The 122,979-nt window shown below is 37.4% G+C and overlaps 2 protein-coding genes and 1 pseudogene across 2 annotated transcripts; 1 reads left to right on the top strand and 2 right to left on the bottom strand.

The window, feature by feature from the left end:
- Positions 1-23,577: 23,577 nt before the first annotated feature.
- On the bottom strand, positions 23,578-24,708 carry LOC139710590 (neuropeptide CCHamide-1 receptor-like). Its single transcript, XM_071622515.1, has one exon. The coding sequence runs from the start codon at positions 24,706-24,708 to the stop codon at positions 23,578-23,580; it is 1,131 nt and encodes a 376-aa protein (XP_071478616.1).
- A 21,712-nt stretch (positions 24,709-46,420) lies between these two features.
- LOC139710608 (fatty acid hydroxylase domain-containing protein 2-like) lies at positions 46,421-69,261 on the bottom strand. The gene is made up of 7 exons (XM_071622533.1): positions 69,133-69,261; positions 59,084-59,210; positions 58,389-58,590; positions 55,646-55,767; positions 53,968-54,176; positions 47,908-48,180; positions 46,421-47,190 (listed from the first exon to the last, which is right to left on the bottom strand). Exons 2-7 carry the CDS (start codon positions 59,201-59,203, stop codon positions 47,016-47,018), a joined length of 1,101 nt encoding a protein of 366 aa, XP_071478634.1. The 5' UTR covers positions 59,204-59,210; positions 69,133-69,261; the 3' UTR covers positions 46,421-47,015.
- Positions 69,262-78,291: 9,030 nt separating this feature from the next.
- LOC139710593 (alpha-N-acetylgalactosaminide alpha-2,6-sialyltransferase 3-like) lies at positions 78,292-107,025 on the top strand (annotated as a pseudogene).
- The last annotated feature ends 15,954 nt before the right edge of the window (positions 107,026-122,979 follow it).

Raw genomic sequence — 122,979 nt, 5'->3', positions numbered from 1 at the left:
ACTTATGCCTTCGTCAAAACTGCCTGATCGGAGAAACTAAAACATGCGTTCCAAACAAGTCAGCTGCAAAGAGTTTGATACAAAAATGATATGAATATAGTTTCGATCAAATCGAGATGAATTTCACTATGTAAAGTTTGCTGAATTTAAACAACAATTACGTCTACATCTACATATTAGATCACTATTTCAAGAAGAAATCCTATCTTGCATGCCTATGAGTAATATACTTTGAGCCTATACTGTAAATTGCATGACAAAATCTAGCAGGAAATCCAGGTTTCAGCTCCTTCCTGATTAAAATATATCTTGGCCTGCACAGTTATTGGCATCATTGAACACGTCGGTAAGACATATCATCGGGTTTTTATGGTGCTAACAAAGTATTATCCCTCATTCCTTGCGGACATCAATTTGCTTACTGATGAGGTTAGATCAGAATTTTCAGCAGAGTAATCCCTAATTTATCATCAAATATGCAAATCTGATTTGAAATGAATATTTTTTTATCTTAATGACGACATTAAGCTAGCGGTACTGAGTGTGCCATCTCTGACTGATTTCTTCATGCATGATCTCTGTATCCTCCCTCTTATCCTGAAATATGTGATGAAAGTGAAAAGGTTTTTGGCAAAACTTGAATAAACTCCTAGCAGCTACATAATCATTTTGGAAGACCAGCACGACCAGTATCACACACATAGCGCAAAAGCTGACATAATCAACACCAAAGGTTGATACGGGTGAATAAACTGCCGAATGAGTCAAAACGAAGAAATTAATTCAAAGATAGATAAACGAATAAATATCTTAACGAATAAAAGTTTCGTCGCGGAAAAACATTCAAAAATCTTACTAGTTCTTCAATGGGAAATAACGGTGAACAAAATGTATAGGTACCTACTTTGTATTTCAATTACTTTTATGTTGGATATAAATAAAAGCTCAATTAAAGCGAACTGAAATAGTTCATAAACCTATTTGGTAACACAATGTGTGCATACTGTGATGTTGGAGACATAATATTTTGGTCATAAAACATTTCACCTCCAAGAGCTTTGGTTCTTACACTCATTTCACCCTTCTCTCATGTCGAGCCACCAACTTATCAACAAAATTAATGTAAACTCAAACATCACATATAATTACGATTAGTCATCTTGTCCTGTAAACCCAATGACTCATGGTCACAAGCTGAAGATTCATTTGTTCTTGAAAGTTGCAGGTATTTATGGACAATACCTGAATAAATCGCTTGCATTTTAGTAAGTTTTGTTTTATACGTCATCCAAATTACGTAATACATGTACAATCATTCAAAAAGAAATGTTCCTTTTTCTTCAATTTGAGTGTTCACTCCAAAAGATGCATCAGATTATTTTCTTGTCCAGCTATTATTTATATCAACTTACTTGTTTGAATGTTTTGAATAATTCAATACGTCAAAGCGGAACATCGAATAAAATTTGTTATAAAACAAATTTCACTCTATATACATCTCAATCTCTGTTCCCTCTCTTACAAACTCATATCTCCAGACCACACACACACACACACACACACACACACACACACACACACACACACACACACACGATACCAGTACTTACACAAAGATTCACAGAATAGAGGGACTCCTCTTGCCATGCTTACACCCATCTGTGCACCTTTTGGACATAGAGGGCAATATGTATAGCTTTGATGTCTCGTCATTTCAATCATGTCACGGGCGAATGTATACTTGCTCAACGACTGAGGGCAGCTTACCTCCTTTTATTCGACCTTCAATCTTTTGAAATTCTTGTTGTTCGAAACCCTACTGGACGAGCCGAACGCAATATTCAGGACTCAAGTAAGGGTTTATCATATTTCACATAAAAACTATACGTGATCAACAACACAAGTGTTGAAATCATCATATTAACAATCTAAAAATACATGAAGTTTCATTATTGATAAAATAAGAACATAATGTTATGAATAAAACTAATGAGAATAATATGCATAATGAAATAAGTAAATGTAAAAGTCAGTACGATTAAGAATGTCAACAAAGGTCTGAGAATTCAATTGGAATGGAGACTAAAACGATAATAATGCAATTCTGCGGTGTTTTATTACTAAAATTACTCTGACTTGAAAGGATGAAGTGTGGTATTGAAGTTTTCTGAATCAGACCGTTTTGCATGATAATTTATTAACTGTGTAAAACTGAATACTCGTGTAAAAGAAAAAGGAACGTTTTGTTTTTCCTTTATGGCAACTAGCTATTTCATTGTGAGCCTGCGTGTGTTTGTGTTTGTTTTGTTTTTTTTAATTCAGCAAACTGAACAAAAGTTTTTCGCCTAGTTACCGTTTTTATACACATTTGCTTAGAGCATTTTCACAATATAGATAATTTCCACCAAGAATGGTGTTACACACCCTTTCCATCTGTTTAAAAAGTGCTCCATTATATAGGATAGGGGACAATCTTCCAGAAAATCTTCTAGCAATCTATCCAGTGAATACGTAGCTCTGAGAAAGGTCTTATGGTGGAAGGTTATACTATGCTATTCTAAAAATACACAAATTCTTCTAACACCTTTTTAAAAAAGGTCTGAAATAAATGTATGTGTATCCTATTTCACGTCTGACTGATTAAAAGACTCACTAATGAAAGCACTTCAGGTAAGTTAAACAAGGCAAGTGCCAAAATGTGTCTCGCCCATTCGCGTAGAAGAAATTAATGTTTTTCTAACTCCCGGAACCTCTGACCTTGTGATGAACTTCAAGTCCCCAAGGGATATTCACCATCCAAGTTTGGTCACAATCGGACATGGGATCAAAAGTTATCAGCCATAAACAAAACGCGCTGTTTCAAAATTCAAGATTCAACTTTATTTTCACTTTTTTTCATCTTTGTTAATATAAGCGTATAACACAAGTCAACTAAGGATGAGGATGGAAATGGAGGGTCCCACTAAGAAGCAGAGCTTGTACGATATGGGACCCTCCAAAAATACACAAGACAGCAATATAAAACAATAAAACGAACCGATGTCAACTGACATCAAGATGATTGGGAAGGGAAAAAGAAAGAAAAGGAAAAAAAAAAGGGGGGGGGAACTACAGCACGTGCCATCGTGGACGCAAGCAATCTAGATTCCATATTGTAAAATAAGTGATGAAATACAAGCTGAATTGAATATAATGCAAAACATTTTTTTTTATACGTAATTATGTTGGTAAGAATGCAAGAGAAAGAGAGAATAGACACATCGTTATATTCATAACACATACAGGAACATAATCATAAGGAGGACTTATGTAAAAAGAATGATGACTTGACTGAGATGATAAAGGGAAACTGACTCGGTTGGATGTTGTAAGATTTCAATAAAAATGATTTTAATTTATTCTTGAAGGAGTTCAGAGATTGAGCTGTTGTAATATTGTTGTGAAGTGAATTCCAATACTTTAGCCTATCGTAGATGAATGTGTTTTGAGCCAACAAAGTTCTCAGAAATGGCAAATGGAAGTCATTTGATCGCCTTGTTGGATAATTGTGAACGGATTGATTTCTTTGAAACATTGTTTCGAATACATTTGGAAGATTGTTTTTGTTATGAATATACATAAATTGTCCTAAATTAAACAAATACAAATCATTAATTTTCAATATTTTATGCTCATAAAATAGTGGGTCAGTATGGGACAAAAATGCAGTATGACATATGATACGGAGTGATTTCTTTTGCAATAAAAGTAATTTATCTAAAAATGTTTTATATATATTTCCCCACGTGAGAATACCGTAATCTAAATATGGCAATATTAAGGATGTGATATAGTACAAGCAGGGACGACAAAGGAAAACAAAACCTAAGCTTATTAATTATACCAATATTACGTGAAATAATTTTACATATACTGTCAATATGAAATTTCCATGAAAGCTTATTGTCAACTCTTATTCCAAGAAATTTTACATGGGAAACATTTTCGGGTGGAGTACCATCTAAAACGATGTCAACGGGTAATGCCTCAGTAGAATTACTAAAGAGAATATATTTTGTTTTTGAAGATCAAAAGATAACTTATTTGCTTTTATCCACTGGGCAACATTTTCTAATTCTAAATTTATTGTATTAACAAAGGTAAGAAGATTATTGTGTGAAAAAAATGGATTTGAGTCATCTGCAAAGAGAATGAAAGAAAGAACATCTGATGAAAAAAAAAATACATACAAAAATACAAAAATCATTTATGTAAACAAAAACAGCAGTGGACCTAATAAACTTCCCTGTGGCACCCCACATTTAATATTCAACATTTGTGAATTACAACCATTTAGAGAGACATATTGTTTCCTGTTCATGAGGTAGCTCCTGAACCACTCCAAGGCTTTCCCACGCACTCCATAATGATGTAATTTGTTAAGTAAAATATCATGATTGATGGTGTCGAAGGCCTTGGAGAAGTCCAGGAACAAATCTATCAGATGAGAAGATTTATGGATAGCATGTGCCACTTTTTCTATAAAACTCAATAATGCATGTGTAGTGCTATGTTTCTCCCTAAATCCAAACTGAGAATTCGAAAATATATTATTGAATTTAAAGAAATTAATAGTTCTTTTATAAAGAATTTTTTTCAAGAATTTTTGACAATGCACTTAACAAAGAAATTGGTCGGCGGGGTAATTATTTACGCCTAATTTGCCACCTTTTTTTAAACAAAGGGATGACTTTTGCTGTTTTCATACTTTCGGGGAAGGTGCCGTTAAAAAGGGATAAATTGAATATATGAGCTAAAGGATCCGCAATTGACGATATTACCCCCTTTAAAAGAAAATTGCTGATGTCATCGTGTCCAGCACTTTTTTGGAACTAGAATCAGAGACGATATTGATTATCTCCTGAGTGTATGTTGGATTAAAAATATTGAACTAGAATTTGGTGGACCCAAAAATTCGGAAAAATGTTTTGTGGAGGGAGGAATATTACTTGTCAGGCTTTCCCCGATGGAAGAATAATGATTATTCAAAATATTACAAATTTGATGAGGCTCTTCAAAAATTTCGCCATCGAATCTGTAATTTTGTAATATTTGGCTTGCTTTAAAACTTTCCACGTATTTTGCATATCATGCCTGTAAAATTGTAACTGATTAGTATAGTATTTTTCTTTTCTATACGTATAATTTTCGTTAAAGTATTCTTGTAACTAGTATATTTCAACTGTGATTGCTCAGTACGTTTCATTTTAAATCTGTAATATATTCTTTCTATTTATTGAACGCAAAAGCGATTTTGAAATCCAATGGAGCCTAGGTATTTTCTTTTTTATAATCAGCTGGTTTTTCTCTACGTTTTGTAATACAAACGTCCAAATGTTGGATAAAAATCTTCATGAAATCTTCAAAAGACAAATTAACATCATCTGTATCGAAGATACAGGACCAGTCTGCGGTGTCTAAACTAGCACCTAACCTGGCTATACTTTCATGTGTGATTCTTCGTTTAAATATACGGTTGTTTTTATTATTAACTGTCTCATTTAAAGAAAAACCAGTCGAGGTGGGGAAGTGATCGGTGATATCTGAGAGTACTACAAAAGAATCGGGAGGAGGAAGAATGTTACAAAAATATTATCAATAAGAGAAACGGATTCATTAACTATACGTGTGGGTTTAGATATTAAGGGTAAAAAAGAGTCAGATAAAGATATTTCCAAAAAATCTTGCGACACATTATTCTGTTTTAATAAATCTATATTGAAATCACCCATTTAAAACAGTTTTTATTAATAAAAAGTGGGTTTTTAACCAAATCCGAGAGATAATCTAAAAATAATTTAGTATTCGCGCTTGGTGGTCTATGCTACACCTATGATTATATTTTTACTGCCTGGAACTGTGATTTCAATAAATAAAGACTCAAAGGAATCAGTCATGCTGTTAAACTCAACACGAACTACACAGTCATAATTTTGTGAAACATATATGGCAACACCTCCACCTACCCTATTTTGTCTGTTATTAGCCACCGTCAAGAGCGAATGGAAGACAGGAGTCATGAGAGAGCCAGGTTTCGGTTAAACCTACTGCCAAGATTTTGTGCATAATGGGACTATTTAAAAATAACCTCAATTCTTCGAAATGTTTATTAATACTCCTAATATTAAAATGTAAACAAGAAAAAATGGTACATGTACTATCATACTCCTTGACAACATTGTTAAATTGGGTTTGAGTAAGATATTCAGAAGACGGACTTTGCAATTGGTTCTCTGTGTCAAAATCATAATCTGATTCTTGGGGCGATGAATTAAAACTGTCGGAAACATAATTATAAAAAAAGTGTCATTTTGATTGATATTTGATTCGTTTTGTACAAAAGAAGGTCCTGCCAAATCAAGAAAGTCATCATCATTAATTGAATTGAATGCTGTGTCTATTGAATTGCGTATTCAAGGATGAGCGTGTTGTCCGTTGCTTGAGTCCACGAGGGCACCAGTGTCCTGTAGAGGGCAGTAGAGAACAATTTGACTCTGGAGATTGTTGCAATATTGCAGTTACACGTTATATCGTTGTCTCTTAACATAACGTTATCTACAAAAGAAAATAGGGTCGTCCTATACATAACATTAATACGATCTTAGTTGGCACAAACATACAGAAAACAGTTTGTCATAAGCATACTAATATATACAAAATAAGTTACAAACTCCGGTAATTATTCTTTATCCATTCAGAAGAAGGAACGTATGTATAATACGTATTGTGTTATGTCAGAAGAGAAGACATCTCAAGTCTCATAGGGACCGCCAACCGCCAGTATATAGGGCAAGTACGCGGTTGCCAAGGACAACTCTAGGAAGGAAACCCTTGCCCGAGGAATCGATTTGAAGAGAACCAACAATGGGCTTGTTCACAAGAAACATCTATAAATAAACCGTTTTTATCATTAATTCTATACGGATTCCTCCTCTCCCATAGCTGCAGAGTAAAAGATCACCCCATCCCTATGCCCCAACAAGATCCACACGCTGGGACCGCCAACCGCCAGTATATATAGGGCAAGTACACGGTTGCCAAGGGCAACTCTATAGCGAACAAGGCACACACCAAATTCGAGCAAGTTACAAGTTGACATAATGTATTGTAATAAACTGTGCAGCCGGTCCCAAGACTGCGTGAGTGGAGAAGAATATAATACTCGGCTGATACTGTCAGTTCAGATGGCACCCGTTTGCAGATGCCATCCTGAACAAAAAGAACAAACTGTACAATTCACCCTGGGTAACTATACAACCTGTATAAAATGCTTAAGCGTGTTGCAATAATGATAATGAAATGTAGCTTGTGTACGTTGACTGCTAAAAAGTAGAGTAATTTGGGAGCATACCTAGATGTTTAAAACATCAGCTGTTGGAGTTCTGAATTGGGATGCCAATTAATCAGAAAAATATTTCGACCAAGAGAGATAGAAAAAAACAACACCCAAACACATTTTTTAACTTATTATCATTATGTCATAGAGGGTATTTATCAACAACAACAACAACAAAACATTAATTGCAAGCAGTTTTAGTAAATATGGAGAATCATAACGAAATATTTCTCGCATGGATTATGGTACAGACGTGGATTTTGTTGCAATGGATCATAACCCCGTGCAGCCTCTAAACGCAATAAAATACCGAGAATCATAACAACGTATTTATCACATAGATTATAAACATGGATTTAGTTACAATGAACCATTAACCCGTGCAGGCTCTAGATTACAATAAAGTGACCTGACAACCATCATGCCTGCCGGGTACTTATCTCTGACAGCTAGGGAACCCTTGCCCGAGGAATCAATTTGTAGGGAACCAGCAATGGGCTTGAAAACAAGGAATATCTATGAATAAACCGTTTTTGTCATTAATTCTTTACGGATTTCTCCTCTCCCATAGCTGCAGAGCAAAAGATCACCTCATCCCTATGCCCCAACAAGACCAACACGCTGGGACCGCCAACCGCCAGTATATATAGGGCAAGTACACGGTTGCCAAGGGCAACTCTAAAGCGCAAGGCACATACAATGTACCAAATTCGAACGAACAAAATACAGGTTAACATATTGTATTGTAATACACTGTGCAGCCGGTCCACTGCGTGAGTGGAGAAGAATATAACACTCGGCTGATACTGTATTCAGTTCAGATGGCACCCGTTTGCAGATGCCATCCTGAATAGAAAGAACAAACTGGACAATCATTCACCCTGGTTAACTAAACAACCTGCATAAAATGCTTAAGCGTGTTGCATTAATGATAATGAAATGTAGCTTGCGTACGTTGACTGCTAAAAGGTTGGGTAATTTGGAAGCATACTAATACCTCGATTTTCAAAACATAAGCTGTTGGGGTTCTGAATTGGGATACCAATTGATACCAATTTCTATCCAGAAAGAAAGAAAAAAAAAACCGAAAACATTTTTATTTCATATTTAAACTTGTTATTACTATATCAAAAAAGGTATTTATCAATAACAAAAAACAAAACAAAACATAAATTGCAGGTAGGTTTGATAAATACCTAGAATAATAACAACGTATTTATCACATCATACATTTAGATTTGGTTGGGATGGATCATGACATCGTGCAGGCTCTAATCACAATAAAGTGACTTGACAACCGTCATGCCCGCCAGGTAAAACACCTACAGCCTAAGGAAACCTATGCTTGAGGAATCCATTTGGATCAAACCAGCAATGGGCTTGTTCACAAGGAACATCTATGAATAAACCTGTTTTTTTTTTTTCATTCATTCTATACGGATTTCTCCTCTCCCATAGCTGCAGAACAAAAGATCACCCCATCCCTATGCCCCAACAAGACCAACACGCTGGGACCGCCAACCGCCGGTATATACATGTATAGGGCAACTCTATAGCGAACAAGGCACACACCAAATTCGAGCAAGTTACAAGTTGACATAATTGTATTGTAATAAACTGTGCAGCCGGTCCCAAGACTGCGTGAGTGGAGAAGAATATAATACTCGGCTGATACTGTCAGTTCAGATGGCACCCGTTTGCAGATGCCATCCTGAACAAAAAGAACAGACTGTACAATTCACCCTGGGTAACTATACAACCTGCATAGAATGCTTAAAGCGTGTTGCATTAATGATAATGAAATGTAGCTTGCGTACGTTGACTGCTAAAAGGTTGGGGAATTTGGGAGTATACCAGCTGATGTTTTTCAAAACATCAGCTGTTCAAATTCTGAAATGGACTACCAATTAATCAAAAAATATTTCGATTAGCAGAGAGAAAAATAAAAAGAGAAGATTTTAAGGACCTTTCATTATTATATGAAAAAGAATATAAGTCACCAAAGAAAAAAAAAATAGGATGAGGCATACGTCCAGGATGAGTTTGAGTTTATTCTATTTATACACGAAAATAAAAGCCTGCTCAAGTTCAGCTGGACAGCTGTTTTTCAGCAAGGTCGTGTTTCACATCGAATAACAAAGCATACATATACACGGCGAAAATGCAAACATATGCAATGATATACAATAAATAACAAACACTGAACAAGTTACAAAAGAAGATCAATGAAAAAAATGCAGATATTAAAAACAAAAGAGAAAATCGATATACTTCTATGGACACATTAAGGGATTTCCGCTAATTTCATGATCTCTTTCGAGAAACTTTTGATGTCACTATTTGTTCTTAAATGAACATGTATAATTCATGTAGTTACACCATATTCAGAAAATAAATAGAATGTCTATATTGTATTGATAACTTATACATATACCTCTTGTATACTGAAATTTAGACCAGGACTTTAAATTAACACACAAAGATTTGAGACATCCCAGTGACCAACACTGAAGGCACGTGGGCCAAGAAAAGTGAAAAAAACCCCAACAACATTACAACTCATTTCAACTTATATTTCAATCAGTATTTTGCTGACAAAGAAAAAATATGGAAAAATACAGTATCTTGATGTATATTTGGCACTGCACATTGACGGCAGTTCTAGTAAACTTTGGATTCGTGTTCTTCTACCACTTCACTTTAATATGATGAAAAACCGGAATGTTTGTAATCATGCAAAAACCGGTGTGTTTTCATATATGACGAAACCAATGCGCACATTTTAACCAAACCAACGTCATTGAATTTTTGAGCGCAATAGGTATACCTAATGCAGAAACCAATGCGCACATTTTAACTAAACCAACACCATTGAATTTTTGAGTGCAATAGGTATACCTAAAATATGATTTCTGAATTACTCATGCAGGACAATAAGTATTTGTCATATCATAATCATGTACAACTGGGCCAATGTTACTGATCTTCTCTGTAGGGTACACAAAGCTTCAATTGAAGTTATAAGAAATGTATACAGGAGATGACTACTCACTCGAAATTAAAGGGAGCGCCTCCGGTTTGGCGCCATTTTCCGGCATAGAATCTCAGCTTGGTACCTTTGCTGTACATTTCTTGGACTTGTTTCTTCCATTTCTGTTTTTCTTCCAGGTCAGTCTGCGTCAAGTCGTCGATCATGAAATATCGCTCGTCCTTTAGGATTTCCCTGGCACGATGGATGACCTCTACTTTTTCTCTGTATGCACTGTAAAAAGTTAACACTGGGCCCTTAAAGCTCGTTGACCTCTGTCTGTGACCTTTGACGTTGTGGTGACCTTCAGCTCCCCAAGGGGCCTACCATCGAAGTTTGGTCACAAACGGACATAGGGATCAAAAGTTATGAGCCATAATCGAAACGTGCCGTATAAAAAAAAATAACATTGGGCCCTAAAGTACATTGACCCTTGCCTGTGATCTTTGACCTTGAGATGACTCTCATGTTTGGTAAAATGTGTAACTTTGCATAACCACTCTTCCCGCAAAGTTTTATTGAAATTAAAGTCCTCAGTAGAGAGTTATTCGAGTATAGCGTTACGGACGGACGACGGACGTACAGACGCCGCAGGCGATCCCTTAGTCTCCCCTCACCTCCGATGGATTCGACAAAAACAAATATAACTACGACAAATTTGCATCTATTTTTTTCAATTCAATTATTCATTTTCATATTTCTCAATGAAGGAATGTACATCAAATATAATAAAGACATAGTGAATCATGATATCCGGCTTGGATGCACAGTAAATTAATGTAAACATGTAAAACATAGCGGTCAATCATTGTACGTTTGGTTCTATGTACAATATAACGCTAAAGAAATATGATGGAACCTACTTAAAAGCGAGCTTGTTAAGCGTAGGTACCAAAGTCTGGACAGGGTGTAAAGATGAGGAGCACGGATGCAATGTAGGACCAAAATGAAGAAAAATAAAAATGAAAGGCAAAAATACCTGGGGCAATAACAGAATCTTCTCAATACAAATAGTGATATACAGACAACCACATTCTGCAGATGTAAGAACAGTTGATTTAGCAATGTTGACAATAGTGTAATAATATGATTTGAATAATGGTGAAAAGATAACAACTCGACATGCGAGTCCTCGGAAGAGACACGGGAAACCTAAAGAGTGAACATACAAGTACTAGCATTCAAAGAAGAATTAGAATTAGAATTAGAATTACCAGCCAGTATAGCACTGAGGGGAATACAACAAGCCAGCTGTTCACGCGTTCCGAAGTCTAAAAGGGGTGCTGGTGTGAAGGAATTTAAGAGCGCAAACAGAGAGGCTTAACTGATTTGAATGACAACAACCAACACAGCAGGAAAAGGTACATAAACAAGAAAGAAGGAAATTTCAATGGACTTACGCAATGTAATAATCATTATTCAATAAATTTTGTCTTCATTTGTATTTGAAGGTCGACAAAGACAAACAACCTGCGAGTTCTACGGGGAGATCGTTCCAGTATTTCGGCCCTGTATACATAATTGTGTTTTTTTTTTTTCGCAAAGTCGGGTACGTGGTAGGTGATAATCGTCACGTTGGCGGGTGGGATAATTACGAATAGAATAATTTCTTTTAAACATAATTATGCAAAAAAAATATCAGGGAGATCATTTTTGGATAATCTATACATGAATATCCATAAATTGTAATAAAACAAATCTGACAATTTCAAAATTTTGTTCTTACGGGGAAAATTTCATCTGTATGAGATAGATACCCAGTCTTATCAATTATTCTAATAGCGCGCTTTTGTAAAAGAAAGAGGTAGTCAAGCAAAGATTGGGACGTGTTACCCCATGCCAGTATTACGTAGTTGAGGTAAGGGGAAATCATAGGTGAGTATATAATTTGCAATATACTGATGGGGAAGTAATCTTTCAGTTTGTTTAGAATTCCTGCATTCCTAGATAAAACTTTGGTTAAAAAGTTGATGTGAGATTTCCAAGATAAATCGCTGTCAATATACAGTACTAAAAACGTAATACCATCAACCTTCGTTAAATTAATGCCATTAATTTGGACATGACCAGGAATAAATTGCAAAAAGTTACTGAACAGCATATGATATATTTTATCAATGTTTAGTGATAACTTGTTGGCATGAATCCAGGACTGAACAAGTTTCATTTGTTTAACATAATATGAATAAGCGTATTAGAATTACGATGTGAAAGAAATAAATTTGTGTCATCTGTAAAGCACATAAAAGAAAGAATATCTGATGAATTTTGGAGGTCATTTATGTACAAGATGAATAATAGCGGGCCGAGTAGGGAACCCTGGGGGACACCACATGTAATTGATTTCATGGAGGACTCATGACCATCAAAATAAACATACTGCTTTCTATCAGTAAGATAATCTCTAAACCGTCCCGCGAATGCCGTAATGGCTTAGTTTATAAAGGAAAATATCATGGTCTATCGTGTCAAAAGCCTTCGAGAAATCAATAAAAACACCGATGGTGTGCGAAGCATTAAGAGCATGTGCCACTTTATCAATAAAAGTCAATAAAGCGTGGGTAGTGCTGTGTTGCTTTCTGAAACCGAACTGAAAATTCGAAAGAATATTACAATTAACAAGGAATCTAAGAGTTCTTTTATGGACAAGCTTTTCCAAATTTTTTGAAATTGAAGTTAAAAGAGATATCGGGCGATGATTATTAACATGTTGTTTAGAACCTTTTTTTTTGTACATAGGAACAACTCTAGCGACTTTCACCTTATCAGGAAATTTTCCGCTTGATAGAGATTGATTGAAAATATAAACGATCACATTCTTTTAAAGAAAAATTGAAATACCATCATCACCTGTACTCATTTTATTATTCATTTTACGAACAACTTCTTTAATTTCATCATCAACAATAGGAACGAAAAAGAAAGTCAGTGCGTGCCTATCCCCTAAGAACGAATGAAAAGGTGTCCGTGAATGCGGTATTTTGCTGGCAAGATCTGGCCCGAGGTTAACAAAGAAGTCGTTAAATACATCCGCCATCGCCCCTGGTTCATCTACTAAACAACGGTCTTTAAAAATGGAATTTGGGGAATTTTTATCTACAGTGGAGTTTAAAGCTGTGTTAATCACCTTCCATGTACCTTTAATTTGTCAAAATGGTTGGAGAAATACTGTTGCTAAGCTGTACGTTGAGTAGATGTAAGCATATTTCGATATTAAACGAATATAAAAAAGATTTGTTTGAAGCATCTGGGGATATTTGGATTAAAGTTCATGTGATTATCAAAATAGCACAGTGACACCATGTAGCAGTCCTAGAGGACTCATCGGGGTGGCTGTAAGACTCTTTTAGCTGTTGCCCTGTTGTCAAAATTAACGGTTTCTCTCATTTTCATCACGTTGAATGCCTGATTGGTCATTTCTTTGCATTTTTATGAGTAGACATCGTCCATTGGTGTTCTGTTCATCAGCCTGTTTCTATTTGTCTTCAGGTTTATATAGGTCTAACCGTATGTGATATTGATGTGGGGAAAAAACACGTCATTAGAATGATTGGATTTCATGGTTACTGGTTACGGGAGAAATAAGTATCAGGGCTTTTTAGTATTGCACGCCAGGGGCGGATCCAGGAATTCTGTAAAGGGGGGGGGGGGGGGGGGGGCGTGACTGATATTTCTGGTGCCACTTCCGGGTTTCATTTCATTTTTTTCTTTTTATTTCTTTTGTTTTTTGACGAAAAATAAAGGGGGGGGGGAGGTGGGCGTGCGCCGGTTGCGCTCCCCCCCCCTCTGGATCCGCCACTGCACACTTACCCAATCTCATGGTATAATTACCATGTAAATTTACCACCTTTGGCTATTAAAGTGGCTGTCACGAGTACACTGCTGCTATTTAGGCCTACACCTTACTTTCCAAGCCGTCATTGTTGGTTACATTCTTCTCTATCTCTTTAACTTGGATCATGGACATCAAAGAGGATTAATTGTTGTTTCATAAGTTCCCTCTCCCCAGGGCTTCAAAGGACCCTTATATAGATATAAGCCTCCCCTTATACCATGATTCACGTCGTTTGAAGTGACGTATAGGATCCACTCTGTAGCGTAATAAGGTCATAAAACAATGAAACACAAAAGTAAACTTGTGAACCATTGGGACAATTACCGCCAAGAGACTTAAAGGGGTATATTGAATCAGTAATGGTTTGACGATCTTACCGTAGATGATACGGTAAAAAAAATGAAGTATTGTTGTGAGGGTGTACCACTGATGTGGGTTTGCTGCCGTCAAAAGATTGTCCAGAGAACGCTTGGGGCCAATAATCTGCTCAAAGAGGTGGTGAGTGAAGGGGTAATCCAAAATATAGAATTTTACATAGATTTCTCGTCAGGGATCTATAACCCTGACTTGCATAAAGCTCCTTCTCGGTTGTCAAAATCTGATCTAATTTTCCAGGCAAATTGTCCACCGACATCCTCCCTCCGTCCGTCAACGGCATAACAAAACACACACACACACACACACACACACACACACACACACACACACCAAACCTACAACCGTCAAATTTAAAATGAAACAAGACGTTGCGCATGACTGCAAGGAAACCTCGATTTCGATCTCAAGCACCCTCGATGGACGTGTGTACGTGTGCTATTTGCTACGGAAACAAATACAGAAATTCAGCAGAGATTTGTGCATATGTTCACAGGATATTTGTGACGTCATGTGATTGACCAATATATCTGTTTTTTTTACGGAAACACACACACACACATATATATACACACATATATATACATATATATATATATATATATATATATATATATATATACGTATATTATACATACATACGAACGTTCAGGAACTTTTTGAAGGCATAATTTACCATTACAACATATGAAACAAAAGCACAGCTTTAGTGCTTCAAAATAGTTCTACAATTGTGAGTTAGGGATAGAAATAACCAATATAAAAATTTAAATCAGTATGATTATTGTTGAATATTTTTGAATATCCGAAATGTGAATACTAGTAATAGTTATAATAGAAATGTTTCGAGACAAAGCCATATACAATTATGGTTTATTGAAAAAAAAATAGTGTGTTTCCTTATATTTTAGGCTTTATTGCAAAATTGTTACATGGTAGGATGTTTCGTGATACAACTGACCTACGTATTATGCATCAAACAATTAAATGTGATATCTTGAACGTGTTTAAAATCACTGCTTCCAAAGGTAAACGGGACCTTTGATATAGGTCTACGTCAAATTCTAATGAGACCGATGCTTTGTTCGCTTGATTTTGAAATATAATCGATATTATTTTTTTCCTTTCATGGCCCATTAGGGCTACTGAAGTCCTTAGATGTGATATTTTGGTAGCCCGAGAAAGAAATGTAGTGGCCCTATATGAACGGAAACATAACAATCCATTTTGAATCTTAAGTGTCTGATCGGACCACCAAAAGATATACTTTGGTGGTCAGACATCAGTCTTTTTGGGGCCCCGAACCCTGAACAATACTTGGACACTAATGGAGTTTTCCTTCACTTTATACAGCTAAATTGGAACCGACATGCATGCAAAAGGAAGACAACTTCTGCACTTATTTCACAGCTGCTAACATCTTTCTGGGTCATGTTTGTTACACCGAAGGCTTGTTAATCCGAAAATAAAATAAGGCTCGCTATCCTGAAAAATACAATTCCCTTTTCCCCTTTTCGTAGAGGTTGATTGGTGCGAAAATGAAACAGGGTTTATAATCCGAATATTTTTAGTGTTATTCCGGAAAGGTTTGTTTTTCCGAAGGATTCGTTCATCCGAAAGTGAAATAAGGTTTGTTATTCCGAAGATTCGCCAATCCGAAAATGAAATAAGGTTCGTTATTCCAAAGGTTCGCCAGTCCTTAAATGAAATACAAGGTTAGTTTTTTTTTTTTCAAAAGATTGCCAATAGAAAATTAAATAGGGTTCGTTATTCCAAAGGTTTGCCAATCCGACAATTAAATATAGGTTTATTTTTTAATTCCGAAGATTCACCAATCCGAAAATTAAATGTAAGGTTCGTTATTCCGAAGATTCGCCAATCCGAAAATGAAATATAGGGTTCATCATTGAATATGAGACCGTTCTGAAGCAAATAATTTTCACACAACAATAGATATATAATGTACTCTTAAATGAATCCCACAAGAATTGGAACAATCATCCCGCAGCGTTCCCACCGATTCCCACTGATCAGTTACTAGCCGTCACCTTTAAGTCAATAACACAATTACCTGTGTGTGTGCGTGTGTGTGTATGTGTGTGTGTATTTGTGTGCGTGTTTTCTTTCTTTCTTTTTTTCATTGAGTAATATCCAGCAATTTATCAAAAGTACAAAATGAAATTTACTCATTTTCGGAATTCCGAGCCTTTTTTTAGTATTAACAAACCTTCGGAATAACGAATCTTATATATATATATATATATATATATATATATATAATATATACAATATATATATATATATATATATATATATATATAAAAATATATATATATTAAAATATATAAGAATTTGATCGCAAAACTGGTCAAGCGTCATTTTTTAAAGATATTTTAAAGCATAAAGTCCAGCATAAGATAAAGCAATAGAAAATCTTTCCAATGATACCTCACGTTGAACATCAAGAAGGTGAATTCTTAAAGTTATGATGAAAAGTATCCCTTATCTCCTTATCATTTTCCTTTTTTTTTTGGACAGGTTCAATCGCAAACAAATTATTTCACCTTGCGGCAAGGAGGGAGTTTTACGATCAAACTGTTAGAGAGAGAGAGAGAGAGAGAGAGAGAGAGAGAATAAGTGGTTTAAAAAGATAGTAACAAACATTACTTTGATGTATCATTGAGTTTACACTTTTCACATCACATAGTTTTTATTTATCTTCAAACTTGCTTCAATATTTAACACAGCTTACATTATACCGATAAACTTTGATCTTGCTAAAAAATGAAACAGGACAGCGCTATTAGATAATGTGAAGGTTCATAGCTAAGTTCTAGCAGAGAATTCTTACAATCTCTTGGCTTGTAGAAGTCCGTTCATAGAGGTACATATTCTTTATCTATATTCAAAATCATGAATTGTATAAGAATTTGTATCAGCCGAAATTGCTTCAGATGTATGGAGACAATGAGGAATGGTTTCACATTTGATACCTAGTCACAGTATTACTGGTACCTGGTTGCGTTGCCTATATATACAAACATGCTGTATGCTTCATCAGCGACGCAGTAACGGAGATAATCTAAAAAGTGGTATACGCTCAGCTGATGCAGTAGCTTTCCAATTATCCATATGATATACTTGCTCTACAACACCGAAGGATTAATTGCCATCACTAATCAAAGATATGCGTTATGTTTGCTCATTTTCATATAGATTGTGCCAAATCTGCTTTCAATCTATTCCTGGCGTCCATGAGAGATCTGTAAGTATCTTCATGCCAAGTCACAATCATGCGGAAGGTGTGCTGGCGATTATTACTTATTCCTCTAAGACCCAACGATCAGCTTCGCCTACCAATTTCAACTATTTGCTTTTCACAAAATGATATCTGTTGTCAGGCAAAAAAAAAAAAAAGCGACACGAGAAAAATGACAAGGCGCTTAATTTGCCGACTTTTTGGTCCATCCACTAGACTTTGGTTACAAATCTTGCAAAGCAGTAAACGACTAGGGGAAAGTCGAATACGATGTTTGTATATAACTAGATGCCTTGATTTTCTTAAAACAGACATTTTGTCACATCACCATGGCAAAGCCACGTAAACTAAATTATGAAACTTACAACTTGTAGCACAAATATTTTTTTTTAATGCTTCGTTGCAAATAGAATGGTATAGGTCTGATACATAATGTATACAATACGATGTGCCATTTAATGGATTTAACACCATTGAGTGATTTATCAGACGCATTTAAAGAACGAATATAGAGTTAATATTTCACATTGAGCCAGTAACATGTCAAGCGACCTCAACATGACCGCACATTAAAAACCAGCTACGCCAACAAAGACGTCTACAGCAAGGAATGACATTCAATCATATAGAGAGGTACTTAATCCTCGGATGTCTGCCAGCAATGAACACCTATGCTTGACAGCACATTTTAACATCACATCATGACATCATCCATGTTATAAATCACATTTGTTTCAAATTTTAGTCCGACACAATCAGTGGCTACCCTTCTATGATAATGACCGTCGATTTTAATACACGTCCTACTTGAAATATATATCTGAAACATGAGTAGTAGGCTGCATAGACAGAAAGTGATTGATTTAGACGTTGATATAAAATTATGTCACTCTGAATATAATCATCATTGAAAAAAAAAGCTACTCTAAATTTTGTCGTTTTTCTCTCTCAAATAACACTTTGTGCCGAAACGGTCAACCGTGACTCTATCGTTGTCATATCGATGTTAGATAATCCTTATGTAGCATAGTTCTTCCCGAAAGCCCCCCCCCCCAACTACACATGTGATTATATACATATTACACATAATATACAAATGATATAAAATATATATGTTACCCTAAATTGCAAAACCATCACAAAGTCGACGACATCAACTTTTAGCCAGGGTAAATTTTGACTATAAGCTATGAAATGATATAGGCCCTATATCAAGCTCAATGCAAATTGATTTTTGTAACGCATCTAAATAACGCCAAGAAACTCTGAAAGTGTATGTACGAAAAAAAAAACGAGGCTTTGAATTTTAAAGTCTAATAATGTGCTTAATCTCACCCAGTAGTGCTTCGTTTAATGAAGGCAATATAAGTTTCCAGAGCAGACACTATGAAGGGAAATACATGTACAAAAAATCCCACATTTTTTATATCCCGCAGTCAGCGCTGGCAGTAGATTTTGAACAGTACAGCCGCCTCGTACAAATACGGAGCAGCATGCGAGCCGATAATTCAGGCTTTTTCTGCTTCGCCACCAAACCGGTCACGTATGGGGAACAGTTCAATAATCGCCATTCAGGCATAGTAAGTATTTACACTGCGTTCATGAAAACGTTGCTTGCTGTATTGACGCTAATGTGCAATAACTTTACCAATATCGACATTGAATGTACAAAACGATATTAATTCGTACTGCAACACATACACGTTATACTATACATACAAGCAATATTTTACACAATTACACAACGAAAAATCAAGGACATGACATGTGTGTGATATACACAAGAAATATCGGATAACCTGCCAATCTTTCTATAAAAGCCATTCTTTACGGAGTCTTTGGGTGACAGCCATATAGTCAGGTAGACTTACATCTCTGCTGTTTGCAGTGTTTATACAGTAGTTGTACATTGCAAGTTAAATGATAATTTGCTCTTTCACGTGACTCATCACATTATCTTTCAGATCTTCATGCTGTAAGAAACTATGTACCATTTCGTGGGATTCACTAATTCTTGTATCAGGAATATGAATTAAAGGAGAATTCCAGTATAATTCAAGGTTAGTCTGAAAAGAAGGAGTAAAATTTCCTCAGCAAAACAATGAAAATTTGATCAAACTCGGATGATTAAGACACACTTAAGTTTCATTAATTTTAGGAAACAGTTCTAGAACAGTCAATTATTATGAATATGCAAATAATGAAGTGATGATGTCCTCCTCTCACAATTTGTCATATAGTTTGTAGGAATGCATAATGATTATTTCCCAATTTCCAGTTGTTCATTCAAACGCAGATGCAAGTAGTATCGGTTGAGCTGAGGATTCAGTTTTTAAAGTTTTACAAGATATTTAGAATCCCCTCCATGAAATGTTAAAGAGTATACATTTTTAAGTTAACTTGAAAGTTCATGTAATGAAAATCGGTTTTGAAATGACTGAGATATCCAAAAACAAGGTAAAACAGACAGATCCTGATAAAAGTCGTGGCCTGTCGCATTTTATTAGAATAGCTTATCGTGATATTTTAGCCATTTCAACACCAATTTTCATCAAAGAAATTGTATATTCCTCTAAGGACTGAACGTTCGTTAAGAGGTTTCTCAAATATATCACACACACACACACACACACACACACACACACACACACACAAGTTGGAAACCTGCAGCCCTATCTAAACCAAAACTGTTCCATCCCTTTAAATCCTGATACAGTATATCTAACTGATCATCACTCTGAAGTTGCTCCACCAGGAATAAAATTATATTTTACACTTCAATAACAGAAACATTGAATTTTCGTCATTTTTTGTTTGTTTGTACACGATCAATGAAAAATTAGCGAAACTTTCCAATTTCATACCTTCCGTACTTTTCATCCGATTTTGATCAAATTTATACTGTTGTACTCGTGAAATGTTACTCTTTCTTATCAGGCGAACTTATAACTGGACTAGATACAGTAATTGATTTGTGGACATCTAAATAAGTAATCTAAAGGTAAGTATATCAGTTTAGGAAAGTCAAACATTCATCTTCCACGATATTAAAATACATCTGAAGACCTTAATCGCAAAATGTAAACCCGTAATTCTTAAGCATTTGAAAATAAGTTCGTCATCAGATCGAATAAGATAAAACCTTTTAGTGATACCTCAATAATAATCTTAAAATAACAAGGAATATTCTTCAAGTTTATGATTACAAATATGCAAGGTTTTCTTTATCACTTGTTGTGTGTTCATTAGCTTTTAATATCTCAACTTCACAAGAATAGAGTTAACTCGTTCTGCAGTCAGACTCTCCATGCTATATGCTGCTCATTTTTAATTTCTGAGCAAAATGATATCCGAAAACAGCACACATATCGAGATACAAAGATTTTGCATTCACGTGTGTAGTGTAATGTGTACAATATTTTGGCCCTGAAGCATATTCATGATTTAGTCCAATCGCACAAAAAATTATTTTCTATGATTCAACCCAATTACACAAAATGGACAAGTGAAATAAATATTCAAGTCATGATATCAGGCACGTATCTCTTTCTAAAAAAAAAAATTGTTTTGCGGTATACTCTTTTTAAAATTCCAATACTTTTTCAGCAAAATTATGTGTGACACGAGAGCGCGTGAAGATCACTCGCCTATACGAAGTCGATCAAACGCCTTTGGTAGAAAGGTGATAGGCACACGATGGAAATTAGAATAAGTAGAGCTACTGCTTTCCTATCTGTATGGTCATAAGATTTTATCCACGCAAATATTCCTCGTGGCTTTTCACTAGCTTGTGATTCTTACATTGAGAAGGTAGTACAAGTAATATTCTATTTTCATTTCCGTCATTGCTGTATTCATTTTCAGCTACCAAATGTAAAAGAGGCAAATCGTAAACAAGTGACATTTTGTGATGAGACGAACATGTCACGGCTCTCATCTTGTTCAAGAAAATCTGCTTTAATAAAACGTTATGCTGTGAAAATACCACATAAAATTGATACCTTTTCCTGAATTCGACATTATCAATGCAAGCATTCATTAGGATATTACGTCACAATGATGTTTATCCATGTACCACGTGGATTGTTTAGTAGTTTCCATAGTGAACATGTAATTTAGATGGCGATGGAAATACGCTTGGTATTGACTAGTTGATACACTATATCATTATACTGTTAACACACACACACACACACACACACACACACTCATATCCTTCTGACCTGACATGCTCTATCACAAAGGTGCTGTACACTCATTTCTCAGTGCAATAGATTAAAACACAAAGGGGTAGATACAGGATATTAGTAAAATTCACAAGAAAACTGATATTCGTAACTCATCCGACCTTGAGTAGAGGAACACACAAATTGTTCTCATCATACATCTGGCCTTTTTTTTTTCTCTAGTGATATTTTCACGTGTCCATTCACTCTACTATACACTTATATTGTCTGAAAGGACCACTTTGGTGCACGTGGCTAGTAACACACAACAACCTTCATGTTCGACTCACATAGCATTTTAGTGATCCTAATAAGTGTTAAACTACGTATTGGATCATCGTGATCGAACTCGATTCAACAATTCAATGACATTCTTTGTACAGTGTATGGTCCAACCAAACAATTAATTGACACTGATCATTTCAAAATTGTACAATAAAATATGCATAATTTTTTATACCAGTATGCACATCAAAGTGTGCACTCAAATTCTAGTTTGCAATTGGTCATAATGCAATCACTAATACAGAGGGGATCGACATCACTTCATTGCGAGAAGTAACATTACTTCGGTAAAATAGTTTGAGAATTTGATTAACTGGGGGTTACAATTAAGTATTTATGTAGACCTTAATTTGTAACTTATATTGCCTTGTCGTACCGTTGTAATTTACACTTGAGAGTCCCTTAGGAATTATATCTCCATCTAAAAAACAAGCGCTTGGAAAAAAGTTACTCCCGTTGGAATGTCAAGTGCTATATTACATTTTGAAAAGGTAATTCATATGCGTCCATTGCATATTATGTATGTATCTATTATATTCGAACATATATCGATATGTGTTGTGCCTATGGTGTGTGTGTGTGTGTGTGTGTGTGTAGATATTTGGAGGCATGCGTATTTAGTACAGTAGGAAAATGCCCCATGGAGCTACCGAGGAACAGAGAAAAGTTAAAATGAAAAAATGTTATTAAAAAGTTTACAATATTGTCAAATTAGGAGATATTATTATGGAGATAAATACAGTAACAGTATTTTGGCATTAGCACACACAAACACACAATAAGTATGCAAGTACAACGATAATATTAGTGTATGTAAGTTTCTAGGACCTGTACTTTACATGTCCATCCATTCAAATATAATGAGAGTAAAATCACAACAAATCAAACATGTTTGTTATGCAGTCCACTCCCGTTAAAACGAACATGGTTACAACGAAATTCCAGTAACAACGAAGTAAAAATTCAGGCCTCAGCATTACGCGCTCTTCGTTTTTTGTTGTTTGTTTGTTCGGATATAATGACATTTCTATAACGACATAAAAGGAGGACTTCGTTATAACGGGTGTCGACTGAACTCTTTATTCTTCAAACACTTATAATATCCTTTCAACAACTTACAGCCTCTTCGCAAGATACAACCAAACTTCTTTTACAAGAATCATTATCCCATGTTTTCATTTAGCAACCCCACCGTCAAACACCATCTTCCAGCATGTGCTTTCGACACGACATCTTTTCATCTTCTCTTTCAGCCATCGTATAAATTTTGTCCATTTGCATGTCTGCTGGTGCCAAGGTCTCCCTCTGCCCGCTGTCTTTTCTCTGTCTGCACACGTGGGCTACGCCACTCTGCTGCGGTAAGGAGGTGTAGGTCCGTCCGCTCAGTTGGCTGCTCTCCTGCCCTTCTCGGTGCATGACAAAACACGTTATTTTCCGAATAAAATGTCGGCGGAATGATGAGCTCATGGCATATAGAATGATAGGATTGATGCAAGAAGCAAAATAATACAACCCAACGCGAATCAGCTTGAAGATATACATAGAACGCTTGCTGAAGATTTCGCTGTTGAATCCGAAGAGAAACCAGGAGAAGAAGACGTAGTGAGGCAGCCAGCACAGCGTGAAGACCAGGGTGATAACCATCAGATTGATCGCTACTCGTACGCGGGCGTTGTCGCTACTCGATGTTCGAATCTCCTTCCGGAGAAGATGCCGTGCGCAGATGCCATAAAACACGGTCATGCAAAGCACCGGGATAACGTAGAGGAACACCAGTTGAAACAAGAAATAAATGTGGAAAGAAAGCTGCTCAAAAGGATAAGTGCAAAACAATGCAGCTGATTCAGTGGCAGAGACAGCATATACTCCAAACGTGCTTGCCAGAAGCCAAATGAAGCAACATACAGCCGATGTCGCCTTCAAGCTCCGTACTTGGCGAAATTTAAGAGGGATGACGATGGCGCAGTAACGCTCGATGCTAATAGCCATAAGACTTAGGGCGGATACAGCAAAGGAAGTGAAATAAGTAAAATGGTTTAGGTGACACAACCAAGATGTCTGACGAAAGCCCGGCGTCAAGATGGACACGAGTTGGGGAATCATGGAAAAACTCAAAAAACATAGGTCACCTATGGCCTGATTAGTTAGTAGAACGCTGGGCGGAGTACGCAGATCTCGCACCGTTGTTACTAGCCATATGAGACTCATGTTAGCCAGCATTCCAATGATTAACTCAGCCATCAGACAGCCGATGTACAGAGACCGATAACGTAACACAGGAGAATACATAGTCAGCGTTTCGTTGATTCCCGAGTCGTTATTCATGATGGCGAAATTGCGAGTCGTTGCCTACTTCACTTTTCAAAGCTAGTCGTATTATACAGCTGATAATGTATGACGATATGGCCTGATGATTAACTAGTCCAAACTTGGATCTGTATCTTTCTTTAGGAGGTACGATCTCTGTGTTCAAAGAAAATAATTCTCTCCTTGTTTTTGTTTTGTTTTTTGTTTTGTTTTTAAACAAGATGGTTCTTTTACGCTGCAAGTTCGAACACACTCGGAACTGGTGTGCGTGTCTGAGATAAATCCGATGAAACGCTGGAGCCTACTCATTGACCTGGAACAAAGAGAAACATTGAGAGCAGTATTTCAATATTAGTTTTATTTTATACACACATGACACACACACACACACACACACAAACACACACACACACACACACACGTACGTATACAAACAAGTGCACTGAAATGATGAAATACTGTAGTATGGTAAATATTAATTTTTATATCTCACGGTCACTATAATGCATTACAGGAAAATCAACTGCATCACCCATAAATGTGATGACAACATTTCGTGCATTATCAACCCTTATCGATATAATACATTTTAACCCTAAATGTATCATCAACACTCAAGTAATGTCGACCCTAAATGTAATACATTTAACACTATAATAATATCGATCCTATATTTATGTGATAAAACTTAACCCTTGGAATAATGTAATACATTTTGTCCCTATATTAACCCGTTCCATTCGGAATTCTGAAATGCCCATAGACTTAATGCGCAAGCCACCAGGTTCCCGTACAAAATGGGTTAATGTAATACATGTAACAGGAGACAACCCTAAATGTAGTGTCAACCGTAATTGTAAGACATTAAATTCAGTTTAGTAGTTAGAGAAACACCAATGCCAATTAAAAGACAAGGGACTTTCATAATGTTTCATTGTTGGATTTTTTTTTTTGTTTAGTGTAATTGCAGGTAGCTCGTCTATGTGTAGATCTATGTGTTTGTATATGAATATTGCAGTTTCTAAGTCATTGTAGGAAACCTACGCAGTACCTACCGCATATGGATACTTTATAGACAGACTTTACATCATTAAAAAAAAATGGTCATGGCAAAAGTGAGACTGTGTGATTTCTAACATATCACTTTTTCTGTGAAAACAAATTATGGAATTTGGAATCAAGCATCACATTTACTTTCTGCCTTCAATATGGCGATAATGGTTGATGGCGAATAAGGTCTTCAGAGAATTTGCCTTGAACAAGTTCGGTAGGAAGCGATACTCGGTACACAGTCAATAGCAAAAGGATTGGCCATTTATAATGTAGCTATAAGCAACAAATTGTTGATATACTAAATTGTTGATATACAGAAATTCAAATTCCCATGTTATGAGACAAAAATCATTAGGACTCAAGATTTTGAATAATTTCCTATCAAAAGGGCTGCAGGTGGTCAGACTATTCAGTGATGCTCTGTATGACTTATCATGCAATGGGAAATAATGGTATAAGAGTCTGGAATTTCCAATGCGAACAGCATTTCATGTATCTATGATTCACTTTATCTTATTCTACATTTATTGACGCAACAATTCAGACTTCAATCAAAGTCAATTTGCCTAATTTCTATTCGTATCTCACAGGATAGGCAATGAGTATGAATGGCAACAAGGGTCGATATTAAGGCTCGGTCACAATTTCACAAATACGAACTGCTACGAACGCCGTATGAACGATTTGTAGACAATTTCGTAAGATCTTCTTAAGAAGGCCATACGAAACCAGCGTTCGTAGACCGTTCGTAGACCGTTTGTAAGTTCGTAGCCTGGTTTCTTGTCCAAGATTTTTTTTTTTTTTAACTTCGTACGAAACCCTCTCTTCGTAAGGCGTCGTACAAACATCGTAACAACTACGCAAGATTTTGCAGGGTCGAGAGACAATTCTTGAAGCCTTAAATTCTTACGATGATTGTAAGAACGTCTTAAGTTGTTTATAGAGGACTCTTACGTCTTTCGTAAGGATGACTTACGAACAGAGATTCGTACGGTGTTCTTACGAACAACTCTTCGAGTTTGTAAGGAGTTCGTAAGGGACTCGTAAGGCGTAGGTACACAATTTGTTCTTGCGAATTAAACAGCGTTCGTACGAAATTCGTAAGAAGGCCGTAAGAATTTTGTGCCCCATCTACGAATCTCTACGACCTCCAGAATTCGTACGAACAGTGACATTCGTACGAAAGCATCGTTCGTACGAACCTTTGTGACCGTAGCTTTACATCTAAGGTTGAAATGCATTACATTTACAGCTGATACTATATTTAGAGTTAAAACGCATTACCTTTAGGGTCGATATGACATTTAAGATTAGATGTAGGCCTATATAGTGTTGATATTACATTTAGCGTCTTAATCAAAATAAGGGGTGATTTTTTTTTATATACTAAGTACTAGGTATATTCGCATGGTGCTTGTTATTGATAATAGAACTAAAAATCAGCGAATAAGGAGCTACACTATATACAGTAAATAATAAAAATCTTGGAGTGCAGTTGTATGCCGCGTGCTATGACCGCCATTTTGTGCATGCCAGCATTTAATTCAATTTGATTTGATTTCAGTTCTATTCTGCAATAACTAATCATTTCAGTGTAACAAAATGTGATGAATAGTAGTTTACATGATATTCAAAACGTACGAAAACAAAGTTAACGTGTAAAGTGATTTCATAATCATTGAATTCACACCAGAAGAGGAAACACTCGTACTAAAGTTTCAAGATGATATTTGGAATGCACGGAATCATCCTCATAAGCAAAACTTGATTGTACAGGAGGATGGCCAAGGTCAGGGCCCAGGTAATCTTACAACATGAAAGTACGATGAAGAGCGTTAAATTTTGCCACTCACTGAGCGGGCTATTGTGCAGAGCTAGTGCGGTGCAGTGAAGAAAGGTGTCCGTTGTGCTCTAAAGAGGAGATGTTGATCTGTAGAGATACACGTCATAGCAGAGTGTGATGTGGAAAGCATGTAGTAATCATATAGCGTTATCGCCATAAACTCATATGTAAGAGTAAATAGGAACCCATACACCATTTTGAGGTTCAAATGTTATTCACGTATCGGAAGAATATTAGGTTTTGATGATGATTTAGGGATCTGACCGATTTTCTTTTTCGTCTTGTACTCGTTTCTTCTTTTCTTCTTCTTCCGCACTTTTTCCGTCTTCTTCTTCTTCATCATCATCATCATCATCACCGTCTTCCGCCTTTTCCGTTCAAACGACAGTCTTATCCTAATCATTCTTGGCCCAATGTTAATTATAATTCACTAACGAGCGAAGGACAAAAATGTATGACAAAAAGTCATATTTAAGGACCTAGTGAATATTACATGACATGTAAAACAACCCTTTTTATATTTATGTAAGGTTCCCATCACAACATAGTTACGATATCAATGTTTACGTATATTTGGTGTTTGTAAGAGGAAAGGTACATAGATCCCCCCCCCTTATAAAACGTTCCCTGATGTAACAAGATGTTGCTGTTATGGTGTACAACGGTCTTTGTTGTTAATCGCCCTTATGTAAGTCATTATCTATACATGCTATACAACTATTGGCTTCTTCAGTACCATTTCCTATAGACAAAGCAAAAGTGTGTAAGCAAAGATAAGAATACACAACAACAACAACAACAACAACAACAACAACAACAACTAAACCGACATTTAACTCATCTCACTTTCAATCCAATCGTAATTTATTTCGCTTCCATAACCTTCAACGTGTCACTTAGCCTGAATTTCATCGTTAGGATATCTGTCTTTCACTAAGCTCTTGTGTCTATTACATTTACATTCTGGTTTTACAAAGATGAAATTGCGGTGTATTCATCTTTTTAAGATTTTGTGTGTCAAATCTATAAATTTGAAAGATCAGATAATTGAAGTACCGTGTCACTGCAGGCAATGACATTTTCCACCGTATTTGCAAGACTTAAAATTCATTATATATTCATTACTTGTCAACCGCTGCTTGATGTGTAATCTCTTAACGTCGGTGCAGTAATCTTAACGGCAAGCTGGTAAGAATCAGAGGTAGAATTGGAAGTCATCTTCATACGAGTCAGATAGTCTAATACAACTACCAAACACAGGCAATTTATCGGAACTCTGTAAAGGATAACATTCGATCAACGCACATTATAATATCATAGCAAACAAACAACAAAAAACAACGACAACAGACAGCTCTGGAGACCAAGAACCATGGGGAAATTGATTCTTTAAGTGAAAATCAAGGCACTGATAATTTATATTGACTGTGATGAATATAGATTTACAGACTGGTCAAGTTTTCATCAAAATTTAACATAAAATTTTCATAAATTGAAGAAATTTTGAGTTTCACATTTTCAGAGAAAAGTAGCAACTGCATGTTCAATTTAGATCAGGTGAAGCTTACATACAGATTTACAACAAGTTACCTAGCCTTGGCGGTGGGTATAATAATCTGACATTTAGATCCGTGAGAAAGAATTACGATGGCCAAGTCACGTACATCAACCAAACGCTTAAAAGAATATTTCTCCATTTATTTTTACAAACCAATAAAAAAGTCATGAAGTTACAAGTTCAAATATATAAGTAGCATCTAAAACAGTTAAAAAGAGATATCAACTAATAGTTGATAAGAGCATAATAGTGTTAATTCGTCCCTAGTAGGTCCTACAGAACGGTCGTGTTTTGCATTGTATTGGTTTTTCATTTAACCAAATCTCATATCCACTACGCTTTTGATTTAAAGATATTTAGTGATATTTCCTGTCTTTTTAGCAGCATTGTTTTCTTGATTTGGCAACAGGACGTATCTGTGGATACACCCCTGAATTTACACGGGTAGAATGTAAAAAAAAAAATGACAGAAGGCTGTCTCTCTACATACAGCGTTTTGTCAAATTAATCAATGCACCAAGAGAATACTTGAGAACTAAACAATAAATGACTTGTTTCCAGATACACCCATACAGTTAATCGCCCATTAACAATTCATTAATTTTGTAAAATGGAAAATTTGTAGTAAAGATTTTCTGTGTAAACAATCTGTGTAAACATGTAAACATAAAAAATGCTCTCGACAAATTTGTCGGAAAGTTGTATTCAAAAATATAGGCCCTAACTATTTTCTAGCTACTGCAGGACAAGCTATTATAGTATAGGTCTATTTTGCTTTTGATAAAGCAGAATGGTTTATTAATAGATATGCCCTTTTGCAGAATAAAACGGGTTGAGGTACCGGTATAACTATTAGGTAAAAGGTGAATGGTGAGTGTGACTGATTCATTAATTTACAAAAGGTTTTGAGAAGTTTGAAATATGATAATTCTCAGATAATGATTAGATAATCAGACAAGTTCGTAAAACATCTTAGAAAATAACTTACTGAAAACTTAAGATAATTAATGACTCTATAGCTGTCAACGTATAGTATATATACCAAACCTTCAAGGCCAATTTCTTCCGTTTTATAGTAATTATATTATACTGAGGAAAAGATGAGCCCTCTTTTTTTTTACTATATATAGCACCTAGGCCCTAAAAACCATTGTGTGGATAAGAATTTTGCGCTGCCTGCATAGATAATAACTTGTTGATAACGATATCATTTTTACAGGAAATATATGCATTTAAATCGACATGATTATACCACCAAGAATAGACAACTGTGTCACTCTTATAGGGTAATGCAATTAATAACATGAATGTAAAAATAGCGTTTTTAATTGACTGTATACCCTATAAAAATCTCCCATCTTCCATTGAAGAGAAAAATACGAATTACACCTGCTATTCATGTCACAATGAAGTTTTTTCTGCCCTTTATTAGCCAGACTCACTCTCTCTCTCTCTCTCTCACACACACACACACACACACGCACACACACACACACAAAATGCTGAAAACGACATGCAATCTTAACATTTTGTTGCTAACTGATTAAAAATGATATAGATAAATACTGCCAGTAAATATGATAGAGTCATATTATGTCTGGTGGAAGTTGGCGCCACTAAATCTGAAATTTTGGTGGTCCGAAAACCATTCTGTAGTGGCCCGAAATAAAGTAAAAATAATAATTTGTTTTTCTTTGTTACATTTCAGTTGCCCGATCGGACCATGAAAGATAAATTTGGTGGCTCAACGCTATTTTTAGGGCCCCGGGCCCCGGGCCCTCGTTCATGTCAAGCCCTGTATATGGGGCCTATGTGTGTGTGTGTGTGTGTGTGTGTGTGTGTGTGTGTGTGAAAAGAAAAGGGCCAAAGTACATGAGGAAACAGAAACAAAGAATCTAGTTGACGGAGTTGATGATTTCAGCTTATTGGATACGCACTAACTTGAGGTGAGATGATTAACTCCACTTTTTCTTCGCCGATTCTTCACTCAAAATTTTGGAAAAATTTCTTCAGTCTGAGTTGAGATGTATCAAACGCTTCACGAAAACATTTTATGATACTCTGATTATTTTCAATCAAGAAATTTGTTATTCTTGGGAAACAACTTTCCAGACATGTAATTCTCTCATTAGTTTATTGAGAATTTTGTCTTACCTTAACCTTAGCAAGTGCAGTGATAGCAAAAACTCTGATTTGAAGACAGTGCCAACTCCCATGAGCTGAATCAGAAGCTACTTTCTGTTATTCATACAAGAATAATCTCTCCCCCTCTAAATTTTCTTGTCATTGTCGGACATTTCCGCTGGAATACAAAGCCAAAACATATAGACGAGGCAATCATTCTTATATTTCAACTATAGCCCGAGGAAAATTGGAATGAAAAATTCATGACTCTTGGCGTTTCTCTTCGTTTCCCATCATGGCAGCGATAAAGATTCCAGCTTGAAATAATCAGACCGCGTCTTCCTTTTATACCCAGCATGCCTCGGGTGGATTGTGTGTCTTCTGATTGTCTTCGTTTGTGAATGTTTAAGGTGGACAGACAATACAGTCAGTGTCAACAATTTTCATTGGAAACATAATGTAGATTATCGCTTTTGGCAGCTGTTTGGGGCATTATTAAAGTGATAGAGGAAAGTCGAACGTTATTTGATATCTATAAAACTTATGATTTCCTGAACCGTTTTTACTAGTGCCAGAATTGGATGAGATAATGACAATTATCTTGCAAGTCTCTGACTAATCTGCAACAAGTTTTATTGCTCTCATGGGAGAAAAAGACCTCACAAAAATAATTTATGATGATACAATCCATCCCACAGAACTGTTGTAGACGTGTAAGGCTCGTATAGCTGCCAATCACCACAAACATGATTTTAGATTTCGATACAAACCAAGGCAAGACTTGAAAGCGAAAACCAGCAGCATCTCATCTAATTTGCATAATGCTTTCAGGCCGATATATCAGAATTCTAAGAAGCTTCAGAATGTAAAGATTCACTGATTTTAATGAATCCTTTTCCATTATTACCAAATAATGACATTATTGGAGTGTAATAACATTTTTACTGCTATTCATAAGAGTTACCTTAAACAGTGATTGACTTGACTTCACTCTGTGAAGAATATCATGTATAAAGCGCTCAGTACGCTAACCATGATATTAAAGAAGAAAATATGATGTAAGCGGCGAAAACTGTGGTACATACAGTACAATGAAATAATTAGAATGTACCCCCAGAAAAGAAATCTCATGTGAGATCGATTAGTATATATTGATATGTATTAGAAATGTTTCCTGAACTATGAGGAACGAGCCATCACTGGTGCAAGCACGCAAATGGGAAGTTAGAAAACGGACCATAACGAAATGGAAGATATTCATATCAAGAATGTATTTCTTTAACCAAACCAAAGAAAAAAAAAGAACGAAACAAACAAAACAAAACAAAGCGCACAAAAAAAGCCATGTAAATAAACAAACAAAAAAAATATTCTAGTGGCTAACGTTCAGATTGTGTATGATGGGTTCTAAGGTGCGTTGGAAATTTGAAGCAGGCGTGTAAGTCAAGTGACCAGTCTTAAACACGTCAATCTGTAATTTCTGTTATTTGTGTGGAGTGAAGAATTCAGTCGTGCGGTGGAGCGTGACACGGTGGACAGCATCTTTTTTCGTCATCCCTGGAGGATTTAGCCCTTCGTGTGAGTGACCTCTGGTGTTGCTAAGATTGGCAAATGATAGACTTCGCATGGCTTCTTTAGACGCCACTGTTCCACATAGCTATCCAATGAGGATACAATTACATCCTAGTGGTTTGACTTTTTTTCCCCTGCCGTAAGGTTAAGAGATGATTTTAACCAGCAAGTAAACATCCACTTGCAATACTTGGTGAGATCATGTTACTTCGATTACCAAAGCGTAGAGAGACTAAAATTGTCCTATCTAAAAAAACAAACAAACAAACAAACAAAAAGAACGAAAAACAAAAACAAAAACAAAAAGCAAATACAACACAGTCGTGTAAACTTTACATCCATCTTATATCTTATATAGGTTGCTGTAAAAAGACACTTTACAGTTAACTGTTTCCGTGCAAAGGAGCAAAATTGATAACACCTGATATAATTTCTTTGATACTACTCACTACACTGCCCATACAGTGGAAGGAGACTTCTGAACTATAAAATAGATGCATATTGATTGCATTGCATCAAAATGTTGGATATGACTTAGCCGACATTGAAACACTAATGATGGACATGTTTTGGAAGGCATTTTGTACTCGATCTAGGATGTGTCAGTCAGGTACTATACTACATACTACTACTACTACTACTACTACTGCTAGTAGTAGTAGTAGTAGTAGTAGTAGAAGTGTACCGTCGTAGGCTAATATCTTAAGTTAAAATCTTGAATTTTAAATCTTAAGTTTAAAAAGTCTTCTTTAAGATATTATAATGACAACGCCTGTGCTAAATCCAGAGCAGCAATTGCATAAACCGCACACAAATACACACAAACACACACACAAACACACATACACACACACACACACACACACATACACACCCACACACACACACCCCCCCACACACACACACACACACACATACACACATACACACACACCAACAGAGTAAGCTTGTCTCTGACTTTCATATCTGTATGACATAAAAATAATGTCTCTAAAGTCCTGGATTCTTTCATGTGAAATTTGGTTGAACCTAGAACACATAACTACTGTGATATACAAGTCTTCTTCCTTATATTTTCGCTTTCCTCTCTGATTAGCTAAACTAGGCATAAAGTGGAAATTTTCGCGGTGTTGAAATTTTTCGCGAAACCAGAAACTAGCGCGAAAATAAAAACACGCAAATATTTTTGCATGTCATATGTTCAAATGGTTGATATTTTGATTCCGCAGAATTAAAAATACGCGAAACTCTTCTCATCCGGCCAAGCGCGAAAAATCAGTCGCGCGAAAATATCCACTTTTACAGTAATCAGCCTATGTGATTGTATACAGCACAATCGTTTTGATTCTATAATTATGCATATCTAAAATTCTGCTGATGCTTGCAAAACTATGTTGCATGTAGCAGCACATAAAGTATCATCTATCTCAAGCTGAAAAGAAGTAACATGAATGATGGCGTGTGTTGTACCATAGTCTCATTTCCCCTTTTTTCTTCTTTTTCCTTTTTTTTCTTTCTTTTTTCCTTCCTAAGTTAATTTCATGTCAGTTGATATTGGTTTCTCTGATTTTGTGTACGTATTTTCCGAGGGTCCCATACCCTACAAGCTTTGATTTTTAGTGGGATCCCCCATTTCCATTCTAATCTTTGTATTATGTATATGTATATACCTGTGAAAGGAATTTCTGTTGTTACTCGTGACCACATGTACGTTTTCTTTGAAATTGTTACAAATATGTTCTGTAAATGTAGTGTATATAATTTTCCCTGTTTATTAAATGGAAATTGAAATAAAATTAAAATTGAAATTGAAATTGAAATTGAAATTGAATGGTAACTTGTCGAAATTATCCTAATAAAACTCGTGCAAACTTTTCTCATTAACAATTAACAGATAATAATCAATAGATAATGATTAATATCAATAGATACACATGGCACCAGCAGTTCCTATAAGCAATTATTTACGGTCAGTGAGCGACCATTTTTTTGGTCAAAAGTAGTCCTATAAAAAAAAAATCCAAATGATGCTGAAGAAAGTCTTCGTTCTTGCCTTGTATGTGTGAGAGAGTAAGAAGAATAACATGACTAACGCGCCGAGTACACTGCCGGTTACAATTATGAAGCGATGTTTAGATCACATTATATATCTTTTTTTTTTTTGGTACCATGAACTCTATATGAACCGAAGATACGATTAAATACTGTACTGTATTGTATTGATATTTCGTTGAAATAAAACAACAACATCAATATAAAGCCATATCTCACAGTACATTTCGAGATTCAGAGAAAGAAATTTCAATATTTCATAATTTTGTTCGAACACATGAACAATAAGAAAGATAATAGTTTGTTTTGCCTATTATTTTACTCTTTTCGTTCTGATAATCATCAAAATTAGACTCGTATTTCGAAGTTGTTTTTGGTTGTTGTTTTTTCTTCAGATGAAATCAAATAAGTCTACCTAGCAGTAGGCCCTATCAAACGTCTAGTGAGATATTCTAGTAATGCGGAAAAATGAGAAAAAAAAAACCCCTGAACATTTACTTTAAACAACAACAACAACAACAACAACAAAAATAAACAATAAACAAAACAAAATAAACAAAACTACGTTCTTGATAACATTTAGCAAACATAACAGACTTAATCACTGTTAATTGACAATAGATGCCACTGCATTCATATACTTGCCCAATGCTTGGAATGAAACGTTATCTCAAAACATTACGATGTCTCTGCCTCGAGTGCAGGATGTGCCATTTCCACATAGTCGTCAAAATTTGAGAAGGCTTTGTCGATTTCTTTGGAGAGAAGAATTACTGTAGAATTCTGGACATTCTCGATGCGTCCCTATGTCTTTTGGCTGTGAATGTCTCACCAACTGAGACAGTCATCGACTGTTTCATACGAGAAGCAAGCGGTTCACCAGGCAAGGGGCGGCTTTGATAGCGCGGCAATGCGTTCTTGCCTTTTCATTGGTCGACTATGTCCACCAATACAGGCAAGACACCCAGATGAGCTAACCCTAGAATTTAATGACCTGTACCTCCAATTATCATGTTTATTCTTGTGTAGGCCTACTTCAATCGTCAATGGTGCTAACATTATGTACAACTTAAATGCATTGCCAACCCTCGAAAAAAATACCCCCCCCCAAAAAAAAAAAAAAATAAAAAAAATAATGATGATAACAACATAAAGATACTCTGAACAGATCAGAAAACGGCTACAAACCTTTAATCAATCTCCTTTAAATTTGTTCATGTAGTTTGACGAAGTATGAATACTCTGATCACTCACAAGGCAGTTTTTTTTTTGAAAAATCCTCGAGCTTAGAACCAAGTAGAACAGTTTAACAATATTTGATTTGATTTGATTTATTGGTTCCTGTATATATATACATGCACACGAATTGTTGGTGCCATATTCATAAACATAACTGCATAAGTTGTCAACAAAGTATTTTTCTTCATTGCCTTTACAATGTACAGCAAAACGTATCAGCAATACAATGAATAATACAGAAGGGTGACAGCTCTAGCGTACCTTGATTTGCATGTATCCCTCGTACATAATTCATATCGGAAAAAAGGAGGGAAGGATGACTTGCGTAGAGATAGGATAGAAGAAAATAAAAATAAAAGGAGAGGTCTGTCTGCTTTCACTAAAGGTTTACACAAAGTTAGATCAGAGAAATATTTTCTCATCGAGGTACAGGTGAACAGTTGATACAGTTAATCACTGGTCATTGTCAGTTGCATGATTACCTAATAGATTAAGTGCGACGATATTTCCAAGAAGGAATTTCATGTATGGCTGTAATATGGTACACTTACAATTTATTTTATATGACAATGAAATCACTGATATTCAAAGAGCGAGCTTCCCTAAAAGAGTACATGGAATTTACACATCGAATTTCAAAGGGAAGAGAGTTCCGAATATCGGGTCCGATAGATTTTAGAGCCATCGCCGTTTTATGATAATATAAATGACATTTATGAGATTGTCTTGTGGGATGATTTAGTGTTAATCGTCAGTCAAACAAGAGAAAGCCGAAGAGGAAGGGTAACAGGAAATGCTACAGACAAGAAGCAACAAAACAAGTGTAACTACCACAAGTTGCAAGAGACATCATGAGCATTGCGCCCTCCCATTCACTTCTATAAAACTGATAATTTGCAGAATTCGTATAACACAGTCCAGCAGTAAGTTGAGTTTGAGCTTAAACTTACTCCGTTTCTTCCATCTTATACTTGACAAACGGGGATGAAACATCTTTCTCTATAAAATATTTATTCTGAGTAAGTGTGTCATTGGCTCGTGTGGTAAATTCTTCTTGTTTCTGTAGACCTAGTACTACGTCAGACAATGCCGAGATGCTAATTCAAACTTTCTTCAGTCTGTGATTAAATAGGTCCCCTCATTAATAATATTTCGCATAAAATATTTTCGTCCGTATTCGGTCGTAATATAGGTATAAGATACCGAGTTCAACATCCAGTCGAACGAGTGTATATGAGTTTGGTACATTATATCAAGTTAATTGCTATCTGTATAGATTAACACAATCAAAACAAGAAGTGAAATCCAATCAAACGCTTTTGTAAGGTCAACTTGTTGACAGATATCATAATCTTTCCAACCGAAAACTTTCATTACGCCAGGTTACAAAATGTATCAGGTATACGGCAAGCATTGATTTGTGAGAAGGATATGCTGAATCTCATTCCCAACGAGGTGTATAGCCGACGATTGGACGCTCGAAGGCGAGAGTGTGGAGGTTGGTGGTCGTATCATTTCTTTTTAATTTATTTTTCGTTTTCAGTGCACAGTGCACGTCTATTGCTTTATTATTCTGGAGGGTGAATACTCGTGAGTTGATTACAACGAGCAGACGTCGATTTAACATGTCAATAGTAAGAAGACGTAATTACAACAACTTATCATCTTCGGGCAGTTTGTAGGAACTATTTCTTAATATTTTTTTTGAAACTTTCAATCATCTTCCTCTTCTAAACGAAAAACCCACTCGTTTACACACGTGTACGGACGCATGCATGCGTGAGTACACGTGTGTATGTTTCTTTCCTCTCTCTGTATTGTTATCAAAATTAATGAAAATGATATGATATGGTGTATGATTAAATAATGAATTTTATTATTCATAAAGGTCGAGATGGGCGTGGGTCGCACAACGACTGTTTTTACAATCAGGAGAAGCATTGAAATGATTCAAGTGAAAAAAAAAAAACACACCAAGATGTTAAAAAAAAGTTAACCAAAGTACGTATAGTTCTACCTATAACAAAATTTTAACCCATTGCATGCTTTGAGTGCCAGTTGACAAAGAAAAAAAAAATCCCTAGAGAGTTGTATACACACTATCACTGGCGCAGAAAAGGTAAATGGTAGAAGCAAACTGCTTACAACTAACTTGATTTATAATCATATCACTTCATTCAAAATATACAAATCATTCCGTATGATGGTGTTCTGTTTCTTGTCTTTTTTTAATCTCTTGGAAAAAATAACATTTTACAAACAAAACGTAAAAACACATATTTCACTACATAAAAATTCTTCAAAATAAATTTCAATGGTATTTCTTAAACTAGATATAACTAGAAACAATATGTCTAAAGAGATTGTAAAATCGCTTCTTAAAATTAGTTGATTACAATGTTCCCGCATAGGTTTGTTTCTCTCATGGATATTGATATAATATCCCTCTTTTCCACGAGCATCATGTTAGACCTCCTTCTCTCATTGCATTAACGTCTTGCATCATCGGTTGCCAAAGGATCAAGCTTATAGCTTATTATTGGCGACCGTTCTGTATGGCAATAGCTATTCATAACATATGTACTGTAATAGTAAGTTTTTATATTTGTATATTTATTGGTTTGACTATATCACTTAAAAAATGTAAATTACGTTATACAGAGAAACACGAATCAAATCAAAATAAAAAAAGATGATTATGCTGCTTTATGAGACCTCTTGAGGCCATTGTATTTCCAATAATAATGCTATATTTTGTTATAGGCCTAAAGCGCACAAACACACAAACATACAAAACGCAAACTCACACCCATGCACACACACACACACACACACACACACACACACACACACACACACACACACACACACACACCATCACCACCATTCATCACTCATGCCCTTGCCTACCTCAAACATATCAAATATGTCATCTAATGTCGCCGTCGCTCTTTATATTATTCCCGCGATTACCGAGACCATTATTTCGATGCATGATGTTTATACGTTCTCGCCTTCTGTCCCTTAAAAATCACTGTATTTCTTTCCGTCTTATGTTTTATCTTTTTTATTTACAATTTCAGTTAAGATTATTTTCATGTTTTCGAAAAAAAAGAGGAATATTGTGGCTACACAACATACGTTAAATGCACAATAAGACTTTTTTTTTGGTTTAAATCTCACAAAAGAAATAAGTGGTAAAAACATGCAGTCATTATCCTGATATTGTAGATGCGAAAGAGCAGACAGTAAACAATCACTAAGGAAACCTAAGAAAAGCTAAAGCTTGCAGATTTATCGCTGGTATCCAGGGAAAAGAGTTCTTAGCATCAATATAGAGATCGGAAATTAAAAAAACAAAACAAAGCAAAGCGAATATCTACGTAGGAACAAAGCAACAAGAAAACAAACAAGCAAGCAAGCAAACAAACAAACAAACAAACAAACAAACAAACAAACAAAAATACAACTTCCGTTATTTCTGTGTTGAAGCGCAACCACGACTAAGGGGGCGTTACAAGAAAGTTGCAATCACGATTACAAATCCCCAAATCAGTCGCAAGCTTTGCAATTGATTGCGAGCTCCCTTCTTCCACAGGAAACTTGCAATTGATTGCAAGTTGCAATTAGTGATCTATTAATTGCAAGATTTTCAATTCAATTCAATGGACAATTCAAAGAGATCTTCAATTCAATTCAACCGTCAATTCAACGAGATTTTCAATTCAATTCAACAGACAGTTCAAAGAGATCTTCAATTTAATTTAATAGACAATTTAACGAGCTCTTCAATTCAATTCAACACACAATTCAACAAGCTCTTTAAGTTCTACAGACAATTCAACCAAATCTTCAATTCAATTCAACAGACTATTCAACCAACTCTTCAATCCAATTCAACACACAATTCAACGAGCTCTTCAATTCAATTCAACAATCAATTCAACGAGATCTTCAAGGTAGTCTTTATAGAAAGTGGGAAGACATTGGCCAACAGATCTATTCACTGAGAGACCCGACTGATGGAAGCTGCCTGCCTGCTTCATGCGTTGGACAAAGAAAGAGTTACTGGGTCAGAGTATGTTATCTCAGGTCTGATGACAGTTGTTGTCGGAAATGTACAGGATGTACTTTAACCTCTACGTTTAAAATACGGATTTCAGAAATGTCTTAGCCTATTAAACCTTCGATTTACCCTTTGGATTTTTAATTATCCTTCCTACAAAGCATTTCAAGTATCCTTTGGATGGAATGCTCAAAACGTTAACTCCATCGAAAGCCCTGATCTTAATATCATGGAATCATTTGATTATTACGATATGATTTTAGATCAAACAATCCAACCAAAAACACACATGCACACACAAAAATTGTTTATGTGATGGCACGATATTGTGAGCATATATCATGAATGCACTCAATCCTACCAAAGGGTCCTCTTCTGAATATCTTCACAGAAACCATTTCCTTCTTCTAGCAAGATTAGTATAGTAATCAAAGAGCACTGCAGAAATAAGTCAAGTTGATTGATACTACTTCCTCCTGTCATTGCGGTTTTATTGTAGACTTAGAATGAGGCTACATTTATGTAAATGGTCTAAATCATATGTAAGTCCATAAGATATACTAATATCCACATGAATGCAATAACTAAACATATTATAGATATATTCGTCATTCTGAAAGTTCTGAATAACGAACCTTGTTGCTTTAGCTGGCGGTGTTGTTTCCACCTTTTCATCAATCTCTACATTACGTTTTCAGTTTTGTTTCCATATTATAACAGTGATGATTTAAGTCAAAGATATAATTTTGGATCATTTGTCTTTACTTCAATTTATAGTAGACATTTTTCTTCGTTTCTCTTCTTCCAGAAAATTCAGGGATATTTTTCACACTCAGAGGCACACTTACACAAACTAATACTATTGAGAATCATTTTCATGTCGGAGAAGTGAGCGCCAGGAAAGAGGAAAATGGCGGTAGCAATCCCGGAGGGATTTTCACCCCACGTTATTTTCTGCTTAAAGACGATCTATGACGATGGGCCTTAATTGCTGTGCACTGATTTCGAAGTTTAAGTATCTGTTGTGCCGACAGGCATCACAAGGCTGCCGGCTGGATATCGGAGATAAATATGACAATGAGAAGCGGTAGATGTATATCCTTCCAAATGGACATAAATACGAAAAAGAAGTAAAATTAAGTCCAAATTGCGCTCTTGAGGTAACAGATATCGGTCGTTTCACGCATTTGTTCCTTGCCGTTTTATTGACGCATTTAAGCAACATCAGTAAACGGTTTGCGACAATTGCAAAGACGATTTTCAGCAATCGAGCACTTATTAGAACGTATCGGCTTCAGTTTCTTCATCGAAGTCCCGACATTGCTACATTGTCTGGAACACCGCTGGCGCCTTTTTTCTTTTAAGTGTGTGTGTGTGTGTGGGGGGGGGGCACTTCCGGGTTTCACGAGCTAACAAGCCAAAAACAAAACAGAAAGAAAGAAAGAAAAAGAAAAGAAAAAGAAAAGAAAAGAAAAGGCATTCAGCGCAACTCCTAGTGCCACCTTCTTGTTGATATTGGAACGCTTTCCTCTTATGTCATGCTCTCACAGTTCCCCGAACACTCTAAAGGCGTTCGTATCCAGTGCCATGCCTTTCTTTTTTTTTTTCTTTTTTTTTTGGCAAAAATTCGGCGAAGTGAACGCAAAGATAAAAAAGGGCATGATAGTAGTCATGATACACAGTATACAGACAAAATGTTATCAGTCAGTCTGTTGACATTCTGCAATTCTTATATCGCAGGACTACTAACATTCTCTCATAGATTTACTTTGACGTTGAAAGGGACTCATGTTCTTATAATCGAGTCTTCGGTCTTTTATTTCTTTATTTTTTATATTCATTCCACGTAATCAGTTTCTCTCTCTCTCTCTCTCTCTCTTTCTCTCCCTCCCTCCCTCTCTATCTATCTATCTATTCAATTATTCATTTATCTATCTATCTATCTATCTATCTATCTATCAATATATCTATCTATCTCTTCCTTCTCTCTTCCTGCATAACAACGACTTTATAGTGTAGGGATTTGTCCAGGATTTCGGGTTAGTTAGGTTTTCATAGCTTAGCTTCTTTTGTAATTCGCATTTTATTCATAACAATATATCAATAATGTGATTTGTTGTATTACGTGGTGGTGGGGGGGGGGGGGGGGTGCACCCTTCAAGCATTGATTTTTAGCATTCCTCCCCATTTCCAGCATTCCCGTATACCTAATGTTCTGTAAACTAGTACCATTTATCATGTATTGTGATGTAATTTATGTTTTAAATTTCTTTTGTAAAACATTTATATTTTTCTGTTGGACATAAAAAAGCTGAATAAATGAATGAATGAATGAATGAATGAATGAATGAATGAATGAATGAATGAATGAAAGAATGAATGAGTGAATGAATGAATTGAATGAATTGAATGAATTGAATGAATTGAATGAATGAATGAGTCCAAGCTTGGGAGGAGTGCATAGGGAATTTTGCAGTATCCAGGCTGATTTTCATGAATTCAAGGTCACTCGTTTCCATTGATGCCATATATGATACATAACGGCATATTAATAGTATAATATACTCAGTTATTACTATCCTGATGTCCATTTCCCTTCTACTCAGTGACAACGCCTCTATACTCAAATCACTCCACTGTTTCGTCAGTATATAGGCCAGATACGAAAAGGTGGAGGTTCGAAATGTTCCTTTTCCTTTCTTTCTTTTTTTCCCTGCTATATGACACTAGTGAAACTAGTGGTTTCAGTTCTGTTTGTGGTATCATACATCTAACCCAGTCAACTTTGATGTGGAGTGCGATCTCTGTTCATTAAGGGAGTTGCTACTTACGTTTATCGTTATTATACCTTGCTAGTACCAGAGGGATTTTTTTTTTTCAATTCCGAAGGTTTATTCATCCGAAAATGAAATAAGCTTCGTTATTCCGAAGGTTCTTTAATCCGAAAGCAGATTAAGGTTTGCTACAGTAATTATTTAATTTTCGGACACTAGTTGATGAACAGTCGGAATAACAAACGTAAATATAATTTTCTGATTAACGAACTTTCGGAATACCGAACCTCATTTCATATTTGGATTAACGAAACGTCGGAAAAAAAAGAACCTGTTTCATTATGGGAATTACGAACCCTTTTGAATAACGAACCTAATTTCATTTTTGGATTAACGAATCTTTGGAACAAGGAACTGTAAAAGGAAACAAACACTCATAGATTTCTCATAATGGGGGTGAAATCTGCCTTAATTTGCTGTGTTCCTTCATAACTTATTAGATCCAATACTCTAGAAGGGTTATATTTGTCTGGGAACAGGGGTAATTGGGTTCAGCGTACTCGAATTATACAGTCCAGTTCCCAACTTTTTCTCTGCAATGCCTCCAACATCTATGTTTTGTTTCCGAAATCCCTCTATTTCCACAAAGTAAAGAAAAAAAAAAGTTATCATACTGCAAGCATGAAGGGAAAGATACTTTTCATTGGAAAAACAAACAAACAAACAAACAAACAAACAAACAAACAAACAAACAAACAATCCTCAACGATATAAATTGGTCCCCTCAAACTTTTTCCCATACCGTTTGTCCTTGTATCAATGACGAATTCAAACACTTGAAAACACTTCTAAGATTGATGAAACTTCCGATTCCTTCGACGTCGAGCAATGAATACATGCTCTTAGAAATTCCTTTGCGTTTTCTGGTGTCCTAGGAAGCATAAAAAAAGTAGAAGGTAAAAGATGCCTTAAAAAAAAAATTGTGTTCCTTAAAACAAAAAGAAGAAAAAAAAAAGACAAGACAAATCAAGACATACCTGGTTTCCTGGTAGTGCTTCTAGTATATTTGGCAAGTTAAATCTTCGATATAACTCGGAACGTATCAATTTCTGTCTCTATTTTTCTTGTACGTGAAAGACGCCAGCCTGAGTCTTTCTCTCAAAGAAGCAAAACAGAAGTGTAATCGCACATTGAAGCTCATAGAGCAGGCACACAGATTTTCGGATTTCTTATAATTTACACATTCATGAAGACGTGAATATCAATGTCATCCCGTTTTACGAATGCAGACTACATGTATGTATCTGTGTATTTATTTGTATGTATATACATGTCTATATATAAAACACTATGGATCCAACCTTTTTATTATGCTCATAATTAAATGTACTTTAAAAACACTAACAATTTGCATCTCCTTCAACGTTCTTATTATCAATTATGCATCCTACATTCAATCCCATGCTCTACTGCCGACGTTGCTCATTTACACAATGGATCCAGAGTTATATAGGGCTCCACATTGGCAGGTCCTTCAGGAGCATGGAGGCAGAATTTGCAATTACTCAAAGTTTTATCATTCTGATCTTTTGGTAAAAAATATATATTGGGACATTATGTTGCACACACATTAGCGTACATGTCTGTTGTAATAATGGGTGATGGCAGATATTCATCACTGCCTAAAAGAAGTTGAGATTACTTCTGAACTATTCATTATGGAAGCATCTTATAAGAGGCAGGAGAAACACAGCAGTGACAAAGAGATCATAAATCTTCTCAAGATTTTAATACACTTGTACTCATGTTAAGTGAATGAAGACAATTCCAATTTTGCAGTATTTGTAATATAGTATTTCCCATTATCACATGCAACACACTCACAGCCCTAAGCCTCAAGCAGTCTATGTACACAATATAATTTTCATAAAATCAAATTACGTTTCACCAATATCATAAATGCTCCTCATTTAATCAAAGAGAGTATGTGGTTTACAACACTTCTTATGTTAAAATAAAAATGCTTTAAAAGACAAGGGGGCAATATTCTGCACATTTTACAACATGAATGAAGGCAAATCACAATGTCTATATCAAATAATTTAAACTGATGATAACGTGAATCAGTCTTGTGACTATTTTGGAATTTCAGCTCAAAGAAAGCTTGATTGTCATGTGATCAGAAAGCTTGGTGATCATGTGATCTTGGGCATGAGATTCATACAGGAATGATGACATAGTGTACACACAATATTATTTATCTTGTCCATATTGTTTTTGTAGTGAGAGATTGCTGGACAAGTCTGTCTCAGTGTCACAATGAATTTTCAGTCAACTATAAAAAGTCCACAATTTAATAGTCTTGGCATATTAAAGTATTTGGTTTAAGTCTTGTTCAACAAGATGGACACTTGAATAATGTGTCAAGCCACATCAGATCTTGACACCAATATGCTGCATTTGATGACATAAATGGTACCCCGGGGTACCAAATAAAAATCAGCCATTTTGTTAAATTGCTTTTTTTTTTAGGTTGTACCATGGGTTGCCAAAAAGTGGGAAATTATTTTGGAGCAATTTTTTTCAACATTCAATATACCCCATGTTCTCTCTAGCCACCTCACTGCACTGAAGCACACGCTATTGCTAGCACAGTCTGTACCATGCATGCATAGTATAACAAGGAGTGGCATGGGAATGACTATGTACACGCACACAAAGTGCATGCATTTCTCTGCGGCTGTCTTCAAGTGGACATGAGGTGGCGCTACACAACATGATACCCCGGGGTAACGCATGATGCATTTATTGGTTGCACATCATAAGGGGAATGTGCGCAATTATCAGGGGTACAATTATTATTTCAAACATCGCAGTTTTATACCAATAACAGAAGGCAAGAAGAGGGAATGTGAAACCTGAGCTGTTCGTTTGTTTCTTTTTTCTTGGACCACTCAATACCCTGAATTCAGGCAGCCTAAAACCCAGTAAGCCTCCATACTGGAATATTTCCAAAGGAAAAAATAATCAAATGACTGACATGCCTTAATGATAAATACATGTATAGAATTATTAACATATTGTACAAACTTTGCATAGATCTACAGGACTCCAGAAGGGAAATGTACAGGTGTAACTTTAGATTCATTCATAGAACATACTAGTAGAAGCATTCACCCTCAACGCACAGCTAAATAGTATACACATATGCAGTTACACTGTACAGGCAGCGTACAGCCTAATACCTCTGTTCTTTTGTGTATGATGTAAATAACATGCAACATGCAATAGCCTTTGGCTATAATACCTACTGTGTATTTTCTTGACTAATGTAAGGTGACACACGATTTTCTTAATCACTGTCTTTTAACACTTATGGTAAAAGATCTCCCAAGGCTTACACACAGCAAATTGCAATACAATGTGCAGTAAAGCTTATTGAATGTTTGCTTTGATAGCAACACATGACACCAGTGCAGTTCAACAAGAAGGTGATGTATACTAACTTGTCACTATGCCTTATTTTGATCATTTATTCACACTCATAATCTTGTCCTAGAATAATTCCTACTTCTCTGTAAAGTGGGGTAACAAGTTGGATAAAGAATATGGCACATGAAAAATGAAGTCATATGGAGAAAGAGCATATCATTCATTAATCATATGAAGAAAACACACTCTAGTGCCAGCTGCCACATAGATAAAAAACATGCTAAACAGCTCTGTCATAAAAAAAAAAACCCAACCAAAACCCCAAATGCACACAACAAACCATATCTCTGGTATGTGGGCTGTTATCTTTTGCCCCACATCTCATTCATTTATGAAACATTAAGCATCTAAAATGGAATATTTAACCTATGTATTCGAGAACAAAATAAGTTGAATAATTTTGCAGTATGCATACATATTACATTCCTTTAATGTGTTGTACTAGGATACTTAGACATTGCTTTTCATACATGTGGTGAATTGTTAAGCTCTACAATTGCACTACAAGCTTTATAACTGGAGCAACATTCCAAGATACACCCTAGAAATGATTCACTCCTCCTTGCATGGGACTGCTTTGTGCTTTGGGTCATCAGGGAAGGTGTGAGCAACTGGAGTGAGCCCAAGCAGGAGAAAGTGTCGCTGGTAGGCCTTTGTCTTCCGAAACAGGTTGTCAGTCCCATGGAAACGGTCCAAGATGCCCAATGTGCCATAATTATTGGTGAACCTAATAGACAGAATCAAAACGTGGATTTACAGAAATTGTGAATATACCAGTAAAAGAAGCTATTATAACCTTGACTTGAAACCTGGGAAGCATCAAAAGTTTGCAGTACACTAATCTTCTCTCATCTCAGGAAAGTCAAAATGCAGTGCTATTCCTTCCAATAACTTTTCTACACAATACACAACTCTCTGGGGTTAATCATCATCATGATGGTTGAAGAAATATCATATTCTGATGCCTACCCACTGCCAGCACTCACACCTGCACTGATCATGAAATGGAGGCTTTCAAACTGTTTAAGATGTGTAGAAATCCAGTGCCCTGGTTTTGGCTAGGTAAGTCATATTATCTGCCTTTGACTGTCCCTAGTTTGGTGAGGTAAGTCATACCAACCTTTGCTGCTCTTTATAGCTTTTAATGTTTATGTAGGAAGTGGGTATTTCACTCTCACTTCAATAAGTTCAATTCTTTTTGTTCTGCTTTGTTTGGAAGTTATGAGATTTGGCTTAAATTATTGGTTTTGTTACAAGCATAATATGCACAATACACTGACTTGCATGAGAGAAAAATTGAGACTGTGGAAATGTTCTTACAATATTCAGTATCTCTTCATGCAAGTGTCTGTTATATCAGGTTCCACCTGTACTGAGTTTCCCCTGTACCCATTAAGCACTGCTAATTCCCATCACTCATGTAGCACTATAACACAAGGCTTACTTAAGATGGTGGAAGTCATGAGCTTCAGGCGAGGGCAGTAGAGGAAAATGGTAGCCACAGTGAGAGATGATAGCCGACGTCTGTACAATTGTGAGCCACATACAGAGAGTGGCAATATGAGAACCCATGACCATAGGCCCCATGATTGCAGGCAGAGTGTTGGCAACGATGTGTTCAATTGGGTGTGCGTAGATGGCTACCACACTGATGGGTGCAGTCCACTCGTGATGCTTCTTGTGGATGTATTTATAGAGACGAGGATGATGAAACAACCTGTATCAAAGAAGAGAGATTTATATTAGAGTCTCATTAAGATGAAACTAGATGCACTTGATCATTATCATATGGGAATTCACTGCACTGCAGATGAAAGAAACATGTATCTCCATAAAAATTGGAAGAGAGAAACTGCACAGAAGATTGCCAGATAAACCATTCAACTCCCCATCCCCATTCAAATCATCATCCCCAGCCGATGAAAGTTTTTAGTATCATTCAACTCTCCTTAATAAGCTCCTTTTATAAGTAAATCAAATAACTGTGTTGACCTTTTTTTTGACATGCATCTATCTGATAATAAATATCAATTCATTACACTATTGAACCAAATGTCAATTTCTGTAAAAGATAAATTCACCTGACTAAGTTTGACTTAATGAACAAACTTTTACACCATAAAAAGAGCTCACATTAGACAAATTGATTTCAACTTTCTGGTTAAGATGTACTCTTTATTCTAAAGTAAGTAATTCAATTCATGACCAAAGAAGGTGGTAAATGAAGAACATAGAAACTGTCACAGATTTCTGCCGTCTGTAGTTAAATTTGTGACTTGATGATTAACAAGGAAGGATAAGGAAAAAACAGCACCATATTTGCCGGCGATAAGGCCGCACTATTTTTAGCAAAAATAAAGCAGTAAAGTCTGGGTGAGGCCTATACGCCAGCACAAGCAAATTACTCTATTTCTTTCCAACTCAAGAGAATCCCCTTTCAACCGACACACATAATCATGTATAGGACTATGCAATGTGCCGATTGTTATTGTTATCGGTAGGAAACATGTGGAAATACATAGAAATAACAACGTTTCCATCAATAGAAAAATAATGTAGAAAATCATGTTTTGATCACAACAAAATCCCTCTGATTTTTTTCTTCTGCTTTTCATCACCAAAGTCGAGATGCGGCTTATCCGGCATTGCGGCCTTATTGAGAGTTAACTCTGTGAGAAGTGGTGTTTATAAGAGGTATCTGTGTGAGTAGTAGTATCTGATAAGAGATGACTGTGCGAGTAGTAGCTACATATGTATATTATGTAATAAGAGGTACCTGTGTAAGTAGTAGTGTGTAGTCAGAGTTACCTGTGTGAGTAGTAGTATGTAGCTAGAGAAGCACTCTGAGAGCGCAGACCTCCGCCAAGCATGCAGCTCATTTCCATCACTGATCTTGTTCTTCCATAGAGATATGTCCACCCCATACGTACTTATAGCATGCTGAAGTGTTTAAAGTGTGCTGAAAGTCGCCCGATTTCCCAATATAGAAGCCTTTGTCACGTCATAAAACCCTCAGCTGCATGCGCGCCTCGCCCTAGCAGAAACTAGAGCCCGCACTTTAGTGTGCACATGCAAACCTCAAATAGTACGCGCAGCCTGAACTCCAAGTTCATTGACCCTACTTGCCAAAATATAAAAAATCCTTCATAAATTCCCAAAAAATTCTCGGATCACTACCAAAAGTTAATCGTTTGTTTAATACTTGTGCCATTCTCAACCTTTCCTGCAAGTTTCATCCCAATCCGTTAACTACTTTTAGAGTTATTTTGCACACGGACAAACAAACGAATGAACGAACGAACGAACGAACGATCGAACGAATGAACAAAGCAATGGTAACAAAAACATAACCTCCTCCCTTGACGGAGTTAATAAGAGGTACACGTATGTGTGTGAGTAGTGGTGTGTAATAAGAGATACCTGTGTGAGTAGCAGTATGTAATAAGGGTTCTCTGTGTGAGTAGTAGTGTGTAAAGCCCACTCACACCCTTGCTGTTTTAGCTGCGTATAGCTCCGTTAGCCGAACACTGCCTTAAAGTAGCCTCACGCAGCACTCCGGGGCAAAATATTCTGTAGCAGTCACATTGTTGCATTGTAGCTTGTTTATTTTTTACAAAATGATTGCCTATGCTTGCCTAAGTTTGCTTTTCACCTCGCTCCAGCTTCATTTCTCGTAACAGTACGATTCAATACGAAGATCGTTCACCCCGTTGCACGTGTACCTCGTTCGCCACTCGTTCGTTGCTCGATAGCAGCTCGCATTAACTCGTTTTTTTTCCCGTTTCACTGCTCATCCACTCGCTTTAACTAGACTATTGCAGAGACTCCAACTCTCCTGCTTTCGACGGGATATCTCCCACCGAAAGCCCATTTTTGCACAATCTCCCGTTCTCCCGCTTGAGATTTGATTTCTCCCGCCCTGGCTTTGTGTCTCCCGTTAGGAAAGGATTTCTTACTTATTGCTGTATCGTATGTTGAACTAGAAATGTCGCTAAGGCGACTGCTATGCCTCCGCCATAATGCATGATTCTCCTAATAGGTCTATAGTATATGTGGACAATGCATAATTACATTTTCACAATATTGGCAAAATATTGAAATTACATGTTTGTCACAAATGTGTTGAATGTTCACCTTCCTTTACCTAGGTTTAATTAGATGAATAGGAGAGCATGTATTTGGGGATTCAAGGACTTTAACTTGACTTTGACCCATTCATAAGTGTATGAATACTGTAATTTTCAAGGTATGGAGAAAAAGTGTAATTTCTGTATTGAAAAGTACACTGTTACCGTTTTCTTTTGGCCTTTGACCCTAAAATTCATAGGATAATCACTGTCAGGCAGAACATGCATAAATACGTAGTAAGTTTCAAGATAACTTGAGCCACTTCTGAGATATGGAGGAAAAAGTTAGTTCAGCACTTTCCCTTGATCTTTGACCTTTGAGGCAAACCCCCGCCCCCCCCCCCCCCCCCCAAAAAAAAAAAGAGAGAAAAAAAACTTTCCAGATAATCTAGGTTATACATGCATACACCAAGTGTAAAAAAAAAAAATTGCTGGCATTACATAAATATGAGGGAAATAGTGACAATTTGAAGTGTTGCACTTGACCTTTGACCCCTGACCTTTGACCCTATGAACCCTAGATTCTCTAGATAATAACTGCCAGTCAGTACATGTTTATATACTATGTTCCATGAAGATACCTTGAACAATTTCCAAGGTACGGAGAAAAAAAGCGAAGTTTTAATATTTTAACTTGACCTTTTGACCTTTGACCTTTGACCTCATGACCCAAAACTTTCACAAGAGAATCTTAATTGGGTAATACATGTATACACTAAGTTTCAAGAAAATATCTTCAGGCATTGCATAGATATGGAGGAAATAGTGAAATTTTACGTATTTGACCTTGACCTTTTGACCTTTGACCTTGACCATGTGCACCCAAAAGTTGATAGGCACAACTTCACCCCCTAATACACATACATGCCAAGTTTCATTAGGATACCTTAAAAGGTTTTGATAGTTACCCTGTCCACAAAATTTACTACGGACGGACGGAAGGACGGACGGACGGACGGACGGACGGACAACCCGAAAACATAATGCCTCCGGCACCACTTCGTGGCGGAGGCATAAAAATAAGCCTTAGATAGCACGAGAGACCATCTAGAACGATAGACTGGACCCCGGCTGCAATGAATTTCGCGCTTCGCGCATATCAACTTGGAATCTCCCGTTTGCTAGGGGTTTCAGGCGGGAGAATCTCCAGATCAGAAGGTGCTTGGGGTTGGAGTCTCTGCTATTGCTTGTTCCGGCTCGTTTCGCTGCGTATCAGTTCGCCCTGCTGCATACAAGCTCGTAGAGAGTTTCACTGAAAAGTTTTGACATTTTGCAGGGATTTTTTTTTTTGTGGGGGGGGGGCACAAAGGACGTTTGGTTCAAATTCTTCCAAAAGCACCACATTTGGTACACATGTTGCCCATACCATTAAAGGGAAGGTAAACCCAAAGAGCAATGTGGATTGAGTGAAAGCAGCAACATTAGTAGAACACATCAGTGAAAGTTTGAGGAAAATTGGACAATCGATGCAAAAGTTATGAATTTCTAAAGTTTTAGTGTTGGAACCGCTGGATGAGGAGACTACTAGAGGATATGACGTATGAGTGGACAACAATACAAAGAAAATATAAAGGAAATTCAACAAAAATTCACTTTTCTAGAATTATGAAAGAGTAATGGACCAACCGCTTTCAGAAAGCAGGGGAAATAATTGCTACCCTTAACATATGTCAATATCAAGTTGATGGAATTTGTAATTTTCATGGAAAATGGATTTTTGTAGAATTTTCTTTATATTTTCTTGGTATTGTTGTCCACTCATACATCATAACCTCTAGTAGTCTCCTCATCCAGCGGTTCCAACACCAAAACTTTAAAAATTCATAACTTTTGCATCGATTGTCCGATTTTCCTCAAACTTTCACTGATGTGTTCTACTAATGTTGCTGCTTTCACTCAATCCACATTGTTCTTGGGGTTTATCTTCCCTTTAATATTTCCATTTTTGATGGGCGCCAAGAAGGGCGCCCTCCGCCAAATCCAATAAGGCCGCCATCTGAAATTCAAGTCACTTGCATTGAAAAAAGGTTAACATTTCACAATCATTTTCAAAATCTATATTAGAGGTTTGCTGGGTAAATGAAATTGATTCTGATGTTGTTTTTATGGTCTAAAGTCAACTTTTCCTTATTAAAAGGTCACCCAACTGTCGCTTTGGTCAAGACATTTTTTTATTACAGGTTATTTCAAAAAATTTTTTTTTTCAAAAATTTTAAGAATGGCTTGCCTATGGTCACCATAACAGGAATGACAACCTTGCTATTGATATACCTGCAGTTGTTGAGAATAGAACAGAGCATACTACTGGTTACAAAAAAAACCACAAAATTACTTTTCTGTGATACATATGTGTGGTACTAAAAATACACTTTGAGAAAAACAGGATTTTCCACAAAATCTACAATAATAGCGGGGAACTCAGTTCAAGGCGTTTTTAAAAATGATATGTTTGGATCGGATGTTGCTGAAAGCACACAATCATTACAAAAGCTTCATGATTTGTTAAGCATATTGTGTTTCTCATGTCAAATAAGTAAATTTCAATCAAATTCAACTAGATTTTGTATTCACAGATATATATATGCAGTCATAGCGAGCTAAAGCGAGCAGCATCGAAAAGGAACGAGGAGGAACGAGGTAAGGCGAGGAGGAACGAAGGGGAGCGAGCGACGGACGAGCTAGATTCGCAATGTAGCGAGCTACATCCGCAATGGTCCTTGCTATTAAATGCGAGCAGAGTACTAAGAATAGTGTGTGGTGATGTGAGCTAAAGCGAGGTAATGCGAGGTGAGGCGAGCAGGTATCGCAACCATACGCAGTGAAATGCAGTTCAAAGTAAAGCTGCGTTGGCTTGCGTTAAGCAGCTTGTTGTCACTCGTCCTTGTTCGTCCTTGCTCGCATTAGCTGGTTGTCCCTCGTCTTAGCTCGTATGGATTTTGATCTTGCGTTCATTTGCAGATATTTGAAAAATTCAAACTAGCGAGCTAGAACGCAAAGCCTCTGCATTAGTCTCCGTATTGACCTCGTATTAGCTTGTTTCATTGCGTAGTACTATGTTAGGATGCATTAGACTGCGTTCGGGCAATACGCAAGCTCGAAACACAAAGGTGTGAGCTAGGCGTAATAAGGGTTTCTTTGTAGTGTGAGTTACCTGTGTGAGTAGTGGTGAGAGTTAACTGTGTGAGTAGTGGTGTGAGTTACCTGTGTGAGTTGTGGTGTGAGTTACCTGTGTGAGTAGTGGTGTGAGTTAACTGTGTGAGTAGTGGTGTGAGTTACCTGTGTGAGTAGTACGTAGTATGTCATAAAAGATACCTGTGTGAGTAGTGGTGTGAGTTAACTGTGTGAGTAGTAATGTGTAATGAGAGAGTTTCAGGTACCTGTGTGAGTAGTAGAAGCCCATCTCCTCTATAATAATGAAGACAAAGAGTTCAATCATAACCCACTGGAAGGTGGGTAACTCTGCTGGACTGAAGCCACACTCCCTCCATCCCATGTAATAATATACAGCCAAAGCTAAAGGCAAGACAACCACTGTCTGGTTAGCAATGACCGTCAGAACAGCCCTCCTCAGCTTGCCAGGGGGAATCTGTTGATTAAAACACAGACAAGATTTTGCACTCACTCAGGTTGTGGCAAAATAATACATTGAAGCTTGTCTTCTCTCAACACTTCAATACATTCAACAGCACTAAAGACATTTTGGGATTGCCAAAGGTATTGGAGAATTAAGGGTTTCTGGAATGAACACAAACTGTACTATAGGGCTTTCTATAGCTCAGTTGATAGAGCACCGGGCTAGTAATCCAGAGGTCTCAGGTTTTGAATCCCGATGGAATCTCATTTTCTTTGCTCATTTTCCACTAATAAATTGCATCCATTTCTGGTCAGTTTCCTTCCATTTGCAGTTGTATGGTAAACATGAGAATTATCCAATAATGCTACAACCAAAAAAAAGCTTTTTGTTTTTCATATCATGTTTACTAATCACTACAGCTACAACAAGACTGATTCAGGTTTGTAGAGGGCAGCAGACAAGCAGACTGAGTCACAGTGGTAAACATGTTTATCGCGCACTTGTAGCAGGAGTACACGCACTTGTAACAAAGGTTCGCGCATTAAGCAAGCGTTCGTGCACTCAGTACGAGACGCCTATTGAATAAAACAACCATGCATCAGTTTTTCATTCCGTGCGCGTGCATCATTGTAGGGAATTGTAATGTAGGGAAAGGGGTGGAAGGGTGGGGGGGGGGGTTAGGCGTGAACACCGCAGTACTGGCACTGCCCATGCCGATAGAGGGCCATAATACACGAATCGCCTCTTAGAATCGGTCTATAGAAGTATAGTGGCCCTCCAACAACTTGTTTATTTCATACAGTGTCCTATTCTTGCAGAACATGTTCAATTTGAAATGCACCACAATCCATATTCATGTTACAGATGAGGCTCAGAGGGTTCACTCTAACCACCACAGTCTACAAGCTTCACACTTTGAAGATGCTGCTATAAACAGTTAGCTACATTCAAACTTGAGGCAGCTAATAAGGGATAATTTGACAACCTCAGTGATACAGAATGGTAGAAACCAATTTATTTTCTTGGGACAGTTTTCCATTCCCTAGGGGAACCTGGCGACCTGTGTATTAAATCTAGGGGGATTTCAGAATTTGGCATGGAACAGGTTGAAGGGATAAATCTTCCTTTTTCCCCACTCTGACTTCTGCAAAGAATGAAATCAGGACAGCCCCCATTACCCCCCCCCCCCCCACTACAAACTTGGATGGAGAGGAAAATACTTTTGACAAAGAGTGTGTAAGTGCTAATATTAGTGCACTTCCTAAACAAACAATTAATACCTCCATACCACGATGGCCTTTCTCCAATGGGTCTGTATGCTTATTTTCTATTTGGTGCCTCATCCCCTCTCCCACTAATAAAGAGTCCTCTTTCTCTTTCCTTCTATCTTTATGAATAGAAAGTACTTGTAAACACAATGTTTAATAAAATTGAATGTGGTATATAGGACCATGTGCAGGTTTAGTGTGTCATGTACTTACTGGGTCATTTTGGTTTGATTGGATCTTGTAACGCAGCAAGACAGAGGGCCACTTGTAGATATCCACAGTCAAGAAGAATGCACAGACAATCCAATACTGAATAATCAGGAAACTTTCAGCAGCTGCAAAGATAAGTATGCAATGCAGGCATATTGATCATGTGCAGAAGGCCATAACAATAATTATCAGGCTATGTAATGTAAACCCACATGTAAATATATGGGACACAAATGCCTATTCAAAGAGTAATTTTCCCTTTGGATTACAATCATGTTCAAATTATAAAACAAATTTCAAGCACTTATTTTTGCTTTTTTGAAAGTAGTCAAACCTATGGGCAATTTCAAAACATTAAATACATAGGTACTGTTCATCCAGTAACAAATTCAGCTGATGGCTCACAAAGATCAACAGAAAGAACCATATCATGGTACTCTCATATTAACTACATCAAGTAAATTGTAGTCTTTGTACTGTCTCTGCCTTTGAAAGGAAATTCATCCCCACAAAGCGAGAGGCAATGGAAAGTGGCTTTAATCCACTGAAATATTGAGTGCTATTATTAGCAATGCTAGACATGTGCCAATAGGTGGAATATAGTGTGCATGCGGTAAATATGGAATTTAGCCTAAACCCACTCGGCTTTGCCTTGTGGGTTAAGCATTCCATAGAACTTTTACCTTATGCACACAATTCTGACTGATGCACTCAGACCTGTGATATGCATCACTTGTATACTGATGCATGGCTTTGCGTCTACAACAAACCTAAATGAAATGCATCCTGAAAATCTGCCTAGTGCCAGTAATTGACAGCAATACAATTAAAACAATGGATTTCTGGAAAAACCTTGTCCATCGTTCTGTAAAACAGACCATGATGATCTTTTTTTTCTTTTTGCACATCAGTAGGAAAAGTGTTCATGACATACTTCAGGAATCGACTCTAAACCCATGAGGCCCAGCCCCGAGGGTTGAACAATTCCATAGTCATATATGCGAAGGGGTAATTGGGTTTTCCTGGTATTGCATTGCAATTTGCTTTGCATTTTTTACATCACTGCTACATAAACTTTTTTGTAGCTGTTTTATTCCACAGAAGTGTACAGGATACCATTCAAAATATTGTTCATCAGCTCAAATTGCTAATCAAATATGAGTCAGAAAATTATTGCCCGTATACCTTTTGCACACTATTCCCATAGATAACGCACCGAGACCTGTGCATATAGAATTTAATGACTATGGCAGAAAATGACTTCTGTTTCATACTGGTACCCTTCTCTTTGTATAAAATGCCAACCATCTCAACTTGTCATCACTATCATCTACAAATTGTGCGTGTACAAGTCCCAAAGGCAAGTCCAAGTTAAAGAGCCAAATCCAACTCAAAGAGAAAAAAAAATTCATAGAGGAAAAGGAAAAATGAAAGCCACATACACGTATTAATCAATTATCAAGAAACATGTCCAGTCAAAAAGCAGAGCATCAACCCTATGAATGTTTCCATGTTGATATCCATAGCATACATGATGGTGACTTTGAAACAGTTGTCTGGAACTAGTGACCATAATATTTGTTCCTCTCCACTCCACGTTATTTGTAAGCTGACAAAGGATTTGAATGGAATGCTAATTGCAAAAGAATTGCAAGTAAACATAAATGACTGAACACATTATTTTCAGAATTAAAGTCAACAGCAACTTTTGGCAGCACATCACCAAATGCACTTGACTTCATTTATTGGTTCTTGTTATTGTTGCTGTTTAGAAATTTGGATTAAAGGATTGTCTTCCTTGAAAGATGCAAGTAAACGAACATACTGTTTTGGCAAAGTTTCATGCTAGCATACTGTATATACAGACCTTTGCAATAGTGGAGACATGTAAAAGATATGATGATCATGTTCATGAGAAATCATTCTAAAAAAAATGCATGGGGGCATTTCAAAGGTAAAAGTGTACATTTCAGGGATGTCACGTTATTTTCTATTTCCAATGTGCATTACCCCCCAAGAGAATATGATCTTTGAGAATACTTTAATGAGATATCTTTGCCTCTGCAGAATACTTCAAACAAGCAATGCATTAGAATTCATGCCAAAATAAAAATTTTGGGGTGAACGTATGTTACGCTGGTCTGACATATACGTACTATTCAAGATATAAAGGACAAATAATAAATGATCAGGTGCTATAGAAATTTTGTTGTTTTGCAAAGTGAATGGCTTTATATTGTACAGAAAAAGATAATAACAGCCCCTAAATTTTATTGAACACCATGTTTTATACTATTTCTAGACTTAGTGAATGTACTGTATGTGGTCGGACATAACTGTTCCATTATTGCAATTACTTAAACTCATAGATCATAGCTCAAATCTATGGAAAGTTATTGAGAATACACCACAATACTGTGAGTACAGTGCTTATCAGGGAAAGTTTGCAGCCGTTTAGAACTTTTATCTTGTTGGACTTCATCAATATTCAAACTTGACTGGCATTATTCAGGTTATGTACCTGTAGTGTCAGTTTGGTGGTCACAGCTCAAAGCTGTGGAAAGTTAGAGAGAGTGACCACCAAATTGTTGACGATGCAGGCCGAAAAAGTGAAACCTACATTGTATGGTCCGCTTCCACTACGTGGGCGAGACAACCAGAAACATGACATTGCTAAGTTACAGAAACAGAACTATGATTCCATTCAGTGTGTTGACATATTAACTTGTGAAAAGCTCATACATACCTAGTGAAATGTTGAGGTGATCACCTTCAAAGAAATCATAAATCTTTCCCCATTGCCTCATCCAGAAGTCACCAGACACACCCCAGAAGAGCTGCAAGTAGTATGTGACGGTGTTACGAAAAGCTCCCACCACGATGATAAAGCCTCCCACAATGAGGGCAAGTTTGGTGAAGACCTCACAGTAATGGGTCACCCAGCCTCCCTGCTGACAAACACACAATGCATTCACAAGGTTAACATCTTCCTGAAACTTTCCTACAAGCTATAATGGTATGATTAACATTGGGGGGGGGGGGGGGGGGGGTTCATAACAGAATACTGTTTGGAATAAAGGCTGTGAAATTTACAAGCATCAAACCCAAGAAGTATGGGCAAATTGGACTACCAATATCCAAAACAAGGATTGTTGATATAAACGGTTTTGATGATCCAACATGGCATCATGTGGCCATCCTGCCTGCAGGGTGTCATAGTTTCTCTTGAGAGCAAGTCAGAGTGACTGGAATTGAAGGCTTTTCAGGAGTTATATCATGGTTTAGTGTCTCCAATGAACTTTATTGGCCCATTTCATAGGAGAATCAACAAATGTCTTGTGTGGATTTAAAGGGGCAGGGTCTGAAATTCATCCAGAGGAATGCTAAGTCGTGTTTGTACTTTACACTTAGAAGTATGGATTCTTAAATATCACAAGTCACCCTTTGCTCCTGCTCATTTTCTCCATTTTTCTCTGCAGATCTTTCTTCCAGGGAAGCTTTGTTGGTTGGCAGCCTGCAGCACTCTTCCGCAACAGCTAACTTTGTGTCCATGCTTGTCATCTCCAATCTTCATGGTGAAATATGAATGAACAGACAGAGCAGAAACAAATGTCACAACTAGTTAAAGAAATTTTACTCTTTACCAGGTTACGCAAGGATCCCACGGGGGTTTTACACTCATCTGAAGTTTAAGAGAAATGCAAGTTTGATGCCCATGCTCAATGGAGCTCTTTCATGGTATCAGTAACAAAACTATCACAACCTCTCAAGCAGCCTTCACTGAAATCTCCAATAAATAATATGGACTTCAAAAAATTATCACAAATTCCTTACCCAGTGGCAAAGTCAAATTATTGTTGCTTGAAGTACATTTTGGTGAGTTTTCATAATTTACAGACTTTTTGAAACCATAGACGTTTCGATATCCCACAATATATCATCAGTGAGGCCTTAATTGTGTCGTACATTGGGTGAAATTCGTCACTAAGAAAAAAAAAAGAGTGGAAACCAAGAGAATCAATGTTATGCTCATCAATAAAAAGCTAGGTATTTGAGGTATTCTGATTCTTTCACTTGGATGGTTCGATATCCACTGCAGAGTAGGCCTACATGTATAACACTTTGCAGGTAAAATAACCTGAAAATGACTACCCCCCCCCCAAAAAAAAAAGAAAGAAAAAAGAAAAAAAAAAGAAGTGTCCTGATGTGGAGAAAATGTTTTCTTCCATCAGTGCTTTATATCTTCAGGGCATTTACTTAATGGCCTGTGTCTGGGTAAGAATGTATGACACAAACAATACAAATTATAGTTTGTATCGAACAGCAAGGTTAGGGTTAGAGTTAGCTGTTGTGTCCCCTTACTGCATACATATATGCAGATCTTTCTTTTTCTTAAAAATTTTTCTTAAAAAGAAAGCTCTTAAAAACATGATAATGATGGGAAAGAAGGATGGCCTGATTCAATGAGCTTCATGTGTTACCCACCTGGGTACATCAAAAAGTCATAACTACGCCTGCTTGCTAATCAGTGAATATGTTCCTCGAATCATGACCCCTGTTACACATGAAAGGCAGCCAGAGGCCGCTTTAGGTGCAGTCAGACTGGCAAAAGATCGCGAAGTTAAAGACGGCAATCTTTAAGATCTCGAAGTCTTGCCAGTGTGACTGCAAACTTCCCGTGAAACTTCTCGATCTGTTTGCGGGCGGTGTCTCCGAAGAGAGGGCCATTGTCATGTACAAATGTGCTTTGTTACGTCACAATCACTAACCATCGGACGGCGCACTCTTTCTTGCGTGCGTACCAATGGCCCAAACTTCGCGATCTTAAACCTCTCGATCTTTTGTCAGTCTGACCGCGCCTTTTATGGATGTATACACATGAGCATTGGGGCCAGCTTGAGCAACGACAGTCCTCATGGACCCTGTTTAAACATGGATCGGCCTCAGACCACGCGTCCAACTTTACAGCTTAGGAGGAGAGCCTCAGAGGCCATATTTCTCTCACTCTCCTACTCTAGCTATATGAGTCTCCCACTAAAGATGTATGTATTTCCTTTTGCTTTCCTCTCAGCCAACTGCATAGTTTGTCATTGTGTTAAAATATAAGGCTAAGATAACACCAGATAACATCTATAACCCCAGCTGCAAGAGACATTCCACTCTGCACTCGTAATGAGCACTATGCCTAGATCATAGATGTAATATTGTGGATGCATTCGCATAATTTTTCAATGCTTGGGGTTGGAGTCCTAGCAGCGTTAAATGTCAAAAAGAGAGAGAAAAAAAAACAAGCCTGCATGAAGACTATGTGAATCAGTAATGTCACATGTTTGGGTATGATTTGTGTATCGGGGGGTGATACATCCACTTGTGGTTCAAAGACAGCATTTAAACACTTGTGACTTTCTGTCGGTCGCTGATCATTAATAGAGTAGTTCCTGATAGGAGTGCTCATCCAATGCATTACTCACACTTTCATACTGCTTGCTAAAAATCTTATACTTGATAAAAAAAATATTAAAAGGACCTAAAGCCATAATACAGTATACTCCTGTTATAACGAACATGGTTAATGAAATTCTGCTTACAGTGAAACACAAATTCAGGCCGCAACATTATCAGCTCTATGTTTTTCTATTTTTCATTCATTTGGTATAATGAAACTTCGATATAGCGAAAAAAAACTGCCGGTCCCGAGAACTTTGTCATAATTGGAGTCCACAGTATACGTGGATTGAATGAAAGCAGTGACATTGGTAGAAGACATTAGTGAAAGTTTTAGGAAAATATCCCAAAGAGAAATGTGGATTGAGTGAAAGCAGCAACCTCAGTAGAACACATCACTGAAGTTTGAGCAAAATCAGGCGATCGATGCAAAGTTATGAATTTTTAAAGTTTTGGTGTTGGAACCGCTGGATGAGGAGACTACTAGAGGTTATGATGTCATGTGTGGACAACAATATAAAAAATATAAAGGGAATTCTACAAAAAAAATATTTTCCAAGAAAATTGCAAATTCCATCAACTTGTTACTGACATTTGCTAAGGGTAGCAATATTCCCCCTGCTTTCTGAAAGTGGTTAGTCAAGTGCTCTTTCATTATGTGAGAAAAGTTAATTTTTGTGGATTTCCCTTTTATATTTTCTTTCATTGTTGTCCACACATGACGTCATCACCTCAAGTAGTCTCCTCATCCAGCGGTTCCAACACCAAAACTTGTCCGATTTTCCTCAGTCTTTCACTGATGTGTTTTACTAAATGTTGCACTGCTTTCACTCAATCCACATTTCTCTCTGGGGTTTTAAAAGTTTTTGAAAATGTTGGTTCCGTCATCGCTGGGTAAGGAGACTACTACACTTGTGTTTTAGGGTAATATAGAGAACAGAAACAAACTTCATCATGTTTTCACTTTTCTAGCTTCATGAAAAAGCATTGACTTTAACACCAACACTTTGTGTAGCTTCTTCAGTACTTCTTCTCCCAGGCCCCCCCTCCAGATCTTGGCCGTCGACCGCGCGTTCGCGACAAAAATTGGCACACACATTGCCTATGATGTAATCTAAATTACTATGAAGAAAATTTTGTGAAAAATTATCATTTATGCTAAATTATGCTAATTTATGTACAACGATGCATGAAATGAGACAATTTGGTATTTAAATCATTAAATGAAGCTCAAAACAGGCACATTTTTTTGTAAATATTCTTTTCAGTGTCCTTAGCAAATGTAAGAGAAAACAATTTTGCAATCAGAAAAAATTTCTGAAGTATTTCATTGTTTTTTGAATTTCTTACGTATTTCTTTGTTTTTCGACTTTATGTTTTTCACTGTTTTTTCGATGAAATTTGTCTGCGACATTGTTCCGAACAAGAAAACATGTTATTAATTGATTTAATCAATAAAACCCCCAAATAATCATGCTTTTATGAAATTTCCCTGTAAACACAGTTTGCATTGAAATTGTACATGAATTCACGTTTTTGAGCAATTTTTGGTCTGACATGCACGTACATATACTATGCGCAACTTCAGAACTGCGCGCCCAGGCATCGCAAGTTTGGTGACAAAAGATGCGGGAGACTTGAAAGAAAAAAGTTATGAAATGTCGCAGCGATAGCTTTTCGCGTGAGCGATACATCGCGTGAAACGTCGAGGGGCCTAGTCAGGGTTAAAGTTTGTTGACCCCTGTCTGTGACCTTTGACCTTGTGGTGACCATCCACTCCCCAAGGGACATCTACCATCCAAGTTTGGTCACAACGGACCTATGGATCAAAAGTTATGACCCATAATAGAATTTATGCGATATAAAAACTTAACATTGGGCTCTAAAAGTTCGTTGATCCATGCTTGTGACCATTGACCTTGTGGTGATCATCGCATCTACCGTACTGTCCTGTGGTACTGCCCTGTGGTACATCCCAGAGTACCACACGAGCCTGTGACACAGTACCACACAGTTCCTGTGTTAACATATATTTGTGTGGTACATTGTGTGGTACCAACCAGTACCACAGGGAGTACCACATGAGCCTGTAAAACAGTACCACACAGTTCCTGTGGTAACATTTATTTATGTGGTACATTGTGTGGTACTGACAAGTACTACAGGGAGTACCCTACAAGCCTGTGGTACAATACCACACAGTTCCTGTGGTAACATTACAAGTGTGTGGTACATTGTGTGGTACCGACAAGTACCACAGGGAGTACCACAGGACGTTTTTGTTAGGGTCCACTCCCCAAGGGACATACATATATGTACCATCCAAGTTTAGTCACAAATGGAGTTATGGATCAAAGGTCATGACCCATAATAGAAACGCCCCATAAAAACTTAACATTGGGCTCTAAAAGTTCGTTGACCCCTGCTTGTGACACTTGACCTTATGGTGATCATCCACTCCCCAAGGGACATCTACCATCCAAGTTTAGTCACAAACGGACCTAGATGGTCATGGATCAAAAGTTATGACCCATAATAGAAACGTGCCATAAAAACTCAACATTGGGCTCTAAAAGTTTGTTGACCCATGCTTGTGACCTTTGACCTTGTGGTAATCATCCACTCCCCAAGGGACATCTACCATGCAAGTTAGGTCACAAATGGAGTTGTGGATCAAAAGTTATGACCCATACTACGCGCCATAAAAACTTAACATTGGGCCCTAAAGTTCATTGACCCCTGCCTGTGAGCTTTGACCTTGAGGTGACCTTCATATATGGCATAATGTGAAACTTTGTATGACCCCTCTTCCCTCGAGGTAGCACAGGCGATCCCTTAGTCTCCCCTCACCTCTGGTGGGCTCGACAAAAAGGGTAACCACTTGCTCTTTTAGGTCCATGTAACAGAGCTCTTGAGACAGAAAACCAATGGCTGTATCACCGGAAATGACTGCTGGTGTATATTTTAGCAGTTCCCTCTATTTCCTACTTTTTTTCTTGGTCACAATTCATTTAGAGTTTCTACAGTTTGTCCATGCATTTCTTCATCTAAATTATGTTTTGTTTCATTGTAAACAGCTGACATGCATTTAAATCTCATTATATGCAAAAGTCACACTGTAATTTACTTTGATTATAAACATGCAGATATTGTATACTTTCGTCAAAAGAGGGCTTGAGAGCGACTTAACTTTATAAGTTCCATGCTGCCTTACACACTCAAATGATTAGAACTGTTAGGATGTCTACTTTCATGGCGAGTTGGAATCTACTTAGATTAAACTACCATGTAGGATGTCACAGGAGGTCTAGACCCTGATTCTTGATGCAGTAAAGTAGGCCTAATCCCTTGTTGCAGCTCTTACACGAAGCTATAGAAGTTCTACTGAACTCAGGCTGTGTGTCATGAGGTGGTACCTAGGATACACTTATGTACAACAGTCTCACTATCATAATTAAATGAATTAGCATTCAAGTACAAGTAAAATCAGCATGGATCCTACTACATTGTGTCAGATCCAACAGGAGGCTGCATTGTTCTGAGAATGGGTGGACGACAGCTCCTTGAATTGGAATAACAATGGCAGTGGCAGATCCAGGAATTCCGTAAAGGGGGAAGGGGGAATGGGCAAAAAAAAAAAAGTATTTCTGGTGACACTTCCCAGTCCAGTCAGCTGACAAGCAAAAAAAAAAGAAGAAGAAGAAAAAAAGACTCCCTTTAGACCCCTTCTTGCAACCTCCCCCCCCCCCTTCTCAGCCCATCCATTGTGACTCACATGACATACAAAATTTTAACTTGTTTAGGTAGAGTACTTCCTCAATCAATGAATTGATCCTTCACATTGGTTCATAGAAATCTTTGATATGAAGACCTTCTTGTTAGAGATACTTAACTTTTTTTTGTTGTTGTTGTGACTCACGTGACCCATACTATTGAGGAATCCTGATGTTGCTGTACTTGACTAGATTTTTGCAAGAAAGTACTTGTCCTATAGGTACACAAAATTTTCTGCATTCAATTTTGAGACATGAGGCAATAATAAGTCAAAATTTCATTATCCTGCTGACTTTTCATTTTAACTCAATTGGCATATAAAAAAGTGACTCGTGTGACACATGAGCGTGACTTACGTGACAAGTGTCATTCATGACTAAAAGTTGAGCCAATTATACTGATTCTATCAAATAAAATGAGCTAAATGTTCAACCTAACATGTTATCTGCATGTATGCTTAGTTTCATCACATGTATCTTCAAAACAAAGGAATCATCTAAGTAATTCCAATCTCTTGGATCACCGGTGCTCATAGAACATTTAATTACAGTTGAACCTCTCGTATCCGGACAAGTCGGGACCGGGGCTCATCCGGATAAGGGATTTGGCCGGATACGGGAGACTCAATGCTTTATACATGTACATATACATACACATGTACTGATGTAGCCCATTGTAGTATCACATGTAGTAATGTGTATACTGCAACCTTTTCATCGTTACATTTGGGGATGTTTCGGGATGTTGAAATGTCTGAAGGTAAGCAATTTGGAAGGAAATTTGATGCAAAGTATGTTAATCATATTGGAAGTAATATGTAATTCATGTGTGTTTGGGTAGGAGTTCTCAAGGAGTTGGGAATCCCCCTTTCTTCCCGTAATTATTTAAAAAAAAAATCACGGCGAGATTGCGTCCGGATAATAGAGAGATCCGGATAAAGGGAGGCCGGATAATAGAGGTTCAACTGTAATACATAAAACATGGCAACAGAAATACACTTTTACCTCATTTTTCCCCATTCAAATGAAAGAATTCTGGGAAATCATTCTTGTTCAATTGATTTTCTTTTTCTTATGTATTTACTGTAATTGCATCAATAAATCTTCTATTCAAAATGAATCAAATTCAAACTTTCCTTACGTTAACTTGCATATTAATTTGCTTGGATTTGTATTGAACCATTTAAACTCTTTTCGAAACTTGAAAGTTACAATGATCTGGATTCTTTTTCTTTCTTATCTACCATTCTTGACTCTGTTTGCTTGCCCTTGCCTTGGTGGCGGTACAAAATTCAACAGTTGAGAACTCTACCAGCAGGGGGCGTGGGCAGGATTTCTCTGATTCAGATTCCTGTTCAGGGTTCCTCTTTCCAAGCCGCTGCAATCGCCTAACTTCGTAGTCCATCTCGAGATACTCTAAGACTTGGCAGACTTCGGCTGTATTGTGGTATGTGTGCTCCTTCGGATCCTCAGAACTAAATTCTGACAAACCTTGTATAATGATGTTATGTTTTCTCTTTTACCTTTCCCTGTCCTCAGCCATCTTTTCTTGGACGATAGACTCGACGGTAGATTCAAGCACATCACTATAAGTTTCAAGCACATCGCTATGAGTTTTCACGTCCTTAGACTTTATGGTGTCTTTCAAGTCCTTCATGTCGGATTCAAGTTTTTTACACAAGTATTCCACCTTACACCATTTATCACTTATAAGTAGCCTCCAATTTGTCTAACCTCTCTAGTGTCCCTCCGAGGAATTTCCTGCAACGTTCTTCTACGATTTGGTCAGTTTTCACGGCTTCCAATGCCTTGGCCTCACAAGATGTACAATACCAGTGTGCAGATGATACACTGTTGTACAGACTGAATTCATCTGGTGTCAGAGAGCAACAGCTCATGCAGAACCAGTTCTGGCATCTCTCGCATTCAATACTGTCATCTCTACCAAAGAGTATTCTGCTGCATACACCACAAGTTGTAACTTGTATCCATGGTATGCTCATCCAAAGAGCTCTCTGTAGTGGTTTTAACTACAAGTGTACTGGAGTGGACTTCTCCTTACTACTGGAGTGGACTTCTCCTTACCTTATATATGTGACCGTGCACCTCAAAACGAACATAAAGTCGCACACAATGATTTTGCGTGAGGACTGAAAATAAGTGAAATGGGTCAACCTAGCCGAACTTGACTTTTTCATATATTCTGAAAGAGAGAGTCTTCTTTTACATCATGCTAAAATTTGGTATCACAAAACGGGCAGGAAAGTGTGTTTTCTTTTAGCAGTTTATCTCGAACATTTTTGGTAGAATAGTGTGATTAGGTGTGTCTTTAAAATCCCTTTTTCATTTCTGAAAATCTTGTCCACACTCTTCACTTTCAACTCTAATAACTTTTGAAAGGATAGTGCTACTGCTTTGAAAGTTGGCATTGATTATGGGCAGAATGTGTTAATGAGGCATGCTCAATTTCATTTTAATCTGATAATCCCTTCATTGTTGTTACTCTGGTGGTTTACTTCCTGTTTTTTGTCCCATTCATCACACAGCCAGCACGGTTTGGTAAAGATTACGCGCTTGAATAGACACTGTACTTCAGAGCCCCTTTTCTCAGTTCACACTTTTCCTGAGTTTGTGCTTTCTTTCCAATATTTAGGTAGGTTAGGAGAGTCCATTTGATTTGAGTTATACATCATTTTAGTCTGCTCTTTCAGAATATGGTTTTAACTAAAAATTCATGTCTGGCGACTTTTTGTTTGTTTTGAGGTGCAGGGTCACATATGACTATGAGAGTTTACAAACTTATATTTTCTTTATATCGTTGTAGGAGCCTACAATTGTACTTGCAATTGCAACACATTACACATGTGACACAAGCTGTAGTGCAGGGACTATGCAGAAACTTCAAAAATTCAGAACTTTTCTGGATTCTGGTTCTGGATGTGTACGATGCAGGGCCCTACTGGGCATAACGCATCGGACGAGAGAGGGCGCAGGGGTATTTAGGAGGTTCTATCGATGGCCTTTTTGAATGAGGCAATTGATCGTGAGTTGATAGTGGTGTCACTGAGGTGGTTCACTCGATGACAGTAGATGGGAAGAATGAATTTCTGAATTGTTCTGTTTGTGCTTTTATAGTCTTATTTGATTAAAGCACTTACTGTTATTTGTCACTTGTCTATCTAAAATATTTACAGTATCACAGTTTGTGAATTGCTTAACACGGATACGTCGTCTAGGTTTTGTAGGTTGAGCAAATGTTTGAATTGGGAGAGCTGGCACCAGCCCCCCGACCACTTTGAAGAAGAGGGTGAGTTTGAGTTTCCTTCTTCTTTCCTTCAAGTTTGGTAGATGCAATTCGGTCAGCTTGTTTGTGATGAAGCCATCATCTCTGGACACATAATCCCCTGTTATGAATCGGACAGCTCTTCTTTGAACACTTTCAAGTCTGTTTATGTCCTTTTGTAGATATGGGTCCCAGGCAGTGGCACCGTACTCAAGAAGTGATCTAACGAGTGAAGTATAGGCAGTTCGTTTAACGTTGACAGGACATAAGTAGAGGTCTCTCCGAAGGAGGGATAGAACCCAGTTCGCCTTTTGTGTGGTCTTTGCAACATGCTTCTCCCACTTCAAGTCATCAGAGATAGTGACTCCTACAAAGTAGGCAACGGATGTCGGATGTCATGGACTTGCTGCAGGATATGGTTTTCGAGCTGATTCGAGCTGCTTTTGAACAGATTGTCCAATTTTCCTCAAACTCTCTGTGTTCTAGATTTCTAAAATCCTACTATAAAAACTAAGATAGGGCCTAGGCCCTACTGCATTTGATTCACTCAATCCAGATACACATGTGATTTATGATTAATGAAGCTACGAAGGTGTGTCCTTTAACCGTTAGACTGTAGGCCTATGTCAATATGAGAGTCATAATATGATATTGATAAGAGCGAGACTAGAAATCAATGACTATGAGAGTTTACAAACAATTGTAATACGCCAGGAAAAATATGAATAATACTCAATCACCAATGCAATGCCAAATGACAATGTCAACGGCAATGCGAATGGCAATAAATTACAGTAGATTTCTAGTAACAGTTTAGGCCAACGCCCGGTTAGTACATGTGCAATACAGGAGTAGCTAGTACTCCCGTACGTCCTCATGATCGTATCCAGTGGGCAGTGCAGTGGCAGTGTCGGCAGTGACATTTCCCTACTGGCAACATTATTTCGGCTCATAAAATCACCTTCTATGGCTTTACCAACCAAGCATACCTCAGTTCCTTCTTGTTGAAGTCAGGTGCGGTGAACTTGTTGAGTATGACTAGCGTGTTAGCTGCGTAGACCAAGGAGAGGCGTTTTGTTTTGCTTCTGAATATCACCTTGATCTCCTGAGACAGTGATCGCCGGTATATAAAACACTGTAGAACTGCTGCTGCGTACTTGAAGCGCGGCGGCCGGAGGTATACCGGTATGTATGTTGCACTTGCAGAGTCTACGCACAGTCCCTATTATATCTTCGGCATACGTTATGCATACTGCTAAACACGCACCCGCAGCGCGGTTACCGGGTGCATGTGCGTAGATTGGATGTAAACATTGAGGTCACATGATAACGACGTGACCACAACAGGCACCACGGGCCCTAGCTGTTTTATCAAAAGATAAAATCGATTTTAAATTTCCTTACCACACAGGCTGCAGGCTGCCATAGACTTACAGTTGAAATCAACTATGATAATAAATTTTAACTCTTCGTAAAACAGGGCCCAGGTCCAGGGGGTGGACCGGCCTCCCTTAATTGCCTCAGTTGCACAGAGTCTGCGATGATCTTACCATCTTCGAGTAAAAACTTATTTTTCTGTGGCCCGTTGCATAAAACTTACCGTTGAATTTTAATGGTAACTACCGTCAAAATTAGGCGTCACAGCCAATCAGCTTCAAGGATTATAAAATTTACCGCTAATTTGAAGACTTACCGCTAGAAAGGAGCGGTAAGTCCAGTGGTAAGGGTTTTATGCAACAGGGCCCTGTTCTTTTGTTTTCCTCAAGAAAGCAAAATTGGTATACTACATAATATTACGAGAGAGAGAGAGAGATGCCAGGGTCAGTGAGCTACGACTGAGGCGTGAGGTAGCGTCACCCGCGCCTGAAGGAGCGAAGAGACGAAGCAGAAGCAGGGTGTGTGTGTGTGTGTGTGGGGGGGGGGGGGGGGGGGGCTTGTGGAGGAGATACGGGGTATATAGGGAGTATAATTCCCCCCCCCCCGTAATTAAAGGGCTTGTGCTTCGTGTGATTAATTACTAGAGTAGTGCATAATAATATATTTTGGCATATTCTTATATAAACACATTTCTCATACTAGTAATGTGATTTTTATTTATTCATCTTTTTATCTATTTATTCATTTATCTTGTTTTTATTTTTGGTGGCGGTGGTGGTCTGAATCCATGTTGATTATGTTTTGGGGTCTTTTCTGTGAGAAGTAAAACTTCACAGGCGTGTGAGCGTAAGTAAAAGCCCCCCAACTTATAGACTACGAAAACAAATTAAAAATGTACTGATATTTGATAGAAGATCAATTTTCTATCAGAACGGAAAGTGGTAGTTGTGATAGAGCAAAGTTAGTTCATAGCAGGCCTACTGGTGCTACACGAGTAAAAAAGTGGATATTGGTGACTATTATTGGTGCGCACTTGGGGGGGGGGGGGGGTCAAAATTGGAACCTTGATTGAGTCTTCGTCATATAGGGTAACTAGCAGAATTATATTTGTACATAAAGTGGGCACCATTCCCCAAATGATTGGGAAACTCAGGGGGACAATGCCCTATTCCCCTCCCCGCAGGGAACGGGGACAAAGCCCCCAAACCCCATCATAGTTTCCACATAATTTAGTGAATGGTAAATATAAAGGAAAATATGCGACCCTTCTAGTAGTATACATCTGCGTATGTTGACACACATGCTATTAATATTTAATTGTTGTTTCTTATATTTTTCTTTTAATGTCTTTGTCCACGAGATAGGCCCTACTTTGCATGTCTGTGTGAAGATTTGAATTTGTTAATTATAAAGTGTCTCTTTGGCATCGTCATGATTATACATAAGTCGTTCTGCTTGTTCTCTTTCTGGTATAGTTCGCTGAAGAGATCTTACATTTTGGGAACTGACCACCCTCAGTCGTTTAGGCCTACGTTGGTTGATACTTATACACATTCATTGTGCCATTTTCCTTGTTTGGGCCATTTTCCTTGTTTGGGCCATTTTCCGAAAAAGTGTGCAATAACCATTATATATACAAATGACAAAAATTCAGCATCAGAGACTTCATTTATTTTTTTATGGATACGGAAACTTCAATCCCTTAGGAATATATAACAATCAATGGGTGATTTTGGGGAGCCCTTGTTTTTTCTAGAAACATTTTTAAACATTGAGTCCTTTTTTTTTTGCATGTTAAAACCAAGTATCAGATAGTACGTTACCAGCGGAAGCATCTTCGAAAACTGTTGATTGTCTGCTTATTTCTAGCTTTAAAATGGCAATGCTTATGTTAAACTACGAGTATAAACATTTACAAACATCATGAAAACATTTTGGAGTCAGCCTTGATCTAATCTGTAATAAAAATTAATGATCGTAAGTTATAAAATGAAGTCTAAATAAAAATCAAGAACATATAGATATTTCTGCATGCTTGAAATTTGTTACCCTGATCTAACTTTTCTACCTCAGTGCATTTAAATTATATCAATAATCTCACTGATTACGTATGAAGCTTTATGAACAAGGGTATATACTTCTCAAAAATAGCAAATGCCAGGTAACATCTCTGCAAGTGGCAAGATTGAATAAATTTCGGATCGAAAGAAGAACGGTGCATGTGTGGTAACGGATATATCTGACGCATCAGACGTTCCGTTATATAGTATACAATTTTAAACCTAACACCAATAATGCCAATATATTCATTTTAGCTTGTAAGAACATAACAATATGATTATTTTTGTTAAAACACCGCACTTCCAAACATAAAGAATGTTCTCGTCATAGATAAGGAGATAAGATAACTCTTCAATAAAACTTTGAGATGTACGTGAAATACGAGAGAGAAGCAGGCACAAATTTAATCCACAATATACTTCTTTTCTGATATACTAGTAGTTCCGAAATTTTTTAACATGATACACGGAAGACGGTTAGGATGAAATTGGAAAAGATTGATAAATATGATACACATGAATTCAATTTTCATTTGTTCCTGTCTGTAATAACAATAAAGTATTCATGTTCATTGACACAATAAACTACCGATTAACACGAAGCCCCAATTACTCAAGCATGTGATTCAAAAACCTGATGCAAAACGTTAGACATTCAATTCAATTCAATTCAATTCAATTCAATTCAATTCAATTCAATTTTATTCCACATGCTAAAAAGTATATATAAAAAACACAAATGCAAGTACACGGACATAACATATATTGCACACTAGGTTTACATAAGAAACACAAGGAATGATGCAAACAGCTATAATTAGCATGTGTGGGAACCAGAAAAAGACCATATAGGACTTATCAAAGCCGATTCCCTTACAGAGGCTACAAATTGCAATCAAAGATATACATTTTTAGAATGAATCTATACCGTTATAGAAATTATACACAAAATTGCAAAAAGGACAAAATACACACAAAAGACAAAACAAAACAAAACAAAACAAAAATGCAAATATCCCAATAATCATTCAGCTGCACTTTGGATTAAAAACATTCTATATCTACGTTTAAAAGATGATAATGTAGGACATTAAACAGGTAACTCATTCCAGGACTTAGCTCCATTGTAGTCTTTGAAAACTTATATTGGAAAAAAGGTAAACATATTTAGCACATCTTGTGTTATAACTATGGACTGCACTATTTTGAACGAATAACTTATGGAAGGTTACAGGTAAAACGCCTTTAAAATATGAAAACATAAATATGGCCACTTGTAATTGCACTATTTGATCAATTTCTAAAACTTTCATTTTCTTGAATAATGTTGCAGTGTGCTCAAAAGGGCTTACGTCACAGACTGTTCTTATTGCACGCTTTTGTAATAATAACGGTTTAATAAGTACAATGAAGTGTGACCCCATACTATTGCACAATAAGTTGAATGGGGGAAATCATTGCGTGATATATGGTTAAAAGAATCTTTGAAGGAAGTGTATATTTCAAATAACTCATAACACCTACAATTCTGCTTATCTTAATACAAACATCATTTGTATGGTCTTTCCATGTTAAACCATCATCAATTATCACACCAAGAAATTTAATATCATTCACTTGTTTAACTAACACTACCTATTCACTTGTAAAACATTTTCATATATTACCTTATTCTTTGTTTTAAAATCATATAACATGATTTTTCCATGTTTAATACCCGGCGATTTGCAACAAACCAAGAATATACTTTCTTCATTTCTGTGTTAACCATATGATTGACTTCATGAACATCCCGACCAGAGAAAAATAAGTTTGTGTATCTGCAAATAATATAGAAAACAAAGTAGGACTTACAAATTGCAGATCATTGACAAATAACAAAAAAGGAGGGGATCATAACAGAGCCTTGTGGAACGCCTGTTTTTACATAACACAAATCTGATTATCATTTACAATTGTATATTGTGAACGATCTGATGAATAACTCTTAAACCAATTCAGAGCACTCCCTCTTATTCCATAATATTCCAATATAGTATGATCTATACAATCAGATGCCTTTGTTAAATTCTAAAAACATTCCAACCACAAACTCATGATTTTCAAATGCATTTGATATTTTTTCCATTGATTTGAGTAATGCCATATAAGTGGAATAACCATGTCGAAATCCAAACTGCTGATGATATAAAATATCATTGTTATCAATGAAAGATATCAATCTAGCATAGACTAATTTTTCAAACAATTTGGTGAAAATTGACAACAGCGATATAGGTCTATAGTTTTGTAATTGGTGCTTATCCCCCTTTTTAAAAACTGGAATTACCTTCGCAACTTAAAGCTTCCGAGGGAATTATGCCATTTTCCAAAGATAAATTAAATATTACACATAAAGGTTCCATTACAAAACAAATAGATTTCTTAAATACATTGACATGATGGATATCATCGTCACCAGGACTTTTGTTTATATTCAGATCACTTACAATGGTTAATAATTCGGCAGTTGTGATAGGTTTAAAAAAACATGGATTGGCTTTGTGCAGGTTTGTGCAGGTAAGTATGAATAGATTCAGATGAGGTACATCAGAAATAATATTGCTACCTATAGTGCAAAAATATTCATTAAAATGTTGTGCGACAGACTCTTTATCTTCAATAAGATGACCATTGATTTGTAATGAATCTATACAATTACTCTGTCTTTGTTTATTCATGACGTCATTTATGATAGACCATGTTTTCTTTAAGTTCCCACGCACTTTGTTAAATTTCCAATGATAATATTCATGTTTTCTCTTACGTATTTCCTTATTTACCATATTCCGATATTGCTTAAATTTCTGTTCATTATTAACACCATGGTACGATTCTTAAGATACTTTATACGATACAACAAATACTTCTTTTTACACATTTTCCGTAGTGTACTATCAAACCATGGTTTATCCTTCTTTTTCAATCTGTGTACACACTTCTGCAATGGAAAACACTCATTATAAAACAAGAGATACTTGGCAAGAAAGGCTTCAAATTGTTCATCCACACCGTTTCTGTTTACAACGTGTTCCCAGATATACAAGTTCGAAGCATAATACAAAAATACTGCATGGAGGAGTCATCACAGACACGTTGAAATCTGTTGTGATCTTTATTACTCTTACGATTGCATCTTATAACAGCAAATATCGGTAAATGGTCGCTTATATCACATGTGAATATCCCTGAGACAACAATATTCTCTAGCTTATCAATAAAAATATTATCGAGTAGTGTTGATGTCAGTGTTGTTATTCTAGTGGGTTTTGAGATTACCGGAGAAAGTGAATATGACGAAAACATATCAATAAAGGAATCAGAAAACAACATGGATGAAAGTAAATTAATGTTGAAATCACCAGCCACACAGCAGTTTTTTTTCCCCCTCATAATCTTATGAAAAGGCAATTCTAGGGCATTCAGAAACTGGGGAATATATGCAGCAGGTGGCCTATATACAACCATTACAATAATATTTTCATTATGACAGCATATCTCAATACAAACTGTTTCAATGTTTTCATCAAATAATTCCAAATCTTGTCTTCGTTTAAATTTTAATTCACTATACATATGTAAAAACCCACTCCTCCACCACGTTTATCATTACGTCTATTATCTATAAATATATAATTTGGCAATAGGCAAGATGAGTATTCTTGTGGCTTAAGCCAAGTTTCTGATACAGCAATGAGTGAAAACCTATGTCTGAAATCCTATTGTCATTTTCAGAACTTAAACCTGCAAAGAAGGAAGTGCTCTTGACCTCCTTACCATACCTGCATATTTCCAGGTTGATCGTGCCCGGCGGCAAGGGATCTTTTCGAATTCAAACCAGATCTTTACGAAAAGAATTCTTGTTCTTCTTCTCCTTTTTTTCCTTCTTCTTGTTTTTTTTTTCTTCTTCTTTGTGTTGTTGTGCAGAAAACACTCAAAGGCCTACTAACTGACTGCTATGAGTGATCTTTCGTGTCATCCCAGATCGTAGATCATGTATAATACCGTGTACTCATTTTCCTAGATGTAATTTGTGTATGCCTAGCTGACTGAGAAAGAGACTGTCGAAAGTTCGTTGACATCACTGTATAGCCAATAATGTATAGCATTGCACTTCGACGAAAAGTTTGTTGACATCAGTTTATGGATTACTGTAGTCTAGATTTCTATACACATGAAAGTGATATTCAAACGAACATAATATAAGGACTTGTATTTCCGTGCTGCTGGTGGATACCCTGCAAAGATTCTGCAGATGTTTACAATGCCTGAATTTTTAATGTTGTTTTAAATTGTACTTAATTCTGTATCTGATGTCAGACAATTAGACACCCCCACGCCCCACAAGACTGAAGTGGAATGGAAACCACCCTAGCCCTGCATACAGTAAATCCCTTCGATTCATGGCTTTGGAATCTTGCGCTCTCTATTTCGTGTGTGTTACTACGTTAGTAGCAAATTCGCCCTGTAACAAATCGGCCAAGACAGCGGACAATCCCGCCCTTTGTCATCATGCTGACAGGCCTACTTATACTCGCCATTATCCCCATTATCGTGTCATGCCGCCAATTCCACAATTGTCTTCAGCTCTGTAATACTTGAACTGCTTCATAGTACTTTACAATCCCATATAGAACCAAACCACCCTCATTTGGTTAGTGCATACGTACCTACTGTATATACTGTACGAGGAAGGCAGCCTCGTGAAATTAGCACTATAAAACAGGTCGAACTGCTTTTATTGTTGATAATCACTGCCCTAGGGATCTCAACTCCATTATCTATCAAATGAATGCAGAAGCAGTCCGTATAAAAGCTAATAGGACCCTTGCAACTACTTTGATGATTCCTCAATTCTGATTAATGGTTGAAATCGGGGGCATTTTTATAGAAAGTATCGTATTGAGATCCCTCGATCGTGGTAATAAATTACTCTTGAGAGTAACCTTATGGGGTATATGTAAGCTGTGACTCAATTCGGCATAAACAAAGTGAATAATTTCATAAAAACTTATCTCCTGTCAGGGATTACATGCATGTGATGTCATCAAAATTGCTTCACTATTATATATAATTATTTCACAATAGTGCACTATTGACCACTTTTGTTTATGTGAATGGCAAGTCAAATCTCAGGCTTTGGATATTATTCAATTTTCAGATGACACTTATTTTCATTTCTGATACAGATATTGATAGATTAGATATAAAGCTTATTGAGGAAATGGAAAAGATAGTGATTTGCCTGCAAAATGATAGGGCGAGTATTAAGTCTCATTGTGTTAGTAATGAAAGGTACTTCAACCTGAAGCACAAACTAAGACAAGGCAAACTCTGCAGGGGAACTTTGTAAAGATACCAAAACTTCATATTACAATGTATCTTTAAATATATTGTATTATCAAAAATACTTATTTATACTGTTTTGAGTAACAGATATTGATATTGACTGCAATATTAGGATTACGATAAATAATGAGGACATACAGCGTGTCTCAAGTTTAGGAGTTATACTATGGATGAAAATTATCATGGAATGAACATATGACCACAGTTCTGTGATACTGACTCCCTTGCAATAAATCATCAAAGAGGGCGGGAGTAATGTCCCTGGAAAATACTGTTGTGTAATACTCCAGTACACTTTTGGACTCCACAGCATTATTGTGTTACGTTCCTGGCCAATACCACAGAAAGAATGGGTAGATTATTAAATTACAAAAAGAAGAGGTGCAATATGAATCATGTTATTCAAATCTTCATATCATGTTGTTACTCAGCCAATGTTTTTCTCTCAAAAATTGTGAATGTTGATGTCCCAAATTGTTATTCTCATATTTTTTGTGTTCTCATAACCTTTGATCCCTGTTTCTTTGCAAGAATATTTCACTTTAAATTCGCATATCGTCGTAAAGATAGGCCAGTGTAATAAGCTTTTTGCCAAGGCCCTCTCGCTGTATATGGTGGTGTAAAATGTAATTGTGTAATACCGAAACTCGTTGATAATAATTATTATGGTTATTCAGTATAGGGTTCTTTGTATTGTGGTCATGAATGTTATATAAAATGTGTGAAGCGGATTTCAGAAGGTCCTTGCGTTATCGAGCTCGGCTCACTTCGCTCGCCCATTATAGCCATCATAGGCCCACATCGAGAAGGCCTTGTCAAACGGCTAACATAGGTTTTTGAGTATAATGCAATGGAATCAATAAATTCAGGCTATAAAGTCAAGACCATGCAAGACAGCATGTCTGTGGAACTATATAAAATGATCAGAATGACCGTTAAATTTTGTGATATTCCCTGTCGCTTTTTCTTCTTTTTTAGGCCTATGGTGGCAAAGGCGGAGTTATATTGAGGGCAAATCTGTATCTAAATATTTTGCTTTGATATATGCACTGATGTTACGAACTGAACCCCAAGTGATTCATAAAAGCACTATCGTAATATAATAACATGTTATTCTGACTGTATGGTCCATGTTTTACACAAAGTTGGTATTTTTCGAAACAAGGCTAAGGGGCGATATTGCTGATGGGCGAATTGCGTACGAGTTCGCTGGCTTCCGCGGGGAATGGAGACCGAACTGGTAAATCCAATCGGTCACCGACACAAAAGCGATCAAAACAATGGGACGAGAAACCGTAATGCTATCGACAGCGGTCGCGTAGTCATGTGTGTGTCGTAGGAGCTGAACGTTGATCGAATGCATTCATATTCGCACGTCACAGTACATATATGGTCTCTGACTATCTCCACCCGCGGCCGCCCATCACTATCACCACACTGATCAAGCATTCACTGCATAGTGTGATTACTCTCAGCGGGTGAACTGAAACTACTGTCGGCGCGTGCGATGTCAAGAACTCTCGACGCTAAGTTTTGACGAATTTAGACTAGTGCCAGTATTTGATTGGTTTGTTAGTATTATGTCAGCCAAGAAGGTAAGTCCCTGTCTTTCGATGTGTTTTCTTGATACGCATATGCATAGTCTAGTATGTTTTAGTTGATAAGAAACCTACATGTACATGCACTGATAGCAATCTAACGTTAGACTTAGTGAGTAGTGAGTGGGATCTGTTCAGTCGGTCTGAGTGATGATGAGTGCTGATGATGATGTGCATTTATAGCAACGCCACGGTTTATACTGTACACACGATACTGAATACTGTGTCTGACTACCACTCCACTGCACCCTGACCAGTGTTTTCCTGACTATTAGTGTATTAACAGTTAAACAACACGTTTTAAAATCAGCAGTTGATGAACAAGTTTGTATCTTACCCATACTTCTGGCACTTTCTGCTTCTATTACTTCTACTTTGGTACTCGACAGCATCCATTACCAGGCATCACTCTGAATGTAGCGTTGAGAACTTAACTAAATCAACAATCGACCAGGCCGGGGAATGCCAATTTGAAAATTCAAGAAATTGAAGTCGTCTAGGTTCTCTACTTCTAAATTCTGAAATGTACGAAATTGAGGGCATTCACTGTATGAAGGTGATGATGTGGCATACTCGTGAAATAGGCCCCAGCACTCCACTGCGTGTCCGTACGGCGGCTCGCCTGTTTACTCTTGTGAATTCAACCTCACTGTGTGGAGTATTAAGCATCAACGCATCTGTCGTTTCTACATTGTGGGCAACATTTTGGAGTCATTTCTACATTAGTGGGTGTTTTCTACATTTGTGGGCAATGACTACTTTCTACATTTGTGGACGATTTTCTGCATTATTGGCTGATGTATTTTTACATTTGTGGGTTCAACAAGGTGCTCGTACATTGCATGCTGATGATGAAATTGTATTGATCAGCCATGAGGACCATTAAAGAGGAAATCCACCCCCAAAATAAATAAACTTTAAAAGAAAGAGAAAAATATTCTTTGGAGAAAAATACAAAAATGACAAAAATCAGATAAGGAAAAAAGAAGAATCAAATATCAGTGGCATTTTGAAATTTCACGTTTTTCGGAAGACATTTCTTGATCAGCCCTTACGAATTGAGCAAGTTGACATTGTCATACTCTCACATTTCCTATTCATTTCATATACTACAAAGATGACAAAAATCTCATGATCAGCTGTAGAACCTATTCAACTTGCCTTAAAACCACCCAAAATAATTAAAGAGAAAATGTCAACTCTAATATACACTGTATCTTGCCCTTGGTGGGAGACCATGCTTTAACTATTACACAACATTGTACATGTATTAGCTAAAAATAACAATCCCCCCCGAATTTCATGAAAGATTGTGAGGGTATCGTCAGCACGCTCATTTGAATATACAATATGTATATTCAAGAAAGAACAGGTCGAGAAATTTTTTCCAAAAGAAAGTGAAATTTCAAAATGTCATATCTTCCTGATTTCTTATCTGATTTTTGTCATTTTGGTATTGTTCTGTAAGGCATATTTTTCTCAGATTTATTTTGAAGTCTTATTTATTTTTGGGATGTACACTGTACAGTATAAACTACAGCCACACGCATTCATGTCTTTGCGATCCAGCTACACATGTGTTGTTGTATCAACAGCCTATTCCACTCGCTGGATACAGCCACACACGCAGAAGACAGATTTATGTATAGAAATTGGTACCTCAGTCCTTGTAAACCACTTTGCCACATATCAGTGCCATCACTACAGTGGTATCCCATGAACCACCATGCATTGTGTTACAGAAAATTGCCATGATCATTGTGCAAAGTGTGAGGAAGTCTGTGATCCTGAAAATACATTGTAGCTTCCATTTTTGTCGAGCCCACCAGAGGTGAGGGGAGACTAAGCGTCTGTCCGTCCGTCCGTCCGTCGTCTGTCCGGAACACTACAAAAAAGTTTCACATTTTACCATATATGAAGGTCACCTCAAGGTCAAAGCTCACAGGCAGGGGTCAATGAACTTTCCATAGGGCCCTATGTTAAGTTTTTATGGCACGTTTCTATTATGGGTCATAACTTTTGATCCATAGGTCCGTTTGTGACTTAACTTGGATGGTAGATGTCCCTTGGGGAGTGGATGGTCACCACAAGGTCAATGGTCACAAGCATGGGTCAACGAACTTTTAGAGCCCAATGTTAAGTTTTTATGGCGCGTTTATGAGTGATAACTTTTGATCATCCGTTTGTGACTAAACTTGGATGGTAGATGTCCCTTGGGGAGTGGATGGTCACTACAAGGTCAAAGGTCACAAGCAGCGGTCAACAAACTTTTAGAGCCCCATGTTAAGTTTTTAGAGTGCGTTTCTATTATGGGTCATAACTTTTGATCCATAGGTCCGTTTGTGACCAGACTTGGATGGTAGATGTCCCTTGGGGAGTGGATGGTCACCACAAGGTCAAAGGTCACAGGCAGGGAGGGGTCAACAAACTGTAAGGGACCAATGTTAAGTTTTTATGGCGCGTTTCTTTTTTGCCATAAATTTTTACCCTTTTAATATCTCATTTTATCTGTTATATCTCTTTTTTAAAATCTGTTATCTCCCATTCGCGTACAATTTCTTGTACAATTTCTTGTACGCGAATGGGCAATTGCATTATGGCACTTGCCATGTTTAACATCGTAGCTAGCCACAGCAGTTACAGCTGTATGTGCATACAGTTGTATTTATAGGCCTCCTTCATCCATCAGGTGCGATGCCACGGTATGCTGAAGAAGGGTGGTCCACAACTTGAAATTTGAGTGCACATCATAAGCACGGAGTACACAATATTTTGCAATGAGCTCTCTTTGAGCACTGTGTACAGTCAGCTCAAGTATGTACGCCCATGATTTTGTATCATGGCTACTAGTACTGCTAAGACACTGATCAATCAATTCAGTGCGTATATACGTTGATGTAGGGCAATTAGTCAATCAGTTAGAATTTTATGAATTTGTATTTTTTTTAAAAGCTATTTCTTTCTCATTTTCACTAGACATGAATAAAAAATTCCTGTCATGCCTTTCTTCTTGCATTATGCTAATTTGATACATGACACATGCATCAAAAAATTTTTTTGCAACATTTTTCAGCAACATGAAAATGCACTTATTTTGCTTTTTTTAAATTAAGATAGATTCCTGATACAATCAGTACCAATATCCATTGATTTCTGGTCAACATTGACCAATATCATGGAAATGCACGGTATGTACTTTCGAACTTATAAAGCTAAAATTCTGCCTGCATGTTTACATATGTACTATAAATATACTAGTGAAAAACAGAATGCCTGTGTTTATTCTTCATAGCTCAAAATTCAGGGGAGCCACCTGTTTTTATTGCATATTTCAAAAGTAGAAAATGATTAACATTGTAAGTATGACGATTGGGGAACAAATTAATCACTTGTCTCGCGAAGAAAATCGTAGAGAGGTGTACTAGGTTTTGCTCGCTACTGCTGAGCTTCGTCAGGTACAATAAGACACGGTGGTGCGTGCACGCAAATTATAGCTTGTATGTGGATGTGGTAGTGGGCACGCTGCTACCGGGGCCAGGTTGGGCAGTGTGCCATCCTGTGTCCGCTGTTTGCTGCGTTCATGTGGACCTAGTTGGCAGCACGCTGTCCCCCGGGGCGGGCTGGGCAGTGCGCCCTACAGCGTCCGTACGTTGCCGTATCTTCACAAGAACATTTTAAGTGTCAATATTTCAGTGACAGTTAGCGTGACGTCGTCATCGCAAATAAAAAAAGTGACATGATGTTTGACATTCGTTTGCATGTACCTCAGTCATTTTTGTCAACATTCTCCCAATATAATGCTATACTTTGGACAATTGTCTGTCAAGTCAGCATCATCGTGTTTTAATTTGATGATGTCAGCATAATATTGAAAATTGTAATGAAAGTTTACGTGTTACAAATATATGTTTACATGTATGGGAGGTGATTTTTCCCCCAATTATGTATTGACTTGACAACATCTAGAAGCTGTATCTCAATTGATTTTGCCCCATTTCCTCTGAAAGTTTATTGCTACTTTGCCCTACTACCAGCTAGGACTTTGTCATGACAGAGTTCACCGCTCATAAACATTTGTATGAAAACTATTTTCATAAACCCTTAAAGGACAATATTTGTGTACTCTTACGCACAGGGTTGACGCTGTGTGGAGAGTCTTGTGCACAATGAGTGTAATACCCCTTTCAGGTAATCGCGGTTCAATTATCTGCATCCAAATAATGCGGATAGAGTAATCAAAATCGCGTTCATATATCCCATGAAGTGCGCACTACTTTTACGAGCGCCCATTCATATAACGGTGCGAAAGACGGGAGTATTTGTCATGGTTACTGCGCACGCCTCTATAATGACGTAATGTTTCCGATGATATACTCACGTGTATGCACAGCTCTCGCTCAAGCTCAGCAATCAGCGGTTGTGCGGGAAATCGAGTGACCTTTGACCGAACTGTGGAATGTCAGTGCGCATAAGTCGTAAAACGCGTTCATGTATTCTCGATCAACTCCTCATGCTGCAATAATGCGGATAATAGCAGCATCAAAATAATGCGCACTTTTTTACTCCTCTCCCGTTAATGTAATCAAAATTTTATGACTTATTGCTCCTATTATCCGCATCCACGATTACCTGAAAGGGGTATAAGTCAGTATGTTGCTGGCCCCTGAGCGGCATCCGCCCAGTCAAAATATGCATGCATGTAGGTGGTCATCTATTACTGTGGGTATGTGCGTGTGCCCTAGATGCTTTTGCACTCTGAATTGTACTACACTGCACACATATCAGTGACAGATCCAGAGGTTGGCGCTCCGGGCGCATGCCCCCTCTTTATGTTTTGTTAAAACAAAAGGAATGAAAAGAAAAAATGGGGGGGGGAGGGTGTGCCCCTATAAATTTGTAAAGGTGCCTCCCTTTTACGGAATTTCTGGATCCGCCCCTCCATACAACGTAGGTACATATTGGTACGGTACTCCAAGTTTCCCTGTGTCAAAATCGTCAGACTCCGAAGTGATCAAACCTGTTTAGATAACCCTTCAATGTGTCTTGTCCTTTTCCCTGAATTACCTACGATGATGCCCAGTAAGTTGAAAACTTGTAGAGGGCCATTCAAAGGTTTCAATCCTGAGCTTGAGGAGATCCATGTGATGTATCCGTGGGATGGTCAGTTTATGCAATCTGGATTATTTGTTGTGTCTCTGCTTCCAGTGATCACTGAGCTTACACTTGAAGCTGTTCACTGATGTTGCCTCGACAGCTTCTGCACAAAGGCTATTCCAAGTAAAATTGTATTTACTACTCTCTGACTGAAAGAGTTCAACTTTTTACTAGTTTGACACCTTCGTTTATACTTGAAACTTAAACTTACATGATGTATATTGTATGACACCGTGTAAATTGATCATTGATGACTTAGACCCCGTTTACAGTGCGGGGCTGGGCCGAGCCGCGGCCGAGCCGCGGCCGAGCCCAGCCTCAATTGCGAGGCCGAGCCCCGCAATTTTGTCCGTTTACACTGCTGGGCTCGGCCGCGCTTTTGATTCAAACCTTTCAATATTTTGTCGTAGTGGTGCTCTGCTTGTAAACAAACGCAATTTGGTAATGTCTGGTTTTCAGACCCTTTGCCAACTGAATTCCGCGGCGACTTTGTCGCCGCCGTACGGGCAAAGGCCTTTGCCGAAGGAAAAAATCCTTTGCAGGACAAAACCACCTTAAACGATACTAGTTTTCGACGTTGAGGGGTTAATATCCTGAATAGCAAAAGATACATGCAGAGGGTTTGGAAGCCAGAAGTTTGCGTTTACACTAAGAAAAGGCCGGGCTCGGCCGAGACCACCTCCAGAGCGAGGCCAAATGCGAGGCCAATTTTGGCCTCACATTTGGCCTGTTGCGCGTTTACACTGAAATGAAGGTAGACTCGGCCGCGGCCGAGCCTCGCACTGTAAACGGGGTCAAAGAGAACAGCTGAATCAAAGTCTTCCATATCATGCAAACTATTGAATACTCGAATCATATCTGGGGCCTGTTGCATAAAACTTACCGTTGAATTTCAATGGTAGCTACCGTCAAAATTAGGCGTCACAGCCAATCAGCATCAAGGATTATAAAATTTACCGCTAATTTCAATACTTACCGCTAGAAAGGAGCGGTAAGTCCAGCGATAAGGGTTTTATGCAACAGGGCGCTGGACGTTCATGTCGATACTCTAGGAATGGAATCCCCAAATATTTGAGTCTCTCAGGATATGACAACGATTTAACTTCTGATACCAACTTTGTTGCTCTCCTCTGAACTGATTCAAGCTTTTCTGCACTCTTTCAAAGCTCGTTCCATACACAAGAGCATTCCATTCCAAGAGTGGTCTAACAAGGGCCTTACACAGGAGGACAAACACTTCCCTTGTCACATTTGTAAAAGTCCTTTTGATCAGACCAAGTACTGTACGAGCTGAAATTTTAGTGGTGGTTTTATTTTCGCGAATTTTGTGAATAACATTTGAACTGTGAAAATAACAAAAAACAAAAAACAAAAAAAAAAACGTGTGCGACCCTCGAGTAGCAATTCGCGAAAATGTCTGTACACGAAAATTTCAGCTCGTACAGTACTTTATTCACCTTACAGCTACTGTAAAAGTGGATATTTTCGTGCGACTAATTTTTCGCGCTTGACCGTGTCAGAAGAGTTTCGCGTGTTTTTAAGATCAAGACATCATGCACAGGAACGTATGGCATGCAAAAATATTCGCATGCTTTTATTTTTGCGCTAGTTTCTATTTGCACAAAATGCGCAAAAATTTCAACACCACGAAAATGTCCACTTTTACAGTTCTACGATTCTAAAATCTGCAACCAAATCAACAAGGTCCATGCTCAGACCTGTGTGGAGTAAAGTTTATTCATCACTCTCAAATCCCAAGGTACAACCTGTAGAATAATGGGAGCAGTCCCATACTGTATGCATTGTACGAGCTGAAATTTTCGCGTACAGATATTTTCTTGAATTGCTACTTGGAGGAAATTTTCGTGTGTTGTTAATTTCGCGGTTGCGAGGGTCTACCTGAACTTAGTTATTCGTGCGTTGTTATTTTCGTGTGTTGTTATTTTCGCGTTTCAAAGGTGATTCGCGAAATTCGCAAATATAAAACCACAACGAAAATTTCAGCTCGTACAGTAGGTGTCTGTGTGTCAGAACTGCCACTATTCAGGGTTTGAAATTGGCGATGGTCCGCTGGCCACTGGCCACCCAAAATCATGTCAGACTAGCTAAAAATCATAAGATTCTGAAGTAACTAGTCCGTCTGGCTAGCCAAAATATTGCTTCAGTGTCAAAATTGATTCTAAGTAGTCCGCCTGGCTAGTTTAAAAAAAAGTTAAGTGCGACCCCTGCTATTACTCAGTCATCAACAAACTTAACAATTTAGAGTCTGCCAAAATGGCACACGAGTCTTTGAATAGTCTGCCAAAACAGTTGCACTCTACAGTACATGGTGGTACGTCAGTGATAGCACACTGTCAGGCCATCTAACATGCATACAACCTTGTACATATGTCAACTCTATGTTCATGCATACGTTATTAAAAAAGAACAGTCATGATTTTCGTATGTAAGTGCAATTGAGGAGTTGGCACAATATGATCCGAATTTCAGATAAACATGGGATGTTTTTGTGTGTATGTGTGTGTCTTGTTGGTGTCTTTTCACTTTTGATCATGCTGAGCACAATTGTGCAATGGGTTTTTCACTGATTGCCCCTGATTACTCTGTACTGTAATTTGATTCTACCCATGTAGACCACAGCAAACTATAACCATTTTCAGCATGCTTTAAAGCACTGCACTTGCAGTACAATGTACACTCTCAATCACTATCCACAGCTTTGAGCCATAACCACCTATCTGACATCATACAGCCCTGTTTGTACATCTCCTAAAGATGCCAGTCAACTTTGAATAGATTCATAAATTCTGACAAGATCAAAGTCAAAATATGAATATATGAACTTTTCCTGATATTGTTCATTGTATTTGTTATGTGCTCTCAATAACTTTCCACAGCTTTCAGCTGTGACCACAAAGCTCACACCACAGGTGTACACATCACCTAAAGATGCATGTCAAGTGTTATCTCTATAGCTATAGTATATTTTTTTCAAAATACTACTTGACATGACTTTATTCATTGAGCAGCAGCTCTTGCATCCTTGGATGATTTTCTCCAACACATTGATATAAAAATGCTAAACAGTATGCCCCCCAAAAACAAATTAATTGGATTTTTGCATTGACAACACCCACTATGATTGCACCTTCTAAAATGTTGCTTCAGGGTTTTGAAATATAACATCTTACAGTCTGTAGCTCTATTTTGCAGAAAACCCTATTCAATTTGGTTAAGTGGTCACAGAGAAATGTGGATTGTTGTAAAGCATATCATGAGTCTGATTCTTCCAAGTTTAGCACTTCGATGCTCTTGGAACTGCATATTAATGTGTGAACACAATAGACAGAACTTGAAGGGAAGAGATTCCTGACATGCTCTACAAAATTCCTCATTTCTCTTTGACCACGGAAGCAAATCAAATGGGATTTTCTTTAAGATGTGGACAATGAGGTATAGTTTCATCCCCTGAAATTGTATTTGCATCGATTCTCTATTTTTAAAGTTTTTGTGGTGAAGGGTACCACTGTTTTTTGTTTTGTTTTGTTTTTGTTTTGTGGGGGGACATACGGACGGTAAAGCTCCAACGCATTATGTTGCAGCTGACACTTTCTGCTTTTGTAATGTGCTTTCTAATTTTTGAATATCTGAATCATGTTATAAATTTAGTCGAAATTGGAAGTTATGCGTCAATTTAGAGAGATTTTGTGTAATCTGTGTTATGTACACGTATGGGCAGAACCTGTGTGGCTTATTGTTCGTGAGATATACAGTTGTAGGCATTTTTTTTTTCTTCTCCAAATCTGTTCTCCATTGAAACTTTAAAAAAGTGCATGGTAGAATATAATTGTCTCCAGTCATGTATACAAGCGTATCACATAATTTGTCAGTCTCAACAAATTTCCAAACTTTTCCAGTTTTATAAGGTCAACCTGAATATCAGTACATAAAGTGGACCAAAGTAGGATTGGCCAGTATAATACAGGTTTGGGAAATGAATAGTTTCCACTGTATCTTGTAATTGGCACATTCATTGATCAGTTGTAAAATTCTAACTTGTGTACTTTCCAAGAGTTATACACCATGAATAAAGTTGCTCTATTATCATACACATTCTTTCACATCAGTATACAAACTTACAAAAACATATATTGTTTCTCATTGCGGTGGAAAACAAGCTTTTTTTTTTCTTTTTTTTTGTAAAACAGTCCAATGTTCATGAAGAATTCATATCACTCGTTATGTATTGCAGGGAGATCCACTTTATCGTATTCATCGTAGTACCATGATACAGTATGTTGTGCACATTCATTGGAGGCTGCTTTCTATAATGTCTGCATACATATCTAACTTGCTTCCTTCTATTAATCTCCTTTTTAAAGGGATGTCCCTCAGGCATCAACGAAGCTGACACCACTTCAGTCAACATGGATGACCATCATCACCCTTGCCATTATCCAGTACGGTGCTTTCTGGTAAGGAGCCACTCTCTTCTCCTGGTCTACTATAGCAGAGTTGCCAACTTGTACCTTGGTCAGTTTGTCCCTAGGATAGGACATTTAAAGGAAAGGCCCCTGTGTGTAAGAAAGTTACAACCCACTGAAAGATCCCACTTCATTCATTCATTCATTCATTCATTCATTCATTCATTCATTCATTCATTCATTCATTTACTCACTCATTCATTCATTCATTCATTCATTCATCGCAAAGAGCGGGGTACCTAATTGGGAAAGTTGTCTGCCCTATGAAAAGTAATCACAACTGGGTCCCATGGAAGACCAGCTACAGTAGTGCAAATAATGGCTATCCAGCCAACTTGTCACTTTGGAAATTAAAACAAACAAATGTTCCCTATTGCACAGATTGATTTTTACCTGAGTCTTTCTCTTTAAATAATTTGCCCAACCCTTAGGCCTAAGTGGCAGTGAAAATAGGCTGTACATGTACATTGTAAGTGTTACTGTCTCAAATGCAACAAAAACTTGTCTGACTGTAAAGAAAGAGATAAATCTAACATTGGCCAGTCTTGCCTTATTGTATCTTTCAGTCCTTGATTACACAGTAGATAAGTGGACTTTATAGTGTTTACTTCTCTTCATATTTGTGCTTCTAAAACGTGTAGAAAAATGTGTTAACTTCAGATAAAAAGTGAAACTGGCATGAATATGAAGAGAAATTCAGGCCAGTATCCAAAGACAGAGTTCAGAATGAGTAACACGCCCACTAACGTGATATACTCCAGTGGTGCATACGTACACATATTGATGCTACAATGTATTGTTTGTCAGTTGGGTCAACAAACTTTAGAATTGACACGGAGTGTATGGGATTGGATGTTAATGTACATTGTAGATGTTGGCAGTATGGAGAAGAACACAGAATACCCTATCTTTTCCTTGAATATACTTGGAAAAAGAAACAACAGTGCCCAAAGTACAACAGCAAGCAGCACACTTGCGCACTCACACACACACACACACACACACACCAAATCACACATTATTGTAACATGATAGACCTGACAGAGATTTTTGCCACAGGAAAAGAAACGCTTTTGGCGGCTTTTAGATTGGCAGATAATGTTGACTAGATAATATCAAAGGCTCACAGCTGAACTCCAGGTATTGTGTGTAGCCAAGGCTGATGTGGTGACACCGTGTGGAAATACAACATGTATTACACATGCCTTGATATGTCAGCAGCAAGGAGATTGATAGTGTGACCTTGTGTAAAAAAATCAAATTTGCTTTCTTTATGACATGCATAAGGCCATGCTTTCCTGGGTACCACTATTCAGATTGTGTGTGTTTTGTGAAAGCTCAACATGCCAGCTATTTTAGTTTTTTTTTAAGCTAAAAAATCTTGAAATATGCCCTGGCTCTGTGACATAGGTGAAGTATCCAGCTCTACTGCGCACATGACGCTATCACTACTCATCCCGGTCACAACCGGCTGAGTAACTCTGTACTGGTATGTTTCAGCCTTTCACAGTCAGGGATATGAGGTCATGTTTGCAATTTCTATTGGAAGAAATCCCCCTCTCTATCAAAAAGAGTTTCAGCTGCAAGAATTTCTTGATCCCTATGGGTAATGTCAGACTTTATCATCAATATACCTCAACCTTTTCTTAATTACTGCAGCCCCCACCTGTCAAATGCAAATAATTTTAGCTAGTTACATTAGAGTATGAGCACTGTACCTTTTTGTTTTGTGTGATTCTAGGACTTTGTTTGGGAGGGGGAGGATGGAGAGGGAAATAATTTGTTTTGCATAAAATAACACACACAAAATGATAATCACTTTGAATGCATATTTTAACAATTCTTGTGTTTCTTTTTTTTTCCATTGCAGGGAAAGCAGTCAGCAGTCTTCTTCCTCGTTATCTACACCATTCTCATGAGCTTCATGTTCCTGTCATATCTCTACACGTCAGATGTGTCAACAGGTAGTGCCCGCCATAGGGCTGGCATCCAAGGCAAAGATGTCATAGTCATCAGGAAGAATGATGTTCATCCAGACTCTGATTCACTCCAACTTTACCAAAGTCTTCCTAAGCCTGGAAATCCAGCTCGATTCCAACATTATTATCGCTCGATGCGCACAGGAGAAGTGAGTGGTTTTTTGGTGTGTGCCTAGATCAGATACATTTTGGCAGATAATACAATATCTTGGACTCTGAAAAAATATTTTTGTCAAAAAGGGGAAAAAATTACTGTGCATTATTTGAATCAGTTTCCCTTGAACGATAAGAAATTGCTTGCATGGCAGCTTCAGACAATGCAGAATGCATGTTTAACATAGTGACAATAAAATCGTTGTGACTCAAGTTTATCACCTCTGCCCTCAAGAGTGCTTGAGGCATTATGTTCATGTTATATGTCTGTCTGTCTGTCTCACATCTCATACGATTGTTCAAGGTTATAGCAAGTTGCAGAAAACTGCTTGATGGATTTTCTCTGTACCCGGACCAGGTATGTAGCTAAAGTTTAATTTGGGAAGCAAGGTAGAAATAGTTTACAATAAGATTACTTGTTAGAACATGGTATTGGTGATAACAAATCAATCAAGATCATGTCATCCTTGCAATATTACTTGCAGTTAGAATGTCCATTTGTAGTAACATTTGTGAAGAAGGATAGACATGAATAAAGAATTAATTGCCTGGAATGATGGATAAAAGATCAAAGATTGTGTTAGAGGTCACCAAAATTTAGCTGAAATATTATTTCCTGCCTTCAATTCCACTGCTGTTACATTGTAACTGAATGTTATTTGGAGTAGGGATTTGTGTGTTTCATTGATTTCAAAATAGTTACTTTCTGCAGAGGGTGGAAAGTCATACTGTACAGAGCTAAAATTTTTGCGGTGGTTTTATTTTCACGAATTTCGCGAATCGCCTTTGAACCGGGAAAATAACAACGCGCAAATAACTACGCTCAGATAGACCCTCGCAACCGCGAAATTAACAACACGTGAAAATGTCCTCCAAGTAGCAATTCGCGAAAATATCTGTATGCGAAAATTTCAGCTTGTACAGTACTTCTGTTCGCAGTCAAGATAAGTGTGTTTTACTAAGTGGACCATGCTCATATGGCAGCTAAAGTGATTGCACAATAAGCAGAAACCTCAAAATCAACTTCTAGTTTAATAGTTCAGATGTGGTATAAGCGCAGGATCGGGCCATGTACTGTACAGTAGCTCTAATTAAAAGGCTCTATAAATGAATTCATGTGAATTGAAGCTGAACTTGCATGGAATTAGTTCCTGATGTCAAGTAAACTGTGAGCTCATGGTTAAACCCAAAGATAGTTCTCAGGAGGACTCTAAATTTATTTCCCACCACTTTGATCTTACTTGTAATGCAGTGAACGGGTCTACCAAGAAACTTAGCTTGCTGACTTTTTTTTTCCAAGATGATGTGTTGGTATGACTACAATGTATTTTGAGATTAAAAGTGTAGAATAATTTTTATTGTAGCACATGACTTTTATTCAAGAAGGGCCCTCCCGTTCACCATTGTGGGGAGGTAAAACATTGCGTGATGATCAATATTGTGGCCTTGTAAGCGTAATCTACATGTGATTCACTCTAGTGCGGAAGATTGAGGGATTTTGCTATGATCCGATTGGTCGATTATCGATAATAATCAATTATGAAAACTTATGTAGCATCCTTGAGCGGTTGAGCTCTGAGATTGTGGACTTATGGCCAATCTTCTTGACTAATGTTTTACATTTTTGTCATCTCTCAACTAAAATTGTGTGATTACAGTGTTATTTTACACATTTCTAATGCAAAGATATTACAATTGGAGCTATAATACAATGTAGATACAGTGTAGCTCTTCAGGCATACAAAACTGTGTGTCATGCAAGCACATAGTAACTCATAACAAGTGGAAAGAAAGCAAGATTCTTGTATGCACATGAAACATTTGTATACACACTCATGAACTTTTTTTTTTTTTGGGGGGGGGGGGGTTTAATTTCTGGAGAAATAGCTTTAAAGGACAAGTTCATCTCCATAGACATGTGGATTGAGTGAATGCGACAATCAATAATAGAACACATCAGTGAAAGTTTGAGGAAAATCTGACAATCCGTTCTAAAGTTTTGAATTTTTAAAGTTTCTGCACAGTCACTGCTGGATGAGAGGACTACTACAGTGTATAATGTCACATGTGTAGAAAGATATAAGGAAAATAAAAAGAGAATTTCACAAAACTGTACTTTTTGAATAAAGTGCACATTTCTTTGACTTGTTAGTGATGTATGTTAAGGGTAATAACATTCTCCTCGCCTTCTGAAAGAGAGAAGTCGAGTGTTCTTTTGCTATGTGAGAGAAGTGAAAATATGTTGAATTTTCTTTATACTTCCTTTATATTGTTGTACACATGTGATATCACAACCTATAGTAGTCTTCTCATCCAGCCGTGACTGAGCAGAAACTTCAGAAATTCATAACTTTTGAGCGGATTGTCCAATTTTCCTCAAACTCTCACGTATGTGTTCTACTATTTATTGCTGCATTCACTCAACCCACATCTATGACAGTGAACCTGTCCTTTAATTTCAGGGGAAATATACAGTACATAGTGTAATATTGTCAATATTTACCTGTGCTCATGGTAGTAGCTGGAACATCTGTTTGACTAATAAAAAAATTGAATTAGATTCTCCATAGTGCATGTGTGCAATGCATGAGACTGATGACATCACTAGCTATGCACTACAGGTCGGACGATAGTCATTGACTGCTGCTCTTTATAAACTATGACTCTTATCATTAGCGATAAGCGTTTGTTTGAGGGAGCTTGGGGTTAATGTTCATTTTTGCAATCTCCAATCATCATTGATACTTAATACACTTGTATACCAAATTACTCTGTGTTTGTCTACACACTGAATGCTTATTACCCGAGTGTGATTTGATAGGAAAGAACTTGACCTATAGGAAGTATTTCATTGCTTGAATATTTGTGGCCTTTGCAGATAGGAGTACTCATATGTGACCGTGCACCTCAAAACGAACATAAAGTCGCACAGACTGATTTTGCGTGAGGACTGAAAAATAAATGAAATGGGTCAACCTAGCTGAACTTGACTTTTTCATATTTTCTGAAAGAGCGGGTCTTCTTTTACATTATGCTTAAATTTGGTTTCATGAAACGGGCAGGAAAGTGTGTTTTTTAGCAGTTTATCTCGAACATTTTTGGTAGAATAGTGTGATTAGGTGTGTTTTTAGATTCCCTTTTTCATTTCTGAAAAACCTTGTCCACACTCTTCACTTTCAACGCCAATAACTTTTGAAAGGATAGTGCTACTGCTTTGAAAGTTAGTATTAACTATGGACAGAATGTGTTAATGAGGCATGCTTAATTTCAGTTTAATCTTATAATCCCTTCATTGGTGTTACTCTTGTGGTTTACTTCCTGGTTTTTGTCCCGTTCATCGCACAGTCATCACGGTTTGGTAAAGATTAAGCGCTTGAATAGACACTGTACTTCAGAGCCTCTTTTCTCAGTTCATACTTTTCCTGAGTTTGTGCTTTCTTTCCAGTATTTAGATAGGTTAGGAGAGTCCATATGATTTGAGTTATACATCATTTTAAAGCTTAAAGTCTGCTCCTTCAGAATATGGTCTTAACTAAAAATTCATGTCTGGCGATTTTGTGTTTGTTTAGAGGTGCAGAGTCACATGTACTATAAACTAAATCTTAACTGAGCCAAGGGTACAATTGAGCTGTTGTGATGGATTTTTGCTCATTGGCTCTCTTGTGCTACTGTATACTAATCATCGATTCATCATCCATACAACAAATGTAGTAGTCTGTTGTATGTAGAACTCTAGCATTTAGATTCACTTCTTTATTAAAGTCAAACTTTGTAGGAAATGCAAGCTCGATCAGGAGTTGGTGTGGAAAGCCCCACTGAGGTCCATGATGGGGCCCAAAGGCATTATACTTATATATAGAGTATGTTGTAAATCTAAAAGGTGCTGTTGTTTTTCAGAAGCAGCATACAAAGGTTGTATTGCAGGCACGTTCTTATTAGGTGATACGCTATCAGCGTATCACCGATTATGATTGTCAAAATCTCTCTTTATTTTTTATTTTTATTCTTCTTTCTTTCTGCCACATTTTGTGTCGTGAATATCTCAACAATGACATGACGGAATAAGATGAAATTTTCAGTCAACATATCTCATGACAATATCTTGACACAATAACATTTTCATGACAATAACATATCTCTGACATCATCTAGGCACCATTTTGTGATTTTCGGACAATGTCACATGATCGAACATAACTTCATAACTAAATTTCATTTCTGTACCATTTTCGGTGGACATTTTTGTTGACCCTATGTTTTTATTGCATATTACAAAACCATATGAATTGTAAACATTTCAAGTATCAATATTTCCATAAATGCTCTATGACGTCATCATATCGTCATCTGAAATAAAAAAAGTGGAATTAATTTTTTTGAGGTACTGTTTCTGACATTCATTTGCTCGTATCTCTGTTGTTTATTAAAGCTCATTATTATCCCAAATTCAGATATGTTGTACTTTAAACATTTGCCTTTCAAGTCCATGTCATGGTTTTCAAATTTGATGACGTCATCATACTGGAAATTGTGACTAAAGGTGAAGACCCAAAATCAGACAAGTTTACGTGTTATGTCTATGGGAGCTGAATTTTTTTAAACCATTCATTGACTTGATAATGTTCAAGCACCTTTACCTCAGCTGATTTTGCTCCATTTCCTCTGAAACTTAAGTATGTTGTAGCTGAGACAATAAGCTGCAGTAATCATGAATTTTATTTTTTCAAATCTCCTCATCAGGTTGACAATTTTGCAGCTGAAAACTGAAAAATGAGAATGGAATGTGGACGAAACGATTCCTAAATTATCTTTCACATATAAGCTTATGTTCCACTCACTTTCCTCATTGAGACGGAATAGATGAGAGGTTAAAGGCGGCGTCTCTGGCACCAGATACGTGAGGTTGCACACGTGAGGGTTCGAGCCCCACAAGAACACGAAACAAAATACATATACTTCTATCTTTTACTTTTTTTTCTTCAATGAAGTAATTACCCTTCGTCCATGTAGAAATCACGTACTCATGTAAACACACCCATAAGCACACACAAACACACACACGCACACACACACACACAATATCCCTTTGTTTTGTGTTGGAGACCACATTGCTTCGACTGCTGCAAAATTTTGCAGGCTGAGTTTGTCAAACTGATCATAGTAATTATTAGTATATAAGGACGACGACTGATACGTTGTACTTTGAGCAATTGTCTTTCAATTCCATGTCATTGTTTTGTGATTTGATGACATCATCACATTGAAAATTGTGATTAAAGGTAAGGTATCAAAATCAGCCGATTTTACGTGTTATGTATACGGGACGCATTATACGGGACGTATTTTTCCCCAGTTTGCCAGAAATGGCGTAGCGCCATCAAGTCGTTACAAGGCCGCATTGCCGTCTAGCAATACAATACTCTACATGTTCATGCGGCCACGTTTGTTGAGCGGGCATTGACTTTTTCCCCCTGTTATATCTATACATTTTTTATATTTTTTTTTTGTCTTACCATTTATGTGGATTTTCCGTGGCCGAATGGTTAGAGTTTCGCATGCGTGCATTTGAGGGATCGATGTTTGCAGGACACTTTTGTTTGCGATTATTTTTTTGACTCTTTTTAGATAACGTTTCATATTCACATTCTTTTCATTGTCGACCACGGATGACCGGTATCTAATATCAACCCAGCGTATCACCAACTCGTCTTCAGTGACAAGTTTCATGTCTCGTTAAAGGAGATGTTATTTGTTGTTCACGACAGTCACATTGGTTGTCTAATTGGGCAAGTAAGGGCGTAAACTCAAATAGGATAGGATCAAAACATTTACATCAACATTTTCATTGTCTGTTTGAACATAGAGTGTGAGGTTTTCTTCATGATTGACAGGAAGCATGCTATATCGGACGATGATGCAAAAGTCTGTGTACGTATATCAATGGGCTAAACTCAGTTTGGGTTTGATGATAGAGAATCAGCTGTAGGCATTGATTTGCTTCTATCCCATTGTCACCCTGCCTCATTTTCCAATTCATTCTTAGAAGAGGGAAGAAAGTTCAAAATTGTACTAAATTTGGAGTAAAATTTGATGTCCCCACCCCAGAAACTCATTTTTTGATGTAGCATAGTGCTCTTGGGAGTGTGAGCATCATTTACTCAGTATTGCAAAGAATTAATACATTGAGCAAAATGTTGTGTAACTGTTCTATTGGGAACTACATGTACAGGTAATGTCTAAAAATTGGCTTTCATAGGAGCCTGTGATAGTTCTCATGTCATACATCTGGTGACATCTAGTCAAACATTTGAAACCTGTTGTTTAGTTCTGTCTTTATAAGCACTAAATTTGGCACACATGCAGGGATGCCAAGTTCAAAATTTTTTTTATGAGTGAGATTTTCATGACTCGGCAACTCGGCGAGCGAATGTGCGCGCAAGCGAGGGTGTGGGAGGGGTCCCCCCACCCCCCCCCCCACACACACACACACCACCGTGGCCTCCCACGGTAGGGACCTTTTTCAATTTTTAGCTCTTAATCGTGCGATCAGGTACATACTTAACCCTAACTAGGCCGGGGGGGGGGGCCTCCGAGGCCCCCCCTCGACGTTCCGCGTGATGTATCGCAATCGCAAAGCTATCGCCGCGACGTTTCATGACATTTTTCTTTCGAGTCTCCCGCATCTTTTGACACCAAATTTGCGACGCCCGGGCGCGCGGTTCCGAAGTTACGCATAAATATGTACATGCATGTCAGACCAAAAATTGCTCAAAAACGTGAATTCGTGTACATTTTCAATGCAAACTGTGCTTACAAGCAAATTTCATAAAAGCATGATTATTTTGGTGTTTTATTGATTAAAATCAATGAATAACATATTTTCTTGTTTGGAGCGATGTCGCGGACAAATTTCATCGAAAAAACAATGAAAAACATAAAGTCGAAAAAACAGAAATACATAAGAAATTCAAAAAACAATAAAATACTTAAGAATTTTTTCTGATATCACAATTTTTTTTATTACATTTGCTAAGGACACTAAAAAGAATATTTACACAAAAAATGTGCCTGTTTTGAGCTTTATTTTGTGATTTATACCAAATAGTCTGATTTTATGCATAATCATGCATAAATTAGCATAATTTAGCATAAATGATGATTTTTTGAAAAAATAACTTCATGGTATTTTAGATTACATCATAGGCAATGTGTGTGCCAATTTTTGTCGCGATCGCGCAGTCGACAGCCGAGATCTGAAGGGGGGGCCTGGGAGGCCCCCCCCCCCCCCCCGGCTCTATCAACTACCTAAATAGCCCGGCCTAGTTAGGGTTAAGTGACTATTTTTTACTTATTTTGAAAGACAAAAGGAAAATATACCTTCATTTGTAACTATCACTTAATCCTTTGAGCTACGTACATGTATGCTCCTTATTATGGGCCCAAATTGCAGACTTTGCCCGATGCGTGAGAAAAATGGGTGTCGTGCGTGAGATCGTGAGACAACCCCTAAATGCTTGAGTCTCACTCAGAATGCTCGAGACTTGGTAGCTCTGCACATGTAGACTGATATTTACTGTTGTAATTCATATTGAGACAAAACTGAACAGTTTCAGTGTACTTCACTGTGCTGTACAAATGTGTACTATCTATGTGGTATATATGCACTACCGGTGTACCTTTTTGTTTTTTGTGAAAAAGAGTCAACCAGTTTACAAAATTAATACTCACAAAAATGTTGCTTCCCACATCAAAACGCATTGTGCATTGTTGTCAGGGTTGAAGGTGCTAATTTTTCATGTGAAAAGGTGGACAACTCATTTTATCATTTTGTGAATCTGGTTCTTAAAATCTTTGCAAATTTTACCACTTTCGGAACTGTCTTTGAAACCCGTTCCTTCCGCAATTCTTTGAGTGCCTTAAAAGCCCCCAAACGAGAGATTCTTTTTTGCCAGTCGACAGAGAACGGACAGCTTGGTAATCCACCTGAGCAAAAGCAGTCAAGCAGTACAACCCCTTTCCACGGTCAAGTACATGTGCCATCAAACAATGAAAATGTTGATCGAGTGCAAGGTATGAATAGAGTGTGCGCTAATGGGTTTACAGACTCCTGTTCTACACAAAACCAGGCTCTTGAATGGGATGACTGGGGTCAGCGAACACAGAAATCTACTTAAGCTCAGTTTTGATCACTACGTTCATGTTCATACAAGTTGTATACCAAAGCAGGCGCATACAAAAACAGTAAAAAAAGGTAATAATGCTGTGATATACACATTTTTCCAACAGAAAGAGAACATATGGTGATAGAATGAACTCTTATCTTTTTATCAAACCCATTTTTCTTGGCATTACAACACAAAGAAACATGAATATAGGCTACGTATTAAAGTAGGCACTCTTGTCTTCATCTTGGGAACCAGGTTCCCATGTATCAGTTACTTCCACGGGAACCTGGTATACCAGGTTCTGGTATACCAGGTTCCGGTAAGGAACGGGTTAAATATCACAATTTGCTAAATATTATACCATGACGGTGAAGTTAAGCACTTACAGACCTTGTGTCCATGTGTTATTATGCCCCACCCCCACCTTGCTGGAGGTGTTGTGACTGTGGAGTGTTTTGGGGTGTGGCCTACATGTATTACTCTTTATGTGCCATGGTGGAAACCCTCTGTGTGCCACATTATGCTAAGACACCAAAGTAGTACTGCTTTGAGAGAGAGAAAAAAAATCTGCTTTCAGATCTATGTAACTTCTATAGATGTCTGTTACGCTGGATATATAGTGCGCAAAGTTTTAGAAAAACTGTCAAGCTTTGCTTTGATGTAAATTGTATGACAATTCTATGATTGTTTTTCATTCAAATGACCGGTAGATATCTTAATGTGAAGGCGTGACTTCTGCACACAAAACAGTGACAGAAGCTTAGAATTTACACGCAAATTTAATAGGGAGTACCGCTTGATAATCAATAACCAAATAAAATGCAAGCTTTATGTGAGAGGAATAAAAGTGCGCGATACACTTTCATTGTACTGCGGCATTTGGTGGATTTATCGATTGGTTTTGGTGGGTTTGTGCGTTTAAGCACAGTATGCAAAATTGACACGCTGTTGACTGAGTCGGACGTGCGAACGTGGCACATAAAGAGTTAAAGGGATCGTAAAGTTTTGGTTGAGACCTAATTTCAGGTTTATAACATTTTTTTTTGTGTGAGATGATGAGACACCTCTTCTGAAATATGAAAGAGCATTTGATTCTATGAGGAATTCAACGTTTATTTGATGAAAATTGGTTTTGAAATGGCTGAGATATCCAAAAAAGAGCAATTCTACTAAAGTGTGGGACCCACACTTTGTTACGATTGCTTTGTTTTACTTTGTTTTTGGATGTTTCATTGGATCATTCCAAACCCGATTTTGATCAAATAAACTCTGAATTCCTCTGAAAATGATATGCTCTGTACTATATCATAAGTATTTTCTTGGTATCTCGCAAAAAATTAAAAGCCCAATTTTCATCTCCACCAATACTGTACTATCCCTTTAAACCACAACCAAATTTTGGTGTTTCCAACCCAGGCTATTCCACATACAAGTTATGTAATGCAAGACCTCTGAAAGACCAGAGATTTTCATTAATCTCTCAAAGGTCTCAGAAAGTATGTCAGATGATCTTTCAGTGATCTCTCAATAGTCTGAATGTTGGTCTCTCATTGAACGTTTGGCAATCTTCAAGGTCCCACAGAGATCTCTGAGAAATCTTTCTAAGTTTACTTTGTGGTCTCTCAATGATCTTTTATAATTATCATTATTTTTTTTTGGAGCCATTCCTCATGGACACTATATCAATTATCTGGTCTTGGAGACTGCTGAATCCCGGGTATATTCGGGCAAGCGTCTATGGGAAATGCTTGTTGTAGCAAATTCAAACCTTCCTCAAAGGGTTAAGGGTCTCTGTGATGTGGAATGGGTGTTTTCACCAACACACAGAGTAATGTATGAGACTATGCTTTGTGCCAATGAGCAGCTCCCTAATGTCAATGAGTTCAGTTTTACAGACAGTGCTATGTTCTGCAGTCAAGTGACTTTTTATTTATTTATTTATTTTTCAATCAGCCACTAATGGCTGTTGTTTTCATACCAATTTAAAAGAGATTAAACAAGTCTTAAATGCAGAGTTCAGTGCAAACAAATTGGATTTGTGTAAAGTAGCTGTGATTGCAAGACATGTATGTGACCACCTAGCTCAAAACCCCCCAAAAGTTAGAGATTTGGATTCTGTGTAATCGACCAAATTATGTAATTCATTAACCCACCCATATTTTAAAGTTTGTCTTACATGGGAGAGTAATATTTTTTTTTCCCCTACTGTCAGAATATGGTGGCTTAAAACAAAACTAAAATCAAAATGATATCTATTTTGTGGACTATGACAGGTGTGCCGAGGGGCTGCTTTCACTGGGAAATACATGGTGTAGAACGTTCTCATTGATTGGCCTGCATGGCACACCTGACTGACCCTTTTAATAGAAGCTTTAAGTCCTCTTTTCAACCTTTTCTATGAAACTGCATCCCCCACACTCTCTTTTTATTACAATTATTTGAATGGGTTAGGATGGTCCAAAGTTGGAACTTACTCTATAAAGCTATGAAGAAAAGGAGGAATTTGTTCTAAGCCTACTCTTTGTAAGTTGTGAGCTCGACAGTCAGATACTGTAAAACGAGGAATGTTCGTGTGCATTTTAATTTCGCGAGCGCCAAGATTCGCGAAATTAAAATGCACATGAAAGTTCTTGTCTACACTATATGCATTGAACGCCAGTGACAATTCGCTAAAATTTCATGCTATGAAAAAGGCCGTCGGCTCCAATTTGTGAAAATTTCATGTCGTGAATATATCATGTTTTACAGTATAGTAACCTGTCCTGCATACATCATACACTAGCGCTATCTCATGCATGACATCGTCACCGGCTATTGTACAACAAGCCGCATATGTGAATGAAAACACAAACAGGCATGATCTTTTCCAAATGTGTTTTGTTCTCTTATTTGATATTTAACATGCTGATTATTCTTCATATTACATGCTCAATCATTATTCAAAATCCCACTGTGGAAATTTTGTCATTTGGTTTATACCTGTAAAAAAATACATGTATACACATGTTTATCCACAAACATGCAGAAATACAAATAGAGTTTCTTATCAAAATTCTGCAAAGTGGTGAATGTTTTGATTGGCATGAAATCCTCCCCTTCCTCCCTTCAAACTGGGATGTGGCATATACGGCAAAGCAGCCTTATGGCTGGCAAACATGCAATTCATATTCACAGGAAACAAACATCATAATAATATTTGCCTATACTTACCAACAATATAACCTCTGTTACTCTGGTTTCCAATCATAACTAATAGTATTGTGAATTAAAATAATTGTCTCTTAAGTACTGAATGTTAGCTGTTGATGTGGATCTTAATTCTTTAATCTCTGTGTGTCCCTCTTTCTTTTCTCCAGTCACTTACACAGAAATGCAAAAAATGTGCAGTGATATCTAGCTCTGGTCATATGCTAGGTAGTAAGAGAGGCAAAGAGATAGACAGCATGCCCTGTGTCATCCGCATGAACAACTCGCCAACAGAAGGCTTTGAGGAAGATGTTGGTCAGCGCACCACAGTACGAATTGTTTGCCACATGTCTACTGAGCCAGTCAATGCAGACTCTGAGGACTTACTCAGCCCAGCTAACTATCAGAGCAAACCAGAGAAAATCTTGTTTTTTGGTCTCAATGAACCAAACCATAAGTGGGCTCTGGAGAAAGCTGAGATCATGGTGGACTCCTTCCCAGAGGTGGATTTCTACTCCCTGGACGAGGTTGGAGAAAAGCAGTCAGATCGCATCTTTGAGATGGAGACTGGCAAGAACAAGTAAGTTTTAAAGATACTTGTACCAGTAGGGAGTACTCTTGGCATGAAATTACAATGGTATGTGGAGATGGCAGTGTATTGCTTGACTCAGGCTTGAAGTTGAGCCCCCCCCCCAAAAAAAACAAAAAACCCCAACAACAACCCAACAACAACCAACAACAACAACAACAACAACAACAACAACAACAACAACAACAACAACAACAACAACAACAACAACAACAACAACAGCAACAACAACAACAACATGAAATATACTTTAGGGCATGGAGACAATGCCAAATCAAGGAGGTTTGAGGTACAGTGCGAGGCTCGGCCACGGCTTGGCCGCGGCCGTGCCCAGCCCCGCTTCAGTGTAAATGCGCAAAAGGCCAAATATGAGGCCAAAATTGGCCTCGCATTTGGCCTCGCTCTGGAGGTGGTCTCGGCCGCGGCCGAGCCCGGCCTTTTCTTGGTGTAAACGCAAACTGGGCCAAATGCGCGGCCAATTGCGCGGCCAATTTTAGTCTGGCTTCCAAACCCTCTGCCTGTATCTTTTGATATTCAGGATATTAAACCTCTCAACGTCGAAAACTAGTATAGTTTAAGGTGGTTTTGTCCTGCAAAGGATTCTTTCCTTCGGCAAAGGCCTTTGCCCGAACGGCGACTTCGTCGCCACGGAATTCATTTGGCAAAGGGTCTGAAAACCAGACAATACCAAATTGCATTTGTTTACAAGCAGAGCGCCACTACGACAAAATATTGAAAGGTTTGAATTAAAAAGCACGGCCGAGCCCAGCAGTGTAAACGGACAAAATTGCGAGGCTCGGCCGTGCAAGTGAGGCCGGGCTCGGGATATTTACAAGCACATACCAAATTTGAAGAAAATAACTAGCCACAGTGATCAAACTGTAGTTTGTACATTTCTTTTGGTTTCATAGTTTTATGAACACAATGTCAGAGTACCTGCATGTCATCTTGCACTGATTCTGCCTCAGAAAGGAAGAATTTGAATGTCTTCTAATTAGGAGCTGCTTATACTATCAAATTAGAATGATAGGAACAGCACTATATGAAATCTTGTAGCTTCAGGTTCCCTTTGTGGTTGAAGTGTCTCATTCCCAGACAAGTTAACTCCATTCTTGTGTACTTTTTGTGAGAGAAAAAAACTGCTTAAAGCCACCAAAATAAGGAAATATAGAATACTCCAATCATAACTGTAAGCATATTCTGTGTTATGTAATAGATGAGGTATCAAAGGAAAGGTTTGATTTGTTTTATTAATGTGATGATGAAACTTATTTTTAGAATGTTTAAAAATGGCACTTGCAATGTATTTTGTATAAATGGAACTCTTCAAATGTTTGTGACAATTTGCTTATTTGGTTTTAAGGGGAATGACAGCCCTGTCAAATGCAGAAACAAGGTATTTAGTTCACAATCTCTAGAAGAATACATTTCCAGGTGTAATACCAAATAGTTGAATATAATTTTGTTTGGTGTACATGTCTTCTATATTTGGTTTCTGTGAAGAATAAAAACAAATTATTTACACAAAGAGAGACAGAATTCAGAAAAAAAAAGAAAAATTTGATGAAAGAACTTGTCAGCAAAAGTCCCCCCCCCATTATGACGGCATTTTAACTCAAAGAATATTGTATCGGAAGGTTTGTATACTGTAGCCATCTTCATATTGTACATATCAGTATTTGATTGCCCAACTTCCAACCATTATAATATCCTTTATACAGTTTGTCCATATAGCCCTAGTGAGCAAGTGATTGTACTCATAGCATAATTTGTATAGTGCCTCTGATATTCTTCAATATGTATATCAATAAGTTGTAGATATTATTGTTGTGTAGGTTTACTTTCATATTTTCTCTTTCCCTTCACAGAAGCTACACTGTATTCTCATACTACATACAGATTGGTCATATAAATTGTCATCCAGCATGTAGCTTTCATAGTACTTGTCTCATTTGACCCAGATTTCCGCTGCTCATGTACTTTGATGTTCATACACAATGCTGCAGCCTTGTAAGGGTTTATTCTCATTCAGTTCATAATTGGAATGCAATGTTAAACCAAGGAACTGTCTCACATGATGTGAGTCACATCAGTTGTATAGTGTGTGGTGCATGCATCAAACCCCTCCAAATAAATAACAACTGCCCTCTGCTAAGGCCTTGCAGAAACATGTCATGGCTCAAAGCCAAGGGTTCTTATTTGTTAGCAGCAGTGTCTGTGCATATGACAGTAGTAAAGTGTGTGGAATGGGCTTTCAGTTCCTGATACCGTGGAACCCTATGTCTTGGGAGAAATGTCCATGGAGTAATTGTGTTCAAAAAGAGGGGGGAAAAAAAACAAGAAAAAAGATATGAGCTAACATGACTTTAGAATACTCACAGGTGAATAAATTATGAACAAAAATTAATTAAATGTGATGAGCAATGTGTCTAACTTATATTCTTTCCACTTCATCAGCAAACCCAGTTGGATTAACAGTTTGATTTTTGAAAAGTTCCTTTAACTTTTACATGCATTTTTAAAAAATAGTGTTGATTATTGTGCTATATTTGAAGGTCAGTGTAATCACATGAGATATTGCAATGAACAGTATGTCATCTATAAATTATCACCAGAAAAATGAAAAAATGTGATGGTATATTTATGTATTTATAAACATGTCTAACTACAAAAAAGTACCTGTACCTTGATCTTCACCCCAAATTGCAATGGAATGAGCCAGCATTGCTATGTTGGTTGATGCTCAGTGACACTTGGCACAGCAACTGCTAGCAGAATGCACTCATATCTCACTGTACATTGTATATATTGTACCTTGGTGGCCTCACAAGCAGCTAGTGGCTTACAACACCTGTAAGTTGGTGAAGGGATGGGGGGGGGGGGGGGGGGGGGGGGGGGGGCAGCTGTCAGTTGGACTAGTACATTGACATTACTCATTGCTGTTTGCTTGTTTTTTTTTTTACTCAGTTTTTCTCTATACCCAAGGAACTTTTTAACCCGTTGAGGACGAGTCCGAGTATACTCGGGCAAGCGTCAATGGAAAATGCGTGTTGTAGCATAATCAAACCGTCCTCAACGGGTTGAGGCATGCCAAAGTCTACAAAATCTGATTTGAATTCTGAACTGTACAAATGGTGCAAATAATGAAGACGATGAACAACTCGGAGCTTTGAATTCATTTGACATTGTGCAAACTTGACATGTTTTTACTCATGCCAGCATTTTTTTTCTGTTTTCTTGTTTCTTCAATGCAAGTAACATCAGTTGTAATTATTCATTTTTTTTTTGTGATACATGAACAATTAAAATTGGATGCACTTTTTGTGCTCAGTTTCTAACCCCAACCATAATCCTTCTTATTGCTGAATTGTATCTCCTCCCATGACACAAGAAAATCAGACACTTTCAGAGAAAAAGTAGAGTGGCACCTTTTTACAACTCTTTATTTCCCTTTGTCTTTTGTATTTCTTCAGGTATGATACCAATACCTGGCTGTCAACAGGCTGGTATACCATCCTGGCTGCACTGGATATGTGTGAAGAGGTTCACATGTATGGCATCGTGGATGAGAATTACTGCCAGTGAGTAAGATTTGAATTTTAAAACAAGAGCAGAACAAGATATAACGAAAGATGGCTTCACTGTTTTTAATGCTTACTAGGCCGGGCTATTTTTGTAGATTGAAAAGCCGGAGGGGGGGGGGGGGGGGGGGATGTTAAAAGGTTTATTGATAGCCAATAGCCTCTTTTTTCTAAACTCTACCCGCAATCACTGTTATAGAGTATTCTTTGGATTGAGCAGCCAGGTGCCATCCAGTCAGGTTTCTTGTGTATGCTCTGTCTGCCATGTCTCCAGCTTGATTTCGTTCAAGTCTATTATATCCTCTGGATCAGGAATCTAGAGCAAAACCTGTTTTAAAATCAAATTTATCTGTAACCAATCCTTTCAATACTCATGCATGTCACCAGAATTTCATCTTAACAACAAACATGTATTGTAGATACTTTATAAATGTCTCATTGCCTCATTGACTCATCTGCATTACTGAGCTTTTGAGTGTACACATGAAGACCACCTGTCCTTTTTTTTAAGAGTTTTTTTTTTTTTTTGGAATGATTTTAGACATCTAAGTTGTGTAATCACTGATGCATGAACTTGATATCTGTTTCGTTCATGTGCTTGCAGACAGGTCGGCAATCAGAGTTTGATTTTATGACTGTGTATTGTTGATACTGTACTTTTCAATGCAACCAAATATTTTTCACCTTCAATGCAGGATATGTGTCAGTAATAAATTACCTTCAGAGTCAATGTCACATTTCCTCTCACATTTCTCTTGAGGTAAGTATCTGCAGATTTTTTTTAAAACCCATTTGAATACCTTTTCCACAACATATTTTTCCATTACATTCATTTTGACCTCTCTTTCAGGCGAAATACAGACTCCAAAATCCGTTACCACTATTTCCAGACATGGGGACAATCCCACGGAGTGTGACTACTACAAAAGTCATGAGGACACACGATACTTGGGTGGGCATCGTTTTATTACAGAGAAGGCCATCTTCAGTCGCTGGGGAGCCATGTTCAACCTGTCTTTTCACACCCTGAATGGAGCCGCCTCGTCTTGCTGACATCATCAATAAAAAGCTGGACAACACCTTTTGTGTCCAGAGATGAGCAGGATAAGAGTGTCATTGGAAAGCTATTTGAACAATTGCTAAGTGGGCTTTCAGCAGTATGATGTAGACTCTTTGGCTCCAATTTACACTGACAGGAAAAGCAAAGCAAGGAACATAGAGGCAAGAAAGTGAGCTGCAGGAATTGTTTTTCATTTAATATCAAAATAAAATGATATGTGACTTTCCAGTCTGAGTGATCACTGTCACATTAACATTCTACCCAGCAAGTTAGTTCATTTCAATATCTTATGTCCCATACCAGATATTTTCCTCATTAATTTTGTGAGGAAAAAAAGGTGTGACATGAAGCTATTAGCCTCTGCGTGCTGTCTTTGTTATGAGCCCACCATAGTTTCCTCTTTTTTTTTTCTTTTTTTTTTTGGGGGGGGGGGGGGTATTAGCAGACCTTGGCCCACTGTGGTCTTTTACATCTGCATTGAGCCTAAGGGCTTCAGTTGGCTGTTGTCCTGTTGGGTTGTAGATTTCACCAATCAGAGCTTCATGACCATCATCATGATTGATATCTGGTTACCTTGAGTACTTTGAGATGGTCAATTGTAGAGTAACTGTAATGCAAGAAATTAGTCTGAATGGATGGTACATTGTACTGTTGACATGAGAAAAAGTGTCACTAGAAATTTTATTGTAGGAATAAATGAAAATATTAGATATTCTCATTATCTCTGTGAAAAAAATAAAAATACTTCAATTAAATTTATTCCTTTAATGCCAATGGTCTTGTAAATTCCACTTTTGGGCATAGCCAGGAAGGCTACCACAAAATTACTCTTTCTATGCAATTTCAAAATCTTGTGACTATGGAAACACTACTTCATGTTGAAGAGTAGATTTGTAAGATAGTATGAAATTAACCTTTCAAAGAGCCTCTTCTTTAATATTAATAAATACAATCTAAAACACAATAGGGATGAGGGGTTTGATTTTTTTTTTTTACCCCACTTATACTAAGCAAAAAAAAAACAAAAAAAAAACAACCAAGTTCTGAGGCTTCCTCAAACAGCCTTGAGCAGGCTTTTAGCTCAGTATGAACAGACAGAATACTGAAAAGGAAATCCAATCTTATTCTGAAACCATCTACAGGGTTTGGTTTCCCAGCCTGCTATAGCAGCCACAAAGAGCCTCAGCTGGATTTAAACGCCGCAGGTTTTAAGAAGCAATTTTTTTTTTTTTGCCAGTCCGGAAGTTAATCACTGAAGGTCATTATCCGTTAACGTAAACACACCAGCTGTCATGACTGACTGCTGTTGATAAACACTGCTCTAGTCACACATTTTTGTGCGCATACACTTTTGCGATAATCTAACATGTATTGAAAGTTACATGCCATTTATCAGAGGATAACTTGATTACCCCCCCCCCCCCAAAAAAAAAAAAAAAAAAAAAAAAACCAAAAAAAAAACAAAAAACAAAAAAACAAAAACAAAAACGGAGCCAGCCGGGGCCTGCTTTTGGTGGTTGGCTAGAGCATAGTAACAGACGAGAGATTGAAAGTAAAAGAATATTAATCAGAGGGGTGAAGGTTCAGGTGTGCATTTTCTTCAATTTGTCTCCCTCTTCAAATGAAAGTTGTAAGATTGCAACTAATGATCTATAGTTCGAACCTGCCATCTGCTTTCTGGGCAGTGACACTACCACCAGGCTATCCCTGGTTTTCGAAGCTTGGGTATTTGTTCCAAATCAATTGTGTCACTGCTGGCAACCAGGGATAGCCTTGGGGTTGTGTCCCTGCCCGGAAAGCTGTAGTTGACAGGCTTGAGTCCTGTGGTTCCCATTTTCCGACATGTTGGATAAATTACAGATCATCAGTTTCAATCTTATAGATTTCATTTCTAGAGGAAGACAAATTCAAGAAAATTCACATCTCAGAGGAGAGACTTTTCTTTATTTTTTTTTAAAGGGTTTTGGGAAACAGTTCAAGGAGGTTCTATATTTTGACAGCAGTGTAAATGGGAGATTAGATTGAATTCAGAATTTAGGATTTGATACTGAGTATGATAAAGGCATTTGAGTGTTTCAGGAAATGTGTATTAGAGACTTTCGAAAGTATGCTAAAGGGATAAGCAGAGCAGGGGAAGGTACGTTAAAAGGATAGGCTTTTGATTGGACAATAATTCATCAAAAGGTCATGATTTTTCTCGTTTTCCTTCTTCTGAATTGCAAGTAACCACAGGGTAAAGATGAAAATATCATTTTTCCTATTGGAATGTATTTTTGATGTTTATATGCAAGTAATGTAACATTAGATAAACCTGTTCATTGAATTGTGTACTAATTGTCAGTTTAATGGTTCATTCAAGTCTTAATCATATGTGGACACAGAGAAATCCATCCAATGTAAACATAGATGTCAGACTGTTGTGCAATGAACAAATCTCAAGCTATATGTAATGTAGGTATGTGAACACCATTGCTCTTTTTTGAAGCAATGATGTTGACTGCAACTCTACTTTCTGCATGCATACAGTAACACATTGTGTGATACAGATAGTATGTGAAGTGCATAGTGTCCTTCAACCTATGTGCACTGACAGAGTTGTTGGTACTGACAGTGAATCATTGTTAGTGCTCTTACTCTCCATTTATAAATTTGAAAACAACACTTCAGTTAGAATTAAAAAAAATACTTGTAACTGGTATATTCATTTTCGTTTCAGTTCCTAAAGGCACCACTTTGTTGTTCATTGGCTTTAACTTTGGTGTAAAGCTTTGTTTGTTGAGTGTGACAGCTATCACAACATGCAGGGCATTAAAAAAGTATGTTTATTTCATGCACTTGACCAGATGGGCATTCAGGCAAGGGCCGTCTGCATTTAGCCTGTTAAAGAGTAGTCCTGAGTATTAAAACTCAGGCAGGTGTCTAAGGAAAATGTGTGTTATAGCAAACCAGTCCATCTTTAAAGGGTTAACAGACATGTATCCCTTTGCTTCACTTGCCTGACAGTTAGTTTTAGTTGTCCTGAGAAGCAGGGAAGTGGGTTTACAGCACCCCTCAGGTGTTTTACAACAAGAAGAGGAAAGAAAATAGCAATAAAACTTGTCATGCTCAAACCTTCAGTATGTTACCAACATGAAACTGTAAATCTTGTGTTCTCTGAGTAGACAGATCACATGTCAAACTACCAAAAGTTTAATGATAAAGGTGTAAGCATATTGTGATGTCATAATAGGGGACAACATGGAGCTGATTGCCAGGTTGCACCACTGCAAGGTGTTAGTACATAGAACATTTGGAAGACATTTAAAAAAACGATTGATTGAACTTGCCAAGTATTCATATGTTAATGATTTGGGATGTTTCCAGCGACTGTTGTGATTAGTACATTCCATGAAAAAATAGTTGCATGCCTTTTTTTGTTTTTTGTTTGTTTTTATGTTATTATTTTTTTCAGTTTTGTTTTCATTTAATATTTTGGTGTTATAAGATGTACTTCCTCTGTCTCTCACACCCTGTATTTTGTAATAGTTTGCATGAGCAAGAATAAAGAATCAGAACTATATGCCTTTCTTGCACACAGAATGGCCCAAATGCTGCCCCTAGATCGAGACCAGTCAGAATCCAGTAGCAAAGAGTGTCCAAGCAGTGAGGTGGGATGTCTCTTCCCACCTCCCTGGTCCAAGGGACCTGTGTTGAAAGTTAAGTCATGAGAGGAGTAGAGACCACATCAAGTTTGTAGCCAGTGGTTCAGTACTCAGATAAACTGTGACATGGTGGAGAGTTTGAATTAGGTGTCAGCAAGTTAAATTGATATGAATTTAACATGAGACTCTAACCCACACTTTTTGGTAACAGAAAAGAAGAGTGATGCAAGACGCAAGTTGTGTTCCTTACCCTGGCCTATGGGAAAAGAATGGAATGAACTGAAGTGCTGTACAAATTAATCTGGTCAAGAATTAGTTGAAATCATAGTTGGTAGTATAAATTCTGTGGTCATTTATGTCTTGAGTGTTGCAAAGGGATTATCGTGAGTATCAAGGGTGATATTGGCATGAGACCAACACTGAAGTCATGTGTGGTACATAAAATAGATTCTACCTTGGAAACTACCCTGGCTTCCATAGATATTCATATGAGTATGCTCCAGTTATTTAGACTGCTTCCTAATATTATGTGAGAATGAGTCTTTCTAGCAGAATACATGTATTGCTGGAGTCTGCAGGATTGTTTGAAAGGTGTGATTGAAATCTTTCTATACTAACATACTTCATATGATACTCTTTTAAAAAAAAAGCCAGTTTGTTTCCTCTATTTCAACAAGTTAAGAAATTTGTGTTTTGACGGCATTCAATGTGTATGCCCCCAAATCAGAAAAAGCCTTACTTACGGAACTTCGTTAGTTTTTAATGATTAAAATCACATGTGGTACTTTTGTTGAACTTGGTAAAAGGTGATTCTTATAAGAAATTTGGCACATGTGATGATTGTGTTGTAAAATTTTGCTAGACTTATTTTCAAGAGCAGCAGAAAGGATGTTGCCATGGTCGCAGCACATTACAGCCCCAAGTCAGGAGAAAGCAGATACAATCATCCAGCTGTGAAGCAATTTGAAAAAAGAAAAATTGGTACACATGTGACTCGAAGTAGTGATATGTAAGACACCTTTTTTTTTATTAATGCCTCCGCCACGAAGTGGTGCTGGAGGCATTGTGTTTTCGGGTTGTCCGTCCGTCCGTCCGTACGTACGTCTGTACGTACGTACGTCCGCATTCGTTTACGCGATAACTTGAGTAATATTGACTAGAATTTTACCAAAATTGGTCCATGTATAAAGCATGATAGGGCAGTTACTCGACTAGATTTTGGGTGAAATCGGCCTAAGGCCAAAGGTCAAAGGTCAAGGTCAAATCATGAAATTGTATCCGTTTACGCGATAACTCAAGACTGGATCGAGCAAATTTCACCAAACTTTGTCCGAGGATGATGTATGATGAGACAATTACTTGATTAGTTTTTTAGTGAAATCGGACAGAGGTCAAAGGTCAAAGATCAAGGTCAAATCCTAAAATTTATCTGTTTACGTGATAACTCAAAACTGGATGAAGCAGCTTTCACCAAACTTGGTCCAAGGATGATGTATGATGGGGCAGTTAGTTGAATAAATTTTAGTGACATTGGTATGAGGTCAAAGGTCAAAAGGTCAAGGTCAAATGCTAGAAATGTTATTTCCCCTATATCTATGCCATGCCCAAATTTATATTCTTGAAACTTAGAGTAAACATGTACTCCTTCTTAAAGATTCTCCAGAGGGAGTTTCATGTCATAAGGTCAAAGGTCAAAAGGTCAAAGGTTAGGTGGAAATGTTATAATCACTTTTCTCGCTAATGGTTCAATATATCTTCATGGAACTTGGTACATACGCATGTACTGACTGGCAGGGATTATCTAGGGAATGTAGGGATCATGGGTCAATAGCCAGGGGTCAAAGGTCAAGGTCAACTCCTCAAAATTTTACTATTTCCCTCATATACTAGTATATGCAAAAAAGCTTGCATTATTAGTTTTAAAACTTAATATATACATGTATTACCTAATGGAGATTCTCTGGGAAATTTCCAGCCAAAAGGTCAAAGGTTAAGGGTCGAAGTCCAGGTTTAAATGCAAAAAAATATACAGTTGAACCTCTCGTATCCGGACAAGTCGGGACCGGGGCTCATCCGGATAAGGGATTTGGCCGGATACGGGAGACTATTACATGTGCATATACATACACATGTACTGATGTAGCCCATTGTAGTACCACATGTAGTAATGTGTATACTGCAACCTTTTCATTGTTACATGTGAGAGGACTCAAGCGCATAATCTTGTGTCCATGTTCTTGCGATGATTTGGGGATGTTTGGGGATGTTAAAATGTCTGAAGGTAAGCAATTTGGAAGGAAATTTGATGTAATGTATGTTAATCATGTTGGAAGTAATATGTAATTCATGTGTGTTTGTGTAGGAGTTCTCAAGGAGTTGGGAATCCCCCTTTCCTCCCGTAATTATTTTTAAAAAAGATCACGGCGAGAATGCGTCCGTATAATAGAGAGATCCAGATAAAGGGAGGCCGGATAAGAGAGGTTCAACTGTATATATATTTTGTACCATAATTACACTCTTTCTTCATACCTTGAAAATTACTCAATGCATAAACTTATGAAAGGGTTGGTCAGAAGTCAAGTAAAAATCCTAAATTCCCCAATATATGTGTACCTGCGCTCTTAGACAATTATAGCAAACCCAGTTCAAGGAAAGTGAAAATTCAAGATATTTCTGACAAACCTGTCATTTCAGTATTTTGCCAGTTATGTGAAACTGTCATCACACATTGTGAAGACATTGTACTATACACCTATTAGGAGAATCATGCATAATGGCGGAGGCGTCAGTCACCATAGCGACATTTCTAGTTTTTCATCCATTTACGGCAGAGTACCAGAAGAGAAGTGTTACGTTAGGGTATTAATCTCTTTCAGTTATATTTCTAGTTCTCAAAGATATTGCCAAATTTTTGTCGCTCTTGAAATGCTATGCTTCTCTTGTTTTTTTCCACACAAATATCTTTGTTCCTAAACGTATATGTACCATCAATGTTGATTTCCTTTCTGTAGTTTAACTTCAAACATGTTGGTAGAAGAAATGAGCTACACGTGTAATGAGTTTAATTTCAGCTAAGAAATACTAACATGGTGTTCTTGTTGGAAATGTTTGGTTGTAATTAAGAGTGCAGCATCAATTATTAATGATCAACATCTCATTTTAATGTTGTGATGATAGAAAGTTGCTTGGTTACTCTTTGCTTTGGGAGGAATTGTGTTTTTGAAAAGAAGTCATGATAAAAGCCAAGCACTTTTGCAAACAATGATGCTTTGCTAATATTCCACATTTCAGTTGTGATTGTTTTTAATGAATTTGTACTGCCACATCAAATCATTTTTGTTTCATATTTTCTGTTATCATTTAACAATTTTGTAAACATAGGCCTGTATGATAGTTAAGAGGATGTACAAGTTTTCATAAGATTGGATGTCCTCTTGTTCTTGAGGGGCCGTGTATGATCAAAGTAAACCTGAGTGTGTGGCAGCCAGATACCCCCTCTTCTTTCCTAGGTTTCCTCCTTGCTGCAGCCATTGTGTAATAATACATTTCTTGATGTGAAATCAAATCCTCTTACTCAGAGTTCTGTAAAGTGACATTGATGTTGGAGATAATAGTACCAATCTGGTTGATTCCCTAAGGACTCAATGACTGTATCAGAAGTGAACTTGCTACATTGTATATGGTTTACAATGTGGTTAGTGTTTAGTATGAGTGAACTGTGAATTGAAGTGGACGCTTGATAGAATTGTAAATGACTATTAAACCTTTGGTTAAGACTGGGATTACTAGGACAGAAACCTAATAACCATTAAACCTTTGGTTCAGACTGGGGATTACTAGGACAGAAATCTATGTGATTGTTAAACTTTTGGTTCCGACTGGGGATTACCAGGACAGAAATCTATGTGATCATTAAACCTTTGGTTCCGACTGGGGATTACTAGGACAGAAATCATGACAGCACACAGTGTTTGCTACTTTGCCTGATTATGGAGTAGAAGAATCCTTACACATCCTGAATGATGAGGAACCAATCTGTCAAAAATGTCTGTGGTTGATTTAGCCTTTTATTTTCTGATCACGGCATAAAAGCTTTGATCCTTTTTTTTTTCTTTTCTGTGTTCCCCATCTTATCTTGCTGTGCTACAGAAGTTGATGGGTAAGAGAGATTCAGTTTTAACGATAGGTACCAGGTACCTTTGCAAAGCAGGTACATAATTGTCACATATTTTAGATTTGGTTGTTACGTGATGGTACTTGTGTGATGGTAGCACAGCATTGTCCAATATAAGTTATAAGTGTTGACATAATGTAAGAGATACATGATATAGGAGTGCAATATGTGACCCTGCATTACAAAACCACCAAAATGTCGTCAGACATGGATTTTAAGTTTTGGGTAGATTCTGAAAGAGCAAACTCTGAACCTTAACATTATATATAACTCAATATGCAATTTTCCATGTGTCTCATGATCATAAACTTCAGAACAGTATAGAAAAAGAATTGCTCTTTCAGAAAATAGGGAGAAAAAAACAGACAAACAAGCTAAAGATTGACGGGGTTGACCCATGTCACCCATTTTGAGTCCTCAGGTAAAATTTTGGCATGCGGTTTTTGTTGCTTTTGTGATGTATGATCACATATATGATATATTATAATATCCACTTTGTAAATACATATACCCGTATTTCTTTTTTCCCATCTTTTTATCAGAACTGTGAAAGTGAAGTCTTTTCTATCTCTCCTTTACAAAGCATGCTTGACTAATGCAAATTTACTGTGTGTGAAAAAAACATGCATTTTTTTTTCTCATAGAAGAATAATTTGCCCTGCTGTTCATCCATGATCATCCTTCAATCCAGTCTGAATAATGGTGTGTACTGGTCTGTACTTGTGTATATATGTTTACAGTGAACTCAAACCCAATAGAACTTTCATAAATCTGTTCTTTGAAAGTCAGATGCAGTCATATGCTTAGTCTTAGTCTTTGATTCTTTGTCCAGTATGTGTGTTCTGAGTGATAGTACTGGTAATATGTTTACTCTGTAATGCATCAATATACATGTACTCTGTGATCTCAGCTGGGAGATCTCATCTAATAGAGACATTTGCCTGGAATATCCAAGTCTGCTGAGTGGTGTCTACATACAGTTGTATGGTGGCATAATATTCTCCCATATCCAGCTTATGAAAATACATGTACTGTCTATGCCAGTCCTGTAGTTTGTGATGATGTACCCATGTCCTGTGGTCTGTGGGAGAGCTCTGAGCTGTTCATTCTAGCCTGCAGTATGTATTGCTGTACAGTAGTAGCCATGCAAGATAGGTCAGTGAGTAATATGGCATTGTCTACTCTTTAGACCTTCTAGACGATGTGACCCCTCTCAAAGATCACATAAAGATGTGAATTGAATAGCAGACAATGTGTGCACTGAGGTGTAGGGAGCTAGAATTCCACTCCTACCTACACAATGCCACTCCTACCTACACAATGCCTTCATAGTCAAGGCAAGGGGGTTCAACTCGCAGTCATATCCTAGTGTGTGAGGTTAGATGAGCAGTTTTCAATTGTCCATTGTATGCCTGCATCCATGATACACCAAGTGTTGTTAAACTTTGCATCGATTTGATTAATTCTTTCAAATAATTTGGAAGGTACAGTTACTTCATTTTGTTTGTATTACTTTTTTTTTCCCCTGATGGCCAGAGTAAGTGTGAAATTACCTGCCAGCATTTATTGACATCATTTACTGCTGTTCACTACCCTTTACCCTTTGTCAATGTATGTCAAGTCTTCTTTACTGTCAATCTAAACTGTAGTGAGGACTAGTAAAAAAACAACAACACCCAAAACAAACCGTCAAACTGACAGAGCAGTGATATTATGCCATCAGATATGTAAATTGACCTTAATAAATTTATTCCCTGAGATACATCTGATGATGTCAACCTGTTCTTAACCCGTTGAGGACTACATGTATTCCCAAGTATGCTTGGGCAAGCGTCTATGGGAAATGCATGTTGTAGCAAAATCATACTGTCCTCAATTGGTTAAGCACTGGGACCTTTGGACCTCTTTCATTCCAATACATGTGATTAGACATTCCTTGAAAGGTAATCACAGTATTGAGAATGAGGATTGAGAGGAGACTCCAGAATGATGTCATGTGATAGTCTTGACAGAAAGCATTTGTTGCAAGAACTTGTGAAGAGTCTCAACCTTTCCCAGTAACTCCTCGTGCTTTGGAATACAAGACTGATTCATTCATGATGGCTGCCTAGTATGAAGATATGTGGTCTTCTGTTAATAGGAAACAAGACAACAAATAAGTAGGGGTAGTTTTTCATTAGTACAATTCAGAACACATGACATTTAAAGCTAGACAAAAAGTAACCTGGCAAAGGAGCTGTAGAAGAGGATTCAGTGTCATTTGTATAATATGTACTCTTAAACATTTCTAAAGTACTCATTTTGTATAAACATTTTACTTATCTTCTAGATTCCTTGCATTTACCAAGCAGTTGATTTAATTCAACTATCACTTCTTAACATGCTGATTACTCATATCATATTTTTCATGGTTATGTCAATTGTGTAATGGCTGAATTTTTATTTATTTCTCTTTTTTTCCAAATATGTGCTTCATTGGTATACAGTATGTCTCATAGTTCGTAAATCATACATTTGTATGTAGTAATAGCTGTGGTGTAGGAACAATAATGGAATATATATATATAATATAAAAAGTTGAATTGTCCATTTTGTTAGCAAGCTCTGGGCCTAATGCATTTTTTAAAGGGAACAAATCAATTGAGAAAGAAATATTGATGCATAATGTATTGCCCAATGAATTGACAAAAAGTGAAATTCTGGCACTACATTTTTTTCTTTTTAAAGGACGCTGATAATTGACGTATTTCATTTTTTTTTCTTCCTTACAGCAGAATCCCATACTCTTATCTTTGAGCAAAAATTTTCATCATGACTCGGACAATGCTGGGTGATTGATAAAAGTTATATCAGCTCATTTGTGTACACTTATAGTAACATGAATTTTACAAAAGTACACATTTGTGTATGGTCTGAGTGCACGTACTAAAACTCCAAGCTACTCACATTTCATTCTATTCTCAATGTCATCATCTCCCCCCCCTTTTTTTTTCCAGACATGCTGAGCTGCATCAAAAACTAGAAAAGCACTCTGAGAGTGCAGACCTCCGCCAAGCATGCAAATCATTTTCACCACTGATCTTGTTCTTTCGTAGAAATATCAGTGATTTCCACCCATACGTACTGCATTGTGTGCTGAAAGCCACCCGATTTCCCAATATAGAAGCCTTTGTTACGTCATAAACACTCAGCTGCACGGCGCGCCTCACCCCAGCAGAAACTAGAGCACGCACTTTAGTGCGCGCAGGCAAACCTCAAATACGCGCAGCCTAAACTGAAAGTTCATTGACCCTACCTGCCAAAATGTCAAAAATCCTTCATAAATTCCCCAAAATTCTCGGATCACTACCAAAAGTTAATCGTTTGGTACTTGTGTCATTCTCAATCTTTCCTGCAAGTTTCATCCCAATGCGTTAACTACTTTTTGAGTTATTTTGCACACGGACAAACTAACTAACAAACCAACGGTAACGAAATCATAACCCCTCCCTTGGCGGAGGTAATAAAAGGCATTAAGCTTCACAATATTTTCATGTGAAGAAAAGTCATCATGTGTTTCTGTTATTACATCTCCAAACTGCTGCAGTATCCTGTATTGTGTTGCTGTTTTTGTAGTAACCAATTCACTTGTTAACTGCTTCATAAAATGTTATTTCTGTCCTTAAGCCAGAAGGCTTTTAAAGCATGACTTATTCTGTGTTTGCTTCTATTTTAAAGCAGAAGTACTGTTCACCATTACTTATCTCAGGTCATTTGTCTATTTGTTATGCACTCCAAGGATGGTGGATTAATATAGAGTTATAACCTTGTAAGTTTTATGCATGTATCCATGTCAAGGTTTACAACAAAGCAACAACAAATATGATTGCTTTGTACTGGAAATTACAATTGTATTTCGTGTGTATGTTTATGTCTTTGACATTGTTTCCCATGGCATGTGATCTAGTACAAGTACATGTACAAAGTGTTTTGAAATGTCTTAGTTCATCAACTTAATCTTCTTGCCTGATGGTGATTAAAAATCTTAATAAAAATGGATAATGCATAAAATGGTTGTTACTGTGTCATTTGTCCCAAATCTTGGTGGATGTTGAGTTTGTGGAGAACAATGAATGAACTTGCTACTGGCTGTGTGTAAAAGGTGGTCTACAGTACACAGAACCCATAAAGACATTTTTTTTTTTTCCCCCTCTCTCTCTCTCTGGTTGCTGATACACTGTATATGAAGAGTTTGTTTGCAAAAACCGATAAGTCCATATTTGCCAAATGGAGATATTTGCGATTAAAGGTCAAGAAAAATAAAGCGAATAATAAGAAAATTTTTGCTTCTTTTGACCATAACTTCAAAAATGTACCTTTATATGTAGTGACCAATATATCTTTTAACAGGTATTATTTTGTACTTTATGACAGATATCAATCTTCAAAAATGGACTTATCGGTTTTTGCGAACAAACTTCATATGAAAGCTTATATTTCAATGCATGTAGAATTGGCATCTTTGTCATACATGCAGGTTAGCTAGTAATAGGAATTATAAAAAAAGAAGACGATGAAAAAAAGAAAGAATTGACATTACTCAGACACTATTACAAATGTACTTACTTCAGATGGGTGGGAGGGGGGGGGGGTTCTTTCTGTGGAAAAAAAAATCAACTCTTTTCTTGTATGGTCTTTTATCAGCTAGTAGTCTTTGGATGTAGTATTGGGCTCAGTGATAATCAAGTCCGGCCGCAAGTTTGCTCGGATAGTTTGCTACTTTATCATAACGTCATGCAAAATTGGATTATTAGCATTGAAATGCTTGACACAGCAGAAATTTAATTACATGTACAGTTTGTATTTCAAAAAAGCTTGAAGTCAATTTGTTGGGTCTAAATACCAACTCAAGACTGTATATTAATGAGAAGGTAATGATAGTGTTTTGAAATGCCTTCTTGTAACGGTGCTTCATTATTTATTCATTATCGTTCGAGGTACATTAAAAATTGACAGGTCCACTGGAAGCTATTATACTACGTGTACTCGTTTTATAAGTGTTGTATCCCCCTAAAAATCACAACATCGATATTACTGCAAAAGGGAAATTGAGCAGGATCACTATTAGACTACAATAGAGTAATGACACCATTATTGTCACTAGCGTTTTGGTGAACTTTCTATAACTTGGCCGTTGTCAAACCATGGACTTTCATGGTCAAACGGTAAAGACAAGATGATGGCGAAGCCTACATGTAGCATTCCGGTCTCGTGCACTGCACAGATGGCATGCCATAAGAGATTTTGGCCGAGAACTATTTTAATGGCACTGTTTCTCAACACCTCAAGTATCTGAGTTTCCCTATGAATACAAGTGTACTACCATTCCACAGAGATTTTCTCTCATCGATCACTCATCGGAAGCAAAGATTGTTGCTTCCGGCCACCCTCTGAAGTGTCTGATGAATCCGACTTGGTTGGTCGAGTATCAGATGAGTATCAGGTGAGTGTCAGGCAATGTCCCGTGTCAGTGGCGGATCCAGAGGGGGGCGCAAGAGGCGCACGCCCCCCCCTTTATTTATCGTTAAAAACAAAAGAAATAAAAAGAAAAAATGAATTGAAACACGGAAGTGGCACGAAAAATGATAGTTACGCCCCCCTTTTACAGAATTCCTGGATCCGCCCCTGCGTGTGATCCTCACCGGACGATCTTGCCTCATCGGATCACCACCGACATGTCTGACATTGACCCGATTGTCGACCCACACAAGTCGAGTTCATCGGACTGCGAATGATACGCTTCAGTAGGTGGCCGGAAGCCTAGCTTCCGATGAGTGACCGATGAGAGAAAATCTCTGTGGAATGGGAATATTATTTTTTACAAGCCTCTTGATTAACAATGATGGAGACCTCCAGATAACTTTCCGACTTTGGCATTTTGAATATTTATTAATAATAGCATGTTGCCAAAGCCTCTCAATAGGCGTTTTCACACCAGCCCGATAAAAATCCAAGCTCGAGATATTTTTCAATTTCCCAAGTCAGAAAATAGCGCGCTATTTCGAAACATCGGGCTGATGTGAAAACGCCCAATGTGTGTTGGGCGAGCAAAGCGAGCGCAGCCGAGCTCGATACCGCGAGGGCCTTTTTGAGATCTGCTTCATACATTGTTATTCATGGTGAACCTTGAATAGTCATATTCCAACGCTTCGTTCGCTCCAGTTCGCTCACCACTAAACAGAGGACCTAAAGGCAAAACCAAATTAAAGGAGACCTCCGGATGATTTTTAGACTTTCACATTAATTGAACAAGAATGTGTTTGAAATTTACAACAAATTGTAATGAGCAAGGATGGTATTTTCAAAATTTACAACAAATTGCAATGAACAAGGATGGTGACATGCCAGTCTCACCATTAGAATGCATGAGTTGGCTCTCAAGGAACCAGAACAAGAGAAGAAGGCATGTATACATTCTACACAGATATTGTAATGGAATTATACTGTTACACTTCTGAAATATGTGAGGCTCTATATCATCAACACTGTTCAGTGTAATTTATTTATAAGACTTTTGAGAGCATTGTTCCTGTGCTCAAGGACCACAATAAATTCCACAAATCTATTTACATGGAGCTGTCGATCTATGTACTACATGATGTGAAATCATGAAAATCGTGTATAATGGCCCTTTAATAATAATTATAGTTATACAATGTATCAGGTTTAAGAAAATGGAGTCACAGGCAGAGGTCTCCTTTAAGAGAAAGTATTAAAGAGGAAATCCAGTCCAAATATAAGTTAGTCTGATAGAAAAGAGTAAAATTTTCCGAGTTCAACGGTAAAAATATGACTGAAATCCTATGAAAAATAAGGAAGTTATGAAAGTTTTGACAATTTTTCCAAAACAGTTCTTTTACAGTGGGTATAAATATGCAAATGAGTGAGCTAGCCATGTCATATCCTCACAATTTTCTATTGATCGTGAACGAAAAAATGACGAAAATTCAATGTCTCCTTCCTTGAAGTCTGAAACATGACGTTATTCCTAGTTAGATAACTTCAGAAAAGTGATCAGTTAGACATACGAGAATTTGAGCCTCGAGCATAATTGCGTTGGAACGAAAAACTGGAAATTCACAATTTTATGTACAAACTATGTTGTCAGGGAATGACATGCTCACTTTTTCGTTTGCACATTCACATTGATGTTCAAGAACTGTTACCCCCCCCCCCCTCAAAAAAAAATTGCGAAACTTCAAAACGTCCTAATTTCCTTATTTTTCACCCGATTTCGATCAAATCTATACCGTTGAACTAATATTTTACATTTTCTTTTCAGGCTAACTTATATTTGGACAGGATTTCCCCTTTAAGCAAGCATTGATTTACCAATGAAATATTTAGGTGACAAATTTATCTATTGTTATCTCATACATAGTTATGGTTAACTACAGTTAAATAAGTAAAGGATCAGTGGTAAATATTTACAATCGGCAACACCACAATGATATTGTACCTCCTTTTTTTTCTTCAAGTAAACCGAGCATGTAATATCAATTTTGTAAATATCTGTTTTTCTTCATTTTTTGTTACTTTTTCTCTGATTTGTTTCATCTATTTGTATGTTGTATTATGTTTCATGCACATGTGTATATGCTTTGAAATAAGTTTATGTCATTTTTACCTCATGCATGATGCACGGACATGAGGAAGAATAGCCGTCTGGCTGAATTTATATGTGCCGTGCTGAAATGAATAAATGAAATTAACTGAAAAAAATACAAATCGCTTCTAATCGTCTAGATGTCGCCCAGCGACAGTTAGTTATTTGCCAACCTTTCTACGACCATTTTGTGACCAATCGGCAACTTTTCGTCGACAAAGGTTTGTAAATAATTTCGTGGTTTTCGTTCGCCAATCACTTGACGATTATCGCCACTGATTTTGGATTGCCGAGCTTTCGATCCCTACGATATAGTGATAAGGTCTGTATCATGTATATGATGGCGTGAATACCAAGTAAAGCATAAGATTCACTCGCATTCAGCTGAGATGACGGAGAAATACCTGGGCCAAAACATTTCAAAGCTAAGTTCGGATCACCCAACACTTGGCAAACCATCTTAAAAGCCAAGTCCCTTCGCAGAGGGAGTCCCGTCTTTGTACACCCGAAGGAAGCTTGAACAATCAGCCAAAAATAACCATCCACCCAACCACCCAACAAACCTACTAACCAACCAGTCAACCAACCAACTAACCAACCAA

This window comes from Diadema antillarum, unplaced genomic scaffold (assembly GCF_040938485.1).
Source record: "Diadema antillarum isolate AM-2024a unplaced genomic scaffold, OU_Dant_1.0 seq00001547_RagTag, whole genome shotgun sequence".
Lineage (NCBI taxonomy): Eukaryota > Metazoa > Echinodermata > Echinoidea > Diadematoida > Diadematidae > Diadema > Diadema antillarum.
Note: the sequence above shows the minus strand (reverse complement) of the source record. Positions and strands in the feature narration are given on the sequence as shown.

Coding starts and splice junctions, on each gene's coding strand:
- LOC139710590 (XM_071622515.1), bottom strand. CDS start 24,708: ATGAATAACGACTCGGGAATCAACGAAACGCTGACTATGTATTCTCCT.
- LOC139710608 (XM_071622533.1), bottom strand. CDS start 59,203: ATGACAAGCATGGACACAAAGTTAGCTGTTGCGGAAGAGTGCTGCAGG. Junction 58,591..59,083: donor AAAATGAGCAGGAGCAAAGG/GTGACTTGTGAT, acceptor GTTTGTCAGCAG/GGAGGCTGGGTGACCCATTA. Junction 47,191..47,907: donor CATGACTTCCACCATCTTAA/GTAAGCCTTGTG, acceptor TCTGTCTATTAG/GTTCACCAATAATTATGGCA.